At 47.1% G+C, this 144,179-nt stretch overlaps 2 protein-coding genes and 1 pseudogene across 2 annotated transcripts; 1 reads left to right on the top strand and 2 right to left on the bottom strand.

Moving 5' to 3' along the window:
• Positions 1–62,108: 62,108 nt before the first annotated feature.
• On the bottom strand, positions 62,109–64,606 carry LOC139048398 (sentrin-specific protease 1 pseudogene; annotated as a pseudogene).
• A 10,842-nt stretch (positions 64,607–75,448) lies between these two features.
• On the bottom strand, positions 75,449–102,647 carry LOC139048397 (uncharacterized). Its single transcript, XM_070522771.1, has 9 exons — positions 102,601–102,647; positions 102,438–102,533; positions 100,581–100,686; positions 95,878–96,011; positions 95,113–95,251; positions 86,562–86,710; positions 85,041–85,164; positions 81,959–82,146; positions 75,449–75,621 (listed from the first exon to the last, which is right to left on the bottom strand). The coding sequence occupies exons 2-7, from the start codon at positions 102,496–102,498 to the stop codon at positions 85,067–85,069; spliced, it is 687 nt and encodes a 228-aa protein (XP_070378872.1). The 5' UTR covers positions 102,499–102,533; positions 102,601–102,647; the 3' UTR covers positions 75,449–75,621; positions 81,959–82,146; positions 85,041–85,066.
• Positions 102,648–110,932: 8,285 nt separating this feature from the next.
• On the top strand, positions 110,933–124,861 carry LOC139049217 (uncharacterized). Its single transcript, XM_070524582.1, has 6 exons — positions 110,933–111,243; positions 111,324–111,500; positions 112,448–112,517; positions 112,575–112,631; positions 117,909–118,130; positions 124,149–124,861. Exons 1-6 carry the CDS (start codon positions 110,933–110,935, stop codon positions 124,857–124,859), a joined length of 1,548 nt encoding a protein of 515 aa, XP_070380683.1. The 3' UTR covers positions 124,860–124,861.
• Positions 124,862–144,179: the final 19,318 nt, after the last annotated feature.

Genomic DNA, 144,179 nt, shown 5'->3' with positions numbered 1-144,179 from the left:
GGAGTCTCGTCAGCTCCTGCTATATTTCAACGTGAGATGGAGAACTTGCTGAGAGGACTTCCACATGTGGCCGTCTATTTCGACGACATTCTTGTCACATGTGCTAATGATGCTGGGCATTTCAACAACATTCGTGTTGTGCTTCGCAAGCTTCAAGAATCTGGCCTCAAAGTGAAACTCCAAAAGTGTCATTTCTTCGTGCCACAAGTGGAGTATCTTGGCACATCATCAACGTCGACAAGGTGGCTGCCATTCTGCATGCCCCTGTGCCAAAAGACGTCAAAGAACTTCAGGGTTTCTTGGGACTTGTAAATTTTTATCGACGTTTCTTGCCTAATCTTTCTGCACTTCTGTCTCCCCTACACTGTCTTCTTTGTGATGGAAAGAAATGGGAGTGGGGCAGGACCAGCAAGATGCATTCACAGCCTGCAAACACCTGGTGGCCTCAGCTCCAGTTCTCGTACATTTCCGCCCTGACACGCCTGTGTGCCTCAGCTGTGATGCATCACCTTATGGCATAGGTGCAGTTCTGGCCCACAAAGATGCTGATGGCCGAGAACATCCCATTACTTTTGCCTCACGGAGCTTGTCAAAAGCAGAACGAAATTACAGTCAACTTGACAGGGAGGCCCTGGCACTCGTGTTTGGTGTACAGCAGTTCCACCAGTACTTGTGGGGCATACCGTTTGAAGCATACACTGACCACAAGCCACTTCTCGGACTGCTGGGTGCCAACAAGCCTGTCCCTGTGCAAGCATCACCAAGGTTAGTCCGGTGGGCTCTCAAGCTATCTGCGCACAAGTACGCACTTCTATACAAGCCTGGAAGAGAGCTTGGCCCTGCTGATGCTCTTAGCAGACTGCCACTACCTAACGACAGCACCATACTGCCTGCCCCTGACGAGATTTTCATGTTGGAGGAGGCCTATACTCGGCTTCTTTCACCTGCTGTGGTGGCACGAACCACCAGGAACGATCCAGTTCTGGGGGGACCACAGCCACCCGAAGTAAACAGACGTGCCGTCGGCGCTCTCCGGACCCCCAAATCTGCCCGAAAAGAACGTACGTGCCGTCGGCGCGCACTCCGAACCGATCAGACGTGAGCTTTGCCCGTCGCCCCCTGCCCGGGCCTCCCAAGGCGCAAGCTTTGCCCCCCGCCCCCCGCCCGGGCTTCCCGAGGTGCCGTGCGTTGTGTCCCAGTCACAACGGAATACGCACGAATCCCCTCCGTTTGCGCCGCTGCCGACCGCTAAACCTACATCCGAACCTTTTTTGGACCGTATCGATGTCGGAAAGTCTGCTCCTGTCCAGCGGCCGCACTGGGTCTTGCCTCGCTAGAGGCTAGGCCAATCACTGGTAGTGCACCCACCCACAACAGCCATGGTGGTGCAATCGCAGGGCGAAGACCTCGACCCGACGCTGGTTGTGCCTCCTCATGCAGCCCCTGTTCGAGATAAGCCTGCCGCACCCGCCGTCGGTGCTCCGATCGACAATGCCCCTGCGACCTTCAAGCCGACATACCGTGCTCAACAACAACAGCTGCGCGTGACGCACGCAATCGCATTGCGAAGTAAGCAACTTGCTTCATCCTCCCGGCACTATAAGGGTAGTCTTCCAACCAAGAGGAGGCCTCGCTTTGAACGGAGCTATGACGCAGCCACTCAGGAAAGCTCTGCGAGTCACCGCCGCTGACCGGGACTTAGGAGAGTTTCACCTCCGGATTCACCCGACGAATAACACATTCACGGTCGCTACACCTCACGAGTCAACGGCCCTTCACCTCGTCCAAATCAAGGAAGTGGTCCTTCAAGAAACCAGTTACCCCGTCGCCGCCTACATCGCACCGCCGCCCGCTGCTGCGCGCGGAGTCATCTCGCAAGCCTACTGGGCGGAAACACCGGAAGAGATGCTACAAGACCTCCAGACTCGCAACCCGGGAGCTCATATCATCGCAACATGAGGAATGGGTACGACCCTTTCCATATTGATCACATTTGCGCATGGCCCAGTGCCTCACACCATACGCTACACGAGTGTAGTGCATAGATGCACGACGTACAAGGGAAGTCCAGACGCGTGCACAAACTGTCATCGACCGGGCCACAGATACGATGTGTGCCCCCACCCCAAGAGTGGTCTCTGCCCGCGGTGCGGGGACAAGCATGAGCGGCAAGATGTTCCCTCCTGCATCCCGATCTGCATTCTCTGTGGGGGGCAGCACCTCACGGGCACCGGCTCGTGCAAGGCAAGAAATGCCGCCACCAAACGACTTAGCCCACCGCCCCAGAAGACAAAGTTCCCTACCAAGAAGGACTTTCCCCCGCTTAGCACGACCCTCCCGTCTACCTCTACATGGGCTTCTAAGGTTGCCAAGAGGAATATCATGACCTCCCAGGACTTGGACGTGGAGGCTCTGCGGGATGAGGTAGGGCAGCTCAAGGCAGCCCTCTCTACCTCCACCCCTGCCCTACCCCCCACTCCACCGTCCCCATCTTCTTCATCCACCCCGTCCGACCAACCTCCTCAGAAAAAAAGGCCTGATGAGAGCCCAGTCCAACCTATAGACCTGGAAGCCAAATTTCAGAACCTCGCCCAAAACCTAGAATCCAAGTTCACAGAGCGCATTACTGCGCACGTCACTGCACAGTGCCAGACTATGATTGAAGCTACCATTACCGGTATAATAGATAGGGTCATATCTAGCATCATGGCCAAGGTTGACGAGCGTTTAGCTAACCTTATGCCTGGACTCTCAGCGGCCTCTCCTCCCGCAGTCCCACCTTCTGCACTTCTTCTTCGCCCCGCCACCCTTCAACATGGCTCCTCCGAGGCACCATAATTCATTACAAATTATTCAATGGAATTGCAGAGGCTTTCGGCGAAAGCGCGACCCTCTGCAGCAGATTATCGCTAATTCTTTGTCCCCACCAGACATTATCGCTATCCAGGATGCCAATGTTTGCAGGCAACTGCCAGGATACGCTGTTATCCCCTCTGACACCACTGATCTTCCTCGGGTGGTTACATACGTCTGTAATACCTTGCATTACGCGGAGCACGACGTTACCTCCCCTATTGCTTACACCTTCATCGAAATTTTACCCCACACCCCTGCACAATCTCCGCTGTTCATGCTTAACTGCTATCTTCTCCCACGACAGCCGATTCACCTACTTGCTCCACTCCTCAAATCCGTAACCCAAATGGCCGGATCAAACCCCCTACTGGTTGCCGGTGACTTTAACTGCGCTCACGTGCACTGGGGCTATCGACAAGGCAGTCTGGAACCGACGGTCAAGCGAGGCGCGCAACCTTGCAGTCCGTCTCGACGCAAGCGCGACGCTAAGTCGTACCCTTCATGGCCCAGTAGCGCGTAACATCACCGCCGGCATCTACGACAGCTCTCATCTGGCCAGGAAGGGAGTTGTAGAGCGACGTGCAGAGGTCAACACTGGCCCTTAATGTTTCCCAATGCTCTTGGACTGCTCTCCACAATTGGTCTGCTGACAAACCAGGCAAGTTCTGACCCGACAACGCAACTTTAATGTTCCCCTACAGGTTCTCGATGATGTTGAGGTCTGGTGATTGTGGAGGCCAATCCATCACGGCAGTTCCCCGGCTCTGCAAATACGAGGCAACCCTCTTGGATGTGTGTATTGGGGAGCGGTCGTGTTGAAGAACGAAGTCCATGCCAGGGAACGGGCCGTCTAACAGAAATGGCGAAGCCACATCCAGTATAGAGCAGTAGCCCTCCGTTGTGAATCTTCCGGGTATTCGGACTAGAGGTCCAAGGCCATCCTTCGTCACGGCGCCCCATACAGTCACAGAACTCCTTCCACTTGCGGCAACTCGTTGTATGAATTCCGGCATATACCTGCAAGAAAGATGGAGTGCAGGTACTATATTTTTGTTTGCTTTGCTGCCGTGTTCTAGTGTCGTAGAAGAAGTAATTGTCTTTTATTACAACGCACTTGTTTCATTTAATAGCATGCAAATTTTTTATATGCATACATTTGTTATGAGAATTATACACCAGCCATCCGAAACCGATTCTCAAGGAAGGGATGCTTCTGAAGGCATACTATGTATTAATATTGTTGAGTCTTCAAACGGGTCTTGTATTCCTACCAGCTAAGACAATTACCACAAGTAACTGAAACAAATAATGGCTTGGCTGCTTTTTAAGCGACACCGTCTTTGCGTCAATTCGTTGAGAAACAATTAAAAAAATTTAGAATTGACGTGCATTTAAACAGCTATTTTATTGAAAGTGTCATTAGGAAACTTGGCAAATATCAATTCTGAATGCTGCCTACGCGCTTTAACCTGCACATATGCATTTTTGACCTGTGGTTTAGCGTGAGCACCTTGTGCACGGAAAAGTATTGCCCTCCAAGCAGTGCACAATGCACGCTGCCCGCAATCAACGCTTGTTGATAAGACAGTGGTCGAAATCGGAACGGGTTGCGCGCAACTGTATTCAAGCTTTAAGTTATGTATTAAAGCCTGTTTTTACTAGCTTTATACACATACATTTAAGCCGGAGACATCGATCAGTCTTTGCCCGATGCGGTTACCAAAAATGAGCTGCGGCGAATTGGAAAACTATATTACGCAAAGTATACACGTTAACGCTAAATTGCAAGCTGAATAATGCTCCTAAAACGTTTTTCAATGTTTCCACACAATAATTTATAAGAAAGGTTTAGGAACAAAGCCACATACCTCGTATTGATGGGGCGCACAGACTCGAGCTCTTTGGTCCCATCTAGTAGAAAAAGTAGACTCGTCTGTAAAGACGACGCTCTCCCAGTTCTCAACCGACCAATCCGCATGGTCTTCGGCAATCTGCAGGCGTTTCGCCTTGTTTTGAGCACGCAGCAGCGGATTCTGTGCTGCAGTTCTGCTCTTAGGGCCAGCTTCGTAAAGGCGGCGCTTGATTGTAGTGGCAGAAACAGGTTTCAAACCCAGCTCCACTTGCAGCTCCTGTACAGACGTCTTTGGGTTATCCACCACAGCAGCTATTAGCTGTCTATCTTCTTGATCTGTGGTCACTCTGTGACGAGGCTGCCGAGGGGCATCCTGAAGCCTGCCTTCATTCCGGTATGCATTAATTAGTCTATTCTTTGTGTGAATTGCATGATTGGTTTCTGCTGCAATCCGTTTCTGCGAATAGCCCCTCAGACACTTAAGTCCACAATCAGCCGCCTTTCGTCCTCCGGCACTCTCGACATATCGCTTTAGTGTGGCCCACAAGCAGAACACATTGAAGTGACCAGACGCGCCTGCGCTCTCGGTCTAGACAGGCGGGAATCACATTTTGGGCCGCAGTGGTGATACGGCAACGTTCTTGTGATCTTAATCGCCGAATGACTCGCGAAAGCAGTTGCACTGGGCGGCAGACATTTGGGTGACTTGACGGTTTACGTCTATAGATAAACTTCGTCATAGAAATTTCGCAACCGGGAAGTTGCAGTGTCACGGTAAACCGAAGAAAAGTTTATGCATTTGGCGCTCATCCGAAAGCCCTGATGGAAGTGTTAGAGGCAGATTGAAAGGCGGCTGACTAAATTGTCCACATACCCGATTCAACATGTCCTGCTTCAATACGCCAGCCACATACTTGGAACTTAGCGGGAACACAGTACGGCATATTTTCTTACGGCCACCTGTGAACTGTAAAATTCGTTGGAGGCACATAGATGTTTATGAACTGCGGGAAGGCGAAAGCCGTTTGCGACTCATTCCACTGAGTTGAATTTGCCACGCTTGAATTCATTTCGTGACAGATGAGAAGAGCAGCTGGCGCAAGCGTGGCAGAGGGATCATGTGACATCATGACACGCTGCACCGTGATGTCACGTGATATTAAGGTCACGTGACCTAAAATGTAACGGACGGACGCTAGTAGGAACAATTAAACGCTATCGTCTTAATAAATATCCTCTCAGCAACTACTTAAAGCCATGCAAAGCTGAAGACTGAGGTCTTGGTAAACCTTAGGGATTGTTTTCAAACGCTGATGAGTCTACCTGGCCGTCTACCTGTATCTGTGGGAAAGTAAACTAGGAGACTGAAAATGTAGCTCCACCTCCACTATTACTATTCCGCTCAGAAAAATTTTCGTCGCGCCGAGATTTCAGCAGACAACAGCAGTCGTGTGCTAACACTTATTACCAGCTACTCAGCATGGCGCCAAAAATTAAAAATATTGGCGGATCGTAGTGCTGCAGCAGTAGTATAAAGCTTCGAATATTACGCGGCGCGCATTTTCTCCCCGGTATGCTTATTTGTGTGCTTCAACTTCACCAGGCACGCAGGAAAATTTGCTACGGTTGCTGCAACGGGATAAAAGCAGCTGATAGGCTTCTCGGCAGTCTTTTGTTTATTCAGAAACGTTTCTCCGATCGGCGTTCTGTGGAGGCAGTGCAAATTTGAAGTCCACTTCACCGCAGTACAGGGCACACTGTAGCAGACGACGCGCGAAGCCCCGCCTGCGGCTCTCACTGCACCTGCGCAATAGTTTCTCCGGTGCCCGACAGAGGCGCCCCGCGGAGCGGCATTCTAACTAAGAGTGGGCGACCCTGTACAAGTATATTTACAAGAAAATACGCTGCGCTTGGCCAAGAGGCAACAGCCCGCGCTAGCTTCTAATCGTCGTCGTCGTCTTCACATTGCTCGCCTTTCCGTGATCGCATATATTGTTCCGTAGCAATATGCTAAACCTAATAGAAAGTTATTTGTCCACTCGTACCTTCCGTGTAAAAGTCGGCAATGTACTCTCACGTCCTTTTACACAAGAAACTGGTGTACCCCACGGAGGCATGCTCAGCTGCACGCTCTTTATCGTGAAGATGAACACGCTTCGTGCTTCATTACCACCTGCCATTTTTACTTTTACATTTTTACATGTGGACGACATTCAAATAGCTTTCAAATCCTGTAACCTCGCAGTGTGCGAGAGACAAGTACAGCATGGCTTGAACAAGGTGTCCAAGTGGGCAGACCAAAATGGATTTAAAATCAACCCCCCCAAAAAGCTCTTGTGTTCTCTTTACAAGAAAGAGAGGCCTGGTCCCGGATCCTTGCTTAAAACTGTGTGGACAACAAATACCTATCAACAAAGAGCACAAATTCCTAGGTATTATACTTGACTATAGAGTCACTTTCATTCTACACATTAAATATTTGAAAGAAAAATGTCTAAAAACAATGAACTTAATGAAACTTCGATCGCAGACTACATGGGGTAGTGACAGGAAGTGTTTAATGAATCTATACAAGAGCCTAATGCGGTCTCGATCGGATTATGGTGCTTTAGTATTTAACTCTGCTGCCCCGAGCGCGCTAAAGATGCTAGATCTTGTTCACCATTTAGGTATCCGCTTAGCCACTGGCGCTTTCACAACAAGCCCGATTGAAAGCTTATACGCGGAATCAAATTAATGGTCGCTCCATCTACAGAGAACTTACATCAGCCTTACATATTTCGCGAAAATACAATCCAATCATCAACATCCATGTTTTAAAATTGTTAACGATATGACGTGAACTACAGTTTTCCATAATCGACCCTCTGTAAGACAGCCTTTCTCGCTTCCTGTGAGGGAGCTGAGTCATGAAATGCTTGTCCCACTCCTCGAGCTTCGATAATGCATCCAACCAAGTTGTTACCACTTTGGGAGTGGCAGGTCGTAGAATGTGACATATCCTTTTTAGAAGCAACAAAACACGCACCAGAGATCGAAATCCGAATGCATTTCCTAGAACTCCAGCACAAGCACTCCTGTGCACAGTTCTACACAGACGCTTCGAAGTCAAATGTCGGGGTGTCCTATGCTGCTGTCGGCCCATCCCTCTCAGAATCCGATGTACTGCATCCGGAAACAAGTATCTTTACGGCCGAGACCTACGCATTACTGTCTGCTGTGAACCATATAAGAAAATCAAACTTCCGAAAGCAGTTATTTATACAGACTCCCTAACCGTCGTGAAGGCCTTAATGTCACTCTATACACACAAAAATCCAGTACTTAATGAACTCTATTCCGTCTTGTGTAAAGCGTACATATCCAACCAGCGTATCATTATATGCTGGGTGCCTGGCCATAGGAGCATCGAGGGTAACGTACTGGCGGACGAGATGACCATGTCAATCGTATCGCAAACTGTTAACCGTACCGCTGAGGTGCCTGTCACAGATCTGAGGCCTTTCTTGCGAAGGAGGCTGCGAGATCACTGGCAACACATGTGGGACGTGGAAACGAAATAAGCTCCACCTGATAAAGCCGCATTTAGGACTCTGGCCGTCGACTACAAAATCGCGCCGAACAGATGTCTTATTCTGTCATCTAAGAATAGGACACACATTTGGCACCCATAATTTTCTACTCACTGGAAGTGAGCAGAAATCCCCCCGCATCTCCCCCCGAAAATCCCCCCGAATCCTCTCCCCGCATCTACCAACCTGTGGTAGATGCGGGGAGAGGCTGACCGTACTCCACATCCTCCTGGAGTGTCGGGAAGCCGAATCTGAGAGAAAGATACATTTTGCCTTAGCATACCGACAGCACATTCCTGGTCTTATATGTTATTACTCCCATACGTTCGTAGCGCCTCCACTCTCCAGGGGATGCCACTGCACATGTCTCCAGGCCCTTGTGTTTCAAGGGCTCTACGGAGGCAATAGTGTCTAGCATATCTTATAACCTGATATATTTTTACACATCGTATCATTCTTTTTAAATGTATCTTAATGTTCATAGTACACGTCATCACCATAATCTTATACAGAGTTTACGCACTTTAGAACGATTATTTTTAAGGCCCCTTTACAGCCACGTCACACCAACTTCATAGAACTGATAACTACACTGCAAGCTCATTACCACGGACATCGCGCTCTTTGGCCATACTTGGCCGTTGCGCCATTAAACACCAAACATTCATTCATTCATTCGTTTGTCACCAGGAGTATCATAGTTCCCTACTCACGGGGACCCTCGAAAGCCGCGTCTGCCAGGTCGGCAAAAAAGAAGGCTCGGTGTCTTCGACACTAGAGCACAATAGTTGTTGAACCTGAGATACCTGTGGGACTGAGCTACTTGAACAGTCCTTGGGTCTGGCCCCAGTTTTCAACAAGCGGACACATCATTGTCACTGCGGTAGTGACTACAGCCGCTTCTGACCTCTAGGGGGGCGCTCCGATCTTCAACCGGTGCTGGAATATTTATGGCGCCTTCCAGACCAGCAGCATGCACAACCTCCAAAGGTTTGCCCGGAGAGAGACTCCGCCTATCTGCCACGGGAGATTGCGCAGGTGGCACTAAAGCTTATCCATTAGGAAGAAGTTTTGCTAAACCCTTGCGCATTTAGACTACACGAAGAAATGTAAAACCTAAACAAGCCCCTCGGTATCTGCTTGAGCAAAAGTACGCATGCTCTCTGCCGTCTGCCCTCTGTACCGTGCTCTGCGGCGTCGCGCGTTCGAAGATAGCGAGCTGTATGCCTGACGCCTGATGAAGTCATTTTTTGCTCGCTCATTTTTTAAAGAAAGGCGAGTATTCTAAGCAGTGAAACTAATGTGACAGACATATTTCTTCCTGGGTTAAATTCTTTATACGTGCTGTTCATTCGCAGAAAATCGGATACATCGAAATGTCCATGTTTAAAAACAAAACTTCCAGATTTAAAAGATATTCAGAATGTTGATACAGTCTATGTCTCTATATTATCTTGATTTAAATCTTCAAGGCAGTGAGCAAATTCTTCAGTCTTGTCTGCGCCCATGTTATTTCCACGCTAATTCATGGCTTTATAGTTGACTACAAAGCCAAGCAGTTGGCCATGTGCATTTGGATATGTTATATCTTTGAGATAATAAAGGCAGATACATCACTAGTGCCTTTTTAGGGACGTCGCAGTACTGATGTTTATGCGCTTCTGCTCACAGCCGCAGATAAGGAGCCGTCTTTTCCTCCAGACAATGAGGACCGATGTAGTCACTTGGCGGTGTCAGAAAAAGATAGCCTTGGTAACCAGAATACAATGCTTCAGAGGTGAAAACACGTTTTTTAAGGCCACAAAAGGTAACTACTGACCGCTTGCTTTTTCACTGCTTCAAAATTGATTGAACTTTTTCGGATCTGACTGATATCGGCCGCTCCTAAAACGTTGCAGCTTGAAAGTATTTAGAAGTTAGCGATATGGGAAACAGGGTCAATTCACCGCAGTAATGAGCGCATACTTTGCCAGCCTGGGCCGCAGGTATGCTTCTAGATCGATCTTGTTGGCTCAGGAAATTTTAGGATTTTTGATACCACCAAAAGGAACTTTTTCAGTTCTTGTCATTTTCTTCAATCTTACTTCCAAATCTCAGTTCGCTTTCAAAGGCGACCTGAAAAATGAAAATAACAGTGTGAAAAACGCATTTAGCTGAGACGCGTAGCTTGAAGTAATTTTAGTCCATCATGCTCTCCAGAAACATTAAGTTAAATATTCGAATACAACTGGCAACGCATTCGTTGAAACCTTTTAATATCGACGCAGAAATGAACTAAAAATTCATAGTTATGCCAAATTTCCACGACATTGTAAATTAAGATTTTGACAGGAATTACATTCTACGTGAACTTGTCAATGCTGACTCTATAACGAAAAAATTATTGCCTTTATTTCTAGTAACGCACTTTTCTTGCGAAAGCAACTGTAAGCCTGAAAAACATTTCCTGCGTGGTTTTGAAGCACAAAAATATGTATGAATTCCGAACATGAGTTCATCGCAATCTTTTTTCAATACCAAGCATTGTCGAAAACGCCTGGATCCTTGTTTTGCTGCCCAGCTATGAGCACTACCACACAAAGGCTTCATCGGGTTCTATAAGCAATATAAATGCGTTCCTTACAAGTTATTCATTGAGCAAATACGTGGACACTGCTGTCAGTGCGTCTTGACGTCGGAATGAAGACGATGCCTTCATCAGGTTTTAATGTGGTTGACAGATATCTCCGCTCCCGAAAAGTTTCTCCTTCTATGGTCTATTCAAAAAAAAAGTGGGTGGAAGTACAAAACGATCCTCTCCAATAAAGTTGCGCAGCGAAGGCGAAAGCGGAGAAGCCGTCTTACGTTCAGGTTGTACACCAACAAACAAGTAAATATTTTTTTTTCAGTGAACAGGATAAAACGCCTTCTTTTAACTGTGCATTCAAAATAAAACCCCGGGCGTCTGCGCCAGCAGGCGTTTGGTGTGTGGCGACACCACGGACCCGAGCACACGAGGGTTGGACCCTCCCGCGTGTAGCCGTGCGCGGCTTAGCCGTGTCCGGGGAAAGGGGGATCCTGGAGGTTGAGCCGATGCCGGGTGTTCGGACCTTTAAGGCCCCCCGGCGGAGGCAACACGCCTCTTTGACCTCTGCTTCACGTAGACGGCACCTCCAGGCTGACCCACATGGGGGAAATCGGCAGTCGCCTTTTCCTGTCCTCCTCTCCAATCTTCGTCTTTCTATCCCACTTTTACATCTTTCCTGTCTTCTCTTCACTTCTTATCACTTCCGTATTTCCTGGCGGCAAGGGTTAACCGTGTGTAATGTATCCTGCCTTGGGTATATTCATTAGGTTATAGTGGCGGTGTAAAGCTGGCGCCTGCAGATTTGCGGAACCTGCAGCGTCCCCTTGTTGGGCTCGGTGGTGGGTGGCTACCACCGCCGCCGAAATCTGAAACCATGTTATGGCAGAACCTTTCCCCCGCCTTTCAGATCGGCCTTCGAAACGAGGTCGCACCGAAGTACCTTTCGATTTCACATTCAAAGTAAATCCAGAGACATTTCTGCGTTACCATGTCATGCACAGCGAAGGAACCACCCCAATGCGACAACTCTCCCCCTTCTTAGTGGCAAAATGCCTCAAAGAAAAAATTGGAGAAGACTACAAAGTCTCTAAAATGACAAGTGGAGACATTCTCCTGGAACTTAAAAAGAAAGAACAATTGGAAAAGATGTCCGATCTCACCAGTATTGGTGACATCAAAGTAACGATCTCACCACATCGATCACTAAATACATGCAGGGGCGTGATCTCTGAAGAAGATTTCCTTAACTTAAGCCCCCGCAGGGGCGTCTGCGTAAGCAGGCGTTTGGTGTGTTGCGACACCACGTACCCGAGCACACGAGGGTTGGACCCTCCCGCGTGTAGCCGTGCGCGGCTTAGCCGTGTCCGGGGAAAGGGGGATCCTGGAGGTTGAGCCGATGCTGGGTGTTCGGACCTTTAAGGCCCCCCGGCGGAGGCAACACACCTCTTTGGCCTCTGCTTCACGTAGACGGCACCCCCGGACTGACCCACCCGGGGGAAATCGGCAGTCGTCTCTTCCTGTCTCTTTCTCCCCAAATCTTAGTCTTTATCTCTCACTTTCTGATCTTTCCTGTCCTCTTCTCTCTTCCATTTACTTCCTTTCCCCGCAGGGGCGTCTGCGTCAGCAGGCGTTTGGTGTGTTGCGACACCACGGACCCGAGCACACGAGGGTTGGACCCTCCCGCGTGTAGTCGTGCGCGGCTTAGCCGTGTCCGGGGAAAGGGGGATCCTGGGAGTTGAGTCAATGCCGGGTGCTTGGACCTTTACGGCCCCCCAGCGGCGGCAACACACTCCTTTGGCCTCTGCTTCACGTAGACGGCACCTCCGGCCTGACCCGACCGGGGGAAATCGGCAGTCGCCTTTTCCTGTCCTCCCCTATATCTTTCACTTTCCTATCTCCTTTCTCACAACTCTCCTGTCTCCTCATTGTCTCCTCCTCTCCTGTCTCCTCCTCCTCCTCTTCTTGCGTTTTCCCTTTTTTCCTTGGTGGCTAGGGTTAACCTTGTGTGGCGAGCTGTCCTGAGTTCAGCCATATTTGGTTATAGTTGCGTTGTACAGCTGGCGTGGGGAGGACTTGCCTACAAGTTCCTCTCCCGTCCCCTTGTAGGGCTCCATGGTGGGCGGCTGGCACCGCGGCCGAATAATACATTTACCCATGGCACCTCCTCTTTCCAAACCAGATCGCCCTCAGAAAAGAGGGCGGACCGATGTCACTGCTGATTTTTTCCAAACAACCAAAGAAGTCTTCCCTAAGTATCATGTGATACACAGTGAAAAGCCAGAAAAACCAGCTAGAAAGATATCTCCGTTCTCAGTAGCAAGATGTCTGAAAGAAGCCATAGGCACCAGCTATAAAATAACAAAGCTTGCTAGCGGTGACCTACTGCTAGAAATCCAAAGCAAAGCTCAAGTGTGCAAACTCCCTAATATCTTGTCGTTTGAAGACATCCCCATCTCAATTTCAACCCATAGATCGCTGAACAGTGCGCGGGGTGATTTCTGAAATTGACTTTTTGGATCTCTCCGAAGAAGAAATGCTAAATGGGCTTTCCGAACAAAATGTAAGCAATGTTCAGAGAATTAAGATAAGAAAAGATAACAAAGAGTTACCTACCAAGCACATAATTTTGACTTTCACCTGCTGCACACTTCCAGAGACAATTGAAGTTGGGTATACGAAAGTTGCAGTTCGCCCATACATACCGAATCCTCGACGTTGCTTTAACTGTCAGAGATTTGGCCACGGCTCCCAGAGTTGCCGTGGTCGCAAAACCTGCGCGAAATGCGCATCCAAAGACCATACTTCTGAAATATGCGAAGCAGCACCTCGTTGTGCGAACTGTGAAGGAGAGCATGCTGCATACTCCAGATCTTGTCCCTCATGGAAGAGAGAAAAAGAAATCATTACATTGAAAACAATTGAGAACATTTCATTCAAAGAGGCCAGAAACCGCATCCTAGCCCAACACAAGTTTTCACTTAAACCGAACAGGAACTTCGCCGATGTGGTGCGACAGGGCGATCCACCACACCGGCCTGCGGCACCTGCCCAGACCACACATAGTGAGGCTGGGACGGAGCCATCCTCGCCCCGGTGGTAGCAGCTCACGCTGCTCCACCAGCCGCAAAGCAGGCTATGCCGTCCCTCGAGCTGGCAAGCCTCAAGGCCTCTGCCCACGAGGAGAGGTCTGAAAAAAGTGCCGACGTGCAGTCTGCACGACCCTCCAGCGCCTCTGATGAGGCAATGGAGACGAGCCAGGGTGGTTCCGTGCCGTCAACGTCAAAGGGACGGCGGAACTCCTTGGATACTGCGTATAAGGAAAACCCCCGAATCACGGGGCGAAAACCAATTAAACGTATCCCGACCCCACACACATAAATCAATATGGCGTTCCTAATACACTGGAATTGCAGAGGACTCCTAAATAATTTTAGTGATATAAAAGAGATAATAAATTCTTTCTCCCCTGTAGCAATGTGCCTACAGGAAACGAACTTAGGTCCTCAGCATACAAGTGTACTAAAAAAATACAAAGTCTTTCGCCGTGACCGAGAGCAAGCAAACAGGCTCTCAGGAGGGGTAGCCATCATTGTACAAAGTGGCATTGCAGCTCGTGAAGTCAAAATAAAAACTAAATTTGAAGCTGTGGCAGCCACTTTGCTCTCATACAAAACGATTATGGTGTGCTCTGTGTATTTAGAACCACACCTAAAAATAACCCTCATGAGTTAGAAGACCTGTTCCAACAATTACCAGAACCCTATCTGGTAGTCGGGGATTTTAATGCGCATTCCAGTTTTTGGGGAAGCGAGAAAACAGACGTAAGAGGACAAATTATAGAAGATTTTATTTTAAGCAATAATGTTTGTTTGTTGAATTCTGGCAAATCAACATACTGCTCCCCAAGCTAAGGAAAGATGAGCTGTATCGATCTATCTTTTAGTTCACCTTGTATTTTTAACGATTTTAAATGGGACGTCATAGATAACCTATATGGAAGCGATCATCTACCAGTCATAATCACTCTTCCATCCTCACCTGCAATCATTCCAAACAAACCACGACGATGGAAGCTCCAAGGAGCTGACTGGACACTGTTTAGAGAAAAAGCCAATCTAGATAAAATCTTTTCTGAAGACCTTAGTGTCGATTATCTCAATGAACAACTCACAACCTGTATTTTAGCCGCTGCCCGTTTAGCTATCCCCCAGACTTCAGGATTGGTGAGACAAAATCACAAGGTGTGGTGGACTCGGGAATGCAAAGAAGCAAAGCGAAAACAAAATAAAGCCTGGGGTGTCCTTCGCCGATATCCCACTCAGGACAACCTCCTAATCTTTAAAAAGGCACGAGCTAAAGCACGATACGTCCGCCGTAATGCCGAAAAGACGTCATGGCAAGCATACGTTTCGTCAATAAATAGCACAGTCACATCCAAAAAAATGTGGGAGCAGGTACGTGAGCTCCATGGTAGCTACTCCCCATTTACAATCCCTCTCCTGACAACCCCTGGCATCCAAACAAGTATAGAGGAACAGGCCAACATATTAGGAGAACATTTCGCTGCAGTCTCTAGTTCTTCACACTACACTGAGTCATTTTTAAAATATAAGAACATGGCTGAAAAGCAAAGGCTTCCGATTAGTGGCAGCACAAATGAGCCGTATAATAGTTTAATCACTCATCAAGAAATCACTAGAGTACTGTCTGCCGGGAAACAAACTGCACCAGGGCCCGACGAAATTCATTATGAAATGCTGGCACATCTTTCCGAATCCGCTATAAATGCACTTCTGAATTTTTTTAACAAGATACTGTTACAAGGGAAAATACCGGAGGCCTGGAAAAAAGCTATTATTGTACCCTTTTTGAAAAGGCGGTAACTGGTGACACGCGCGTGGTAGAAGCGAAATGCCATACCAAAACGCTGCTGCCACGCACGGAAGTGACGTCACAGTTATGATGACGTTGTTTAAACAAGTATGGCGTGTTCCGGTTTATAGTTTTGCGCGCGCTGCTGGAGCTGCTTCAGTGTTTCAGCTTGGCTAAAACACAATTTTACGGTTTCTTACTGTGTTGTGTGATAGAATGTTGTTCTAGTTAGTTGCGCTGGAAGAACCGGATGGTGTTCGAGCTTGCGATCTCGAGCCACACTTGGGCGCAACGCTGGAGCAGCTCGAGCTCGCCTTGGAGCGCGTTTATGGTTGGTGGTGTGGTCTTGTGCAGCCCCTGTTACGTTTTTCAGTGCTGTTGCTCTTGTTTGTTGAATTTACTGATGTGAATGGAGCATATGTGGGCTCTCAGTTTGGCAGAACTTTTTGCTGTTATGGTAAAAACGTTTAAACTCGTTCCAAATGCTTGTTGCTGCAGTTGCCGCTTAGTGTTGTGCATCGATCGCGGAAAAAAAAACAAATGTTTCATCCTTCGTAGGATTGCTGTTGCAGATATTGCTTCAGAAGATAAAGCAATTATCTAAACACGAGCACAGGGTGTAAATGATCGCACTCCGATGCATGTGATACATAATGACAATCACCACGAAAGCCTATCGCATTACTATTACTTCCACAGGTAATTTTCATGGCTGCTATGAAATGGCTGTCTCACTGCACCACAATCTATAGCAACTAATACACTGGGCATTTCAAATGGTTCATGAAAGCGGGTTGGGCCCTGGCCGGACTGAAGCAGCGGCACTCGAGACACACTTTTCAACGCCCAGCCTCGTGTGAGTCACTTGACACTCGTCACAGACACTTGCTGACATTGCCTTCAGGCGGGAACAGGCCTTTCTGTTAAATTCACGTTTCACGTCCAGGCTTTCGTTACTAGGCTTCTGCGTGCTTAAGGCGACGCGAAATGTTTGAATGCACTTTGCTCATCGACAAAAGGCGCCCTTACATTGCACAGCGATTTGGAAATGTGTATGCACCCTACATCGACGTCAATGCCGACGCGCACCACTTCTGCGTTTTCGAGCTCGAGAGCAGTGTGTCGACGTGGTGTCCAAGGCCAAACAGGCATCCGACTTTGCCAGAAGGCGTACACACAACTTAAAGAATCGCTACATACGACACACCCTGTAATATGCATGATCCGTGTCGGCACCATATGCAGTCGGCGCTGTGCTACCACGACTCTTCGAAACCGACAGTCCAAATGAGGCGACATGTCGTGCTGTTTCGTGGATGCAGCACAGTGCGTTCGAAGCTTCTGTAGCTTCGTAACGGCAACGTTATTCGTACTCGCCGATATTACACAGTGACCCAATATGCAGTCGGCGCCGTGCTACCACGACTCTTCGAAACCGACAGTCCAAATGATGCGACATGTCGTGCTGTTTCGTGGATGCAGCACAGTTCGTTCGAAGCTTCTGTAGCTTCGTAACGGCAACGTTATTCGTAATCACCGATATTACACAGTGATTCAATACTACAGTACACAGCCACAAGGAATCGCAATGGTCCTCCCATTGCGTGCACGCGTGTGTAGGCGCCGACAGTCATTTTCGATTTTGAAACGCAGCATAAAATAAATGCTTTATTTATTTAGGCGTAGTGTATTTAACAACAAAACGATAACGTTAGCATTTCATGTATTTTTTACTAAGTTTTCTTTTTGTGACGTCATCATGCGTGGCAGCAGCGGACTCCATTTGGGGTCGTCTGCTGCCATGCGCGTGCACCCAGCGCCAGCCTTTTGAAAACCGGAAAGCCACCGACATCTCCCGGTAGTTATAGGCCAATAGCCCTTACCAGCTGTCTGGCGAAATCTTTCGAGAGCATTCTGAATATTAGATTGATGTTTATTCTAAACTCCCGTGAACTACTCGACATCCATCAGTGTGGTGTTAAAAAAAACGTGCTCTACAACTGATCACCTCATTCGACTTGAAAACACAATTCGAGAGGCATTCATCCATAGACAACACTGCCTTGCCGTCTTTTTTGATCTAGACAAGGCTTATGATACTACCTGGAGGTATGGCATTCTCCGCGACCTAGTAGATCTGGGCATTCGCGGCAGGATGTTAAACTGCCTGCGTGACTTTTTGTCCAACCGTTCCTTCCATGTGCGCCTCGGTTCAACTCTCTCAAAGTAAGTTCAGTCAGGAAAATGGGGTACCACAAGGGTGTATCTTAAGCACTACACTCTTTATTGTAAAAATGAATTCCCTAGCACAAACAATTCCGAAATCTATCATGTATTCAGTTTACGTTGATGATCTCCAGATAGCTTGCACATCATCAAGCGTATCAACATGCGAGAGGCAAGTACAGTTAACAATAAACAAACTAGCAACATGGGCAGATAAAAATGGGTTCCAGTTTTCTCCACAGAAAACAGTGGCCGTTATGTTCTCGCTGAAACGAGGTATACAGGCTGATCCCACCTTACACCTCAATGAAACCGAACTCGCAGTAAAAAACGAGCACAAATTTCTTGGCATTACATTTGACAAAAAGCTAACATTCCTACCTCACATAAACACGGTGAAAAACAAGGCCTCTAGAGCACTCAATATACTTAAAGTCCTTTCACGGAAACGCTGGGGCTCTGATAGGGCATGCCTTCTACAAATATACCGCTCCGTCATACGCTCCTCCTTAGACTATGGGTGTATAGTGTATGGCTCTGCCAGATCATCATATTTGAAACGATTGGACCCAGTACACAATTTAGGTTTACGCTTGTCAACTGGTGCCTACAGGACGTCGCCCATAACCAGTTTGTATGTACAAACTAACGAACCCCCACTTGCCGACAGAAGAAGCATGCTGACATGCTCGTATGTTCTAAAAATCCGTTCCTTGCCAAAACATTTATGTTACCCAATAGTTAACAAATGCCCATCTAGAATATTATTCACAAACAAACCCCAGGCTATCAGACCACTCCTTCTCCGTTTTGAAGAGAAATTACAAGAGTTGCACGTAACGGACACACTGCCTGGTATTGCCCAGAAACCCGATCCACTGCCACCATGGTATTGCTTGCCTTCTGTTTGTGACTTCTCATTAACACGTTTTCAGAAAAAACTAACGCCGCGGGAACATATAATACAAGAATATTTAGCACTAAAGGAAAAATATGTGGAATATACAGCATTTTACACCGATGGTTCCAAAGCTGCACACTATGTGGGATGTGCTGTGATACGGAATAGCTGGGAAGAAATAGTACGGCTACCGCAATGTGCATCAATTCTCACTCCAGAGAGTCATGCAATTTCCATGGCTGTGGAAAGAATATTACATGAAAACATTGAAAACAGCATCATTTATACAGACTCACTAAGCATACTTACAGCACTTCAGCCTAGCAATGCAGTTCTGCCAATAATCGGTGACATCCTACACAACATAACGGAAGCAGCGAGGCGGGGACAAAACATCAAGTTTTGTTGGGTGCCGAGCCACGTAGGAATCTGTGGAAATGAGAAAGCAGACGAGAGTGCAGCGAAAGCTAGAAATAAGCAAATCAAAAACATAAGAATTCCTTACAGAGATTGCATGAAATTAGTGTGCCATAAACTGAAAGAAAAATGGCAGTCCGCATGGAACAATCAAACGAACAATAAGCTACGCGTTGTAAAACCCATCATCGAAGAGTGGAAGTCATGTTCACACCAAGAACGTTTTATTGAAGTTGTCTTATGTCGACTCCGCATTGGACACACGCACCTCACCCATAATTACTTGCTGACAAAAAAAGACAAGCCTGTTTGTGACAAATGCGGAGACGAACTCACAGTAACCCACATTTTACTCTCCTGCAGGCAACTTGAGGCATTGAGAAAAAAATATTTTACGCCATTTTACAGCGAACGCATTCCTTTTCATCCTGCATTGATTTTAAGCGAAGATGCACTGGTTGGCACAATTCATGTATTTAGCTTTTTAAAAGAAACTGGTTTTCTTGGAAAATTATAAAACCTGACCTTATTCTCTTTCACATCCAGTGACACACCTCATCCACCTTCTCATGTCTGAGAAGAACGCTGAGGTGTTTATTTAATTTGTTGGAATCCTCGGGGTCCTCTATCAGAAAAGGACCTTTTGAGGTTACCCAGCTTTTCCCTACATTATACCTTGCTGTTGGCGCATGATGGCCTTAGTTGCTTATGCGCCATTAAACTCAACATCAACATCAACATTTACTTCCTTTCTCCACGGCGGCTAGGGTTAACCTTGTGTGGCTATCCTACCTTGGGTACACCATATTTGGTTATAGCGACGGCGTACGACTGGCGTCGTACAGACTTGTACACAAGCTCTGCCGCGTCCCCTCGTTGGGCTCCATGGTGGGCGGTCGGCGCTGTTGCCGAACATACACATTTTTCTCATGGCAGCGCAAGCCTCTATTCTCTATGATCGGCGTCTTAAAAGATGCCGCACCGAAGCAACGTTCCAGTTCTCTTTTCGGAGCAACGCTCCATCATTTCCTAAGTTCTATGTACTGCCCAGTGAAAACAACGTACCAGTGAGAAAGCTCTCTCCATTCCTAGTGGCCAAGTGTCTAAAAGAAAAAATCGGACCTACATACAAAGCCTCGAAAATGTCTAGCGGGGACCTCCTCCTAGAACTCAATGACAAAGACCAAGCGCAAAAGCTCACAGAACTTACCAGTATTGGTAACGCAACAGTGACAATTTCACCGCACAGAACATTAAATACAAGCAGGGGTGTAATATCAGAGGAAGATTTTATTGGCTTAAGCGACGAAGAACTGCTGGAAGGTTTCCAGTAACAAAATGTTACCAAGGTCCAAAGAATTGTCATCCGCAGGAACGACCAAGAAATCCCCACAAAACGTGTAATACTTACCTTCGGAACGAGTGTAATGCCTACCTCGCTGGATGCAGGTTATGTAAAGGTAAATGTTAGACCATATATTCCAAACCCCAGACGATGTTTCAAATGCCAAAGGTTTGGACATGCTTCACATGCATGTCGAGGACGAACGACTTGTGCTAAATGCAGTTCGAACGATCACCAAACTGACAATTGCACCTCTTCGCCACTTTGTGTCAACTGCAAGGGAGATCATCCCGCTTATTCGCGGTCCTGCCCTTGCTGGAAGAAAGAAAAAGAAGTAATTGCTCTAACAGTCAAAGAAAAAATCTCTTTCTATGAAGCCAGAAAGCGGCTGTCGTACGTTCCGCGAAGAAGTTACGCCGATGTGACGCAGATGGGGGCAGCGTCACAGAGGCTTCAGGAGTCCTCCGAGCCCACGCGCAGTAGTCCCGCAGTGACCCCTCCCGGCCCCGTGGTGGAAGCAGCCGACGCTGCTCCATCCTCTTCAAACGCCCTGCAGACACCAGTCCCGCAGGGCCCTAAGATCAAGCGAACCCCAAGGCCCGAGACACGTGTCTCGGCGCCTAACTCTCGATCCTCCAGCGCCTCAGAGAGAGCGATGGAGGTCGACGCAAAAACCCCGGTGTCATTGACACCAAAAGACAAGCGCTCTCTTGAGCGCGGTAAGAGGGACAAGATCCCCATAACCACTCAGAATAAGAAAGGGATAACCTAATGGTTATCGCTCATTTGTATAAGCCCTTTAAATTCCATGTCACCTAACATCTCACCTCTTATTCATTCCATAGTGCCAATTCTTACCTTTCAATTTTAAAATGGCTTTTATTATTCATTGGAATTGTAGAGGTCTCATGCACAATCTAGGTGACATCAAAGACATCATCAACATCTTTTCACCAGTTGCCGTATGTCTTCAGGGAACAAATCTCGGTCCAAAAAATAGTCAAATTCTCAAAGGTTTCACCGTTGTCCGAAGGGACCGCGAATGTTCCACCCGTTTGTCAGCCGGAGTGGCTATAGTCGTGCAGGGCGGCACTCCTACCCGAAATGTCCAATTGAATACATCCTTAGAAGCCGTAGCTGTCACCATTCTATCTTACAAAACCATCACCGTTTGCTCACTGTATATTCCACCTCACACCCACTTCACTACTAAACAGTTAGAAAATTTAACAGAACAATTACCGGAACCATTTGTTTTAGTAGGGGATTTTAATGCTCATTTTACTCTTTGGGGCAGCGTCAAAACTGACAAAAGAGGACAGCTGGTTGAAGATTTTATCCTATCCAATGATATCTGCCTTTTAAATTCAGGTGCGCCAACTTACTTCTCACCGACTTCCCGCACATTTAGTTGTTTAGATTTAGCTCTTTGTTCGCCCTCTCTTTTTACCGATTTTAAATGGGAAGCTCTCGACACCTCATATGGTAGCGATCACTTACCCGCTCTGATCAAACTCCTACCATCACCACAAACATTAGTAACAAGACCAGGCCGATGGAAAATACAGCTCGCTGACTGGCAGGTTTTTATGGAAAACGCGAAAGTAGAAACTGTCTTTTCGCCAGGGCTTAGTATTGACGAACTTAATCAAAAAATCACCGAGGTTATAATCTGTGCGGCAGAAAAGGCCATACCCCTGACATCGGGCATAGTGCACAAAAAGCTAAACCCCTGGTGGACGAAGGAGTGTACCGACGCTAAAACAACAAAATAAGGCGTGGGGAATTCTACGGAGGTACCCTACCTATAGCAACCTGGTAAACTTTAAACGAGCCAAAGCCAAATCACGTTTCATTCGAAGACATGCTGAAAAATCATCATGGCAAAGATACGTCTCCTCAATTAATAGTACGGTAACGTCGAAACGAATGTGGGACCAGGTGAGGAAATTTAGAGGACAGTACCCATCTTACACAATACCGTTACTTACAAGTCCAGGCACACAAACAACAATACAAGAACAGGCAGATATACTTGGAGAACATTTTCGTTATGTATCCAGTTCAGGGAATTATACAAAGGAATTTTTACAATACAAACAGTCTGCTGAAAAACAGAAGCTGCCCACAACTGGTGCATCAAATGAACCATACAATTCCCCCCTCACACAACAAGAAATAAACAGAGTTCTTTCTGCAGGGAAAAACACAGCGCCAGGTCACGACCGCCATGCTGGCTCATCTGTCTCAGGCATCTCTAGAAGCTCTCCTTAAATTTTTTAACTTAATCTGGGAATCTGGCATAATGCCCGAGGAGTGGAAAAAAGCAATAGTAGTTCCGTTTCTAAAAGCCGGTAAATCTCCAACATCCGCAAGCAGCTACAGACCCATTGCCCTCACGAGCTGTTTGGCAAAATCATATGAAAGCATCATCAACATAAGACTTTCATTCATTTTAGAATCAAGAAACCTCATTGACCCCCATCAGTGTGGATATAAAAAGGGTTGTTCAACCACTGACCATCTTGTCCGTCTAGAAAATGAAATTCGATAAGCATTTTTACACAAACAACACTGTCTAACAGTTTTCTTCGATTTAGAAAAAGCCTACGATACCACATGGAGATATGGAATTTTAAAAGACCTGGCTGACCTCGGCATCCGGGGTAAAATGCTTCGATGCCTAACTGATTTCATGTCTAATAGAACGTTTCAGGTACGTCTGGGTACAGTTCATTCTAATACATTTACGCAGGAAAGTGGCGTTCCGCAAGGCTGTGTTCTCAGCACGACACTTTTTATAGTAAAAATGAATACAGTTAATAAGATCATACCGTCGTCTCTTATGCACTCCTTATACGTAGACGATCTCCAAGTGGCTTGCCGTGCCTCAAATTTGCTAACCTGTGAGAGGCAGCTCCAGATAACAATTAATAAACTTACACAATGGGCTAACAAAAACGGTTTCCGTTTCTCCACACAGAAAAGAATTACTGTTTTGTTCTCTCAGAAACGAGGGCTACACAGCGATCCAGTCCTAAAATTGAACGACACCATACTGCCGGTGAAACAAGACCATAAGTTTTTAGGAGTAACCTTTGACACCAAACTTAACTTCCTAACTCACATAAAAGCACTGAGGATTAAAGCAAATAAAGCTCTAAATATCCTTAAAATTCTGTCTCATAAGCACTGGGGTTCCGACCGAACATGCCTTTTACGTGTCTACCGGTCTCTTGTGCGTAGCCTTTTAGACTACGGCTCTATTGTTTACGGCTCAGCCAGACAGTCCTACATCCAACGACTTGATCCAGTACATAACCTTGGATTGCGACTGGCAAGTGGTGCCTACAAAACCTCACTTATTCAAAGTTTATATGTTGAGTGTAATGAACCCTCCTTACACCACCGCAGAGCATTCCTCACTTTTTCCTACGTACTAAGAATTCAGTCATCACCACAACACATATGCTACAACATCCTCACACAATGCAACTCACGCCTACACTATACAAGTAAACCGAACGTGATCAAACCGCTTGTCCTGCGATATGAGGAATATGCCCGGGATTATGACATTCCTTGCGAAGTCCTCGAGGTTGCCAGAAAGCCACAGCGTTTGCCCCCATGGTACGATTTTGAACCGTTATGTGACTGGACATTGACACATTTAAAGAAGAAAGACACCCCATGCGAACACATTACACAAGAATTCCGCGAACTTCAGGAGAAATATAAAAATATTACACTGATGGCTCCAAACCGAAAGAACACGTGGGTGTGGGGGTCATAACGGAAAATTGGGAAAAAAGTATTCGATTGCCACAACACGCCTCTGTTTTCACGGCCGAAGTTTTCGCCATATGGGTTGTTGTGAAAAAAATTATCGCTGATAAACACACAAATGCAGTCATATACACAGATTCTTTAAGCACACTGAAGGCACTACATCTGAAATCTGAGTGTGAACCCCTTATTGGAGACATTTTAAACATGGTGGCTTTTAATGAATACGGGAGGTCAATTCGTTTCTGCTGGGTCCCAAGCCATGTTGGGATACCGGGTAACGAAGCAGCTGATACATATGCATTGATGGCAGCACACGAAGACATTACAAACACAACACTCCCATACAAAGATAGCATCCGCGCAATTAGAAAAGCCTTAACGGTAAAATGGCAACGCGAATGGGACCGTTGTTCCGACAACAAGCTACATCTCACGAAACCCATAGTTGGAGAGTGGAAGTCATGCTATCATCAGGAGCGGTTCATCGAAGTAGTTTTGTGCCGACTACGCATCGGGCACACACACATCACACACAATTACCTACTTAGGAAAGAAGACACACCAACATGCGAGAAATGTCAACAGCCACTAACAGTTATGCACATATTACTTACATGTGCACAGATTGAAACACACAGACGAACACTCTTGCACAAATTATATGAACAACACATACCGTTACACCCTGGTCTAATTTTATGCGATGATCCACTAGTCCCATTTTGTGACGTCCGTAAATTTTTAGACGACACTGGATTTTTACATACTATATAGATTATTAACACGGTCTTTCACTTTAGAAACTGTATTTTAAAACACCTCGTGTTTGGCGCAGCATAGCTTCAGCCGCTTTTGCGCCATTAAACCCCATTTAACTAACTAACATTATCTTAAGCGACGAAGAACTGCTCGAGGGTGTCCAAGAGCAAAACGTAATCAAAGTGCAGAGAATAACAATTAGGAGAAACGACGAACAAATCTCAACCAAACATGTGATACTTACTTTTGGCACAAGCATTCTTCCCAGTTCACTCGAAGCAGGGTATGTAAAAATCAACGTGAGGCCATACATGCCGAACGCAAGACGGTACTTCAAGTGCCAAAAGTTTGGGCATGCATCACAATCATGTAGAGGAAAGGCAACATGCGCACAATGTGGTGCCAATGATCACCCTTCGGACAACTGCAATGCTCCTCCGCGTTGCGCAAACTACAAAGGAGATCATGCTGCTTATTCGCGATCTTGTCCCCTTTGGCGGAAAGAGAAAGAAATAATTGCACTCACAGTGAAAGAGAAAATCTCCTATGAAGCGAGAAAGAAATTATCTCACCTACCTCAAATGAGCTATGCCAGTGTGGCGCGACAGGGGGCAGCACCACATCGGTTCGAGGGGTCTACAGGGGTCACAGCTAGTGGACCCGTAGTACCTCCATGCGCCCCCTTGGTGGCAGCGGCCAGTGCTGCGCCATCGTCAGCTAAGGCGGGCCCCCAGACTGCTGTGACGCAGGGCCCAAGACTTAATCGAACTCCGAGGCCCGTGACGAGCGTCTCACGGTCTCAGACCCTCGTTCGATCCTCCAGCGCCTCGGAGAAGGCTATGGAGATCGACCCAAAAACCATGGCGTCGTCGACGCCAAAGGACCAGCGCTCCCTGGAGCGCACTAAAAAAGACAAACATCTCGTAAGTGCTTCATCAAAGGGTCAGGTAACCTGAACAGTTACCACCCTTGTTTAGACTAGCTATCTTATCATTACATGTCACCTATAAACTTCTAAAACACACACATATAAGTGAACCGTTCTAAATGTTTCACAATGGCTTTCATCATCCATTGGAACTGTAGAGGTCTGCTACATAATTTAGGTGACATAAAAGACATAATAAGTTTTCACCAGTGGCATTCTGCCTTCAAGAAACAAACCTAGGCCCCAAGAACAGTCAAATCCTTAAAGGTTTTACCGTTGTCCGAAAGGACCGCGAACACTCTAGCCGTCTGTCAGGAGGAGTCGCCATAGTCGTCCAGGGCGGCACCCCTACACGAAATGTTCAGCTGAATACCTCTTTCGAGGCTGTTGCCGTCACCGTTCTATCCCATAAAACCATCAACATCTGTTCACTTTACATACCACCCCACACCCATTTTACTACTAGACAATTGGAAAATTTAATACACCAGTTACCGGAGCCTTTTGTTTTAGTAGGAGATTTTAATGCCCATTGTACCCTCTGGGGCAGTGATAGAACAGACCAAAGAGGGCAAGTAATCGAAGATTTTATTTTGTCTAACAGCATATGTCTTTTAAACTCGGGTTCACCAACGTATTTTTCACCAAACTCACGCAAATTTAGTTGTCTCGATTTAGCCTTCTGCTCACCACCTGTCTTTAGTGATTTTAAGTGGGAAGTCCTCGACACTTCATATGGAAGTGATCATTTGCCGGCTTTTATCAAGCTAACATCCCCACTACCTACCCTAAACTCCAAGCCACGTCGCTGGAAAACACATCTTGCCGACTGGCCGCTTTTTGTGAAACACGCAAAACTCGAAGAAGTCTTTTCAAACGAACTCAGTGTAAATGAAATCAATGAAAAGTTCACTGCGGTTTTAATTTCAGCGGCAGAAAAGTCAATACCACAAACATCCAACCGTCTGCACAAAAAAATCTACCCCTGGTGGACTCCCGAGTACACAGAAGCAAAAAAGCTTCAATATAGGGCCTGGGGCGTGTTACGAAGACACCCCACCTACACCAACCTCTTACGCTTTAAGCAGGCCAAAGCCAAAGCACGATTTATCAGAAGGCAGGCAGAAAAATCATCGTGGAAAAAATACGTATCGTCCATAAGCAGTTCAGTCACGTCTAAACGCATGTGGGAACAGGTAGGAAAGTTTCGGGGAGATTACTCATCTTACACCATACCGTTACTTACAAGTCCAGACACACAGACAATACAAGAACAGGCAGATATACTTGGCGAACATTTCCGTGAAGTATCCAGTTCAGCAAATTATACAAAGGAGAGAGAGAGAGCAAATGATAAAGGAAAGGTAGGGAGGTTTACCAGGACTGAGCCCGGTTGGCTACCCTACACTGGGGATAGGGAAAAGGGGACTGAAAGATTAAAAGAAGAAGAGAAAGTCCACTGGGGATATCGTTCGGTCACTCAGTCCGGGTCACAGACGCTGACTCAGTCCAAAGGAATTCTTACAGTACAAACAGTCTGCTGAAAAACAAAGGCTGCCCACTACTGGGGCATCAAACGAACCGTACAATTCCCCCCTCACACAACAAGAAATAAAGTCCTTTCTGCAGGAAAAAACGCAGCGCCAGGACATGACCGTATTCACTACGCCATGCTGGCTCATCTATCCCAGGCATCTGTAGAAGCTCTCCTTAAATTTTTCAACATAATCTGGGAATCAGGTATAATGCCCGAAGAGTGGAAAAAAGCTATAGTAGTTCCATTTCTAAAAGCCGCTAAATCCCCAACATCCGCAAGCAGCTACAGACCCATTGCCCTCACGAGCTGTTTGGCAAAATCATATGAAAGCATTATCAATATCAGACTCTCATTTATTTTGGAATCAAGAAACCTCACAGACCCTCACCAGTGTGGATATAGAAAGCGTTGTTCAACTACTGACCATCTTGTCCGTCTTGAACATGAAATCCGACATGCATTTTTACACAAACAACACTGTCTTGCAGTTTTCTTCGATTTAGAAAAAGCCTATGATACCAGATGGAGATATGGAATTTTAAGAGACTTGGCTGACCTCGGCATTCGTGGTAAAATGCTTCAATGCCTAACTGATTTCATGTCTAATAGAACGTTTCAGGTACGTCTGGGTACAGTTCATTCTAATACATTTACGCAGGAAAGTGGCGTTCCGCAAGGCTGTGTTCTCAGCACGACACTTTTTATAGTAAAAATGAACACAGTTAATAAGATCATGCCGTCGTCTCTTATGCACTCCTTATACGTAGACGATCTCCAAGTGGCTTGCCGTGCCTCAAATTTGCTAACCTGTGAGAGGCAGCTCCAGATAACAATTAATAAACTTACACAATGGGCTAACAAAAATGGTTTCCGTTTCTCCACACAGAAAATAATTACTGTTTTGTTCTCTCAGAAACGAGGGCTACACAGCGATCCAGTCCTAAAATTGAACGACACCATACTGCCGGTGAAACAAGACCATAAGTTTTTAGGAGTAACCTTTGACACCAAACTTAACTTCCTAACTCACATAAAAGCACTGAAGATTAAAGCAAATAAAGCTCTGAATATCCTTAAAATTCTGTCTCATAAGCACTGGGGTTCCGACCGAACGTGCCTTTTATGGGTCTACCGGTCTCTTGTGCGTAGCCTTTTAGACTACGGCTCCGTGGTTTACGGCTCAGCCAGACAGTCCTACATCCAACGACTTGACCCGGTACATAACCTTGGACTGCGACTGGCAAGTGGTGCCTACCGAACTTCACCTATTCCAAGTTTATACGTCGAGTGTAATGAACCCTCCTTACAGCACCGCAGAGCATTCCTCACTTTTTCCTACGTACTAAGAATTCAGTCATCACCACAACACATATGCTACAACATCCTCACACAATGCAACTCACGCCTACACTATACAAATAAACCGAACATGATCAAACCGCTTGTCCTGCGATATCAGGAATATGTCCGGGATTATGACATTCCTTGCGAAGTCCTCAAGGTTGCCAGAAAGCCACAGCGTTTGCCCCCATGGTACGATTTTGAACCGTTATGTGACTGGACATTGACACATTTAAAGAAGAAAGACACCCCACGCGAACACATTACACAAGAATTCCGTGAACTTCAGGAGAAATATAAAAATAACGTGCAATATTACACTGATGGCTCCAAAACGAAAGAACACGTGGGTGTGGGGGTCATAACGGAAAATTGGGAAAAAAGTATTCGATTGCCACCACACGCCTCTGTTTTCACGGCCGAAGTTTTCGCCATATGGATTGGGAAAAAAATTGTCGCTGATAAACACACAAATACAGTCATATACACAGATTCTTTAAGCACACTGAAGGCACTACATCTCAAATCTGAGTGTGAACCCCTGATTGGAGACATTTTAAACATGGTGGCTTTTAATGAATACGGCAGGTCAATTCGTTTCTGCTGGGTCCCAAGCCATGTTGGGATACCGGGTAACGAAGCAGCTGATACATATGCATTGATGGCAGCACACGAAGACATTACAAACACAACACTCCCATACAAAGATAGCATCCGCGCAATTAGAGAAGCCTTAACGGTAAAATGGCAACGCGAATGGGACCGTTGTTCTGACAACAAGCTACATCTCACGAAACCCATAGTTGGGGAGTGGAAGTCATGCTATCATCAGGAGCGGTTCATCGAAGTAGTTTTGTGCAGACTACGCATCGGGCACACACACATCACACACAATTACCTACTTAGGAAAGAAGACACACCAACATGCGAGAAATGTCAACAGCCACTAACAGTTATGCACATATTACTTACATGTGCACAGATTGAAACACACAGACGAGCACTCTTGCACAAATTATATGAACAACACATACCGTTACACCCTGCTCTAATTTTAGGCGATGATCCACTAGTCCCATTTTGTGACGTCCGTAAATTTTTAGACGACACTGAATTTTTACATAAAATATAGATTACTAACGCAGCTTTTTCCTTCATAAACTGGATTTTAAAACACCTCGTGTTTGGCGCAGCATAGCCTTAGCTGCTTTTGCGCCATTAAACCCCATTTAACTAACTAACTTCAAAATAAAACTGCACCAACCTGTTCAAAATACCATTAAAATTAGATTTTGACCAGTGTTGCTGTAAATGAGTGTTGTTTGTCGATTATACTTTAGGTGTTTGACCTTGTAAATATTTGTGGCGTTAGTGATAAAATAATTAAACGTCGAATTCATAGACAGCGCCAAATATCGCCTGAAAGCTGCGTTTAAGTAAAAATAAGAAAACGTACTCTGATTTTGTTGTTACATGTGACGAGCTACTATTCTAATCAATAAATTATAAGCATGACATCGAGAGCTCATACTGGCTTGGATTCACGGCCTTCCAGCACACACCACCTTGCAAATAAGTACATAACAGTTATAATCACTTTTAATATGTTTTAACCAATAAATAATAAATAAAAGCTGTATAACAATAAATAATAAAATGTGGATAAACGTATTTCATGGTAACAGAGCGCAGGTGAAAAAAGTTCACTTGCATGCAGCGTGCGAACTGCCGATTCCGGCATATACTCTTCAACTCGATTCAGGCACGTACCCAGGATTTTTTTCGGGAGGGGGGTGGGCAATCCAACGTGAATTTTCTATGCAAATGAGGGGTAGGGGTACCTCGACTAGTACAAATGCGAATAACGCCCACCATGCGCCATAAAGGCGCGTAAACCCGCAAAAGCGAAATGAAATAAGGTGTGTCTCCCAGGTACGCCTGTGAAATACACCTCTCCTTTACTTGGCAAACAATGAACAACATCAAATGGACTCGCGCAGGAAGAACCCTACAAAGAACAAGTTAACAAACGAAAGTGTAAAATAAAGATTTATGTAGCAGAACACAACTTAAAAATAACACCAGTTGGCAACCAAGGCACACGGACCGCGCGGGGTTGCCTTACTCCGCCAGCCAATCATAGAAACAAACAAAATCACCGCAGAATGTTGAACTAGTTGGTGTTGATGCATTTGCTCTTAGTTACTAGCGCTAACAAGACTATTGGCTGTGCCTGTCACAGATCTGAAGCCGAAAGTTTCTTAAGAAACTGCGAAAACACTGGCAACTCATGTGGAACGCAAAAATAAATAATAAACTGCACGTTATAAAGCCACAGTTAGGTCTATGGCCCTCCCCAACAATATCACGGCGAACAGATGTCCTATTCTGTCGTCTCAGAATAGGGCACACGTTTGGTACCCACAATTTTCTGCTTACTAGAAATTAACCTCCAACCTGTGGTCGGTGTGGTGAGAGGCTGACCGTCCTCCACGTCCTCTTGGACGATCAAAAAGCCAAAAATGAGAGAAACATTTTCCTCTTGCATATCAATATTGCGTCCCTCTTCACCCGGCTATGTTTCTTGGTAAAGAACCGTTTTTTAACAACAAAGCAGTCCTCAATTTCTTAAATGATGTTGTCCTACATGTTATACGCCCATCAAATTCGTAGCGCATCCTCTTTCCAGAGGATGGCGCTGTGATAGTTGTTTTGTATAGCACATGCCTTCAGGACCTTATGTCTCAAAGGCTCTAACGAGGCAGTGGTGCTCTAGTCAGTTTTAGCATCTTATATATATTGTATATCGTATCATTATTTCGCAGTGCAGCTTAATGCTGATAGTACACGTCATTTGTCATTTGTCATCGCCATAACTTTATTACACATAGTTTATGCAATTTAGAGCGAGTATTTGAAAGCCCCTTTACTGCCACGTCACATCAACTGCACAGAAGTCATAACTCCACTGCAAACTCATCAACACTGGCTTGGCGCTCTTTAGCCATACCTGGCCCTTGCGCCACTAAACACCATACATTCATTCATTCAAGACTAACGGGGGAAAAAAGCGCTCTGTCGCGCTCTGTCCTGCCCCACCTTTTTTTTTTGTTAGTCTTGTTAGTGCTAGTAACTATGTCACACAAACCAAATTGTCCTCATGCGGCCTTTGCTCATGAAACTTCCCTGCCAACCGAAGTGAAATTTGACAATAAATAGTTCCAGCGAAACAAACATTTTATTTCAGTTCAATAAATATTTAGGCTTTCGCCATTCCACTATTATAGGCGAGGGAAAACGTATAAAAATTACGCGCTAATAATACTATTTTTGTGGTTACCGCCTTATTTGGTTAACAGGGAAAGTTTGAAGTGCGAAGTATTTGCAGCCTCGTGGAGGAACAGTGGCTGGCGGTTATGAGGGCGTGGGCGGAGCTTCTCTGCTGTGTTCAAGTTGTATCCGACTATAGTAGGATTCCTTCAATTAGTTCTGAAAGAATTATAGAGAATTATATGTCTGCGGAACAATCACAGTTCTTTTAGATCCGTCGTTTACTGCTCTAACAAGTGCTACAACCGACTCGTAATGTTATTTAGGAAGTTGCGTAATGATGCGCAGCCGCCGGTCCCGTAAAACCGCGTAGAGCGCAGGAAGCTGCTATTGTAGACGTACTGCGCCCACCGCGGAAGGTTAGAAAAACACCTACATAAGCACAGCAGAGAAGTGGCTACGTCAGACGGCTTGACTGATAACTGGAGAAGCGTCATTCAGAATACACGGAATTGTTCTCCACTTAAGGAGGCATTTTCTCTACTTCCTTTTTAAATAACAAGATGTTGATCCATAAATATTTTCATAAACAGTAGTTAAATTTGTTGATTTTCGCTCTTCCTTCCTGTTTGGCTATTGCCGTTGCTCTCTCCCTTAGTAGATCGCTTAATTTCTCAACTCCTTGCGACTCTTGTTTCCTGTTGCCCATTTTGCACGAGAAGTGCTGTAAAATTAGGAGAAAACGAGACGAAGTAATGGGTGACAGTCATATTGCTTATGGGTTTAATGGTTATTGCAGGGTTTGATGATGGACGCTGTTTCACATTATTATATTTTCCACCTTATCTAACCCATACCACGTGTATATGGTTCCGAGGATGTGCCAGCGTCCCTGCGAGCGGTCACTCGAGGAAATAATGAAGGAAAAGGAAAAGTTAAACGCAGCTGGCGTTTCCTCCGGCCGCAACTCGTTCCACGAGCATACAGACCAGCTGACTACGAACCGAATCCCTTTTCTGGTCCCTGGAGAGTCTAAACAAAGAATATTGAACTAACGAAGCAATAGCGATGTGCGTGACCGTTGAATAGATGGTGACAACTGAACGCATCTCGAGTTAATCGCGTGGGCGCCGAATCTATGAGAACACTCGCCTTCACACCTCAGGAGATACCGATAACTACCGCCATCGAACAGGAGTGAAAAGGGCAGCAAAATGTTGACCACCTAATAGCTGTCGAGTCCAAGCACTGATTTGGCGGCGCCTTAGGAATGTGTGTGAGGAGTGGTGGCGTGGGCAGGGAAGGGGGGGGGGCGTATACGGAAAGTATATCCCCTTGGTGCCGGGGGGTCAGAGCTGCGCGCCTATGGGGAACCAGCGTTGGTGTTTCGACAAACATGCAGCGCCGCTCTCTTGGACGGGGCCGGAAGTTTTCAGTAATACAAACAAAAAGAAATGGCAACTAACGTCAACCACACCGCGGTGCATGATGGTGAAACCATAGGTGAAACGCGAAAAAAGAAACTTCGAGGCCGGCGGTATTGCTGTGTTTTTAAGTGCCACAGCCAAGAAGGCTTTGATAGCAGCGTGTCTTTTAACACATTCCCTTCAAAGCCGTGCGAGTTAAAGCGGCGGCAGCGTTGTATAATAATAATAATATATGGGGTTTTACGTGCCAAAACCACTTTTCTGATTATGAGGCACGCCGTAGTGGGGAACTCCGGAAATTTCGACCACCTGGGGTTCTTTAACGTGCACCTAAATCTAAGTACACGGGTGTTTTCGCATTTCGCCCCCATCGAAATGCGGCCGCCGTGGCCGGGATTCGATCCCGCGACCTCGTGCTCAGCAGCCTAACACCATAGCCACTGAGCAACCACGGCGGGTGGCAGCGTTGGATACAAGCGGTTCGACGTGCTGGGTGAGTGTGCTGAATTTTAAAGCGTGGCACTTATAAACAGGTGGGACTACGCTTGAACCTATATGCTTAATTCGTTCGACAGGCCTGACGGCAAGCCATGGCAGCCGAATGCAAACACCAGAATATGCAACCGGCACTTCTTCGGCAATGCAAAGAGTAATTGCATTCACCATCCCCCTTACGTGCCAACAATTTTTCCTTCAGCATACCGCTGCACGGTTCCTTGCGACCCTTCGGCACCAACAGAGCGTTACCACCGGCGAGATTTGTTAAAGCAAAACTACTTGTCATCGTTGGGGGTTGTGGTAAATTGCATTTGTTAGGCATCGAGCGATCGCGTCTCGCGAAAGCCGCTCCGTCAACTTGTTGCCGAGAGGAGCGGAGCTTGCACGACGCGCGCGTAAGCAGGCGGTTGGAAATTTGCGCTGCGTTCGGCTACTGTGCCAGTGAACAGGTGTTTGACAACCCTAAAGGCCACACTGTTCGTTTTATGCCACTCGTCATCCATCGTTCAAGGCCGGCTGATCCCGTTGATAACGCGGACGATTGAACGTCGCCCTGGCCACGAACGATCGCGGCCGCCTTCATTATTTCTTGGGCTATTTCTGCATTGCAGTAGAAACGATGCAAACTGTTGATTTATAGTAAAAGCCTCCATGTACGCTTCGACATCTCAATACACCACAGCTGCTTGGTACGTTCGCATACCCCAGTCGCTTAATTGTACGCAGCCGACGGTTTTGTTTCCGGGCTATCGCGACACCTAACTCCATTTTATAGTTTATTGGTTTCAACGATACAAAGACTGTAGCGGCTGACGAGCTGTTAGTTAGCTTTCAAAGTCCAAGAGTCGCCTTTCGACTAACCCTAAACGTCTTCTTCATCAATTTATCACATTAATGTCGCGTCGATGCAGTGGGGGATGTCGTTAAAAACTGTAAATACAAGTGCACCGATTCTTTCTTCTTTTCGTACCAGATGGGCAGAGCGAGCTCGAGCACTTGCGAAATCGCCCACGAATTGCCAGGTGCCATCACAACAAAGTGAAAGGAGGGCAAGTGGAAAACAATGTTATTGCATTTTGGTTCATAAATCATAGAAAATTTTACTTTTTCCATTTACACAGGACAAGGACACTCACAGTTTGGTTGGAGGCTTGTATCAGCAGCAGTCATGCCTTGAACCGCCAAATGGACACAGTTGCCTGGAGCTGGTACGTTCACGTTTTGCCGGAGCCTGATTCATATTCTCTCTCATTTGCAACTTTCAGGTTGAGTACAATCTTGAAGAGGAGCACACTGAAGCATTAGAGCTTACAGTGCAAAAGGTGTGCCAGAAAGAAGAATCAGCCACACCGTGTTTCACAACACCAGCAGTGAATTTGCCATGCCTATTGTACCGTGCCGCAGGACCAGACACTAGGGTTTGCTTTTTTGTGGGATTCGACACAGTGTCCTTAACACCCGGTGCAGTGAGAGACCTCTGTGGCGTTTCTGACAATGTTTTCTCGCTCCTGTTAAGTCTCCTGCCTCACACGAGAGATAAGAGTAGTGATGTCAGCCTTCCAAACAAGCTTTTAATATTTCTATTCAAAATGAAGCATGGAGTGCCTTTTAGTGCAATTGCAGTAATTTTTGGCATTCATGAAACAACAGCAGCACGAAGGTTTCATGCAGTTCTGGGCACGCTTGCGGGTGCTACGAGAAAGTGGATATATAAGCCACATATGCATGTGATACGCGATACACGTCCGGAGTGTTTTAAGGTCAACTATCCTGACTGCACACTCATTGTCGATTGCACTGAGGTGCGCACAGAAACACCATCAGAGGTGAGGCAACAACATGTCCTCTACTCCACGTACAAAAGTGGCTTTACATTGAAATTTTTAGTTGCGATTGCCCCCTCTGGCCTCATTGTATTCAAGTCCAAATCCTATGGTGGGCGTTGCTCAGACACACAAATCGTGCTGGAATCAGGATTCCTTGAAATAATTGGTCAACATGATGTTATTCTTGCAGATAGGGGTGCTCCTGGAATACTAGCAGGTGTAGCAGGTAAATGTGCCGTACTGATTAGGCCACCATTCTCTACTGGCAACCAACCTTTCTCACGTGCAGAATGGCAAGAAACGTACAATGTTGCTCGAGTGCGCGTCCATGTAGAGAGAGTGATACAACGCATTAAACTCAAGGAATTTTGGAGCACCGTATTCCTGTCAGTTTGATTCCTACCATGAGTGAGATTTGTCATATGTGCTGCATTTTGGCAAATCTGCAAAGTCCAATAATTCAAAGCAACAGAAAGTAAGGTGCTTTATTTTCACCGATATACACATGCACAGAGTAACAAACATATTTTTGGCATAAGCACTGCTCCCACTTTTAAAAAAAATTGTAAAATTTAAAGGCCAACTTCCCCGCCCAGATTTTAAAAAAATATTCTAGGCAGGTATGTTTTTCATCATTTTTGACAATAATAAAAAGCAGACTAATCCATTCGTGTGAACGTGTGTAGACTTATGTGCCTAGCTTGCAAACACAATACTGCTGTTTTGCAGGCTAGCACAATACAGAAACAAATTACTGTGCTTTATTTTTAGAACTTAAGCGGAGTATGACACTGAACAAACTGCTCGTAGCAGTGATTTTTTAGCTAGCTAACATAGTAGTGCCCAGGTCACCAGGAAAGCTAGCAGCTTTATCTGTGGCCGTAAAATTATACATTTGGTTGAGAAATTGTAAAGCAAGGGGACAGCACTAGGCTGAACAAATTTGCAAATATAGCTAAAAAGATATGGTGTGGCTCTTAACCATCATACACAAAAAAATGGGAGACATCAATTAAAATTACCCCGCAGGGGCGTTTGCGTCAGCAGGCGTTCGGTGCGTTGCGACACCACGTGCCCGAGCACACGAGGGTTGGACCCTCCCGCGTGTAGCCGTGCGCGGCTTAGCCGTGTCCGGGGAAAAGGGGATCCTGGGGGTTGAGCCAATGCCGGGTGTTTGGACCTTTACGGCCCCTCGGCGGCGGCAACACACCCCTTTGGCCTCGGCTTCACGTAGACGGCACCCCCGGACTGACCCACCCGGGGGAAATCGGCAGTCGCCTTTTCCTGTCCTCCTCTCCAATCTTCGTCTTTCTCTCTCGTCTTTTTCATCTTTCCTGTCTTCTCATTACTTCTCCTCACTTCCTAGCTTCCCGGCGGCAAGGGTTAACCTTGTGTAGCTAGCCAGCCTTGGTTATGCTGTATTTGGTTATAGCAGTGATGTACGGCTGGCGTTGGCAGGGTTTCTATAGCAGGAGCTCCTGTCACGTCCCCCTGTTGGGCTCCATGGTGGGTGGTCGGCATCGCGGCCGAAACCCCTACTGTACTCATGGAAAACGCTTTTCCTAAACTCCCTGATCGCCCTCACAAACGAGGGCGCACCGAAGATCTCTTTCAGTTTTCCGGACGACAAGTCCAGAATTTTCCTAGATGTCATGTTATCCACTCAGAAAACCCAGACAAACTAGTGCGTAACATTTCACCGTTCCTTGTTTCGAAGTCTTTAACTGAAGTTTTTGGAACCGGATATAAGGCGTCGAGAATGACAAGTGGTGACCTTCTCTTGGAGCTCCACAATAAGAAGCAGTACGAGAAACTGCCGAAACTTGTCTCATTTGGCGAGACCCAAATAAGAGTAACTCCGCACCGTACCATGAACACCACCCGCGGCGTTGTCTCGGACGATGACATGCTAGAGCTCACTGAAGCTGAACTCTTGGAGGGCTTCAGTGAACAGAACGTCATAAATGTTAAGCGAATTAAGATCAGGCGAGACGGTAAAGAGATCAATACGAAACACCTGATACTCACTTTCGGTTCAAGTGTCCTCCCCGAGTCCATCGAGGCCGGTTATATCAAACTTCGTGTTAGGCCATACGTGCCCAATCCTCTCAGATGCTTTAAGTGCCAAAGGTTCGGCCACAGTTCACAGAACTGTCGAGGCCGGCTGACATGTGCCAAGGGTAGTGACACTGAACATTCCTCCGAAACATGCCAGAAGACTCCACATTGTGTCAACTGTGATGGCGAGCACGCCGCATACTCGCGCGCCTGTTCGTCCTGGAAAAGAGAAAAAGAGATTGTGACAATCAAAGTCAAAGAAAATATATCTTTCAAGGAGGCACGTAGGCGGGTGTCATACCTAAGAGCAGCTTTGCCGATGTGGCGCGCAAGGGGGCAGCGTCACAACGGCCTCCGGCGGCTGTCCGACCCACAGGCAGTGAGTCGGCAGTTACGCCATCTGCCCCCGCGGCGGTTGCAGCTAGTGCTGCTCCGTCAACCGAGGAGAAGGGACCATCCACCTCAAAGGTGGGTGCAGCCGAGGCTGCCCCAACCTCCGGGGCCCCTTCCAGCGCTGGCAACGGCCAGCGCAGCCCAATCCCTCAGGGAGCCTCATCGACCTCCGGGCTGGGGGGCGCAGGGGTCTTGCCCTCCAAGGCGGGACTCCTTCTGAAAACCTCTCGCTCGCAAGAGCGCTTGTCCGGCGCCTCACACGAGGCAATGAACACTACACCTGTCCCCAAGGCGCAGCAAACGCCTAAGGAGCGTCGAGAATCGCTCGAACGCTTCAGAAAAAACAAAACACTTATTACAGGGCCTCGAAAGGGCTCCGAAATATAAGGCATCCACTCCGTCTCCGTAAACACAGCACCAATTCACCTTAAACATGGATACACAAATCATCCAATGGAACATCAGAGGTCTCCTTAGAAACCTTGATGATTTGCAAGAACTCATCCACAAACATAATCCAAAAGTGCTGTGTTTACAGGAAACACACTTAAAATCTAAACACACAAACTTTCTCCGTACGTATCTTACGTTTCGCAAAGATCGCGATGATGCCGTCGCATCATCGGGTGGTGTTGCGATTCTTACTCATAGAAGTATTGCATGTCAACCTTTACAGCTACAAACGCCCCTTGAAGCAGTGGCGGTCCGAGTTGTCCTACTAAACAAACTCATCATCATTTGCTCCCTTTACATACCCCCGCATTACCAACTGAACAAACATGAATTTCACTCCTTGATCGATCAATTGCCAGAACCTTATGCTGTTCTTGGCGATTTCAATGCGCACAGCTCCCTGTGGGGCGACTGTCGTATGGATGCGCGAGGTCGCCTTGTTGAACAGTTCCTTTTCTCTTCTGGAGCGTGCCTTCTGAATAAGAAAGAGCCCACATATTACTCTCTTGCAAACCGATCCTTTTCGTCAATAGATATTAGTATTGTCTCCCCGTCTGTACTGCCTGAACTTGAATGGGAAGTTACCGACAACCCTTACGGTAGCGACCACTTCCCTATACTGCTAAGATCATATAAAGAAAACGAATATCCACCATACGCTCCTAGGTGGAAGATTGAGACAGCTGATTGGGAGAAATTTCGATCTCTAACTAGTATCTCATGGGCTGACCTGTCTTCGTTAGGAACTGACGCTGCAGTCGAGTTTTTTACAGCATTCATAATAGATGTCGCATATAAATGCATATCAGAAGTAAAAGGCTTGGCCTGCAAACGGCGTGTCCCATGGTGCAACGATGATTGTAGGATCGCTCGTAAAAAACAGGACAGGGCGTGGGGGTTGCTACGCGCTTCTCCCACTGCAGAAAATCTAGTCCACTTTAAAAAAGTAAAATCCGAAGGCAGGCGAACCCGCCGACAGGCCAGACGAGAAAGTTGGCAGAAGTTTCTATCGAGCATTAACTCGTTCAGAGATGAGGCGAAAGCCTGGAACAGGGTCAATAGCATAAGAGGGAGACAAGCACATGCACTCCCTTTGGTAAACACAGAAGGCGATACCCTACAAGATCAGGCGGACTCACTTGGGGAGCACTTTGAGAGCGTGTCAAGTGCCAACTATTACTCGCAATCCTTTCTGAAATATAAACAAATAGAAGAATGTAAGCCACTCATGAGAAAATGTCAACAAAATGAACCATACAACTGTCCTTTTAGCATTGCCGAGTTGAGAGCTGCCTTGAGCGCATGCAAGAGCTCTGCCCCGGGATCTGACAGAATCATGTATGAAATGATCAAAAACTTACATAAAGACACCCAAGTTACACTAGTCACAATTTTCAACACGATTTGGGCTGCGGGATACTTCCCGACTGCATGAAAAGAAGCCATTGTGATGCCGATTTTGAAACAAGGCAAAGATCCTTCCTCAGTGGCAAGTTACCGCCCGATAGCCCTGACAAGTTGCCTTTGTAAGGTATTTGAAAAAATGATCAATCGCCGTCTCGTGCATCTCCTCGAGTCCAGTAAAATGCTTGACCCATTTCAATGTGGTTTTCGTGAAGGGCGATTTACAATCGACCATCTTGTGCGGATCGAAGCGAGCATTCGTGATGCCTTCGAGCACAAGCAATCTTTCTTATCTGTATTTCTGGATATGGAAAAAGCGTACGACACAGCCTGGCGGTACGGAATCCTGCGCGATCTTTCCGCGCTAGGTATCCGCGGGAATATGTTAAATACTATAGAGAGCTACCTAGAGAACCGTACATTTCGAGTGAAAATAGGTCCTGCACTGTCGCGTACATTTATACAGGAAACTGGGGTACCCCAGGGTGGCGTACTCAGCTGCATGCTCTTTGTCGTAAAGATGAACACGCTTCGTGCATCCTTACCACCAGTTATTTTCTATTCCGTCTACGTAGACGACATACAAATAGGTTTTAAATCCTGCAACCTCACAGTCTGCGAGAGACAGGTACAGCATGGTTTGAACAAGGTGTCACAGTGGGCAGAGAAGAATGGATTTAAAATCAATCCTCACAAGAGTTCTTGTGTTCTGTTTACAAGAAAGAGAGGCCTGGTCCTGGATCCTTGCTTAGAACTGTCTGGACAGCAGATACCTGTAAACAAGGAACACAAATTTCTAGGTGTCATACTTGACTATAGACTCACTTTCGTCCCCCACATTAAGCACCTTAAACAAAAATGTCTGAAAACAATGAATCTAATGAAACTTCTATCCCAGACTACGTGGGGTAGTGACAGGAAGTGTCTTATGAATATCTATAAGAGCCTAATTCGATCACGACTAGACTATGGTGCCGTGATCTATCATTCTGCAGCCCCGAGCGCGCTAAAGATGCTAGATCCGGTCCACCATCTAGGAATCCGTCTGGCCACTGGCGCTTTCAGAACGAGTCCCATACAAAGTTTATATGCAGAATCGAATGAGTGGTCACTTCATATCCGGAGAACACACATCAGCCAAACATATTTTTTGAAAGTCCACTCTAACCCTCAACATCCGTGTTATATTACCGTTAACGAGATGACATACGCTACACTCTTCCGCAATCGCCCCTCCGTAAGACAGCCTTTCTCGCTGCGTGTGAGGGAGCTTAGTGAAGAAATGCATGTTCCACTCCTCGAGCTTCGCCTAATGCATCCAGCCAAGTTGCTACCTCCTTGGGAGTGGCAGCTGATACAATGCGACACATCTTTCGTTCAAGTTACAAAGCACGCTTCAGATATTGAAATCCAAATGCATTTCCGGGAACTCCAACACAAACGCTCCTGCACGGAGTTCTACACAGACGCATCGAAGTCACACGACGGGGTGTCCTATGCAGCCGTCGGTCCATCCTACTCGGAATCCGACGTACTGCATCCGGAAACTAGTATCTTCACGGCTGAGGCCTACGCAATATTGTCGACCGTGAAGCATATTAGGAAATCAAAACTCAAAAAATCAGTCATATATACTGACTCCCTAAGTGTTGTGAAGGCTTTGATATCGTTCTGTAAGCACAAAAATCCTGTCATAATCGAACTTTATTCCGTCTTATGCAAAACATATGTATCTAACCAGCATGTGATTATATGCTGGGTGCCAGGTCATAGGGCCGTCGAAGGTAATGTTCTGGCGGACCAGATGGCCACGTCAGTTGCATGGCATTCTGCTAATCCCACCACTGCAGTTCCTGTCACAGATCTGAAGCCCTTTCTACGGAGGAAACTACGCAACCACTGGCAACGCCTGTGGGACGCGGAAACAAATAATAAGCTCCACGTAATGAAGCCACAGTTAGGATTCTGGCCTTCCGTAACAAAATCACGCCGAACAGATGTCCTATTCTGTCGTCTCAGAATAGGACACACATTTGGCTCGCATAACTATTTACTCACTGAAAATGATCCTCCAACCTGCGGTAGATGCGGGGAGAGGCTGACCGTCCTCCACGTCCTCCTGGAGTGTCGGAAAGCCGAATATGAAAGAAAGAAACATTTTCCCTTAGCATACCGACAGCACATCCGCCTTCATCCTGTTATGTTACTCGGCCCAGAACCTTTATTTGACACCAACGCAGCCCTAAATTTTCTGAAAGATGTTATCTTGCATGTTTTTAGCCCCACATGTTCGTAGCGGGTCCTCTCTTCAGAGGATGCCGCTGCGATAGCTTTTTCGTATCGCACATGCCTCTAGGCCCTTGTGTTTCAAGGGCCCTGGCGAGGCAGCAGTGCTCCAAGTAATTTTAACATCCTATATTTTTCTACTTTTCATCATTCTTCTACGATGGATTTTAATGTTCATAGTATTCGCCATTTGTCATCGCCATAATTTTATAACAAGTTAATTTTACGCACTTTACAGCGAATATTTTTAGGCCACTTTACAGCCAAGTCACATCTTCCATATTACATCGTCAACATTACCACTTGTCATGGCGCTCTTTGGCCAAACCTGGCCCTTGCGCCACAAAAAAACACATATCATCATCATCATGAAATTCAGGTGCGCCAACTCATTTTTCACCCAGTTCACGTACTTTTAGCTGCATTGATTTAGCATTCTGCTCTCCCGACATTTTTACCGATTTTAAATGGGATGTACTGAAGACATCATATGGCAGTGATCATCTACCTGCTATAATCAACCTCACATCAACACTACCCATTATATCTCACAAACCGCGCCGTTGGAAATTACAAATGGTAGACTGGTCTGTTTTCACAGAAAGTGCCAGGCTGGAGGAGCTGACTTTAACAGACTTAAGCACTGAAGAAATAAATGAAAAATTTACTAACTGTATTATTTCTGCAGCCGAAAAGGCCTTTCCGCAATCTTCTGGCGTTGTTCGCAAAAAACTTAATCCTTGGTGGACACATGAATGCACCATAGCAAAAAAGCAGCAAAATAAGGCCTGGGGAATCTTACGCAGGTACCCAACACATAACAACCTTCTAAATTTTAAACAAGCCAAAGCGAAAGCTCGATATATCCGGAGACAGGCAGAAAAATGTTCTTGGCAAAAATATGTATCTACGATTAACAGCACCGTTACATCCAAAAGGATGTGGGACCAGGCCAGAAAGTTTAAGGGGGACTACTCACCATACACGATACCCATACTTACACCTTCAGGCACTCAGACAACACTACAAGAACAAGCGAATATACTTGGGGAACATTTCTATAACATCTCTAGATCGGCTAATTATTCAAACAGGTTCTTAAAATACAAACTGTCGGCAGAAAAAGAGAAGCTACCAACTGCGTGTATGTCAAGAGACGAATACAACGCTCCATTTACGCTACAAGAGCTTAACAGGGTCCTCTGTGCTGGCAAGAAAACTGCAGTAGGTCCTGACCGCACCCCGCAGGGGCGTCTGCGCAAGCAGGCGTTTGGTGTGTTGCGACACCACGGACCCGAGCACACGAGGGTTGGACCCTCCCGCGTGTAGCCGTGCGCGGCTTAGCCGTGTCCGGGGAAAGGGGGATCCTGGGGGTTGAGCCAATGCCGGGTGCTCGGACCTTTACGGCCCCCCGGCGGAGGCAACACGCCTCTTTGGCCTCTGCTTCACGTAGACGGCACCCCCGGACTGACCCACCCGGGGGAAATCGGTAGTCGCCTTTTCCTGTCTCTCTCTTCTCAAACCTTCGTCTTTATCTCTCACTTTACATCTTTCCTGTCTTCTTCTCTCTTCTATTTACTTCCTTCTTCTTGGCGGCAAGGGTTAACCCTGTGTGGCTATCCAATCTTGGGTACACCATATTTGGTTATAGTGGCGGCGTACGGCTGGCGTCGTGCAGACTTGCATGCAAGCTCTGCCGCGTCCCCTCGTTGGGCTCCGTGGTGGGTGGTCGGCGCTGTTGCCGAATTTTTATACATTTTCATGGAAACTTCTTTCCCCAAACTTCCTGATCGCCCTCAGAAACGAGGGCGCACCGAAGACCTCTTTCAATTTTTCGGACGACAAGTCCACAACTTTCCTCGATTCCACGTCATTCACTCAGAAAAGCCAGACAAACTAGTGAGATCCATTTCACCGTTCCTTGTTTCCAAGTCTTTGACCGAAGTTTTCGGTACAGGATATAAGGTGTCGAGAATGTCAAGTGGCGATCTCCTTTTGGAGCTCCAAAATCAGAACCAGTATGAGAAGCTGCCGAAACTTGTGTCATTTGGGGAGACCCAAGTAACAGTAACCCCGCACCGCACCATGAACACAAGCCGCGGTGTTGTCTCGGACGATGACTTGCTGGAGCTCACTGAGGATGAACTCTTAGAGGGCTTCAGTGACCAGAACGTTATCAATGTTAAAAGAATTAAGATCAGGCGTGACAGCAAAGAAATCAAGACCAAACACCTTATATTGACTTTCGGCTCAAGCATTCTGCCCGAGTCTGTAGAGGCCGGGTACATCAAGCTCCGTGTTCGGCCATATGTGCCAAATCCCCTTAGGTGTTTTAAATGCCAACGCTTCGGCCACAGCTCGCAGAGCTGCCGAGGCCGTCAAACCTGTGCGAAGTGCAGTGCACACGAACATACTTCTGAAGCTTGCGTGAACACCCTCCATTGCGTAAACTGTGAAGGCGAGCACGCCGCATACTCGCGGTCGTGCCCGTCCTGGAAAAAAGAGAAAGACATAGTCACAATCAAAGTAAAGGAAAACATATCATTCAAAGAGGCACGCAGGCGGGTAGCATACTTGCCAAAGAAAAGCTTTGCCGAAGCGGCGCGTCAGGGGGCAGCGTCACAACGGCCTCCGGCTGCTGTCCGACCCACAGGCAGTGAGTCGGCAGCTACGCCGTCTGCCCCCACGGCGGTTGCAGCTAGCGCTGCTCCGTCAACCCTGAATGAGGGATCATCGACCCCGAAGGTTGGCGCAGCCGAGGTTGCCCCGGCCTCCCCGGCCCCTTCCTGCGCTGGCAACAGCCGGCGCAGCCAAATCCCTCAGGGAACCCCATCAACCTCCGGGCTGGTGGGCGCAGGGGTCTTGCCCTCCAAGGTGGGACCCTCTCTAGTAACTTCTCGCTCGCAAGAGCACGTGTCCGGCACCTCACACGAGGCAATGGACACTACACCTGTCTTCACGGCGCGCCAAGCGCCTAAGGAGCGGCGAGGCTCCCTCGAACGCTCCAGAAAGGACAAAACCCCGATTACAGGGCCTCGAAAGAGCTCTGTAATCTAAGACATCTTTCAGTTTCCGTACACACAGCACCAACTTACTTTAAAAATGGATACACAAATAATTCAGTGGAATGTCCGAGGTCTTCTTAGAAACCTTGATGATGCGCAGGAAATCATCCACCAACACAATCCCAAAGTGCTGTGTTTACAGGAAACACACTTAAAATCCAAACACACAAACTTTCTCCGACAGTACATAAGTTTTCGCAAAGATCGCGATGATGCCGTCGCATCATCCGGTGGTGTGGCGATTCTCACCCATAAAAGTATAGCATGTCAACCTTTACAGCTACGAACGCCCCTTGAAGCAGTGGCAGTGCGAGCTGTTCTGCTAAACAAACTTATCACTATTTGCTCAATTTATATACCCCCACACTACAAACTAAGCAAACATGAATTTCAGTCCTTCATAGATGAACTGCCAGAACCTTACGTGGTACTCGGGGATTTCAATGCGCACAACAGCCTGTGGGGTGACTCTCGTATAGATGCGCGAGGTCGTCTTGTTGAACAGTTCCTATTCTCTTCTGGTGCATGCCTGCTGAATAAGAAGGCACCCACATATTATTCTCTCGCCAACAGAACATTTTCATCAATTGACCTCAGCCTAGTTTCCCCGTGTATACTGCCTGAAATCGTATGGGAAGTTATGAACAATCCTTACGGAAGCGACCACTTCCCAATCCTGCTTAGAACACCTGAAGTAAAGGAATATCCACCACAAACTCCTAGGTGGAAAATTGACACTGCCGACTGGGAAAAATTCCGAACTCTATCTTGTATTTCGTGGGATGACATGTCCTCGCTAAGAATTGACGCTGCTGTCGAATATTTTACAGCCTTCATAATAGATGCTGCGTCTAAATGTATATCACAAGTAAATGGCCTGTCGTGCAAACCGCGTGTTCCGTGGTGGAACCACGATTGTAGGATCGCACGTAAAAATCAGAACAAAGCGTGGGAGTTGCTACGCGCCTCCCCCACTGCGGAAAATCTTATTAACTTTAAAAAAGTAAAATCCGAAGGCAGGCGAACCCGCCGACAGGCCAGACGAGAAAGTTGGCAGAAGTTTCTATCAAGTATTAACTCGTTCAGAGATGAGGCGAAAGCCTGGAACAGGGTCAATAGGATAAGAGGGCGACAAGCACATGCACTCCCTTTGGTAAACACAGAAGGCGATACCCTACAAGATCAGGCGGACTCACTTGGGGAGCACTTTGAGAGCGTGTCAAGTGCCAACCATTACTCGCAATCCTTTCTGAAATATAAACAAATAGAAGAATGTAAACCACTCATGAGAAAATGCCAACAAAATGAACCATACAATTGTCCTTTTAGCATTGCCGAGTTGAGAGCTGCCTTGAGCGCATGCAAGAGCTCTGCCCCGGGATCTGACAGAATCATGTACGAAATGATCAAACACTTACATAAAGACACCCAAGTTACACTAGTCACAATTTTCAACACGATTTGGGCTGCGGGATACTTCCCGACTGCATGGAAAGAAGCCATTGTGATCCCGGTTTTGAAACAAGGCAAAGATCCTTCCTCAGTGGCAAGTTACCGCCCGATAGCCCTGACAAGTTGCCTCTGTAAAGTATTTGAAAAAATGATCAATCGCCGTCTCGTGCATCTCCTCGAGTCCAGTAAAATGCTTGACCCATTTCAATGTGGTTTTCGTGAAGGGCGATCTATAATCGACCATCTTGTGCGGATCGAAGCGAGCATTCGCGATGCCTTCGTGCACAAGCAATCTTTCTTATCTGTATTTCTGGATATGGAAAAAGCGTACGACACAGCCTGGCGGTACGGAATCCTGCGCGATCTTTCCGCGCTTGGTATCCGCGGGAACATGTTAAATACTATAGAGAGCTACCTAGAGAACCGTACATTTCGAGTGAAAATAGGTCCTGCACTGTCGCGTATATTTATACAGGAAACTGGGGTACCCCAGGGTGGCGTACTCAGCTGCATGCTCTTTGTCGTAAAGATGAACACGCTTCGTGCATCCTTACCACCCGCTATCTTTTACTCTGTCTACGTGGACGACATTCAAATAGCTTTCAAATCTTGTAACCTCGCAGTCTGCGAGAGACAGGTACAGCACGGCCTCAATAAAGTCTCAGTGTGGGCAGACAAGAATGGATTTAAGATCAATCCTAACAAAAGCTCTTGCGTTCTTTTTACAAGAACGAGAGGCCTGGTTCCGGATCCTTCCTTAGAACTGTGTGGACAACGAATACCTATCAGCAAAGAGCACAAATTCCTAGGTGTCATACTTGACTACAGACTCACTTTCGTCCCCCACATTAAATATCTTAAAGAAAAATGTCTGAAAACAATGAACATAATCAAACTCCTATCCCAGACTACATGGGGCAGTGACAGAAAGTGTTTAATGAATATCTATAAGAGCCTCATTCAATCACGACTAGACTATGGTGCCGTGATCTATCATTCTGCAGCCCCGAGCGCGCTAAAGATGCTAGATCCGGTCCACCATCTAGGAATCCGTCTGGCCACTGGCGCATTCAGAACGAGTCCCATACAAAGTTTATATGCAGAATCGAATGAGTGGTCTCTTCATATCCAGAGAACATACATCAGCCATACCTATTTTCTGAAAGTCCACTCAAATCCTCAACATCCCTGTTTTAGTACCATTCATGACATGACATATGCTACACTCTTTCGCAATCGTCCCTCCGTAAGACAGCCTTTCTCGCTGCGTGTGAGGGAGCTTAGTGAAGAAATGCACATTCCACTCCTCGAGCTTCGCCTAATGCATCCAGCCAAGCTGCTACCTCCTTGGGAGTGGCAGCTCATACAATGTGATATATCTTTCGTGGAAGTCACAAAGCATGCTCCAGAGATTGAAATCAAGATGCATTTCCGGGAACTCCAGCACAAATACTCCTGCACGGAGTTCTACACAGACGCATCAAAGTCTCACGACGGGGTGTCCTATGCAGCCGTCGGTCCATCCTTCTCAGAATCCGACGTACTGCACCCGGAAACTAGTATATTTACGGCTGAGGCCTACGCCCTGCTGTCGGCCGTAAAGCACATAAACAAATCACAACTTCCGAAATCAGTGATATATACGGACTCCCTCAGTGTTGTGAAGGCCTTCATGTCTTTCTTTAATCATAAAAATCCAGTAGTTATTGAACTTTACACTGCACTGTGCAAATCATATATATCTAACCAACATGTGATCATATGCTGGGTGCCTGGACATAGGGGCATCGAGGGAAATGTTCTAGCCGACCAGATGGCCACATCAATCTCATTGCATGCAGTTAACTCTACTGCTTCGGTCCCTGTCACAGACCTGAAGCCTTTTTTAAGAAGGAAACTACAAAACCACTGGCAGCGCATGTGGGACGAAGAAATAAATAATAAACTGCATTTAATAAAGCCACAATTAGGTTTCTGGCCTCCTGTAACAAAATCCCGCCGGACAGATGTCCTATTCTGCCGTCTAAGAATAGGACACACTTTTGGCACGCATAACTTTTTACTCACAGGAAACGAGCCTCCAACCTGTGGTAGATGCGGGGAGAGGCTGACCGTCCTCCACGTTCTACTGGAGTGTCGTGAAGCCGAATCTGAAAGAAGGAAACATTTTCTCTTAGCATACCGGCAGCAGATCCCCCTTCATCCTGTTATGTTACTTGGTCCAGAACCACTCTTTGACACCAATGCCGTCCTAGGCTTTTTGAAAGATGTTGTATTGCATGTTACTAGACCCACACATTCGTAGCGCTTCCTCTCTTCAGAGGACGCCGCTGTGATCATTATTTTGAATAGCACATGCCTCTAGGCCCTTGTGGTTCAAGGGCTCAGGCGAGGCAGCAGTGCTCCAAGTAATTTTACCATCTTATATATTTTATATTTTGCATCATTATTCTACGATGGATTTTAGTGTTTAGAGTATTCGTCATTAGTCATCGCCATAATTTTATAGCACGTAGATTTTACGCACTTTACAGCGACAATTTTTTAGGCCACTTTACAGCCAAGTCACATCTCCATAATACATCGTCAACATCACCACTTGTCATGGCGCTCTTTGGCCAAACCTGGCCCTTGCGCCATTAAACACCACATATCATCATCATCATCCTGACCGCATTCATTATTCCATGCTTGCACACCTGTCCCCAGCATCCGTAAATGCTCCCCTTAAATTTTTTAACAAAGTATTTGAATCTGGAAGCATGCCAACAAGCTGGAAAAATGCAATAGTTGTGCCTTTTTTAAAAAGAGGTAAATCCCCCACATCCCCAAGTAGCTTTCGACCCATTGCCCTCACAAGCTGTTTGGCGAAATCATACGAAAGTGTCGTAAATGCGAGATTAACTTCCACGCTTGATACACGTAACTCCATCGATTTTCACCAGTGCGGCTATAAAAAAGGGTGTTCAACGACAGACCACCTCGTCCGACTTGAACACGAAATACGTGAAGCATTTCTACAAAAACAGCACTGATGATGATGATGATGTGTGGTTTTTTGTGGCGCAAGGGCCAGGTTTGGCCAAAGAGCGCCATGACAAGTGGTAATGTTGACGGTGTATTATGAAAATGTGACTTGGCTGTAAAGTGGCCTAAAAATATTCGCTGTAAAGTGCGTAAAATTAACGTGTTATAAAATTATGGCGATGACAGATGGTGAATACTATGAACATTAAAATCCATCGTAGAAGAATGATGCAAAGTAGAAAAAAAAAATAGGATGTTAAAATTACTTGGAGCACTGCTGCCTCGCCAGAGCCTTTGAGACACAAGGGCCTAGAGGCATGTGCGATACGAAAAAGCTATCGCAGCGGCATCCTCTGAAGAGAGGACCCGCTACGAACATGTGGGGCTAAAAACATGCAAAACAACATCTTTCAGAAAACTTAAGACTGCGTTGGTGTCAAATAAAGGTTCTGGGCCGAGTAACATAACAGGATGAAGGGGGATGTGCTGTCGGTATGCTAAGGGAAAATGTTTCTTTCTTTCATATTCGGCTTCCCGGCACTCCAGGAGGACGTGGAGGACGGTCAGCCTCTCCCCGCATCTACCGCAGGTTGGAGGATCATTTTCAGTGAGTAAATAGTTATGCGTGCCAAATGTGTGTCCTATTCTCAGACGACAGAATAGGACATCTGTGCGGCGTGATTTTGTTACAGAGGGCCAGAAACCTAGTTTTGGCTTTATTACATGCAACTTATTATTTGTTTCCAGGTCCCACAATCGTTGCCAGTAGTTTCGCAGTTTCCTTCTTAAGAAGGGTTTCAGGTCTGTGACAGGGACCGCAGCGGTAGAATTAAGTGTGTAATGCAATTGATGTGGCCATCTGGTCCGCTAGAACATTACCCTGGATGCCCCTATGGCCAGGCACCCAGCATATAATCACATGCTGGTTAGATACATATGCTTTACATAACACGGAATAGAGTTCGATTATAACAGGATTTTTGTGCTTACAGAACGATATCAAAGCCTTCACAACACTTAGGGAGTCCGTATATATGACTGATTTTTTGAGTTTTGATTCGCTAATATGCTTCAAGGTCGACAATACTGCGTAGGCCTCAGCCGTAAAGATACTAGTTTCTGGATGCAGTACGCCGGATTCCGAGAAGGATGGACCGACGGCTGCATAGGACACCCCGTCGTGTGACTTCGATGCGTCTGTGTAGAACTCCGTGCAGGAGCGTTTGTGTTGGAGTTCACGGAAATGCATTTGGATTTCAATATCTGAAGCGTGCTTTGTAACTTGAACGAAAGATGTGTCGCATTGTATCAGCTGCCACTCCCAAGGAGGTAGCAGCTTGGCTGGATGCATTAGGCGAAGCTCGAGGAGTGGAACATGCATTTCTTCACTAAGCTCCCTCACACGCAGCGAGAAAGGCTGTCTTACGGAGGGGCGATTGCGGAAGAGTGTAGCGTATGTCATCTCGTTAACGGTAATATAACACGGATGTTGAGGGTTAGAGTGTACTTTCAAAAAATATGTTTGGCTGATGTATGTTCTCTGGATATGGAGTGACCACTCATTCGATTCTGCATATAAACTTTGTACGGGACTCGTTCTGAAAGCTCCTGTGGCTAAGCGGATACCTAGATGGTGAACAGGGTCTAGCATCTTTAGCGCGCTCGGGGCGGCAGAGTTATATACCACGGCACCATAATCTAATCGTGACCGGATGAGGCTCTTATAGATATTCATTAGACACTTTCTGTCACTACCCCACGTAGTCTTAGAGAGAAGTTTCATTAGGTTCATTGTTTTTAGGCATTTTTCTTTTAGATATTTAATGTGTGGTATGAAAGTGAGTCTATCGTCAAGTATAATACCTAGGAATTTGTGCTCCTTGTTTACAGGTATTTGGTGCCCACACAGTTCTAAGCAAGGATCCGGGATCAGGCCTCTCTTTCGTGTAAAAAGAACAACAGAACTTTTGTTAGGATTGATTTTAAATCCATTTTTCTCTGCCAATTTTGATACTTTGTTCAAGCCATGCTGTACCTGTCTCTCGCACACTGCGAGGTTACAGGACTTAAAAGCTATTTGAATGTCGTCCACATAGACAGAATAGAAAATGGTCGGCGGTAATGAAGCACGAAGCGTGTTCATTTTCACGATAAAGAGCGTGCAGCTAAGCACGCCTCCCTGGGGTACACCAGTTTCTTGTATGAAAGGACGTGACAGTACATTGCCGACTTTTACCCGGAATGTACGATTGGACAAGTAGTTTTTTATTATGTTTAGCATATTGCCATGAATGCCCATTTCTGACAAGTCTCTTAAGATGCCGTAGCGCCACGTTGTGTCATAGGCCTTCTCCATGTCGAGGAATATGGATAAGAAAAACTGCTTGTGTACAAGTGCGTCCCGGATATTTGCTTCTACACGTACAAGATGGTCAGTTGTGGAGCGCCCTTCTCGGAAGCTGCACTGATAAGGATCAAGCATTTTGCTCTGTTCAAGGAAAAATATGAGTCGCCGATTTATCATTTTTTCAAACACCTTACAAATGCAACTTGTGAGGGCTATTGGGCGGTAACTTGCCACTGAGGAAGGGTCTTTATCTTGTTTCAAAACAGGGACCACAATGGCTTCCTTCCACGCAATTGGAAGGTACCCTGCATCCCAGATGGTGTTGAAAAGTGTGAGTAGTGTAACTTGCGTATCCGGGTGTAAATTTTTGAGCATTTCATACATGATTCGATCCGATCCTGGTGCGGAGCTCTTGCATGCGCTCAAGGCAGCTCTCAATTCAGCAATACCAAAAGGACGGTTGTAAGGCTCATTCTCTCGACCTTTTCTTGTTAATGGCTTACGTTCTTCTGTTTGTTTGGATTTGAGAAAGGATTGTGTATAATTTGTTTCACTTGACACGCTCTCAAAATATTCCCCAAGTGAGTCTGCCTGGTCTTGCAGTGTATCGCCCTGTGTTTACCAGGGGGAGTGAATGTGTTTCCCGCCCTCTTATCCTATTAACTCTGTTCCAGGCTTTGGCCTCATCCCTAAAGGAGTTAATGCTCGACAAAAACTTGTGCCAGGTTTCTCTTGTGGCCTGCCGGCGGGTTCTCCTACCTTGGGATTTTATTTTTTTAAAGTTGACAAGATTCTCTGCGGTGGGAGAAGCTCGCAGCAACCCCCACGCCTTGTTCTGATTCTTACGGGCGGTCTGACATTCACTGTTCCACCACGGTACACGTGGTTTGCATGCCAAACCACTTACTTCGGATATGCATCTTGATGCGGCATCTATTATGAATGCTGTAAGATAATCCACAGCAGCATCAATTTCTAAGGAAGACAGGTCAGCCCATGAGATCCTAGAGAGAGTTCGAAATTTCTGCCAGTCGGCTGTGTCTATCTTCCACCTTGGAGCTTGTGGAGGATATTTGTTTTCTTTAGATGTTCTTATCAGTATGGGGAAGTGGTCGCTCTCGTAAGGATTGTTCATAACTTCCCATACGAGTTCAGGCAGTATACATGGGGAAACTAGGCTGAGGTCAATTGATGAAAATGTTCTGTTGGCGAGAGAATAATATGTGGGTGCCTTCTTATTCAGCAGGCATGCACCAGAAGAGAATAGGAACTGTTCAACAAGACGACCTCGCGCATCTATACGAGAGTCACCCCACAGGCTGTTGTGCGCATTGAAATCCCCAAGTACAACGTAAGGTTCTGGCAATTCATCTATGAAGGACTGAAATTCATGTTTGCTCAGTTTGTAGTGTGGGGGTATATAAATTGAGCAAATAGTGATAAGTTTGTTTAGCAGAACAGCTCGCACTGCCACTGCTTCAAGGGGCGTTCGTAGCTGTAAAGGTTGACATGCTATACTTTTATGGGTGAGAATCGCCACACCACCCGATGATGCGACGGCATCATCGCGATCTTTGCGAAAAGTTATGTACTGTCGGAGAAAGTTTGTGTGTTTGGATTTTAAGTGTGTTTCCTGTAAACACAGCACTTTTGGATTGTGTTGGTGGAGGATTTCCTGCACATCATCAAGGTTTCTAAGAAGACCTCGGACATTCCACTGAATTATTTCTGTATCCATTTTTAAAGTAAGTTGGTGCTGTGTGTACGGAAACTGAAAGATGTCTTAGATTACAGAGCTCTTTCGAGGCCCTGTAATCGGGGTTTTGCCCTTTCTGGAGCGTTCGAGGGAGCCTCGCCGCTCCTTAGGCGCTTGGCGCGCCGTGAGGAAAGGTGTAGTGTCCATTGCCTCGTGTGAGGCGCCGGACACGTGCTCTTGCGAGCGAGAAGTTACTAGAGAGTGTCCCGCGTTCGAGGGCAAGACCCCTGCGCCCATCAGCCCAGAGGTCGATGGGGCTCCCTTAGGGATTTGGCTGCGCCGGCTGTTGCCAGCGCAGGAAGGGGCCGGGGAGGCCGGGGCAACCTCGGCTGCGCCAACCTTCGGGGTCGATGATCCCTCATTCAGGGTTGACGGAGCAGCGCTAGCTGCAACCGCCGTGGGGGCAGATGGTGTAGCTGCCGACTCACTGCCTGTGGGTCGGACAGCCGCCGGAGGCCGTTGTGACGCTGCCCCCTGACGCGCCACTTCGGCAAAGCTTTTCTTTGGCAAATATGCTACCCGCCTGCGTGCCTCTTTGAATGATATGTTTTCCTTTACTTTGATTGTGACTATGTCTTTCTCTTTTTTCCAGGACGGGCACGACCGCGAGTATGCGGCGTGCTCGCCTTCACAGTTTACACAATGGAGAGTGTTCACGCAAGCTTCAGAAGTATGTTCGTGTGCACTGCACTTCGCACAGGTTTGACGGCCTCGGCAGCTCTGCGAACTGTGACCGAAGCGCTGGCATTTGAAACATCTAAGCGGATTTGGCACATATGGCCTAACACGGAGCTTGATGTACCCGGCCTCTACAGACTCGGGCAGAATACTTGAGCCGAAAGTCAATATAAGGTGTTTGGTCTTGATTTCTTTGCTGTCACGCCTGATCTTAATTCTTTTAACATTGATAACGTTCTGGTCACTGAAGCCCTCCAAGAGTTCATCCTCCGTGAGCTCCAGCAAGTCATCGTCCGAGACAACACCGCGGCTTGTGTTCATGGTACGGTGCGGGGTTACTGTTATTTGGGTCTCGCCAAATGCGACAAGTTTCGGCAGCTTTTCATAATGCTTCTGGTTTTGGAGCTCCAAAAGGAGATCGCCACTTGACATTCTCGACACCTTATATCCTGTACCGAAAACTTCGGTCAAAGACTTGGAAACAAGGAACGGTGAAATGGATCGCACTAGTTTGTCTGGCTTTTCTGAGTGAATGACGTGGAATCGAGGAAAGTTGTGGACTTGTCGTCCGAAAAATTGAAAGAGCTCTTCGGTGCGCCCTCGTTTCTGAGGGCGATCAGGAAGTTTGGGGAAAGAAGTTTCCATGAAAATGTATAAAAATTCGGCAACAGCGCCGACCACCCACCACGGAGCCCAACGAGTGGACGCCGCAGAGCTTGCATACAAGTCTGCACGACGCCAGCCGTACGCCGCCACTATAACCAAATATGGTGTACCCAAGGTTGGATAACCACACAGGGTTAACCCTTGCCGCCGAGGAGAATGAAGTAAATGGAAGAGAGGAGAAGACAGGAAAGGTAAAAAAGTAAGAGATAAAGACAAAGATTCGAGAGGAAGAGATAGGAAGAGGCGACTGCCGATTTCCCCCGGGTGGGTCAGTCCGGGGGTGCCGTCTATGTGAAGCAGCGGCCATAGGGGTGTGTTGCCTCCGCCGGGGGGCCTTAAAGGTCCAAACACCCAGCATCGGCTCAACCCCCAGGATCCCCTTTTCCCCAGACACGGCTAAGCCGCGCACGGCTACACGCGGGAGGGTCCAACCCTCGTGTGCTCGGGTCCGTGGTGTCGCCACACACCAAACGCCTGCTGACGCAGACGCCCCTGCGGGGACAAAAACAGCACTGCCTGGCAGTGTTCTTCGACCTTGAAAAAGCGTACGACACCACGTGGAGATTTGGTATGTTACGTGACCTCGCCGCGTTAGGAATCCGTGGCAAAATGCTAAACTGTCTGGCTGATTTTATGTCCAATAGAACATTTCAAATCCGTCTAGGCACTGTGCTCTCGCGCACATTTATCCAAGAAAACGGCGTGCCACAAGGTTGCGTACTTAGCACAACACTCTTTATAGTAAAAATGAACTCTGTCAACAAAGTTATTCCCACCTCCGTTATGCACTCCATATATGTCGATGATCTACAAATAGCATGCCGCGCCTCAAACTTACGAACATGTGAAAGACAGCTCCAGATAACAATAAATAAACTAATGGAGTGGGCTGAGAAAAATGGCTTCCGCTTCTCTACTCAGAAAACTGTTACAGTGCTTTTTTCGCAAAAACGAGGGTTGTACTTAGACCCGGATGTAAAATTGAATGATGTCGCGCTGCCGGTTAAACAAAAATATAAATTCTTGGGAGTAATTTTTGACAAAAAACAAAACTTCCTATCCCACATTAAAACACTAAAGATTAAGGCAAATGAAGCATTGAATATCCTGAAAGTTTTATCTCATAAGCACTGGGGTTCCGACCGAACGTGTCTTTTACGTATTTACCGCTCTCTTGTTCGCAGCCTTTTAGACTACGGCTCTATTGTTTACGGCTCAGCCAGACAGTCCTACATCCAACGACTTGATCCAGTACATAACCTTGGATTGCGACTGGCAAGTGGTGCCTAGAAAACCTCACCTATTCAAAGTTTATATGTTGAGTGTAATGAACCCTCCTTACACCAGCGCAGAGCATTACTCACTTTTTCCTACGTACTAAGAATTCAGTCATCACCACAACACATATGCTACAACATCCTCACACAATGCAACTCACGCCTACACTATACAAATAAACCGAACATGATCAAACCGCTTGTCCTGCGATATGAGGAATATGTCCGGGATTATGACATTCCTTGCGAAGTCCTCGAGGTTGCCAGAAAGCCACAACGTTTGCCCCCATGGTACGATTTTGAACAGTTATGTGACTGGACATTGACACATTTAAAGAAGAAAGACACCCCACGCGAACACATTACACAAGAATTCCGTGAACTTCAGGAGAAATATAAAAATAACGTGCAATATTACACTGATGGCTCCAAAACGAAAGAACACGTGGGTGTGGGGGTCATAACGGAAAATTGGGAAAAAAGCATTCGATTGCCACAACACGCCTCTGTTTTCACGGCCGAAGTTTTCGCCATATGGGTTGTTGTGAAAAAGATTATCGCTGATAAACACACAAATGCAGTCATATACACAGATTCTTTAAGCACACTGAAGGCACTACATGTGAAATCTGAGTGTGAACCCCTGATTGGAGATATTTTAAACATGGTGGCTTTTAATGAATACGGGAGGTCAATTCGTTTCTGCTGGGTCCCAAGCCATGTTGGGATACCGGGTAACGAAGCAGCTGATACATATGCATTGATGGCAGCACACGAAGACATTACAAACACAACACTCCCATACAAAGATAGCATCCGCGCAATTAGAAAAGCCTTAACGGTAAAATGGCAACGCGAATGGGACCGTTGTTCCGACAACAAGCTACATCTCACGAAACCCATAGTTGGAGAGTGGAAGTCATGCTATCATCAGGAGCGGTTCATCGAAGTAGTTTTGTGCCGACTACGCATCGGGCACACACACATCACACACAATTACCTACTTAGGAAAGAAGACACACCAACATGCGAGAAATGTCAACAGCCACTAACAGTTATGCACATATTACTTACATGTGCACAGATTGAAACACACAGACGAACACTCTTGCACAAATTATATGAACAACACCTACCGTTACACCCTGGTCTAATTTTATGCGATGATCCACTAGTCCCATTTTGTGACGTCCGTAAATTTTTAGACGACACTGGATTTTTACATAAAATATAGATTATTAACACAGTCTTTCACTTTATAAACTGTATTTTAGAACACCTCGTGTTTGGCGCAGCATAGTCTTAGCTGCTTTTGCGCCATTAAACCCCATTAAACTAACTAACAATTAAAATTAGAGAAGACATGATTAGGTCGACGGTGATCAGACCTCCGGTCTGATATAGATTTCTTGAATGGATGGGCCTCAAGGCTACATTCACTACAGGCATCAAAAAAGGCTTAAACACTGCAACTGCAACTAGCCTTAACTGTGCAACAGCAAAGGCTCTCAATAAGGAAATACAGTGTGCAAGCTTACAGATACAACTGAAAGTATCACTGCAACTCCTTCAGTGACAGAATGGACATGTAAAAGCCATGGCACACATTCAGAATCTTTTTGATGCAGTCTTTCATGTTGCAGTTATAAAGCAACAATAGGCAGATTAATTGGTGGTAATAATGCATTGCTGTTCACTTGCAAGTTCCTGGAGGCCAGGCAATTTCAGAGGAAGATTCAGTCTAAAGCCAGCTTTCACCATCAGGTAGCTCGACAGTGTAAAAACACTCTAGGAACTTCCTTAAAGGGCCGACAAGTGCAAAGAATGTGTCATAAAATGGTGGAAAGGAAAAGACCATGATTTATATTGATAGAAACAATGATGCTGTACATGTTTTAGGTAGCAGTTATAATTTTAAATTGGCATAGAAATCGAAAAACACTTTGTCACTCTCACTGGAGGTGAAACCAGGATACTAACATACTGTAGGTAATTGAGCTGTTAATAAGTGCAGCATAATTTACAAATCAGCCTTTATATTACACAGGCCTTGGGTCTGTATCCAAGCTAGTCGGTACGGTGGAAGATTGAGACAGTAACATGTTTTGGTAAGGCATGTATGGCAATCACGATGTATTTTCTCATTCTTTCCGCTGTTTTTTATTTGTGCTTTACCTGCCTTAATATCACAGGTGCTTTAATCTGTTAGTATTACAAGGTAAAGAAGCATGCCTAATGGTACACACGGATGCTTTTGTACACAGGTGAATTAGCATGCAAGTAACCTAGGTTCTGTGGTCCCCCCTATGAGATACAATATGACATCAACTATGCGACAAGTGGGCCAACTCATCGAAAATGAAGGCAGCGCTACTTTTCTGCACAGTATAAACTAAGGCTTATCTGCACTCTGTAAGTCAGGAAAAACGTATAATAGAAAGTATACTGCATTTCAGTACTAATAAAAAGACCAGTAACCGCGTACACTAGTAGAAGGTCACGTGGCAGAGTTCTTATGCAGCTTCGTGTGTGTGCCCCGTGGTGCGCGAAAGGTCATTTCTCGCGACTTTTAGTAATGGATTCAAAACTAAATTTCCAAATTTAATGAGAAAAACATGGCTTGTTTTAGCCACTACGATAGGGAATCATTCCATAAACAGGGTTATCTGAATTCATGTGCTGAGCGGCTATATGTGCCTTCAAGAGCAAATTTACTTCCTGCAAGCAGGAATCTGGTCTAAGGCATGAGCTGCTTAATGTAATATGAATAATAAAACGCCTCAAACCGAGGAATGTTTCGAGCAAGGAAGTCTTCATCTCTGTTAACAACTATAGTAATATCTTGCTTGTATAAACAAAAAAGAAACTTTCTGTAGTGTTAGTGACATACATGGCAACCTGAACCTGTGAATAATATGGGTGGCTGCGAGGCAACTGAAGCATTCAATCATGATATGTCCCATAGCTAACGTAGCTTTCGCACAGAGCATGATCTATGATTATGTCATCTTTACGACTGTAGGGGCACTTGATTTCAAGCAAAATGACACCACTGGTTGTTTGGAAAAGCCCATCGGGACTTGCACAAAGCCATGACTGACAGGGGTGAATCACAACGCCAACCTGCAAAGCATACTTTGTAAAGTTAGCAAATAATATGTACAACATGCACGAACACCATATTTATTATGTCTTGCCCAACAGTCATGCTTTCAAGTATCAGTAGCAATCACCGTGTGTGCAGCGGTGGCTGTGACAGTTTCAATATGTGTGAGCCAGTCTCAGTGTACTAGCACTTCGATGAAAATGCGTTACGCTGATCTATAAATGTGTTCAGGGGAAAAATAATTGGTTTTACTTTTATTTCAATGATGCATAGTGGAGAGGGGATAGAGAGACAAGGGCAACGCTGCCAAGCTCTACTAATGACCCACTCTTGCAGTCTATATTCTTTTAGCTGTGCTGAGTAACGTGAACTTGTGCATGAAATTTAAGCTTGCCCTTATCCGTTGTGAACTCGCTTAACAGTTCCTATAAAAGCACTACAAAAAACAACTTGAAGTCTGTATTATTAAACTGATAGATTAGTTAGTTGCACAATATTCAAATGCATTGTTATGTGACAACGTAGTTACCACCAGAACAGCAATTGGCCTCCCTGGTGCAGTATTCAGTCACAACCTCCCTATTCATATCTACAATTAATAGCCTCAGTCCCCAGCAGCTGCGGAGCACCTGACCAAGGCGGCGGTCAGACCTGTAACGCAGCAGGGGGTGCTAAGAATTTCTGGGTCCGAACAGGCCACCAATGGAAACTGACCCTGTCAACCTTTAACAGCCGAACTCTGTCGAGTGAGGCTAGCTTAGCAAAACTCTTTGAGGAACTATGAGACGTTGTTTGGGATAATATTAGAAGAACTGGTGAGGCTTATACATTGCTAAATACCGGCCATGTTCTCTTGCTATAGTGGTATCCCTGATAAGAAGCAATACCGGGTAGGATTCCTAATCCATAAGGACATAGCGAACAACACTGACGAATTCTACAGCATTAACGAGAGGGTAGCACACTTGACATAAAAATTGTAACAGCGGCAACACATGCATCCAGAAAGGACGAGACACAAGCGCTTGTTACTTTGTGGATGCAAACGTTGGCGCTGTCACAATTTTTATGTCAAGTATACACCAACTCGCCCAGAAAGAAGTTTTAATGAAGAGGGTAGCAGTAGTCGTAGCAGTAGAGGTATAGATTAAAGGCAGCACAAGCCTACACTCCAGCATCCAGCGACGACGATGAGGAAGTAGATCAGTTTTATGAAGATGTTGAATTAGCGATGAGAAAAGTGCAGATTCGGTATACAGTAGTAATTGGTGACTTCAATGCAAAACTGGGGGAAAAGCAGGCAGGTGAGCAGGCAATTGGCGACTACGGCGTCGATTCTAGAAACGCTAGAGGAGAGATGCTGGTAGACTTCGCCGAAAGCAATAAGCTGAGAATAATGAACACCTTTTTCAGAAAACGTAGCAACATAAAGTGGACCTGGAAAGCCCTAATGGTGAAACAAGAAATGAAATTGATTTCATACTTTCTGCCGATCCCAGCATACTGCAGAATGTAGATGTGATAGGTAGGGTAAAGTGCAATAATCATAGGTTAGTGAGGGCTAGGATTCACCTCAGTTTGAACAGAAAAAGAGTACAATCGCTCAAGAAAAAAACAGGTCAACTTAGAGGCAGGAAGGGTAAAAGCAGACAAATTTAGGCTGGTACTTGCAAACAAATATGCTGCCTTAGAACAGAGATGATGATGATGACATAGAGGCAATGAATGAAACCGTAACGAAGCTGGCGTCAGAGGCAGGAATTGTAGTGGGAGGCAAGGCACCAAGGTAACCAATAGGCAAGTTCTCCCAAGTAACAAAGGACCGAATAAAGAAACGACAAAGAATGAAAGTGTCCAACTCAAAAGATCAGATAGAATTCGTGGAACTGTCAAAACTGATCAACAAAACGAAAATAAGTGATATTTGAAATTATAACGTGAGAAAGAGTGAAGAAGCCGTAAAAAATGGACGCAGCCTGAAATCAGTGACAAAGAAACTTGGCATAGCACACACCAAGATGTATGCACTGAAAGATAAGCAGGGTAATATCAGCAATCTACGGATAAATTATAAGCATACGGATAAATTTATGCTACCTCATAAAACATTACTTGTGCTATGTTACGGCACGGACGGGCAGTGAATGTGCCAGGAAAAAGTAATGGCTACTAAAAGCATTATAGGTCAATTACAATACTTAATGCAGAAAACAAAGTGCCCTGTAGGTGAGCAAAATAACTAAATTGTGCTTCCTCTATTTAAACTATGACATATAGCGCTTACTTGAAACAAATGCTAGCACATGTCCTCACTGAACAACCAGGTTGGGATGCAATTTGTTGGCTTCATTCACATGTAGTTTAGCACGCTCCATTCCCAGCCCATTATTTATCCATTCCTTTTAAGCCTTCTTGCTCATAACACTTTAACAGCTTTGCACATAAATAAATTAATTAAAATCCACTTACGGGTTTTACCGTGATGTTTAGGAACACACAGGGTACGAGAAACACTTTAATGAGAAACTCGAGAATAATTTCAACCCCTTTAGTTTCCTTCACACGCAGCCACAAAAGCAAAATGCTAGATGGCGTTTGCAGACCGTGTTATCACACTTGACACCTATGTGAAGCAAAGGTTAAAACTAGGAGCGTGCGAATATTTGAAACTTCAAACATGAGTTTCATAGTATTGTGCTACTCGATTCAAGAATAGAATAAAACATTCAAGATTTTTATATAAGAAACAAAACCACTCATTGCAGTCTCGCAGATGAAGGAATGATGGATGTGAGAGCCCTTCAGAATTATTCTGCTGCACAAGATTCACGGTTGTGCGCAGAGGCAGGCATTTGCAAGTGAACTTAAGGGCCAGTTAACTTCCTCGTAAATAATTTACAGTCATTCAATAAGAGTTTCAGGGTATTTAGGCAGCCCCCATATGAATGTTTTCTTTTGGCAGCCAATAAGGCTAAATGCTTTTGGCCAGTCGCACCGTGTTTCCATCCCTTTAAAACAATCTGTGAGACTGTAGCACGACACTTGGCTCCTTCAGCAAGCACAACACTGCGCACATGTTGTGACATCTTGTTCTCTTGCTTTATTCCTGTCACCAGCGTGGTGCACCAGATAAATCGAAAACAGTTGTTCATAGTTTACAATATGTGACGTAGCATCGGATGTTCAGTTATCGATGGCATTACACCCAACATATACATAAGTTAGCCCGGCCCTTTTTTTACTAAAGGGACATTATTCATATGGGATAAAGTTATATTAACATTACATTTCAGTTTGTTTATAAATGTGAAGATATTCAATATTCAAGGCTGTTCCCCTCGAATATTCGCATTCGACTAGATTAGGAAATTTCGCTGTTCAAACATCCCCAGTTAAAATATGTGAACGTTGACAAAGGGGCACACTTTTACACAAACAAATGGGTATATAATTAGATGGGTAAATGTAGAAAGCCTGAACACGTACTGCAGGTATATACAAACTAATGTGCGTTTACAAATTGTGTTTCTGCTTTGCACTACCATACCTTTGCAATTTCAAACAATTAGTTGAAAACAGCCTATTTCACTAAGAAGAACAAATTAAAAATATCGCTGGTTTCAAAATAACAGTTACTTGGCAATGTGCATCGTCCCAAACATCATCGTAAGAATGTGAATGATCTTCTCTTTTACGCAGGAACAGCAAAATCAAGAATTGATACAAGTTGTACGAGTGAGAAGCTTCATCACTGTCTAGCAGCTTTTTGCACTGTTGCAAATTATGTGCGGCAAAACGTACCGCCTACAAAAAAAAGCAATGTAGCCCTTTATGCAATATTTAAGTACTCCTGTGACAACGGAACTGTGATTATTGCCACTTCGTGGAACAAATCACAGTACAGTCCACAATGATCCTTCAGTCAGTTGACATTATCAAAGTAAAATGACCACATCCGCAATGAAAGGCGGTTTATATCATCCTGGAGTGCGCAAGTTACTCGAACGTAGAGTTGGGAGAATCACAAACGGAAGCAAAGGTACGCCTCCACACCTGCCTCACGCCGAGAGCATGGTCTTGTGCTGAATCTCGTAGGCGACGCGTTTCCTAAAGTACGGCATGTTACGCTGCCCGAACGAGATGGGCGCGTCCCGCGAGACGCACTCGGCGTACTGGCAGGCGAACATGCCGCAGTCGTTGCTGTTCTGCTGCAGAGGCACGTCCACCACTATCAGGGTCCAGTCGTCCCCGGCGAGCCCGTGGTTGCGCCGCTGCCGACTCTCGCACTCCAGGTACTGCCGCAGCACGGACAAGCAGCGCGGACTCCCGGTCGGCGGGCCGAGGCTGTCGTAGTAGGCAATGTGGCGCCTGCGGAAGTCCACGGCAGCGATGCACCAGTGCGTGTTCCAAGGTACAGCGGCACCAGCGCGATGTCGAAGGAGAACAAATCGACGGTGCGCGTCCATCGCTTGACGCCGGCGTAGCCACTGGCGACCAGCTTGGGATAAAAGAACGTGTTGAACGCGTACACGCGGGGATAGCCTTCCTTCTTGGAGCGCTTCGCGAGGAGATTCATGTAGAAGTTGATCACTTCGTCGTTCAACCACTGGCCGTCGGCGAGCGTGCGCATGTCGGCCCTGCGGATGTGGATTCGGAAGGCCGACACGAGCACGACCTACTGGAACTCCAGACCTGCACAGATATCCGGCTTCTATGGGAGCAGCTTGCGCCCACTTTCGTTCGACCGACGGCCGTAGGTGGCGCTTTTATAACCTGTTCGTCTGCTACGCGGTGGGCGGCTGTGCGGCGTTGTAATTAGTACAGCAGCTGTTGTGTTGTGACGAACTGCTTGTCTAGTTGATGATTTTTGCTAACACAGTGACAGTGATGTCACACGGCTTTGATCGGTCACTCGGCTTCAAAAGTTGACTGCCCGAACCTAAAAAATGTCGGAGCGTGTAGTCCGCTGCTCTCTAAAATAGCGATAGCCGCTCCTATTGCCTTTTTCAAGCATATTATTATAAATCACATTGCTTATAGAGTTCGCAAAGTACAAAACAGTTTTATTGTATACGTTGTAAAATTCGTTTCTGCGCTCTTTAGAAACTTAAAGCTACCGAAATGTTCGACGACAGAACGATTACCACTCATTTTAACTCTTAAAAGTTGTCCGTGAATGCATCGTGAATTCAAAAAGTGAATTACGCACACAGCTTCATTGCGTACGTATCTTAAGCACCACCGTTATGCTGCCGCCTTACCACGCAGGAAACCTAGCTTTACAGTTTGAAAAGAGTTCCGTGACACGATTTAAGACCTGCAGTGCAGCACGCTTTAAAGCACTGGGATCATTTTTGCAAGCTTTCTACTGAGCTAGACATCCAACGATATTAAAAACAAGATATGCTCACCTTCCCTTGAAACAGAATCGATCAGACTATTGCACATACCGGGTGGAGGACTTACTAGTGAATACTTTTACTATACTTTTACCAGATCATCTTCCTTTCACTACGGCACACAGTAGTAAATCCTAATGTCATCTACGACATTAGGCTGTCTGTAATCAACTAAAGAAAGCTAGATTATCCTATGAATCTTTTTAAACAAGTTTTCCAGTCCCTTAAGGAGGCTAGGAAAGGGAAATTTATGCCGTTGATCTAGGATTGCAGCGGCCACCTATGCTCGTTGTTTACATTTCTTGCACCACTCATCATCTTCTAGTTTCACTATTCAAACGCAAAGCATTCGCAAATATGTCTTCTTTTGTATATTTGTGAATTTATTCATTTACCGCCAAAACAAGCGCTTTGTGCCTGCCGAAATGGCAAGACAAGCGCTGAACAGATCGCGGAAGCAGACGACAGCGAACAGGTTATGACTAGCGCCACTGTGCTCGTACGTTCTTTCCCTAGCGGCAAAAGGGGCGAACTAGACCAGGCGTGCTGGAGGAGGGAGATCTGTGCAGGTCTGTAGTTCAGTAGGTCGTGGACACGAGCACCTCATCGGCCGGCGTCGGCACCAAGGCCGCCTCCACCTCGCGCTGCATTGCCCGCGTGATGCCGGGCGACTCGACGACATCGTGAATGAGGTTCGATTTTGTTTGGCGTTTCGGAACGCAAGACTTCTCGGTTAGCAGCTTTTTCAGGGCAACGAACCAGTCCGCAGATCCAACCGGGTGGCGACGCGACGCTGCAGACTCTGAGAGCTCGGAAGCGTGGATCGACTTCAGGGTTTTCTCCCGGGTTGATCGCCGGAGCACACGTCCGCTGAGTGACCGGGTGATGCGACGGCAGCCGCCGACCTTTGTTTCGAAGTCTAGATACTCGTAGCACTCGTTTTGCCTCGTCCGCATCTTTGGGGCGCGCGAAATTTCATCCACAAACTCCGTCACGAAACCCGCGCACTCTTTCCTCCACGGAAAGCAAGGCCTACCGCGACAGCTCTCATTGTGCCGAGTGGACCGGCTACGTCTGTACAAAGCTTGTGTACGGTATCGCACCGTCACGCTCGCGATCCATTCTTGCCAGTCAACGTGCTTGTCTTCTTGAACGTCTTTGCGACCCGCGCCGACAAATCCAAGATCGTGCCGTAGTTTCACTGCACTTTCGTAGTACGCGCCGCGCGTTCCCGCCAGCGCATCCCGAGCTGACGTACCGGCAGGCAGCGTTTCCACTCGCGGCACCATCAAGCAAGCGGTCCTTCCTCTCAGATCTCGCACAACGGTCGAGGCCAGCGAACAACTGTTTGCAGCACGTGTGATTGGCTAAACACGCCAACAGAACATCGAAAGAAAACAGAGAACGAACCATGCAGGAAAGAAAAAAAAAAAGAGAGAGCGCCTTGCGTCCACAAGCCAACCTCCTCTGCAGCCGCTCACTCCTATTTTCTCCTTTCCCGCTGGCCGTTCAGCGCGTTGCATGCTGGGAGCTGAACCTTCTTTGGTTCTAGGTAGCTTTTAGTAGCGCCGGCCGTCGGTCGTGGCGCGCTACGGCAGATGCAACGCTGTGGAAGCTACGCAAGAAGTTCGGTGAGACTATGCATCACTCCGCGCGTTCCGTCCATGCTTTGCTGTGCGCCAACGGCGTTATTTTGCGTCAGCATGCACGCGAGGCTGCCGCCACGGGCTGCGAATAAACCAAACCAAACCAAAAAAAGAAATACTGAAAAGCAAATCGATATAAAAGAAAGCATTAGTAGCCGTGTACCGCAGTTTTGTTTGTCGAAGGGCTGCAGCGTTTTTCGTTCAATACTGAACCCATATACAGAACAATTTCAGGCTATTGTGGTACGACTCGAACTATTTCCAAGTGCGAACGCAGCCACCGCAAAAAGCACCTCTAGCCTCCATAGCGTTGCACTCGATGTCTGATTCACGGTCTGAATCGAGGCTTGCACGAAGCATTGTAGCGGGTTCAAGTACAAACCCCATGCCAGGGATCTTGCGCGCGACAGCAACGCGATCGAGATGGCTCGTCGCCTCCGAGTCGTACCCCATGCAGGCACGTACCCAGGGGGGGGGGGGCCCGGGGGGGCCCGGGCCCCCCCCCTCCGAAATCAAGTGGCATACCCCCCCCCCCCCCCCTCCCCACCCACGCCACCACTCCTCACACATTCCTAAAGCGCCGCCAGATTAATGTTGAGACTTGGCAGCTGTTCATCGGTCAGCCTTATGCTGCCTTTTTCACTCCTTTTAGATGGCGGTAGTTATCGGCATCTCTTGTAATGTGAAGGACAGTTTTCTCATAGATTCCGCACCCGCGCGATTAACTCGAGATGCGTTCAGTTGTCACCATCTATTCCACCGTCACGCGCATAGCTCTTGCTTTTGTTAGTTCAACCTTCTTTGTTTAGGCTGATCCTGGGACCAGGAGAGGGATGCGGCTGTTACTTAGCTGGTCTGTATACTCTCATGGAACGAGTTGCGGCCGGACAAAACGCCAATTGCGTTTAAGTTTTCCCTGTGCTTCATTATTTCCTTGAGTTACTTACGGCTCGCCGCGACGCTGGCAGATGCCCGGAACCATATACACGTGATATGGGTTAGATAAGGAGGGAAATAAAATAATGTGAAAGAGCGTCCATCATGAAACCCTGCAATAATCCTTAAACCCATTAGCAAGATGACTGTCGCCCGTTAGCTCGTCTGTTTTTCCCTAATTGTATAGCACTTTTCGTGCAAATTTGGCAACTGGAAACAAAAATCGCAAGGAGTTGAGAAATTAAGCGATCTACTAAGGGAGAGAGCCAACGCAATAACCAAAAATGTTGACTGTTGTTTATGAGAATATTTATGGATCAACATCTTTTTATTTAAAAAGGAAGTAGAGGAAACGCCGCCGGAAGTGGAGAATAATTACTTGCTTTGAATGACGCTTCTACAGTTATCGGTCGAACCGCCTCACGTAGCCACTTCTCTGCTGTGCTTATGTGAGTGTGTTTCTAACCTTTCTCGGTGAGCGCAGAACGTCTAGAATCGCAGAGTCCTGCGCTCTACGCGGTTGTATGGGAGTGGCGGCCGCACAGCGTTACGCAATTCGTGGAACTGTCAAAACTGATCAACAAGGCGAAAATAACTGCTATTCGAAACTATAACATGAGAAAGACTGAAGAAGCCGTAAAAAATGAACGCAGCCTGAAATCAGTAAAAAAGAAACCTGGAATAGGACAAACCATGATGTATGCACTAAAAGATAAGAAGGATAATATTATCAGCAATCTCGAAGATATAGTAATGATGATGTGTGGTGTTTTATGGCGCAAGGGCCAGGTTTGGCCAAAGAGCGCCATGACAGGTGGTAATTTTGACGATGTATTGTGGATGACATGCGCAATGAACTAATCATGGTAGATGTGATACGGCTGTAAAAGGGCCTAAAATTTGTAGCTGTAAGTGGCGTAGAATATATAGTTGCTAAAATAATGACGGTGACTAGGCAGTGATGTGGGCTATGGCAATGGGTGGTCGTTAAAACATTGTGCAATAAAACAACACTGACACCAGAGGTTTAAGAGAGCCCTTGAATGCAGGGCTGTTAGTCACGTGCTAAAAATTGCCTGGCCAAATGATTTTCAGGATGTCAGTTTCGTCTAAAAAATCTAAGACTGCTTGCAGTTTGAAAAACGGTTCGTCACTAAGAAAAAATGCAGGGTGGAGAGGTATATTTTCGCGATATGCAGAAGGGAAATACTTTTTCCTCTCCGTTTCTATTGCAGGGCACTGGATAAGAACATGGATGACTGTCAGGCCATCGCCGCACCTACTACAAGTAGGAGGGTCTCCGCCAGTCAAGAGGTAGGAGTGAGTGCTGTAAGTGTGTCCTATTCTTAATCGGCAAAGAAGTACTTCTTTGTACCGTGCTGTTTTTTCACTTATCCAATTCCGCAATCTTGGTTTTATAATATGTAACTTATTCAATGTTTGTGTATCCCACTCTGCTTGCCAATGTTTCCTCAATTTATGGCACAGAAAGGGCTTTAGGTCTGTGGCAGGAATGGGGATGTTTCCATCTGTGTCGCTAAAACTCACTGACGTAGCGTTTTCGTCAGCAGCTACGTTGCCTTTTATACCTTTATGACCAGGTACCCAGCATAGGATAATCACTTGGTTGCAGATATATGCGGAGCACAACAAACTATACAGCTCTTTCAAAACGGGATTCTTATGCGAAGATATAGTAAAAGCAGCGGAAAAATTCTAAGCTGACCTGTATACAGTACCCAGAGGAGTCACGATACCTCACTTAGAAACAGTAATGAACAGGATACAGAAACTCTCCTATAACTAGCGATGAGGTCAGAAGGGCCCTGCAAGACATGAAACGATGAAGAGTGGGAGGAGAAGGTGGAATAACAGTCCATTTAATCGAAGATGGAGGAGACATAATGCTTGGAAAACTGGCGACTCTTTATACGAAGTGTATATCGACTGCAAGGGTCATAGAAAACTGGAAGAATGCAGACATTATACTAATCCACAAAAAAGGAGACGTTAAAGAATTGAAACATTATAGGACCATTAGCTTGCTCCCAGTATTATATAAGATATTTGCCAAAATAATCACCAATAGAATAAGGGCAACGCTGGATTTTGTCAACCAAGGGAACAGGCTGGCTTCAGGAAGAGATACCTTACAATGGATCACATCCATGTCATCAATCAGGTTATCGCGAAATCTGCAGAGTCCAGTAAGCCTCTCTATGTGGCTTATAGAGATTACGAAAATGCATTTGATTCAGTAGAGACACCAGCAGTCTAGAGGCACTACGTAATTAAGGACTACAGAACGCTTACGTAAAAAGCTTGAAAAATATTGCTACATGCGTGTGGTATTTGTTTGTGTGAATGTGGTACGTGGGCGCCATCACTCCAGAAAAGAGAAGGAAGAACGAACTGGGCTCGCGCTGTGAATCTAAACGGTCAGCGCTGCAACCATTGTTGTAAATATAATCTGTTAAATAGTTTCTCGTCTTACTGACTCGTCCTTCGCGTAAGAATATATACAGAGGTTCTACAGCTACCTTAATTCTACACAAGAAAAGCAGGGAGATACCTATAGAGAAATGGGTCAAACAGGGAGACACAATTTCTCCAAAGCTATTCACTGCGTGCTTAGAAGAATTCAAGCTATTAAACTGGGAAGGCTTAGGAGTAAATATCGACGGCAAATATCTCAGCAACCTTCGGTTTGCCGATGACATTGTTCTATTCAACAACAATGCAGACGAGTTACAACAAATGATTGGAGACCTTAACAGAGAGAGTGTAAGAGTGGGGTTGAGTATTAATATGCAGAAGATGACGATAATGATAAATTGCCGGGCAAAGGAACAAGAGATCAGGATCGCCAGTCGGCCACTAGAGACTGTGAAGGAGTACGTTTACCTAGGTCAATTAATCACAGGGAACCCTGATCATGAGAAGGAAATTTACAGAAGAATAAAAATAGGTTGGATCGCATACGGCAGACATTGCCAGCTCCCGACTGGAAGCTTACCATAATTATTGAAAAGTAAGGTGTGCAGTCAGTGCATTTTGCCAGTGCATATGGGGCAGAGACTTGAGAGCGAGTTAAGGACCACGCAAGGAGCGATCGATCGAAGATTGCTAGGCATAACGTTAAGAGAGAAAGAGAGTGGTTTGGATCAGAGAGCGAACGTGTATAGACGATATTCTAATTGACATCAAGAGAAAAATGTAGCTGGGCAGGTCATGTAATGCGCCGGTTAGATAACCGTTGGACCATTAGGGTTACAGAATGGGTACCAAGAGAAGGAAAACGCAATCGAGGGCGACAAAACACTAAGTGGAGCGATGAAATTAGGAAATTCGCGGGCGCTAGTTGGAATCGGTTGGCGCAGGTCAGGGGTAAATGGAGATCGCAGGGAGAGGCCTTCGTCCTGCAGTGGACATAAAACATGATGATGATGATGATGATGATGATGATGGAGGTGGTGGGCCCCCCCCCCCCCGAAAAAAAATCCTGGGTACGTGCCTGACCCCATGTGAGCGACGACTCCCCGGTGTTGCCGGTATGACGGCAGCAAATAGGCGCCGAAACTTGTGCGACGCGTGCCTTGTTAAGGTTATGTGTTTTACTGTAAGGGAGAGAGAGAAAAAGTGAACTTTAATGAGCACCAGCAGTTAAGTCGGCTGGGCCTAGGCCTCCCACGATGGGACGTCGAAGTCTTGCCTCTTCGCCGCTTCGTAGGCCTGCTGGGTCGCCCAGAGTTGGTCGTCGAGACGGAAGCTGCGCAGGGCGGCGTGCCATCTCGACGAGAGGCTCACGGGATTAAGTGAGCGAGTGAGTGAGTGAATAAACTTTATTGCAGGTCCGGCGAGGTCGCGAACTCGTCGCGCACCCGGCTAGTCCCACGTCGGAACCGGCAGGTCTAGCCCACCGGCCCGGTCGCGGGAACGCCGGACGGCCAGGGTTTGCTTTTCCAGAGCGGGGCTACGCAGAAGCGAGTCCCACTCCTTCTTGATGAACTTGGAGTATGTCGACCCGCACTCCCAGAGCATGTGAGGTAGAGTGGATCACATGCGGTGATCACATGCGGTGTTGCCCACGTGTCCCCTTCATTGTGTCCTTGTCAATTGTGCGCGCAAGAATATTTTACTATGAATTCGTACCAACTCGCCCAACTATCAGTTCTGCTACGGTAGAGTGGAGGTCTGGCTGCAGGACGGGCAGGCGTCGTCGCGATACACGTTGGGGTAAGCCTCGTGGAGAGCGGACAGACACGGATATGTGCTGATCTGTAGAAGCCTAAGCGAAACGGCTTGCGCCCTATTCAGTTTAGGGTGAGGGGGTGGAAAGACCCTTCTGTACATGTAGAAATATTTAATAATCTCGTTGTGAGTAGCGGGAGCATCCCTGTGACCGTAGAGAGAAGGGGAATCGGTGCTCCTTATAGAGGAAGCGCGGTCGGTGAGGTCACGCGCAGCCTCGTGGGCAGACTCATTGAGGTTCGTGGGAGCACCCTCGACCGATCCTACATGAGCGGGAAACCAGTGAATTGAATTAAGGTCTGGGTACTGATGTTTGCACTCCCATAGCATGTGGGGGAGTGTTGCTGATTCAGTTTTACACACCTTGCACGTCTGGCTCGGGTAGATGTCGGGGTATATAGTGTGATAGCGTGTGAGGGAGGGGTATGTATTCGTCTGTAACAGGCGAAGGGTCTCGCAGTAAGTTACCCGTGCACGTGTCAAAATTTAGTCGTTCGCTCGTTCGGTGCGACAATCGGTAGTACTTGACTGGTGTACAGTCTTGGTCAAAAGTTCCCAGGTCGCAGCGACCGTGCCCGGACGGGCAGCCACGCTCAGCGATCGCGACGCTGCCATCAACGGCGCTCGCAGACGCTCGCTGGTTGCGGGGCTGAAAGCGAGCGAGAAGGAACGTCGCTCTCGCTTTATCGCTGTCATACGCTCCGTGGTCATAAAGTGGCCCGTCAGCTAGTGTGGCATTGAGCTGCGCTTTTACCTTTCGTGCTCCCGCCGCGCGAATGAGCTGCAGACAAGAAGGAACTGAAGCCAGAGCTGCCGCCAAGGTTATGATGCGATGCTCCGTATGAACTACTCTCTCATACCGCGAAGCTTAGCCAAACGACCAGGGTGTTCTGGCGAGGTTAAGTCTCGGGTTTAAAACGCAATCGCAATTGTTACGGTAACCAACATCCGCGTTTGCGTCCATCTGCCTGTTCCCGTCGCGTGTGAGGTAGTGGTGCCCAGGATTTATTTTTTTAGTTCTCTTGAACGCGCGTGGATTTGTTTACCGAAGCACTCGCCGCTGTGGCTCGTTGGCTAAGGTGTTGAGATGCAAGCCCAAGGACGTGGATTTAATCCCGGTTGCGGCGGCTGCTCTTCTGATGGACGCGAAAAACGAAAACGCCATTTGTCGAGGATCCTGCCAGGATCATCAGGATGATCCTGGCGGGATCCTCGGATATTTGAATTCGTAGCCCTCCACTACGGCATGCTTCGTAGCCCAGGTGTAGCTTTGGTTCGTTAAACACCCAAAATTCAAATTTTGTTTGCCGAATCGTATGGGCATCGAAATTTGCTGTTCATGTATCCTCGAACCCAAGACGCGGGCTTTGGAGCCCTCCGTCGGGAGCACGAAGATGTTGAGAAAACGCTCCCGGCGAAGCTCCTCTCTGACGCGCGGAGCGCCCTCAGTGAGGGCAAGACTCGTAAAGGGGCACGCGTAAGAGCTCACTGGTTGTTGCCGCACCACAGCATGACAGCGAGAACGATATTCCCTCTGAACCCCGTTTATCCCCGCAACTGGCAAGCGTCGCCTAGCGCCGCGATAGGGCAGCCCGGCTGCTCCGTACGCGGCCACTGCGGCCTGGGAACTTTCGACCAAGACTGTGTATCCAGTTCCACCTTCGCGCTATTGTCCAGTCGCTCATATCACTACCGCGCGACGAGCGACGAATTGGTCGAACGAGCGATCTGGTCACGCAACGGCCCGTTCCTCCGAGGGGGTTTGGCCACGATTTCGGTCGTTCGTCCCCCAGAATGCAAAGAATCCCTGAAGTCGAATCCCCGAAGAATGCAAAGAGAGGAATCTGCCGCGACAAAATGGCGGAGTAACGCCAATTTCCGGCGTCACTGAGCTTCGCAAAAAGTGACGTCGGGCCCTCTTAGTTGTTTTTAACGCGATAGCGTTAAGGAGCTCGTGTCGCAGAAAAGCCGGTGTCGTGGGTGTCGGTGTCGGCGTTTGCGGCGTTGACCGTGAGCAATAAATCACGGCAGGCGCTTCATAAATAAAAAGCAACTTCCAAGATTGGTCCGGTGGGAATCGAACCAGGGTCTCCGGAGTGTGAGACGGAGACGCTACCACTCAGCCACGAGTTCGATGCTTCCAAGCGGTGCAAACGCGCCTCTAGTGAATGCGGTGTTGCCTTCGAAACGAGCCGTGGAAAGTTATACTGCGGTGTATATCGGTAATTATGAACATGTAACGTACAGAAGTCACAATTACACGAGTTGCGAAGTGCGTTTCCGCTGCATTTCTTTTGCGCTTTCCGCACACGCAGAGCCATCTTGCGGCAAACACAGAAGACCACCTCCTCTCAGTCTACGGCGCTGCCCCGACAGGAGGCGCGCCGCGCGCGCATTGGGACCGCTGCCAGGCGCGTCGCGGGACTCCCTCTCCCCTGACGACGCTTCGCCGTGCTCCCGGTTTAGATTACTATCTATCTCTCTGCCCGTGCCGATCACGACGTTTGGCTGGCGTAGATCGTTTCCCCTCCGAGACACCGAGTTCTTTGGTTCGTTCCGTTCGCTCAGGCGCACGTTTCGTTGCCGCGCCGAACGCTGCGTTGCTCGACGCTCACCGCGTGATAGGTGGGCGCTAAGTCCGATGCGGGGCGCATCGTAAGTGATCGCTGCGCCGTAGCGCATTGTCTTTACACCCCTTGGCGGGTCGACGGGAACGCTGTCGCGTCCCACTCTTGAAGGCGAAGCTTAAGCGTCCTCCAATTTTTTCTTTTCTCCCTCAATGCTCCTGTTTTTCTATTTCTTTTTTGTCACGTGACGTTCTCCCCTAGTTTTTTTTTTCTCCCTCCATGGAAGAAACACGAGACATTTTGATGCTCTAGCGGTGTTGCCAGACGTCTGTAAATAATAAATATGGTTTGGGCTAGTTGGTTAATTTCTCTGTGCCGTCCTGTCCTTTCGCGTGCCCATTTTTTTAACGAGTTCGTGATTGTTTCTTGCGTATATTTCCAAGTTTTCATTTAGGGTGGCCAAAAAAAAGTTCACCGACGATTACGATACTCTTTAATGCGAAATTTGAGATACGTTTTTTCATTTGGCGGTATATAGTGAGGCATCGCACCTAGAGCTTGGATTCGATCCCGCGACCTCGTGCTCAGCAGCCCAACAGCGTAGCCACTGAGCAACCACGGCGGGCCGGCAGAGGATTGAAGAGCGACCGGAGCTCACTTGCTCGTCCGTTCGTTCGGGATATTTGCTCGCACTCACAATATTCGTCGATCGCTTCTGTATATATATATTTTTTCTATGTTCAACATTTACCTGCAAATGTGCGCGGTGTCGTGGCGGCTGCCGCTCGTCGCATTCATGAAAGCTTTCGCGCAACGGAAGAACTGTCCGATAAACCTGTACCCGTCGCAACTCGTCTCCGCATCCGAGAGACCTGGAACGAGGTGCACAAAAGTGACATGCACTCTAAAATATTTACACCCCTTAAAGTGAGAAAGGGTGTAACTGGTCTATAACTCACACCCTTAGGGTGTTAATTATGCAAAGGACACCCTAGGGGTGGGAGTTATAGACACATTTACACCCTTTTCACTGTTAAGGATGTAAATTATTTTACAGCGTGTGCTATATACTTGGCATGAAATCAGTCGTAACTGTCACTTTTGAGCGCGGCCACCATAACCCGAAAACGAAAGCACCTTGACGCAACCGCGGTCACTTTCCCTTTTACAACCTAGATTTCCTGCTAAGTTTACTAGAGGGAACTCCGTCTCTTGGTTAGAACATGGATATGGTGTTTGTGATCTGAAACGTCTTTGTGGTGTTCTTTATTGTGCTTCATACGTACTTGCTTGCTTGCTTGCTTGCTGGATTGATTGATTGATTGATTGATTGATTGATTGATTGATTGATTGTCACAATACATGTGATGGGAGGCGAAGGGAAAAGCCATTCTCAAGGATGGCTTGAGGGAGTCCTTAGCTCCCACACTGCCAGAGACGGCAGCAGAGGCGCAAGCATTTTGTTTGAATTGTCGTACACTTAAAAAAAAACGTCAAATTAAACATAACATTCTCACGCACTTTGACGCAACCATGAAATTAAATACATCACTAGATACTGCCCTACACAGAGCGTCATGCATTTGCGTACATCAGCATCATGCATCAGCACAACACTTCGTTGCAACGTATACACGCATTGTAATAGTGGCATTTAACAATATAATTAAATATAAATCGAAGACCGCTCTAGAGGTCAATGTTAGGCTAGCAAGAACGAGTACATTTTTTAATTTCCGGGCAATTATAGTTTTCTTTAGGCAAATTGCATGGATGTATACAGCCCATCTAGTCCATCGTTCCCATACCGATTGAACCGCCTTGAACTTCCCGTAGACGAATGGATGCATGGATGCTCTGAGCGTTCCCTTTCAAAAGGCGCGACGCGTTGCGTCACCAGCCTCTTTCTTTCCTTAATTTTTTTAACCTAATGCTTTGCCTATCATTTCCTTTTCTTAATAGACAAAATATTTCTAGCATCAAACTTTCTGAACCCCTATTGTGAACTTTGTTTTTGTTTGCCTCCTTTGTTTGTGGACTCATTACTTTTCTGCCACCAAACCTCTAGTCGCATTTTACTAATCTCTACTGCGGACACGTTTACGTTCCCCCTGCTATCCCTGAACTTGAGGGCTTCAAGGAGGCCAGAGGAGCCTAAACCGAAAGCTGCGTAGATATTTTCACATTCTGATGAAACATGTTCCGTCGTTTCCCTAAATTTACCGCAGCAAGCACATGCTTCTTCTTCATTGGTGTAGTTTATAAATAAGCACGCGTTCTATAAGGCATCCTGATTCCACTTCGACAAGTAAAGAACTTTCTTTTAAGTTTGTTTTTTCCTCTTAGGTAGTTACTCATGGCAGGTTTCATTTGCATTTCCACAACTCAGGAAACTGTCTGCACCTCTCTGACTTTGCGTTTGTCGTTCTTTGTTGCCATGTTGCTTACTATACCGGTCGCATTCTTGCTAGTAACCCCCGTATGCAGAAATGCAACTTAAGTTCAAGCCCATGCTTGGCTTGATCCGAGTGACGCCTATCGGGAACGGGCCGAAGGAAACGCAGTGAGCGTCTTTGAGCACGTTAACGCCAGGCGTCATCTAAATCAAGTCAAGCATGTGCTTCGACTTAAGTTGCATTTCTGCATACGGTGGTAAGCTTCCTAGTTATTTTCCTCTACAGTGAGTCAATGTTTTTCCCGTACAAATACCTGAACACTCTCGCAACCCATTTACTTTCTTCTATATTCCTCAGTCGTTCTTCGAAGTGAATTTTACTCTGAGCTTCCGTCACTTCAGAACCTGTCCAGCCCATACCACCCGGTACAACTTTGTAGTCTTCCCGTGAGCGCCCAGTGCGAGGCGTCCCACAGACCTTTGGTTGCCACCGAGTCCTGGTTGTGCCCCTAACGTCAATCAGACAATCGCGTTTCCAAATGTAAGTCCTGAAACCATTACCCCTTCCCAGACACCTCGGAGCCACTCGCACCTATTGTATCCCCATAGCGCTAAGTGTTTCATTATGGCCGCAATTATCTTCCCCTTAGCTATTATTGTTTTTTCCTGTTTCATTATATATATTGCCTTCGTTTATCGATGCCACTACTATTACCAAATTCATTGGTATTAGTTTACCAAAACCAAGGTAATTGTATTCTTTCACCCGAATAGTGTGTCAACCCGAATAGACAGTGTCAACGCAGGGGCACGAAGTACTACTTCGTGCCCCTGTGTTCACACTGCCCATTCACTGTTTTAATTGAATACCATAAAACCTTATTCTTTAACGCTAAATATCGATTCTAAATTCTCACCTTCCTGTCCACAGATATTAACCAGACGTTGCATATCACTGTATGGCGCTATCACTAGCGCCATATAGTGCTTTCTAGTAATTTCTGTAAGACGTTCAACGGTGCGGTCATGGCCTCCGAGCTTGGGCGACGCGCACCGCCCGATCCCGGAGGCTGCAGTGCGGTACGAGGCGAACTATAGTAGTAGTACATCTAATATAGCAAGCGCCCAACCTACTCTAACAGGGCAACTCTATAATTATGTCCCCGCTTTAACATTTTTCGGGGTAACTGGCGCTCTCGGCCGTAAATATTAGTCGTATAACCTAAGTTATGGTATTTTAACCGCACTCTAATGCTAACGTGAGTATACATAACAGCGTGTGGCTACAACATCAGATGTCCCGTTACAGCGTGTATGGCATGACGTCTGGCACTAATGTCAAGCATTATTTATTAATGTCTATCCTGTCTTCGGATCTAACCTGAACTGACGAAACTATACATGAGCGCAGTTCATGCGGTTGTTTCTGGTAAATAAATGAAAAGAAAAGAAATGCCACTCACATATTCCGGGTGTCCCACGTAACTTCAGCCACGCTTGAAATATATGCAAATGACACGTAACTGGACAGAACCAAGGTGATGTTTGCCGTCGATTGGAGATACTCCGATCATTTCTAGCGTGTCGCCAAATTTCACCTATAGTCTTAATTATTCTTAATTATTTAATCAACTTGTCAAATATTATAATTCGATAAAACTATGTTGTTGGCCTGCTGAGCACGAGGTCGCGGGATGGAATGCCGGCCACGGCGGCCGCATTTCGATGGGGGCGAAATGCGAAAACATCCGTGTACTTAGATTTAGGTGCACGTTAAGAACTCCAAGTGGTCGAAATTTCCGGAGTCCTCCACTACGGCGTACCTCATAAACAGAAATTGCTTTTGGCACGTAAAACCCCATAACTTAATTTTAATAATTCGATGAAAAGTATCAATGGGAAAATTGTCAGCAAACAACATCACCTTGGTTCTGTCGAGACATGTGGCATTTGCATATTTTTGAAGTCTGGCTCAAGTTACGTGGGATACCTGGTATAAATATGAAAAAGGAATATCGCACTTTCGCCCGAAAGGCAAAGCACAGGTAGCGATACTGTGCTGTGCTTATTATTATATTATGTTTTAGACAACCAGACGAAGTAAGGTTCGTAATCTTATCAACCATGCATAACTTACCGTAAACGCTCGCTTACTATTATAGTTACATTACCGAGCGTAGTGTCAAGCGCGCGCACAAACAAACGTGATTCAATCTCACTGGCTATCGCAACGCTGAGTGGCGGCAATGCGTAGCAAGCTCTTATTGTTGCCTCTTGCCTCCTAGTGGATCACAGCACGGGCCGTGACTCTAGGTCCGGGCCCGGGCCGGGCCCGGAAATAGCGCATGTTTGCCCGCCCAGGCCCGTACGTTCCAGTGCCTCAAAGCTATACCCCGGCCCATCTCAAGCCCAACCAAAGATTTCACCAGCCGACCCAGCCCAGTCGGACCGCAAATAAGGCCCCACCGCGTGGCCGCAAAGTACAGAGAGCGAAGTGTTTCAAATGGCGACGATCGATATTCTGTGGACGCATGCGTCGCTAACTACCACTCTAACCTTCACTAGTTTATTTTTAAAAAGAGGACGGTGAAAGACGACCACACATACAGGGTATACCAGGAGCTGCGGCACACTGTACTCATTTTTCTGCAAATACAGCGGTTGGAATCGTCGAGAAAATAGTGGAGCAGATTTTGTAGGAGGCAAAATGAGTTATAGTACCTGTTCTCACTTTAGTAGCAGGTATGCCATAGCAAGAGAAGCAGAGGATGAAAGCCACATTTGTTGACTTTGTTGCCGATACAGTTGGAACTTGGATATGGGGAACCGCGATTTCCGTGAAACACAATCCGTGATCGGTGTTCACTGAAGCTCATAAAGACCTAATTGTTGTAACGCTGCCCGAAAACAGCGTTGCGCGCGCAGGCGCCCGAGCATGACACACGTCCTTCTAGTGATCATACGTTTTCTCACTTGTACGTGCACTCGGTTAGCTATTTCATGTTCGAAGCAAGGAAGCTCTGCAGAGCGCTAATTTATTATGTACCACGTGAGAGCAGCCCCATATGGAGTGTAGCGCCTCCCCTCCCCCCCCTCTCCACACACACAGCCTATACCACGCACGGAAGCAAGCTCTGAGTGTCCATCGCGCGTCACACGACACCTGGCAAACGTGATAGAGCACTGGACAAAGAAAAAGTGTTTATCTAGTGAATCTACGTCATGAGACTCCGCGAATCCTTTCCGTTTTATTGCGATAGCAGTTATGCGGACGCTCCAGACGCATTTTCGCCGTCGGCGTCGGTGTGATGTTCCGTATAAAGTCCAAGTGCAACAACATCGTGGCCGCGCGCCGTGCTGTGCTTGCGACTGAAAGCGCGCGCATCTCGCGCGCTGAAGGGAGCAAGGCGGGGATCAGGAAGCGCGTCTTCCATTGCGCGCAAGGCACCGAAGGTTTAAAAAAATTAAATTATGGGGCTTTACGTGCCAAAACCACTTTCTGATTATGAGGCATGCCGTAGTGGAGGACTCCGGAAATTTCAACCACCTGGGGTTCTTTAACGTGCACCTAAAGCTAAGTACACGGATGTTTTCGCATTTCGCCCCCATCGAAATGCGGCCGCCGTGGCCGGGATTCGATCCCGCGACCTCGTGCTCAGCAGTCCAACACCATAGCCACTGAGCAGGGGCACCGAAGGTGTTTCTACTCCGGCGGCGGCTGAGCACTGCCATGTGGGCTTTCTCTTAAAAGCGATCTGCGACAGGAGACAGAGTCTATTCGCACCGAGGGCTGATATATATCTTTCTGTGCGTTTAGTTCGTGCTGGAGCGAGAGGCAGCATAAAGGTCATGGGCTCGGGCCCCGCGGGCAGGCCCGAGCCCGTGCATTTCTATATTTCACCGCCTTTCCCAAACTTACAAAGCCATCAGGCGTCCCTGCTCGGCCTATTAGCTTTTGCGCCCCCACCGCACATCATCTCCAAAATACGGGACGCGAGCCGCCTACACTGTAAAATAATTTACACCCTTACAAGTGATAAAGGGTGTAAATATGCCTATATCTCACATCATTAGGGTGTATGTTATATTATTCACACCCTAATGGTGTAAGTTATACACATTTACACCCTTTTCGCTTTTAAGGGTGTAAACTATTTTACAGTGTATGCGCTCAGCCGCGCGGACCGCCATGCGCAGCCACGGCGGGGATAGAGGAGCAGACGCCCGCTTCCCACTGGCGCGTTCTTGGTCGCGTGACTTCCAACAATGGGCGCGAGCAAAGACGGTGCGCATCAAGCCGACACCCTCGCCGACACCCTCGCCAACACCTCAGCAAACAGCTGTGTGCGGGAGTGCCGGCTTGACGCGCACCGTCTTGCCGCGCGCCCACTGTTGTAAGTCACGAGATCGATGAAGCCACCATCCTTCTCGGGTCACCCTCTCACGCTTTCCCTCACAACGGGAGCGCGCGGTGCGCTACTTATTGCATTTTCACTTTATATGGGCGTCGACGAAAATTCGCCCGTAGTGTCCGTATAATGGCCATCGCGATGACTAGTTAAAACGTGCCGCTTTAATAAAGTTTGCCATGTTTATAGATCATATATAGGGTGGTCAGCAGTGTTCGAACAAAGAATGTCGCTGTAGCCAACGCCTTCAAAGGGAGAGATTGCCAGAGCGAAGACAAGCGCCCCCTTGCCGCAACGTACGTTGGCTACCAGCGACGTTCCTTGTTCGACCAGCTCAAAACTCGACGTCTTGCGAACGTTTCTCTTGTTCGTGCTTACGGAGAGTGCTCGTATGCGCAAGCTCACCGTCCTTGTCGGTGAGGCGCGACACCATGGCGACGCCACCCGCCTTGGAGTCCGCCCTGCACTTGTCCGCGAACTTCTGCGTGAGGAACTCGAAGAACTTCTCCGCGTCCTTGTACAGCTGGTCGGGTGGAGCGCAGCCGTACGTCTCCAGGGCCGTGTGGTGACACTTACTGTACCTCTCGATGTACCTGTCGGCGTGGCGAAATCATTTCTATGGGAATCCGCAGCGACTCCTTGCAACGCGCCGGAGAGGTCGCCCTTGATTCCATATAAGTTGTAAGTGTCGCACAGAGTAACCGTTGTAACAATCGCACTCCCCGTGGCGCAGTCCGCAATGCTTTGTCACTGTAGCGCCAAGCTAACGGGACGGCCGCTCTTGGAAGGAGACGCTGTAAAGGCTGTGCTCCATACTCAGCCTGCCTGGCTGCCCTGCTGATACCGATGCATTGGTATTGTGTACTGCAATTGAAGAGAACGCGACACGAGCGATTAAGGAACGGATGCGACGATTGCGCAGCATGGCCCGAGATGCATTTCTGCCATAAAATCACACACGCACACGGGGTCGGTTCTGGGCAGAATAAAGGGAGAGGGGGGCTTCGTATACACTGCCGTTGACGCACGCTCGGTTTTGCGACCACATGGGTTTTCTGCACCGCATATGCACCAAAACAAAGCCACGTGTCAAAAGAAGTGCCGGCGTGTCTTGAAAAGGGAGAGGTCGGAACCCTATACCCTCCACAGCGCTGGGCCACCAGTACAATCCACTGGTTTATGTTTACAGCAGCAATTTCCGCCAATTGAGTGCAACAATTCCAACGCTTTGAACGTCTTTTTTCATTTATTAATTTTTTTATTAGAAGTTTGATGGGCAAGAATCTGTAGGAGAGCGCTAGAGTCCTATGTATTCGGTGTCTGCCCCATTCGTCGGAGTCGCGCTGCGTTCCCAAACGCTATGAACCACTGGTGATTTTCAGCGCACGCCCAATGGCTGTTACGCATGTAATAACAATTCTTGGTCATATATACTGGAGTAATAGTGTAATTTCAGTGCAATGAGAGAGGGGCACAATCAAGTGGACACGCACAAACGCTTCCGTGCGTCCTGTTGTCCCCGGCTTTCCATGCGCTCAGTCATTCTTAAGTGTTTGTGTCGTATATGCCAACAAGGGCGACCCTCAACGCGCATCCAAGTTCTCGGACCATCACCAACACATCTGAACGCGCTCAAACCAGGCGCGAGCTTCGCTTCTGCAAAGTGCACCCAACCCTTGACGTGCGTCTCGTAATTCGCGACTCGCGTCGGTTCCGTGCGCGTCCGTATGCAATGTCATCCGTAAGCGAGGGCTGCACCGTTGGCTGCCATATATACGCGTTCCCGGAAATTGCGTTCGATACCGGAAGTTGAGGGTGGGAGCGATAGGCTGCTGGGGGTCGGAGATAGCGCGATAGGTTAGCGCCGAGGAGTGTGCAAGTCGGCACGGCGGTTTTATTATATATATATATATATATATATATATATATATATATATATATATATATATATATATATATATATATATTCGCTCCCGCCCTCAACTTCCGGTATCGAACGCAACTCTTACGATTCTCTTACCGTCGGTTGCACCGAATCGCTTTGGGTAGCTCTAGATATACAGTTTACTCTGTGCTTCGAAATTACACAGCGTGGGAGGTGAAGGCCGACCAATCACCTCGCATCGGGGCCACATGCGAGGTGATTGGTCGGCCTTCACCTCCCACGCTGTGTAATTTCGAAGCACAGAGTAAACTGTATATCTAGAGCTACCCAAAGCGATTCGGTGCAACCGATGGTAAGAGAATTGTATAAGCAAGGAAATAAGTTGATAAAAAAAATTACGTTCTGGGGTTTTACGTGCAAAAACCGCGATATAATTATGAGGCACGCCGTAGTGAGGGACCCCGGATTAATCTTGACCACCTGCGGTTCCTTTTAACGTGCATTGTGCACAAAAATAAATTGTTACAAAAGCGGCACAAGTGCGGTGTTGGACTGCTCTGGTTTAATTTGTTCGCGACCGCCTAACTAAAATTGAGAGAACCTATTTATTTATTATGCGAAGCATATTACGAGAGCTCAACCCAGCTCCTCAGGCGCGGCGGTGTCGCCATGAAATCACGTGACACCGTGACGTCACGACAGAGGAGAAGTGGCTTTGGCTCAACTCTTGCAAGACGGGCTGGGTGGGAATCGAACCAGGGTCTCCGGAGTGTGGGACGGAGACGCTACCACTGAGCCATGAGTACGACGCTTCAAAGCGGTACAAAAGCGCCTCTAGTGAATGCGGTGTTGCCTTAGAAACGAGCTGTTTCTAAGGCGTGCGTCTCTTGCTCAGGCGCACATTTCGTTGCCGCGCCGAACGCTGCTTTGCTCGACGCTCACCGCGTCCAATGCGGGGCGCGTAGTCGCTGCCCTGTAGCCCATTGTCTTACACCCCTTGGCGGGTCGACGGGAACGCTGTCGCGTTCCACTCTTGAAGGCGAAGAAGTAGTGCATGAGTTGTTTCTTCGTCTAGCCGAACCAAATATAGCCAAGCAACAGCAGTTCACCAGGCTAAACAGTGGTTCAACAACTAAAATAAAGGCTAGTATGCTTCGCATCCTGGGCTTAACCTTACCTAAGCCACAGCCATTTTTTTATTTATTTATTTATTTATTCATTTATTTATTTAGTTATTTAGTTATTTATTTCGTCGCGCCAAAAGTTTACACTGCGCTAGACAGTGACAGATTCAGTGGTTAAGGCTTCAGAATGAGTTTACGTGCCCAGGCGTTGATTATATTAACGTGCACCTGAATCCCAGTACACCGCTCCAATCGCCGTCCGTGAGTCGGCGTCCGTGAACTGAGGCATCGTCCGTACACAGGTGCAAGTTTAGGGCGCCGAGTCTGACAGCGTCGCGGTATGTGAGCACTGGTGAAAAAATAATCTTTCATACCATGCAGAGTAGATTTCGACGCCTCCGAGACAGCGGCGCACTTGGTTCCGAGTTAAATTGTTCATAATTGCCGATAAGGAGTATATCTCGCATGGGACACTTACGTGCACGGATTTATGCCGGTATCCTTTCAGGCGATGTCCATGATGTTGGCGAAGTGGAATCCGCACAGGAACATGTCGTTGATGAACCTCTGACGGTTGCAGGCTGTCGTGCTCTTCTGGAAAGCTGAACGAACATCCGCGTTTCTTTTTATTATTATTATTATTCAGACGTTAATCTCGCGAAGCACAAAACGCGCGCGGTCGCAGCCGCTGTTTTTGGCAACATTTGGACTCGCGTGATATCACCAACGCAGGTACTTCAGAACCCGTGGACAAATTACAGCTCATCTCAGAGTGCCCAGATTAAGTCGGGCCGCCATGCAAGCTGGTAGCCATCTCAATACGAGCCCTAACGGCGGTTCGGCGCACTATACATGCAGCCGAAAACGAGCCAGCGGTCCCAGCTGGACACTACGTTTGAACACACGGCGCCCTGTGATTGAAGATCTGGTCTTTATCTCTGAACTGCGCATGCATCTTTTCAAAGACAAGGCAATTCCTTGAATATACACAGACAACAAGCATGCAAGAAAACACTATATTATTGCACCAACAACTCGTGACCGCTTTCTGGCTGGCTGAATGCACGTATACGTATTTAAACGGACATCCCAGGTAAGCTAAAAACAAAAGAAACAGCTCACGAAGGCAATAGTACACATCAATCTATTATAGTAGAAGGTACGAAGGGGACCAACCTTCAATAAATTAACATGGAGCTCCCTGAAAACACGAATTGTCGAAAAAAAAAAGCTTTCCGGTTATTGCTGCGGAAAACTTTGTGAATTGGTTAGTAACCTTGTGAAGCATGTTAACAGCGCCCATGCTATGCAAATCATGCTTAGTCTTTCTTAGCACTGTTAACATGCTTCACAAAGCATTCCGGTTTTAATAAGCGCCACTAGCGAACTTTTTTTTTTTTACTTTCTGTTGGCGCTCCGGAGATGTGAAACGCTCGCGGTACCATATCTGTGCGAGAGGTTCTGTCGCTGTCATGACGGCTATATTCACGATATAGCGATTAGGTGGATTTGCCTACACTTCATCTTTCTGGCTTCGAACGGCTTTGCGACTTTTCAAATTGCTAATGTTCACCAAAATATATATTTCTAAACGCAATAATTCGCTGTGACTATGAGCACATAAACTAATTGCCGTCATGAGTTCGGAAATTTGTAATCAGTCGGAACTTTAGAGTGCAGAAACATAATAACGCGACAAGAACATCTGATGCCACAAGCGCGAACATTGGACCGATCCTTTTACCCCTTACGCACATTATTCCCATGGTGACTGAGTAACAGTGTGTTAGTTCCCTCTGGTAATTTCTGTAGAGAAATATTTCTGAATTGAATACCAGTGCGTGCGTGCGGTTTGTCTCCGCGCTTTAATCCCCGCTCACGATTCTCAGTTAATCGCAGTATACCGAAAGAACTCGCTATAATAAAGCCACCGAAAGCCTCGTCCGTGTCGACACTCGGGAGCCACATTCGCCACGTTCCGCAGCCGTGCAAAGCTCACCGGCTTTCTTCAGCGCGCTGCACAGGAGGTGGTACCGCTGCGTGACACCGTCCGCGACGAACTTCATGTGGGGCGCCATCTCGTAGCCCGACGAACAGCGAGCCTCCCGCTGGGTGTCGTGCGCACACTGGTCGTACGCGTCGACCTCGCTGTGTGCAGAGTGCGGTAAATTTTACGTTATAAAGTCTGCGGGGGGGGGGGGGTTACTAGTATATATATATACGTGCCAAGACCACGATCTGGTTATGAGGCGCGCCATACATTGTGGGGGGCTCGGATTAATTTTGACCACCCTGGGTTCTTTACCATGCACTCATGCAATGCACGGCTCACTGGCGTATTTCTTTCTTCGTTTCTTCTTGTTTTTTCTTCATTTCACCCCCGTAGAAATGCGGCCGCCGCGCCTGCGATGTGATCTCATGACCTCGGGCTTAGCAGCGCCAACGCCATGGCCACCACGGCAGGTCATACATAGTACGAGACAGGTCGTTGAAGTCCCGCAAGCTTGTGCAATGACTTCGTTTAACGAGAATCCCTTTATACGGTGCGTTCCCGAAGGGCCCGCTCCTTCGTAGTTTCGCCCAGACACGAACATGAACTTCCGTATGACCTCCAAATAGATATGTTAAAACAAAAAAGAAAGCGTATCGTAATTCATTGGTCAACGGCCAATAATATACCTTCGCGTCGCTTTTGCTGTCTAGGTACAGGTTAGCTCAATAAAATGGCCGATCATCTGATCAATGATTCTGGTAGTCTTCCCATATACTTGTCACTTGTCATATCGCGTCTATTGACCCTACACCGTGACAATGTAGGCATGATATGGTGCTATGTTGGCGCTGGTAATCTGTATGAACGTGATAGTATATGAATTAGAAGATCTTCTAAATGTGCTTATAGAAATAAGGGAGTTCTATGCAGGACAGGTATGCATAAGCAGATAAGCAATGTACTCGTCTGCACGAATGGAAAACGTAGTACATGCTTGCAAATGATTAAGCGATGTCTATACAATAGCAAATTTGCCCATAGTGGAAAGGGTCGACTGACTCCAGACAGGGATAATTGTAGGTCGCTGAGGGAGACCGTAGTACAGTGGTCATATCATTGGAGCAGGAGAATGAAGAAGACGTTGTAGTTGAGGTGCGCCTGTTGTTCTATAACGCGTGCCCGTTAGGGTGAAACGCGGCGTCAGAGTGTCTTTCTTTAGTACGTTCTGCTGCATAAAGTAACGGATTATGTTATCATCATTGAATATAAGTGTTTTGCCGTCGACGCCGGCAGATATCATATACCAGTGAGATTTGGTGCTTCAGATAATCCTTTCTATAGTTTCTTGAGTATTTATGCAGTAATGTTGAAGCTGGTCGATTGCAATTGATGCATTCCTTGAATCGGCGCGGAAAGCGGCGGCGAAACGCCCAAAGGAAGGGCGCGGGACGAGCGCTGTCTAGCAAATGAAGTTTATTTAGAAAAAAAAAACGCAAAAAAGGAACGCATCATCTGCGTGCGCGTGTCATTAGGTCACACGATCACCAAGAATTTGCGCCTCACAATGTGACAAAGAGATATTGGCCTCGAGCTCCACCACTGGAAAAGCTGGCGCCACCGTCGGCGTGACGTGCTAGGAGGGATCACGTGGACATAGCGGCCGCGTCGGCTGCTTCAGGCGCGCCGAAGCGAGCTGAAAACGAGTTTAAATTCCCTTGTACGCTGCGGTCCTCATTTAGTGGCGAAATTTTCCCGCTTCGAGTGTCTCCTTTACAACGCTTGAAAGCACTACAATAGGTATTGGCTGCCCTTGAAGGCGCGCAACATGCTAGGCTACTGCTCGGTGTCGCAGGGCCGGACGCACGTAACGGAGGCCGGTGTCAGCCTTATTCACACGTAGCCGCAGGACAAGAAGCTGCGTGAAGCTTGGCTCGCGAAACATAAAACCGGCGAACAGTCATCGCCTACAACTCGGGTAAGCAGCAAGCACAGACGCGAGGAAGATTTCTGCTACGGCGCCCGGTCTGCGATGTTCTGAAAACGCGCACTGAGACGCTCGCCCGAGTCCGCTGCCCGACTAATGTCATGACGGTTTGGTCTATAAACTTGTCGATGCTATAGATACTGGCAAGTTCAGCGGAGTGGAAAGGCAGCGGTAAGGCAGCGGATCTGGCGCCGACATGGCCACCAGAAACTTACGCCTACTGTTTATGCAGATGACGTACGCTGCTTACGTGTTCGCCAACTTGACGTGTCCCCTGAGCGCCGAGAGCGCCGGATTGACCGACAGCAGTACGGCCCTTCGCTTTCCGGTTGGACGCGGAGCGCTGATCACGACACCTTTCGACTTTGACGGCACCTGCCCGACTCTTCGCTTCTCGGATCCACAAGGCACACTGGACACCACAGCGACACCTATGGTTGAACAACTCGTCTGCTGGCAACAGGGGTCAGCCCCGGACAGAAAACTACATAAGCAGCTGCCTCGCTATGCCACTCTGGGATCTGGCGCCGACATGGCCACCAGAAACTCACGCCTACTGTTTATGCAGGTTAGTTACTCCTACCATTTCGTGAATGGCAAGCCATTTAAAAAATCGGCGTCAGATCCCATTGCATGCTTACTGTTCGCTGCAAGCAAACTGTGTTATTTTGGGTTAAGTTGCATTTTTAGCCCTGGTTGTCTGTCTAAGATTTACTTACTGCTCTCTGGAGATGTAGAACAAAATCCAGGACCCCTTTCTACTGAACAAGAACAGCAAATGTTTCAAGCTATTATGAAAATTCCATTGATGATGCAAGGGCAGTCCGAGATACTAGATGAGATCCGCTGCCTTCGAGTTAATCAGCAAGCTATGGAACAAAAGATAAACGATTTGAGTGTTAAAGTTCAACTCGCTGAGGAAACCGCATCACGCGTCACATCACTGCATGCCATGATAGAAAGGATTTCATGTCGTGTTGACTCGGCCACTTCTGCACTTGCCTCAATGCGTGATAGCCAAGACGACCTAGAAAATAGGTCTCGACGGAATAACTTGATTTTTTTCGGCCTTCCCGACACCGCGAAGGAAACATGGGCTGAATCAGAAGAAAAGATTACGTCCTTCTGTGCAGAGAAATTAAATGTGTCACTTGAACTACAATCTATGGAGAGAGCACATAGAATAGGGCGGTACTCTGAGCACAAGAAAAGACCATTAATAGTAAAATTCATATCATTTAAAGAAAGACAACGCGTCCTTGAGGCCGCCTCAAGACTAAAGGGAACAGGATTTGGCATTAGTGAAGACTACTCTAAGAAGGTTTGCTTTGAGCGCAAGAAGTTGCTTCAGTTTGCTAAATCACGTGGCAGTGATTTCAAGCTTATCTTCAATAAGCTCAAAATAGGTAAAAAGACATACAAGTACAATGCTGATTCCGATAACGTAATCGAGTTAGACGGATAGCCATCACAGTTCGCTACATCTCAGAAGACGGCTCACAACCTGAATTTCATTGTCGTGAATTGTCGAAGTCTGAAAAACAAAAAACATGAGTTTGAATCTCTTTTGGAATCGACAAAACCACATGTAGTCATTGGCACAGAGTCATGGCTAGATAGTTCAGTCTACAACAGCGAACTATTTCCGTCAGACTTCACTGTTTACAGAAAAGACCGCAACTGCCACGGTGGTGGCGTTTTTGTTTTGATCCACAGCAGTCTCAGCAGCACTCCCATCAACATAGAAAGCTGCCTTTGCGAAACGGTCTGGTGTAGAGTGATGCTCGCAAACGGCCACTCTGTAGCAATCGGATCGTTCTACAGGCCCCCAAACTGCAGGTCACCGAAGCCTTTGTTTCAAATTAATGACATCATGCTCTCGTTAAACACGACATATATTATTCTTGGTGGCGACTTTAACTTTCCCCATATTAAATGGGAAAACTTTCAACCGCAAAACAATTCCTCGTCTCTTATTTCCACAGCATTTTGCGAGCTGATAAAAGCCAACTCTCTGTTCCAGTTTGTTGAGCGCTCAACAAGGTTAGGATCAGCTAATGAAAGCATAATTGACCTGTTCCTCTGTAACGATCGAGATCTTGTGTCCAGCGTCACCGTAATTCCCGGTATAAGCGACCACGAAGTCGTTACTGCAAAACTAACGTGTACTGCTATGCGCCGAAAAAGCCCACCGCCACGGAAGGTGTTCTTTTATAATAAAGCAGATTACTCATCGCTATCGCTGGAACTTGACGGCTTTCTACCTGAATTTCGTCGACACACCTCAAACATCGACGTTAATTCTGCCTGGTGTTTGTTTAAAGCTAAGCTATTGTCATTAGTTCAAATTTACGTCCCATCACGCATTGTATCGTCCCGACGGCAATCTGATAAGCCATGGATGAACCGCAACCTTCGATCAATTATTAACAGGAGGCACCGATTATATCGCAAATATTGCACATGCCCGGATTCCGACACGTATCTTAAGATGAAAGACCTAAGCAAGACTATCAACAAAGAGATGAGGAACGCTGAGGCTACATACCTGCGCACATTAGGTGATAAAATAAAATCTAATCCGAAAGATCTCTGGAAGTATGTCAAAAGTAAAGGGAACAACAAAGTAACTGTGCCTGATACTATAGATGACGTAAATTACGGTGATGACGTAACCAGCAAAACTGAGCACTTCAATCACTACTTCCAATCAATATTTGCCGGCACTGCTGCTATTGTGAAAGACTTACCAATTCCTACCGACTTCGAACAAATGGAAAACATAGAAATAACAGAACAGGGAGTTGCTTCACTGCTCAAGAACGTTAAAGTTAGCTCCGCATCTGGTCCTGACCACATTCCAAACTATGTCTTAAAGAACTGTGCTGCATCTGTCGCCCCATTTTTAGTAATTCTTTTTCAGGCATCTATCGAAGAGGGGTCCCTGCCTAAAGATTGGAAAAGTGGTAACGTAGTACCTGTATTCAAAGGCGGCGACAAGACAAAGACAAAAAATTACAGACCTATTTCACTAATTAGCGTCTCGTGTAAGCTACTAGAGCATATAATTTATACCAACTTAATGAGTCACTTACAGAGCAACGGATTCTTTTGCCCCACGCAACATGGGTTTCGCCGGGGATTCTCATGTGACACTCAGCTAATCGAGTTCACCCATGATATCGCATCATCAATAAATAACGGACACCAGGTCGACTGCGTATTTCTGGATTTTCAGAAAGCTTTTGATTCTGTTGCACATAACCTTCTACTCACAAAATTGTCTGCCATCAAAATTCCAGCATCACTGATGAAATGGCTTGAGGCGTATCTTACTGGTAGAAAGCAGCGTGTTGTGCTTGAAGGACTGACCTCATCAGAGACTGAAGTCTTATCGGGCGTTCCACAGGGGTCCGTCTTGGGCCCACTGTTATTTCTAATATTTATAAATGACATAGGAACGCATCTTTCCAGTCACATACGCCTGTATGCTGATGATTGTTGCATATATCGCACCATTACGTCCCCTGCCGATTCATGTATCTTACAAAATGACCTTCTAACAGTGTCCACGTGGTGCGACAGCTGGAGCATGAAATTAAACTCTGCCAAGTGCAATGTCATTCGCTTCACTAACAAGAGGGTACCACTTGCTTAAGATTACTTTCTAAACAGTGAACCATTGATCGAGGTAAATAGTTACAAGTACTTAGGCGTTGTCTTTAAATATAATCTTTCTTGGAATGACCATATAGAGAGCGTGGCGTTAAAGGCTAGTCGTATGTTACATTTTCTAAAACGTAATTTCTGGAGAGCCCCCCAAAAGGTAAAGGAAACGCTTTATTTAACAAACGTTCGTCCGATGTTAGAGTACGGCAGCTCTGCCTGGGACCCAGAGACAAACACAGCCATTAACCAACTGGAACGAATACAAAAACGCGCCGCCCGGTTCGTTACTGCCAACTATGATTTCACTCAGAGCTCATCACAAATACGTGTTAACTTGGGATGGCCACTTCTCGAGAACCGACGGAAATATTTGCGGCTTAAACTTTTCTTCAATATTTACACAGGCAAGACTGGTTTGTGCAGGGACACATACATAAAGAACCCAAGCTACATATCGCCTAGAACAGATCATTCGCTAAAGGTGCAAGAGTACAAATGCCGTATCAACCTGTATAAGCATTTCTTCTTTCCAAAAACTGTACATGATTGGAATAAACTGCCGCTCGAAATTGTTACAGCAACGCCATCTGTGTTCGTAACTTTGTTGTCGAAACATTTATATCTTTAGTTCTAAAATGTGTTTCGCTTCGGACAGAATAGGAGATTAACCTTTCCTGTCCGCGGCTTTTTGCCTTACTCGCTGTTTTTTTTTCATTACATTATTCTAATTATAATTATTATTAATATTATCATTGCGTCGTATTATGTACTAAAGTGTATTTATATTGTATTTCATAATAACCTCTAGTGTAATGTTATGTTAAGTACTGTGTTTTCAATATCAATATTTTGTTGTATTGTGTATTAGATCTATCCTTTTGTAACATCAATCATCTGTATTTCCATCATTTGTATACTCCTTCCCCCTACTCTAATGCCCAACATTGGGCGCTGTAGGTATGTAAGTAAATAAATAAATAAATAAAGAAGCACATTTTAAGAAAGTATGGCATATGGTCATGTTTGTGTTATGAATTAATGCACTTAATTACAAAAAAGGAGCAGCGGGAAATTGCACACTGAGAACACTGATAAACATGCAGTGCGACGAAACTCGAGAAATAATATTGAAAGGTCGAAGAATTTAGAAGAAAAAAAAAACATTGAATCGTGGCGACGGCACATCACAGTCCCCGTAGGCGTCGAAGTCTCTACAATGAAATTATTTTTGAACAGCTCTGACAGCGCCCACGCAACAATGGTTGCTTGTATACTGTTAAATGCTCATATTCTGCGGCCTGAAGCTCATGGCACGGTGCGAAAACGCGCGCGCGGAGAAAGCCAAACAGTGCGCGGACAAGCATGCAGACGCGCAGTCGGTCGCTGCGAATCTGCGCGATCGCTGCATTGAGGCTTCGTTCTATTACACTCCATTTAGTTATACAAACACTATAAGAACATATTTCACATAGTTTGAGCTCAGCGTTTACCTACCTTTCACGCAAGAAGCCGGTTCGGGAGACTCCATCGCGGCGACCGCGCACAGTGGCGTTCAGTGTACGTATTCGGTAAAGAGATAGCGTCTGTAAATGATTGTGTGCTTTCAGTTTGCCCAAGATTATTATTTATACAGTAAAAAACTTCTCTCGTTTCGAAAGTACTTACAGAAATATCCGGGAGAGCTCGCGCGTGGTGTTTTCAGTGAGCGCTGACAGCAAAACCTATGAGGAGCGCGCCACGTGATCCCTCATACTACGCCAGCGAGGCGCTTCCGATAGATGGCGACTCCGCAACTCCTCGCCGCCAATACGGCTCCGATACGCAATTATCGCACGTCTTTTGTAGTATATGAAAGGCTTCAGCCAAGTTGACGAGCTTTATTTGTATTTGTGCTTGACGACGATTGTAGTTCTATCGAAGAAAGGCTTCGGCGGTTAGACAGCGCTGGTCCTCCGTCCTTCCTTGTTGATATATTCCATCTTTTTTTGATAGTGCAGCTCTTAGGCGCCCGTTCCGGCGGCGAGCGTCGGCGTCCCTCGGCGTAACCGAGCGAACGAACACAGCGAAAGATGAAAGAAGTGAGCGCGATGAGGAAAGCGGAGGAGGAGAGTATGGCGAAAGAGGGAGGAGGAAAGCAGAGTGCCGCACGAGACTACGAGATGGCGCCATAGTATTTGTAATCTGGTTGTATGCGCGACGCGACTTGTGCAGTACTTTCTTGGCCTGCGCGGGCACGAGCAATTACGCTGGAACCTTCGACGTGTCGTGTATAAAAGCCGACTCGCCTGTCGCGCAGGTCAGACTATTTCGACGATCGCCGACTTTTCTTGCCGCTATCGTTGTGCTTGAGTGTTACATACTTGCTTCGCTCCATTTGCAACGTGCCGCACTAAACAGATTGTCCGCGCCAGCCAATATATCGCAGAAATTAAAACGCGTATAGAGCTGCGCTCAAGCTTCGAATTAGGGAGTATCGTTACCGTTGGCGTATTTTTTTTCGCTACGGGCACTAACCGTGCATATCGCGGCTGTTCTTAACGGATTCTATAGGTGGCCTTGAATGCTGTTCTATCAGAATGCTTGCAAGAGAGAATTGGCTCACTGTAGTACAGTGATTGTACAGAGCCACAATGGCGCGCCGCGGTTGTTTAGTGACTATGGTGCTGCGCTGCGAAGCTCGAGGTCGCGAGATCGAATCTCGGCCACGGCGGCCGCATTTCGATAGGGGCGAAAAGCGAGAACGCCCATGTACGTAGGTTTAGGTGCACGTCAAAAAAACTCAAGGTGGTCCAAATTTCCGGAGTCCCCCGCTACGGCGTGCCTCATAATGAGATCGTGGTTTTGGCAAGTAAAACCCCGTAATTTATATTGAATTTAACGGAGATACGATGGTGCTCAACTTACGGGCAAATGGAGGTGAGAGACACGGTGGCGTGGTTTTGGAAGACGCGCACCGCGCTGTCGTAGAACCGGTTTCCGCAGCTCATGAATTTCTGGAGGGCCTTCCCCGGGTGGCAGTCCTTTTCGGGCCCGCCAGAACCGTCTGTAGATGAACATTCTTCAAGTTAGGTACCCTTCCACGAGGCCTAGACTCCGGATCCTAGCATGTCCTCCGAGATCGGACGTGCGCTTGATTCCCTGAAAGCTACGCTCATGCGCCTCCTGGTTATCAAAGTTGTCACTACCTACATGTCATATAAAGCTTAAGTTTGGTCAGTGTTGAAGTAAGATTCCGTCATTACGTGTTTATAACCAGGGTACACTTTATTAGCTGTATCAGTTCACTTAAAGGGCCACTGAAACACTTTTTTAGCATAGCCTGAAAACGTTGCCGGTCTGTAAACTGGGCTCCTGTGAACGTGTCAGCCTAGTATTGTTTCACTGCATGCAGCAGGGAATCTACACTTTCCTGTCTAGAACAGCGAGAAACCGCTTGATCCTTTGATCGCAATGACGTCTTGCAGCTAGTCGCAAGCAGCTAAGCCCACCCACAGTTATTGGCTGATTTCGTAATAGCGAGAACATTCTAAGTAATACCATTAATGCTAATCTTGAGTAAAATGAATTATATATATATATATATATATATATATATATATATATATATATATGTGTGTGTGTGTGTGTGTGTGTGTGTGTGTGTTTGCGATGTCAAAAGTGATTACTCACTGAGGCAGTCGGGGAAGTACGTCTTCTCAATTCTCTTCAGCAGCGTATCGTTGTGCCGAGCTGCCCCCGCCACGTTACCACAGTGCGAGTACTTCCAGCTGTCTCTCAGGCAGGTCGCGAAATCGGCGAAGTCTCTGCGAGAAAAAGGCAGCATGACGCACGTAGGTCTCGGTATAGGGACGTCAGGAGCTAATGTTAGTAGGCAAGAGCAAGCTGGCACAACAGAAAGCGATGCCCATCGGATACTACAGAGGCTTGACATGGATCGGCATGAGTACGGTTACCGTCGTTTAAATAAATTAGTGGTTACCTTACGTCCACACAGTGAATTGGGCTAGGCAGATGCACATCCGTAGCAAACACAAAACAACATTTAATACATGGCTCATAGACTTAAGGACATACACAAATTAAAAGTACAAACCACAAACTGGATATGCACTGTCAGAGTTGACAGGTGAATGAGCATTGCAGTCCAATGCACTAATGTTTAAAGACATGAAAGAAAGTCCAGATCATACTTGAAAGTCGTTAAGTGTCGGGTCGTCATGGGGACGCATCTGCTGGAGCCTTCGAAGCGCAGCCGAAGGGGGAACTTGACGCCGTTGTCCGGAGCGTGGCCGGGATGGATCGTGACCAGGAGGGAAGTGGGGAAAGTCTCGGCGAGTCCTTCCCGCACCGCTACCAATGCCGTCCTCCCCGTCCCGCCGTTCCGCGGGCGGCGCATCGAGGGGTGGGGGGTTCATCACAAGCTCCTCGTTTACGCAGGCAATATCATCAGTCCGAGGTCAAGTGGAGATGGCATCGAGGGCAGCTTACACGCGGTCACAGACGTCACTGATGCGCCGCGGGGCACCTCGCACCTAGTGCTATACAGCGCGACGTCGTCCGCGTAGATGACGACGCACGCCCTGAAGGGAACTCTCCTCACGTAAGGCACTCTGGGAAGAAATGGCTCAATACACCTGCCTGCCGGGTCACGGGTGGGGGCGGACTGATCGCGTGCGCACACAGCTAGAGCGTTCGATAGGCGAGGCAGGCCTGCATATCGTTGCGGATATTAGATAACTCCGTCGGCTCGCCCAGTGCGCAGTGCATACCTCGGCGTGCCCGTAAAGGGTTAGTCACACAGGGGACGATATCTCCTGGTGACGAGGGGCAGGATGACATCCGTTTCCGGCGAGCCAGCTCTCTCCCCTCACGAGCAGCAAGGTCGATCGAAGCGGCGGTGGCGCGTTGGTGGAAGGGCGATAGCCGCAGCCGATCAGATACACGCCCGGAGGCTCGGCGCTTCTCCATGGCTGGCCGTCGACGAGTACTTCTAGCGACGTAGGAACTCGCAGAAACGCTATCCGGTCCCCGCGGGGAAATCCCCGGAGCCGCACCGCCTGACGAAGTCGTGGCGTCGTGGTCACCTGGTGATTACCCTTTGCACTGGAAGCGGAGCGGGCATGTTTCTCCGTCGACCCCAAACCACTTGGGCCGTTAGCGGTCGTGCCTGATCTTTCTTCTCTGACACTTTCGGGCTCGAGACGCCATCCTTTCCTGCCACGCATGCTCGCTGGTGTCTTGAGGCACTGTGCAGTCTGTACTCCGTGGATATGTGGAAGTTGCATCGCACTACTAAAACGTGACAATGACAAACATGTCCTCAAGATAAGGGTGTTTACCTATATCCTCAAACAAAACCTGTACCATGCTATATATAACGTGACTCGCGATATTATCTTGCATACGATCTTTACACCGTGTCCATGTTATCTTGCAATCCCATCCTCTACCTATGAACATTCCCAATGGTATTCCCTGGGTGGCGTATTTACACTTGCTAGCAAGTACAGCGAGGCGTGGCATTTCTCGAGGCGCCCGATGTTTGTGCGTAGGCGCAAGGAAGGGAGGCTGCGAGAGAAAAAATCTCGGACATTTTGTTCCTTTAATATCTGACTTTGCATAGTGTTGTGACTTCGGGGTGGATGACGAAAGACTGATTCTTTCAGCAGACGAAGAAGAAACGAAAAACTTTATACGATATTTACAGATAGTGGATAGCGTACATGTAGCTGTAAGAGCGCAACAGACCGACTGGGCGACTCGCGTCGATTCTTCATTCGTCGCGGAGAAGTGGGAGCTCCCGTCGCCTCGATGATAGGCACGTGGTGCACGTAGTATGGCACAACACTAGGCACTACAGACAAGTTTCTTTGCTCGTGTCGTGCAAGCAAGACAGATGAAGATTATCGTTGTGTGGCAAGATACAACCCAACGGCTGTACATTTGTTTAAGAGTGCAGGCGTGGTGGCATTGAGGAGGGGGGTCGAGTTACTCGGCGACGCTGGCTGCCGGCGCACAGTGGGCACGGACGCCCCATTTGGTGGTCAGCGTGTTTAAAGGTAGGTCGGACGTACGCCATCACCAGAAGCTAAATGTATGTCTGACAGACTTCCCTGCGCTTGCGGCGCTGGTGCTGAGTCAGTCATGCCGGATTGAACCTTTCTCGTGCCTTATGGCGCTCTACCTTCAAAGAAAAAAATTGGAGGACACTTAAGCTTCGCCTTCAAGAGTGGGACGCGACAGCGTTCCCGTCGACCCGCCAAGGGGTATAAGACAATGCGCTACGGCACAGCGATCACTTACGATGCGCCCCGCATCGGACTTAGCGCCCACCTATCACGCGGTGAGCGTCGAGCAACGGAGCGTTCGCCGCGGCAACGAAACGTGCGCCTGAGCGAAAGAAACGAACCAAAGAACTCGGTGTCTCGGAGGGGAAACGGTCTACGCCAGCCAAACGTCGTGATCGGCACGCGCAGAGAGATAGATAGTAATCTAAACCGGAAGCATGGCGAAGCGTCGTCAGGGGAGGGGGAGTCCCGCGACGCGCCTGGCAGCGGTCCCAATGCGCGCGCGGCGCGCCTCCTGTCGGGGCAGCGCCGTACATTGAGAGGAGGGGCTCTTCTGTGTTTGCCGCAAGATGGCTCTGCGTGTGCGGAAAGCGCAGAAGAAATGCAGCGGAAACGCACTTCGCAACTCGTGTAATTGTGACTTCTGTACGTTACATGTTCATAATTACCGATATACACCGCAGTATAACTTTCCACGGCTCGTTTCGAAGGCAACACCGCATTCACTAGAGGCGCGTTTGCACCGCTTGGAAGCATCGAACTCGTGGCTGAGTGGTAGCGTCTCCGTCTCACACTCCGGAGACCTGGGTTCGATTCCCACCGGGCCAATCTTGGAAGTTGCTTTTTATTTATGAAGCGCCTGCCGTGATTTATCGCTCACGGTCAACGCCGCCGACGCCGACACCGACGACACCGGCTTTTCTGCGACACGAGCTCCTTAACGCTATCGCGTTAAAACATCACTGGTTTCCCCGGGGGAGCAGAAGGGGCCGTAGTAGAGGCCGGGCCTGCTCTCCTGGAGCGGTATTTTCGCTCTTGGCAGGCTTTTTGTATGCTGCTCTCTGCTACTTCTCGGTAGCATTTTTAAGTGGTCCCTTTCCAATGAAATAACCGCACAGCGCCTTAGCAACCGCGGTTGAACACGATTGGCTGAAACGCCGCAGGTGACGCCTTTATGCCGCGCCGTGAGGATTACTGGCTTTGAGTCTCACCCAAGTTAGGTTGGGTTAGGTTCAGGTTAGGGTAAGTTAGGGTTAGGTTAGGTGCCGCGGCGTACTCGATCTCACAGCCGTTACGCCGTGATTATTATTTATTGCCTTGCGTCCCGCCCGTGCACGTAAGGCTGGGTTAGCGTAAAAGGCGTCATGTTGGCGCGGCGTACTCTTATTCCTATTCAGTCGCGTTCAACCGCGGTTGCTAAGGCGCGGTAGCTGTGCCTTCTAGATTTGCTAAATATGCGGTCCGGCCTCTACTACGGCCCCTGCTGCTCTCTCGGGAAAATCAATGATGTCTTTTTTTTTTTTTTGAAGGTAGAGTGCCGTAAGGCGCGAAAAAGGTTTAATCCGGCATGACTAACTCAGCACCAGCGCCGTAGGCGCGAGGAAGTCTGTCCCACATACATTTAGCTTCTGGGAGTCGCGTACGTCCGCTGTACCTTTAGACACAGCGATAACCAAATCGTGCTCACTGCTTCATTTGCTTCACCTGCTTCACCGCGCCAGCAGCCAGCGTCGGAGTGTAAACAAACTCGACTCCACTTTACATTAGCGGCACGCCTAGGGACAAACGCATACAACACTAGCAAAAGGAACTTCTCCATAGTGTTTATAGGCAGAGTCAGATATTCAAGGAGCAAAAACTCCCACGTTTTCTCTCTTGCAGACGCTCTTACTCGCGCATGCGCACGAACGTCCGGCGCGTCCGGAAGTGCTACGCCCCGTTGTACTTACTAGCAATGGTAAAGTCGTCCCTGGGCGTCGTCGAAACACATTAGGGCTTATAAACACGCGTGAGCCACCCTAAAAGCTACTCAAGCTGCACCACTAGAGAAAAAAAATGGTTCCTCCTCCCGTTTGAAAAACCTGATCGCGCTAAACATTGCCCCAGCGCGCCACCAGTTAAATGTAGCGGTTATCGGTGTTCGAGTGGCGCTGCCCGTAGGCCGTCAATACATTTTGGTCAGCGGCTGGAAATTCACATGTTGCCACCCTCTTTTAAGTTTAACGTGTAAGCTAGCTTACAGATGGAAGTAAAACATACAGAACATATACTTTTTGCCGTTAGCTTCACTGGGTGATCGCTTACTTGCAGTTTTCCGTAAGGTCGCCCAGCACCGCTTTGACCTTTTGTTGCAGGCCTTTCAAGCACTGTCTCCTCAGTTCTGGATAACTTTTGCCGTTACAAAGAAATCCTGCGAGACCAAAAACCGGCGAACAAATTCAATGTGTGAATCATTACCGCGCGACAGGGCACACCGCCCACACCGTGTAAATACAACTGTTTTACTCACAAACGAACTGTCGTTACTAATAGCTTACCCAAATGCATGAACGCAGCTTACATAAACCTAACCGATCTGAAGGTCAGTTTCACTAGGTCACCGCCGCCGCCAAGGATGCCGATAGCATTATCATTGGAGGAGCCGTAGCAACCGTGCGTGTTTTACAGCTCTTTTAAGTTTTTTCTTTTTCTTTTTTTTTAACTTGAGGGAGTGCGAAGTGCGATAAGACGCAGGGCATAACTTTAAGACGTTAGGAGTAACATTAAGAAACAGGAAGAGAGCGGTGTAGATAAAAGAGTAAACAGGTTAACTGATATACTCTAGTTGACAATAACAATAAATAATGGAAATGGGCAGGTTACCTAATGCGTTGGGAAGATAGCCACTGGTCCATCAGCATTACAGAATGGGCGCCATGGGAAGGGAAGCGCAGTCAAGGACGGCGGAAGTTTAGATGGGGGGATGAAAATCCAAAATGCGACGAGAACCGTCATCATGGTGCCGGCAACGCAACTACGCATGCGTTAAGGAGGGGGTGAGTGCTGTAAATCCTCAGCCTAAAAATACACATTAACGACATTGCAACGGCAGACGTGCAGACTGCCGAGCCCTATATAAGAGAGGCCACGAACTCGAAAGAAGACCAACTGTTTTGTTGGGTCTATACTATGCTCACAAAGTGATCAAAAATAGTTAAACGGCAGCGACAGTGAGTGCGAATACGGTAAACAGCGGCTCGATGGAGCTAGTATAGCTTGTGCTCTCACACAGTCTGCGGTCGTTGTCGCACCTCTAGCTTGTTTCAGTGGTAATCAAAGAAGGGTATCGACTATAGCTGCGTCAATAAATTCGACGAAACTTCTTCATAAATGATTTCATTAACATACCTGCTCAGCATAACACATAATAAATGCATCCCCAGTCGTGTCTCCGTGGCGTTTGAAATGCTGCACATCGAGAAATGTAGTTCGCGTAGCCAATGATGGCATCCCCTATCGAAAGCATTCATGCCTCGCATAACTCCTATATATATCACAGAACCCCATATATCATAAGTGTTGCTGTGTGAACACACCCCCATATATATATATATATATATATATATATATATATATATATATATATATATATATATATATATATATATATGAACGAGAAGAAAGGGGGTTAACCGAGGGGCTCCATTTTATTAGTCATATCATAAGGAACCAACAAACTCTGACACCAAGGACAACATAGGGGAAATTACTTGTGCTTAATAAATGAAATAAAGAAACGATAAAGTAATGGAAATTAAAGCGGATGAAAAAGCAACTTGCCGCAGATGGGAACCGAACCCACAATGCGAAGGTTGTGGGTTCGGTTCCCATCTGCGGCAAGTTGCTTTTTCATCCGCTGTAATTTGCATTACTTGATCGTTTCTTTATTTCATTTATTAAGCACAAGTAATTTCCCCTATGTTGTCCTTGGTGTAGTGTTGGTTTCTTATGATATGACTATATATATATATATATATATATATATATATATATATATATATAGCCATAAGGCGTATGGAATGACTGCATTTAAGTGTTACGAGAACTCGAGTCTCTTTGATGAGGTTTTCTTATGTTCTTTATTATTTTTTTAACTGTTAAGGAATCGACGCGCTCGTTTACCTGCGCACGGCAAAGCCAGGAGTGCCGTTAAGATGCAGAGTTGACACAGCAGAGCCTTCATCGTCTCGTCGCGATGGCGTTCCGGCGTCGTTCGATCTGCGGAAGAACGAGCAAAACACAATCAGACGCGCCGGAGAACGCTTCTGCTATAAGAACTCCGTACCTGGCGACTGAAAATGGTCGCTTTCTTTCGCTTCTTCTTCTGCTTGGTTGGTCGATCCTAGCTTTGGTCGATCCTAAGCGATATGGCCCAGTCCCACTGCGGGCGATGTGCCACCAATCGGGCAGTAGTAAATAAAAGTAATATTATGGATCAGATAGAGGTTAGATTGATATATAGTGATATTGATATTTAAAGGGACACTAAAGCGAAACAATAAATCAGTTTAGACTAATGAAGCATTGCTTGATAACCCTGAAGGCAGTCATTTAAAAAATATAGTTTGATCATTAGATGAGAAAATGAAGGTCCAAGTATCAGTATTTGAATTTCGCGCCGAAACCCCAGTGCCGGTACGTCAGCGTGACGTCAGGGATTCCAAAGTATGTTTTCGCATTTGTGCCGCGTTGGCTGAATAAAGGTTCCCGAAACTTGCCATGTTTAATATCTGGTTCATTTTGACCACGATGTAGTCAATCTGTACCGCTATATAATTAGTAGGCCCTAGAAGATACCATCAAAATCCAAGACGTCACAGCCCCCAGGTGCGGCAACTTAAGTAGGCGTCGCCACCCGTATTTCGTTCTTGCGCTTTTTCTGGCTTACCAAACGTCTTATCGTTGTGAGAGTGGTGTTTTTGGTGTAGCAGAGACGCAATTCACTGATCCAGAAGAAATCTTTTTTTTCTTTAGTGTCCCTTTAACCAACTTGCCCGATTCGCGCCGCTCTTTTAAAGCGCACACGATGCCACATGGGAACACTCGCACATTAACGTTAGGCTATAGTAAAGGTTAGTTCAGACTACGTTCGTAAGGCGCCGATTTTTCGTAACATACGTAAGCGGAAGCGCAACAAGCGTATGCGTCTAGTTCAGACTGCGAACGTAAAGGTACCAACGTGCGCAATTCTCGCAAAAATCGTGGGTGAGAGTGTTAAAGGGTCGGCAACATTTACGACTGTTATGTTACGACCGTTGCGACACAACCAATGACCGATAAGCTTTCAGCTTTCAACAACCGGTGACGACACTTCCGTCCTCCCGTCTGCAGACAGCTCCGTGCGCGGGAAGTGCCATTCCGCCATTCCGTGCGCACGATTGGCTGTGTTCGTGAAAATTTTTGCAGTGCGCCTTGCGGGACTGTTTTCAGTTCATCAGGTTTATCCGCCGAGGAAATCGATGACCGCAGATGCGTGCTCCGAACTTCGATGAGTGGTCTCATTAGGTTTTCAAGGAAGCGGAACTGCTGGGGCGACATGCGCATGATGTTATGAAACATCGCAGCGTCACCAACTCGGAGCTTGGCGAAAAGGTTGTGAAAATCGCCGTCCACGGCCCTGTCGAGAAATACTTGCCGCACCCAAACCCTTCTGCGTCGCCTTCGTCGTCTTTGGGCGATTGAATACATGACTATGAGTTTGTTTTGAGCGTGAATTTCTTCGATCTCGGCCAGCGGTCGCATGTTGGCAGGAACCATATTGTACAGCTAGTGACGTCGATTCTGCAGCTCCAAATTTGATTGGCCTGTTGTAAAAGCCGTAATTTAAGCAGCAGTAAATGTGAACAAAGGTGCCGGCTTAACTGCCGTAACGTTTTTTACAGCCGTTACGTTCGATACGCCAAAAGAGCTGTTACGCGCGTTACGACCGTAGTGTGAACATAGCATAAGGCTGCACGTAAATTATCGCCAACACTAACGTTCCGTTAGCCCCCCTCCCCGCTTTCAGTTCGAAACATTGTATCACTATCAAATTGACCCAGAAAGCGAAAACGGCGCACTTTACCCAGCAACTCTTTCCGCTATCGGGAAGGTGAATCCAAAAGGAAGCGCGGACACGCGTATAAAGGTGGCACACCCATGCAGTGCCTCAGTGAAAGGTGATGAGTATACATAAGACGGGCAATTACGAAGTTATTGAGTACGTGTTCAACATTCTCCCTTCCTGTTTTCCATCTCTGCGGCATCTAATTCATCATGTACGTGTATCCTAAATGGCGAAATAACGTCGAACAGCATCCTATAAAAATGTAGGTGAGGTAGCATGGAGGGGACGTGGCAACATGCGAGTTGTACACCGCGGGAACGACAGAGGCGTACGCGCTGTCTCTGGAAGTAAGCGCGGGATTTTGACCACTCGCTCTCGATGGCAGAGTTCTGTTAGAACCTGCTCCCAGTGTGAAAGCGCGGGAACAAATTAAGAGGGCGTAGTAACGTGCCAAGAAATTTCTCCCGATTCTGCATGTGTTCAAGACGCGCGACCAAGTGCCGCCAAGTAGCAATGTGAAAGTGGTTGTGAGTCCTCGCGACAGATGCCGCTAGGTTGCCACGGTCCTCCAAATTGGTGACACTTGTGGTCGTATTTAAAACAATCATTTCGGCACATGCTTGTAATTTATGCAATGATCAGTTTAATTTTTATGCATACTTTGTCATATTGCTTAACGTTACAATGCAGTTTGAAAAACCCATTTTTTTAAAGAATTTAGGGACCATTCAACGCACGGTATAGGCAACTCAAATCAACATTAGGGGGCGCTGCGAAGCCTGACCCGGTCTGGCTACACTGTGCAGTATGGCGGCTTTACGGAGGTCCCCGCGTACGCTTTCCTTGGTGAAAACTTTAAGTTTGTTGCACTGCGATGCTAATTCGCGCTGTTTTGTGGGGGGAGAACGGGTAGTGGACGCCGAGCACCTCATCTTAGTCGGTACCAGTGGTACAAAGAGTAATTAAGTAGAAGTGGTCGCGCGTGTGTGCAAACCTCCGGCGTGACAGCGGACCCGCACGAGATTGTGGTGAGAATCGCCGACGCATTCCGGGACCCATCGATCGTGGAGGCAAAGTGTTCGTGCACTGCTGGATTGTCGCAAAAGTGCAAGCACATCTCGGCTGTTTCTCCTGGCACCTTATCCTGGAACATTTGTTGTAGTTGTCAGTCCCTTTAATGTTTCATCTCTACATTGCTTTTCAATGCTGTTCATATTGCAAAGATCGTAGTAAAGTGAAATGTTCATGTGCATGCACCGTTGTAAGCAGAAGAGATCCTATTATGTGCCGAACTGCAACTTAGCTTCACCTTGTGCTGTGGCGCTTGGGGTTACCTATCACAATACATATCCTGCGTTTTTTCTTTTTTTTGCCGACATGACTGTTCGTTTCCTATGGCTCATACGTTATTGTTTCACAATTTGTGCTCGAGCAACTGCGTGATATCAGTGGCGACTCAGGCAGAACTCATGAAACCAACTTTTGTTGTCTTTGTTAGTGCCCTTCTTAAAGGGGCCCTGAAACTGGCATGCCGCATAATATAGATACCACGACCACCACAAGCTCTGTTCGCAGGACGATCAGACAGCCGTGTGTATTTATTGGTCTCTGTAAGTGATGTAGCTCCAGGCGTCCATCTCGCGTTTAGAGAGTGCCACACATGCCTGAACCAAAAGTAGCAATGTGTAAAAAAAAACTTGACCAGGACCTTGCTACCTTGCCATGCACCGTGTAGCTTCCAGCACACTAGCTGAGGCGAAAGGAGAAAGCAATGCATCAGTGCAATAACTACTAATTCCGCTTACAGTTCAATGATTCGAAAAATTTTTGCAGCAGGCGGTGTCCTTGTGTAGTGAGGTAACTATGATCCGTTGGAAGTGTTTCACTGCCCCTTTAAGTGTTTGTTAAGTGCTTTAAGGGCATGTTAAACTTTTATGTCACTTACTTTCCATTTATTGATATGTTGATAGTAAGGACAGCTCTATATGCTCTCTGGAGGTCAATAATTATCATTCACTGATGTTAAGTCTGCACAAGTGTCTCCCCATGTTGTATTACCAGTGATTTAGTTATGCTTCCCAGGACAGCCATTTGCACTGTATTCAACAAACTGGGAAGAAGCATAAATTATGGTACATATACCAGCTGGGGTCATTTGAATCAAACCATTCTTTCAGAGTACTCAACTCTGGTGGCCAAACTTTTTAAATACTCATCGTATGCAGGTTTGACACTGTTCCATGTTACTTCTCATGTTCTGTTTGGCCAGATACACCCTCATATGCTAAAAAGTGCAACAAAAATGGGCTTGAGTAAAACGTATGAGGCAAGTACAGTGAACAAAATATTGAGTGCATGGGGTTTATTTTGTGAAAAAATACAAGTAAGGAAAGGGACAACAAACAGCCATTGAAGAATAACCACAACTCTGCAAATATCTCGGAATACCATAAGATGAAAACTTGCATCAGAATGCGTAGTGTAAATCAGCACTTCAATGAAGAATACAAGTTGCAAAAGAATGTGCATTGCTAATTTACAAAAAGTGTGTTGAAGTTGAAGTCTGCAGGTTTGGCCAATGCAAACAAGTGCAGCATGTAGATCACATGGCAACGACCGTGTCTGAAAAGTATGAAGTGGCTGAGTGGCATAAAAAACGCTGGATTTCCAAACAGAAGACCTCACTTACTCTCAAGGCCGCCACGCTTTGATGGAGCCAAGGTCACATGCACAAATGCCTCTATGCAGTACAGGCTACTTGCAATATCGCCAGCCATGGCACGACTTCAGGTGAATCACCTAATGCCGAATATGCAAACGTGCCACTGGAATTCATCTTTTCGTGGCACAGCCACAGTTACTTTTAAAATTTCACACATCAACTGAGCAGTCTCTGCAATTATGTTGCTACATGTAGTTAGAGAACAGTTAAAAAGGTGACTCAAGAATGCAGTGGAAATATGCTTCAATTTCACCAATGTCAATGCAATTGTTTTTACACATAACTGGTGCCGTCCTGAAAGTGGATGAATTTTTGTGTAGCACGTCACACGAGCATTCAGAACATCGAATGATGGCAGGCCTGTGAATGTATTTACGTTGCTACTATTTATCGTGTTCACAAACTTCTGTGGAAAAGTACCCGATGTCACTTGGGCAGCCTTGCTTTCTGTAAGCCTTGTCCGTGAAGCCATTTCTAGTAGGAAATTTGCCACGTCTTTTTCTTCTCTTGAGTACTCTGCCATTAATGTCCGGAGGCCAGGTTGGCAAGCACATTCCTGTCACAAAACAAAAGCAAGAGTTGTAATGTCTGACATATCTGACGCGAAATGCAGCTTCTTTTTGTCATTCCAATTATGCACGTCAATGTATTAAATTCAATGTTGGAAGTAGGAAAGCCAGGCTTTTTGCATCAGTTAATTTGCACCCATCACACACCACAATCCTTTCACGAAGTTAATCCAGAAAACATGCTGCCGGCTAGGTAAAGACAGCTACCACATCACAAATATATAGAAAAAATAAATTGCCATATTTGCTATGTCCTTATCCCTTATGGTGTTTGCAAGGCTTTGGTCCATGCTGTTAGGGGATGGGAAATCGTCCTGCAATGTCAGATAGAGTTCAGTTCAAGAAACCAGTGGTTAAGCAATGTGTGCACAAGTTGCAATTAATGTGCACCCATCACACACCACGTGCTACAATGCTTTTACGATGTAAATCCAGAAAGCATGCCACCGTCTAGGTAAAGACAGCTACCACAACACATACATATACAAAAAGAAATTGCCAGGGAAAAAGGGCTATCTCGACGCCTTTATCTTGAGTCCCTCATGATCCAGACTACGCCACACACTCTGAACAGGAGCGATGGGAATCTGCCGTCAGTGTATGCGCGCTGCCTGCGTCACGTGTTCTAGACTATTTAAGCGAGCTGCTCGAGCACCTTTGTTTATTTTACCTGTGAACAAGGCTCCCGCGTGGGAGCCCAAACGTCTTCTTTTCTTTTAAATCTTTATTTGGTCGGCAAAGTGCCCCGGGTTTTTGTTTACCCTTTTAACCATGTTTCATCCCGACCAGACGGGCTTCTGTCAAACACTGAACTTCAAAAAGAAATTACCATATTTCCTTTGTCACTTATTTGGTCCATGCTGTTGCGGTCAGGGGATGGGAGATCGTCCTGCAATGTCAGAGTTTAATCCCAAGGAATTAGTGGTGAAGCAATGTGTGCACAAGTTGCAGGCTGCCAATGTAGCATGGTGGTCGTGCTGACAGGTGCGTGGGGCAACACCTTTGCTTCTAATGGGGAGGCAACAGTTTCTTTGCTTGATTCATTCTGTAATGCATTAAAAGGTGTTGACATCTATTGCATGCTTGTAGACATGGTGTATGTACCATAAGCATATAAGTGCTGCACCATGTAGTCAAATTAACTTACTCTGGCTGACCGATACACACGTCGGCGAAGTCTTGCCAGTGAAAGCTCTTTCATATGAGCATCCTTGTTCTCATCATAACATGACGTCCTTGGCGTGTTTTCAGTTGGTACTGCATTTTTTTTCAGCCGCTGTCTTTGACATGCTACATCTGAAAAAATAAATGAATTGTTTATGCTTTATTGTGCCTCAATATGGGCTGCACCCAGAATTTTTTTCTTTTTACCTCAGAAACAAGGCCACAATATTTATAAAAAAACATTTGCAAGGAAATGAAGCACGGTTTGAGTGTGCAAGGCTATGCAACGTTGTACACCGAATGTAGCATCTGCAAAACGTAGTTGAAAGCTGCTCATAACGCAAAGTAGACAGGTGCAAACACCACCACATGACCGGAGTAGTTTTGCCACTGACTTGGGGATGATTTAATAACACAGATAAAGCTAGCTTAGGTACTAATACTGCACATACATATGCGACACGTCAGTAGACGGCGGACGCCGTAAATTTTCCTCGAAACTAGCAAACGCGTGTAAAATTGACATGTGGCTGTCGCGTAAGTGGCAAACTTCTGCAATGAACGTGATAGGTTCGCCGTCGGTGCGAAATACCAGTGTCATATGGCCACTCTTGAGCACGTCGGAGATTCTCAAGTGCAAGTGGCAAATTCGTAATCAGTCGCGCTGGGAAGTGCCCGCGTGCAGTGCGCCTGTGCTGCAAGTTCATCCGCACCACGCATGATATTTATTCCGCTTTAGCATGCCACATACGTGGCACGTTTACACTCAACACTTCCCGAACTTGCTAGTACATCATTCGTAAACATTTGAATCTCCGACGCCCGTATAAGTTGCGCGAGACGTGCTGGGCATCAAAAGCCTCCCGAGTTACAGCCGGGTGTAGCCAACGAGCGCAGAGGTGACGTTGCTCGCAGAAACCGCTGTGAAGCGTCGAACATGAGCTCTAATTACAGCCAATGTGGTTAACGAGTGCAGAAGAGACGTTCCTCGGAGAAACCACTGTGACAGGTCTCGAACCTGTGCTCGAATTTCGCGTTGCGGCTAACATATGCAGCAAATAATGCATAGCCCAATCGCCAGTGCCCGCAATGCGAAACGTCTTTACATAAGGTGACACAGTGACATGTATAATGGCCACGCACAATGGTCATGCATTAGGGTCGAGTTCACAAGTTCACAATAGTGCCTCACCTGGTAGGGAGAATTATCCCGTGCAAAATGCCGTGAGCAAACAGTCACTGTAAGCGTCACAGCCTTGCCGATGCGGAGGTTAGCGATCCACCTGGTTCTGCGGCTTCAGCCTTTCCACTCGGAGGGAAGTGCGTGAACGGAAATATCGCTGTCCTTCCATCTCGCTGGCACGCACCGAGGAACACAACAGAACTGCTTGGCCGTTCACTTTTTCTTTGCTAGCAGCTTCATTCTTCCGTCCGCGACAGCAGCCTCTACGGCACACACGGCGACTGGACCTCCGTATTTCGTTTCTCCCTACTGCCGCTAGGTGTCGCATGAATTGCTGGAGTTGCGAATGGCGCTGTATGTGGGAGAGGATTCAAGGGAGGGGATGCTTCGCGGATGGTGACGTTAACCCTCGGCGACTGCGGTGACGCGAGCCAACGGAGCTGCACCATGCTTTTCGCACCCGGCTACGCCTAAGGAAACACTTTGTTTGCAAATTTTGTCCGCACAACACTCGGCTTTCTTGCGGGCAACTTTTCATTTTTCACAATTAGCAGTCACTTGAGAACACGCACCTGTGTGCGTTTTGTCGCAACTGTGTACATTTACGGATGCAACGACGAATTCGAATGACTCATGGCACACGTGCCTGCGCTGTCACACGACGTAAACATTGCCGTTCTCGCAACAAAGAACGCGGCAGTAGATATTTTTTTCGGTCATATATAATATATACAGGCATATATATATGTTCAGCGCGAATTGCGTGTTGAGCGTTGAATTGGTGGTGTGAAAGCGGTTATAGCATGTTTGTGAGGGTTATATGTGCTGCGTTTTCGTTTTAGGCTTAATGCGGTCTACGGCCGCTCCGTTTTGCCTCACAGTACCCCTGCGACAATCTCCGGGCGGCGTCGGGTCCCCTCTCCACGTCCGGAAATGGGGAACCAGCGTTGGAGTTTCGACGAACATGCAGCGCCGCCCTCTTGGACGCGGCCGGAAGTTTTCAGTAATACAAACAAACAGAAATGGCAGCAAACGTCAACGACACCATACGACACCGCGGTGCATGAAAGTGAAACCATAGGTGAAACGCGGAAAAAGAAACTTCGAGGCCAGCGGTATTGCTGTGTTTTTAAGTGCCACAACCAAGAAGGCTATGATAGCAGCGTGTCTTTTTACACATTCCCTTCAAAGCCGTACGAGTTAGAGCGGCGGCAACGTTGGATACAAGCTGTTCGACGTGCTGGGTGAGTGTGTTGAATTTTAAAGCGTGACACTTAAACAGGTGGGACTACGCTTGAACTTATATGCTTAATTTGTTCGACAGGCCTGACGGCAAGCCATGGCAGCCGAATGCGAACACCAGAATATGCAGCCGGCACTTCTTCGGCAATGCAAAGAGTAATTGCATGCACCATCCCGCCTACGTGCCAAAAATTTTTCCTTCAGCATACCGCTGCACGGTTCCATGCGACCCTTCGGCACCAACAGAGCGTTACAACCGGTGAGCTTTTTTAAAGCAAAACTACGTGTCATCGTTGTGGGTTGTGTTAAATTAGGGATCGAGCGATCGCGCCTCGAGAAAGCCGCACCGTCAACTTGTTGCCGAGAGGAGCGGAACTTGCACGACGCGCGCGTAAGCAGGCGGTTGGAAATTTGCGCTGTGTTCGGCTACTGTGCCAGTGAGCAGGTGTTTGACAACCATAAAGGCCAAACTGTTCGTTTTATGCCACTCGTCATCCATCGTTCAAGGCCGGCTGATCCCGTTGATAACGCGGACGATTGAACGTCGCCCTGGCCACGAACGATCGCGGCCGCCTTCATTATTTCTTGGGCTATTTCTGCATTGCAGTAGAAACGATGCAAACTGTTGATTTATAGTAAAAGCCTCCATGTACGCTTCGACATCTCAATACACCACAGCTGCTTGGTACGTTCGCATACCCCAGTCGCTTAATTGTACGCAGCCGACGGTTTTGTTTCCGGGCTATCGCGACACCTAACTCCATTTTATAGTTTATTGGTTTCAACGATACAAAGACTGTAGCGGCTGACGAGCTGTTAGTTAGCTTTCAAAGTCCAAGAGTCGCCTTTCGACTAATCTTAAATGTCTTCTTCATCAACCTATCACATTAATGTCGCGTTGATGCAGTGGGGGATGTCTTTAAAAACCGTACATACAAGTGCACCGATTCTGTTTTGTTTTTTTTCTTACCAGATAGGCAGAGCGAGCTCGAGCACGTGCGAAATCACCTACGAATTGCCAGGAGCCATCACAACAAAGTGAAAGGAGGGCAAGTGGAAAACAATGTTGCATTTTGGTTCAGAAATCATAGAAAAATTTATTTTTTCCGTTTACACAGGACAAGGACACTCACAGTTTGGTTGGAGGCTCCAATCAGCAGCAGTTAATTGACATTTTCCATTTATACAGGACAATGACATTCACAGTTTGGCTGGAGGCTTGTATCAGCAGCAGTCATGCCTTGAACCGCCAAATGGACACAGTAGCCTGGAGCTGGTACGTTCACCGTTTGCTGGAGCTCGATTCATATTCTGTCTCATTTGCGACTTTCAGGTTGAATACAATCTTGAAGAGGAGCACATTGAGGCATTAGACCTTACAGCGCAAAAGGTGTGCCAGAAAGAAGAATCAGCCACACCATGCTTCATAACACCATTAGAACTTGAGACTGACTCCAACCAAATAACTGAATTTTATTAGCCCGACGTTTCGGAGCCCATTCGGCTCCTTCTTCAGGGGGTTGTTCTTCGGGGGGTGGCGGTGTGCCGCTTTTAAAGCGTCTTTTTTGAAGAAAGGAGGGGGGGGGGGGGAACACGGGAGGTGGGGAGACACTCCACAGACGGAAAGGTGGGGGGGGGGAACAAAAGGAAAGGGGGGGTTGTGTTGTTGACCGCTTCCAAGGTGCTGCGATGACCGGTGCTGGGTGGAGTGCTCACGAGGGTGCCCTTGATGGGCCGCGGGGGGGGGGAGGGGTTACAGGGTCGCGCCGACGTTCTGTGTTGGTGAAACGAGCGGGAGTCTATCTGGCTGTGCGTCCTTTTCTTCTTTTCGTCATGTCGCCAAGGCCATGGACATAGACCGAGGGTAGGTTGCCCTTCACACGGTTTATGTTATTCTCCGTATTCTGAATGTGCCATGACTCCAGTAGTAGTCTCTTTCGCCAGTTCGTTTCTGTTTGAAGGATTTCAGTTTCCTTGAAAGCAATTTTGTGGTCGGCGACTTCAGAGTGTTCAGCGACGGGGCTGCGAATACGGTTGAATGTCCTGACGTCGTTCTCGTGTTGTCTGATCCTTTCTTTTAGATTTTTGGTTTCCCCGATGTACGACGCCGGACAGTCAGCACAACTGATTTTGTAGACGACGCCTTGAGCTTTTTCTTTTGGTGGACGATCTTTTGGTTTAGGGAGGAGGATATTGAAAGTGTTTATTGGTTTGTGCGCCACTTTGAGGCCTTCTTTTTTTAATATTCGGCTGGGCGCTTCGCTGGTACCTCTGATGTACGGGATGGACACTCGCTTCTGGGGTTGGGGAGAAGTAAACGGCTGAAGGTCCCGCATTTTGCTTCTTCTTTTTTGTTGTCTGGTTGTCTTTCGAATGAAGTCATCTGTGTAGCCATTCCTCTTAAGTTCGTTGAGAACCGTTCTCTTTTCTTTCTTTAGATCCGATTCCGATGAGGAATGAGTTTCGGCTCGTTTGAATAAAGAATTTACAACAGACGCCTTGTGGTTTGCCGGATGGTCGGATTGGAAATGAAGATAGCGGCCTGTGTGGGTTGGTTTTCGGTAGACTGAAAATTTTAGAATGCCGTCTTTTCGTGTAACTTGTACATCTAAGAATGGGAGTGATCCGTTCTGTTCGCGCTCATATGTGAACTGTATATCCGGGTCTATGGAGTTTAAGTGTTTCTGCAAGTTTTCGACTTGGCTCGTCTTCACGATGCAAAAACAATCATCCACGTACCTGAGGAAGACTTTTGGTTTCGGGAAAAAAGTATTGAACGCTCTCTCCTCGATGCTCTCCATAGTCAAGTTAGCCATGGCAACGGAAATTGAGGCCCCCATAGGAGTTCCTTTAACCTGTTTGTAGTAGCTGCCTCGGAAGGTGAAATAGGTATTGGACAGGCACAGTTCGAGAAGGCGGCAGATCTCGTCTACACTCAAAGGGGTTCTCTCACTGAGCGTATCGTCACGTTCCAGTGCATCTCTAGTTGCGGAAACAGCCAACTTAATGGGTACTCTTGTGAACAGAGAGATTACATCAAAAGAGACCAGACATTCATCATCTTCGATACGGATTTTTGATGTCAGTTTGATGAAATTCTCGGAGTCGCGCACGTGCGATGCTGTCCTTCCGGTGAGTGGTGATATGATCTGATGCAAGTAAGTGGATAGTGATCGTAGTGGGGAACACGAAAAGTCTACGATTGGTCGTAAGGGGATTCCGGGTTTATGGAGTTTTGGCAAGCCGTAGAAAGCTGGAGCGGATCCGTTCCTACAGATTAATTTTAGGTAGAGATTTCGAGAATTTGGGTGGCTGCGGAATATTTCAATCAGCGTCTTGTTCAGCAACGACTGAGTTCTCGTAGTGGGGTCCTTCTTTAGTCTCTCGTAATCTTGGCTGTCAAGTAGGGCGGACGCCTTATCCTCGTAGTCCTTTATGTTCAAAACAACGGTTGAGTTCCCCTTGTCCGCCGGTAGGATCACAATGTTGGTATCTTCTTTCAGCGTTCTCACTGCTTTTATTTCGTCGGAAGTTAAGTTGCGTTCTCTTCTGCGGTTGTTATTGGACCTTATTATGCCGATTGCTTTCAGTCGCAGCACCTTGGAAGCGGTCAACAACACAACCCCCCCTTTCCTTTTGTTCCCCCCCCCCACCTTTCCGTCTGTGGAGTGTCTCCCCACCTCCCGTGTTCCCCCCCCCCTCCTTTCTTCAAAAAAGACGCTTTAAAAGCGGCACACCGCCACCCCCCGAAGAACAACCCCCTGAAGAAGGAGCCGAATGGGCTCCGAAACGTCGGGCTAATAAAATTCAGTTATTTGGTTGGAGTCAGTCTCAAGTTCTAATCAATTTCCCAACCAGACAGGCAATTCTGTCGAAATGTTTAGCTTCAAGTCTTTACGTGCAGACTTCGGGCTAGAGGCAGTGCAACTTGCAAAGAACTATATAAAAGCAGTGAAAGGAATATCCACCTTCAAGACACACCTAGACTTCACCCGGAAATGCAAAGACAAGAACGTCGTGCCACGAAGTCTCCAGCTACGCCAACCAATCAACACACCAGAAGGCCGGGACATCATCGACAAGGCCCAGCAAAGATTGGTGACAGCACGGATACATGAGTGCCACATGTTGATCCGGAAGAAAGAAGTCGACGCGTTCTTCGCCAGAAGACAACTTGAACACAAGGTACCCCATCTCTTTTCATCAATTGAATCGTTTGCAAAGGCCGTAGCGTCCTCAGAGGAAATGAAACACAGTCAAACGCAGAAGAAGAAATTCTCTTCCCTAATCAACGAAAACGAGAAAACAGGAGTGTTAAACAAGCACACAGTAACCAATTTATCATCGAGAAAGCTCACAAGCGAAGAAACTTCAATCCTGGCAAAAGGTCAAAAATTCAATGTTACGACAGATAACCCACCCCTCCCCAAGATGATCGCCGCCCTTGAGAGCGGCATCTAGCAACTAGACCCCAAAGTGCGGGAACAGGTCAGACTGAAAGCAATCGGCATAATAAGGTCCAATAACAACCGCAGAAGAGAACGCAACTTAACTTCCGACGAAATAAAAGCAGTGAGAACGCTGAAAGAAGATACCAACATTGTGATCCTACCGGCGGACAAGGGGAACTCAACCGTTGTTTTGAACATAAAGGACTACGAGGATAAGGCGTCCGCCCTACTTGACAGCCAAGATTACGAGAGACTAAAGAAGGACCCCACTACGAGAACTCAGTCGTTGCTGAACAAGACGCTGATTGAAATATTCCGCAGCCACCCAAATTCTCGAAATCTCTACCTAAAATTAATCTGTAGGAACGGATCCGCTCCAGCTTTCTACGGCTTGCCAAAACTCCATAAACCCGGAATCCCCTTACGACCAATCGTAGACTTTTCGTGTTCCCCACTACGATCACTATCCACTTACTTGCATCAGATCATATCACCACTCACCGGAAGGACAGCATCGCACGTGCGCGACTCCGAGAATTTCATCAAACTGACATCAAAAATCCGTATCGAAGATGATGAATGTCTGGTCTCTTTTGATGTAATCTCTCTGTTCACAAGAGTACCCATTAAGTTGGCTGTTTCCGCAACTAGAGATGCACTGGAACGTGACGATACGCTCAGTGAGAGAACCCCTTTGAGTGTAGACGAGATCTGCCGCCTTCTCGAACTGTGCCTGTCCAATACCTATTTCACCTTCCGAGGCAGCTACTACAAACAGGTTAAAGGAACTCCTATGGGGGCCTCAATTTCCGTTGCCATGGCTAACTTGACTATGGAGAGCATCGAGGAGAGAGCGTTCAATACTTTTTTCCCGAAACCAAAAGTCTTCCTCAGGTACGTGGATGATTGTTTTTGCATCGTGAAGACGAGCCAAGTCGAAAACTTGCAGAAACACTTAAACTCCATAGACCCGGATATACAGTTCACATATGAGCGCGAACAGAACGGATCACTCCCATTCTTAGATGTACAAGTTACACGAAAAGACGGCATTCTAAAATTTTCAGTCTACCGAAAACCAACCCACACAGGCCGCTATCTTCATTTCCAATCCGACCATCCGGCAAACCACAAGGCGTCTGTTGTAAATTCTTTATTCAAACGAGCCGAAACTCATTCCTCATCGGAATCGGATCTAAAGAAAGAAAAGAGAACGGTTCTCAACGAACTTAAGAGGAATGGCTACACAGATGACTTCATTCGAAAGACAACCAGACAACAAAAAAGAAGAAGCAAAATGCGGGACCTTCAGCCGTTTACTTCTCCCCAACCCCAGAAGCGAGTGTCCATCCCGTACATCAGAGGTACCAGCGAAGCGCTCAGCCGAATATTAAAAAAAGAAGGCCTCAAAGTGGCGCACAAACCAATAAACACTTTCAATATCCTCCTCCCTAAACCAAAAGATCGTCCACCAAAAGAAAAAGCTCAAGGCGTCGTCTACAAAATCAGTTGTGCTGACTGTCCGGCGTCGTACATCGGGGAAACCAAAAATCTAAAAGAAAGGATCAGACAACACGAGAACGACGTCAGGACATTCAACCGTATTCGCAGCGCCGTCGCTGAACACTCTGAAGTCGCCGACCACAAAATTGCTTTCAAGGAAACTGAAATCCTTCAAACAGAAACGAACTGGCGAAAGAGACTACTACTGGAGTCATGGCACATTCAGAATACGGAGAATAACATAAACCGTGTGAAGGGCAACCTACCCTCGGTCTATGTCCATGGCCTTGGCGACATGACGAAAAGAAGAAAAGGACGCACAGCCAGATAGACTCCCGCTCGTTTCACCAACACAGAACGTCGGCGCGACCCTGTAACCCCTCCCCCCCCCCCCCCCGCGGCCCATCAAGGGCACCCTCGTGAGCACTCCACCCAGCACCGGTCATCGCAGCACCTTGGAAGCGGTCAACAACACAACCCCCCCTTTCCTTTTGTTCCCCCCCCACCTTTCCGTCTGTGGAGTGTCTCCCCACCTCCCGTGTTCCCCCCCCCCCCTCCTTTCTTCAAAAAAGACGCTTTAAAAGCGGCACACCGCCACCCCCCGAAGAACAACCCCCTGAAGAAGGAGCCGAATGGGCTCCGAAACGTCGGGCTAATAAAATTCAGTTATTTGGTTGGAGTCAGTCTCAAGTTCTAATCAATTTCCCAACCAGACAGGCAATTCTGTCGAAATGTTTAGCTTCATAACACCAGCAGGAAATTTGCCATGCCTATCGCACCGTGCTCCAGGACCAGACTCTAGGGTTTGCTTTTTTGGGGGATTCGACACAGTTTCCTTAACACCCGGTGCAGTGAGAGATCTCTGTGGCGTTTCAGACAATGTTTTCTCGCTCCTGTTAAGTCTCCTGCCTCACACGAGAGATAAGGGTACTGATGTCAGCCTTCCGAACAAACTCCCCGCAGGGGCGTCTGCGTCAGCAGGCGTTTGGTGTGTTGCGACACCACGGACCCGAGCACACGAGGGTTGGACCCTCCCGCGTGTAGCCGTGCGCGGCTTAGCCGTGTCCGGGGAAAGGGGGATCCTGGGGGTTGAGCCAATGCCGGGTGCTCGGACCTTTAAGGCCCCCCGGCGGAGGCAACACACCTCTTTGGCCTCTGCTTCACGTAGACGGCACCCCCGGACTGACCCACCCGGGGGAAACCGGTAGTTGCCTTTTCCTGTCTCTCTCTTCCTCCAGCGTTCGACTTTCTCTCACTTTTCATCTTTCCTGTCTTCTCCTTCCTTCCGCTTACTTCCAAATTTTCTAGGCAGCAAGGGTTAACCTTGTGTGAATAGCCAACCTAGGTTATCTCATATTTGGTTATAGTGATAACGTACAGCTGGCGTTTGCAGGACCTGTTCTTACAGTCCGTGTAGCGTCCCCTTGTAGGACTCCACGGTGGGTGGCTGGCGTTATTGCCGAAAACTCAATCCCTTTATGGCAACCTCTTTCCCTCCGCTTCCTGATCGCCCTCACAAAAGAGGGCGCACCGATGAAGTTTTCCAGTTCCTTGGACGTCAAAGACCAAACTTCCCACGTTATCATGTCATCCACTCCGATAAATCCGATAAACAAGTACGAAACATTTCCCCTTTCCTAGTTTCTAGGTCCTTAACTGATGTCCTTGGTCCAGGCTACAAGGTATCAAGGCTGGCAAGTGGTGATCTCCTGTTAGAGCTCCATGATCAGAAACAGTACGAAAAGTTGTCCAATCTAGTATCATTTGGAGATGTTCCACTAACAGAGACTCCACACCGCACTCTCAACACCACCCGCGGCGTTGTCTCGGATGACGATTTGCTCCAGCTGACAGAGGCTGAGCTCCTGGAGGGCTTCAGTGATCAGAATGTTGTCAACGTGAGAAGAATTAAGATGAGACGAGATGGAAAAGAAATTCAAACAAAGCACCTAATACTCACATTTGCTTCAAGTATTCTGCCCGAGTCTGTAGAGGCGGGGTACATCAAGCTCCGTGTCCGACCATATGTGCCGAATCCCCTAAGATGTTTCAAATGCCAGCGTTTCGGCCACAGTTCGCAGAGCTGCCGGGGCCGCCAAACATGTGCGAAATGTAGTGCCCTTGAACACGCCACTGAAGCTTGTAATAACTCTTTTCACTGTGTAAACTGTGACGGGGATCACGCCGCGTACTCGCGGTCCTGTCCATCATGGAAAAAAGAAAAAGAAATAGTTACAATCAAAGTTAAGGAAAATATATCGTTCAAAGAGGCACGCAGGCGGGTAGCATACCTGCCAAAGAAAAGCTTTGCCGAAGTGGCGCGTCAGGGGGCAGCGTCACAACGGCCTCCGGCGGCTGTCCGACCCACACGCAGTGAGTCGGCAGTTACGCCATCTGCCCCCACGGTGGTTGCAGCTAGCGCTGCTCCGCCAACCGAGCAGAAGGGACCATCAACCCCGAAGGTGGGCGCAGCCGAGGCTGCCCCAACCTCCCCGGCCCCTTCCAGCGCTGGCAACAGCCAGCGCAGCCAAATCCCCCACGGAGCCCCATCGACCTCCGGGCTGGTGGGTGCAGGGGTCTTGCCCTCCAAGGCAGGGCCCTCGCTGGTAAATTCTCGCTCGCAAGAGCACGTGTCCGGCGCCTCACAAGAGGCAATGGACACTACAACTATCCTCAAGGCGCACCCAGCGCCTAAGGAGCGGCGAGGCTCCCTCGAACGCTCCAGAAAGAGTAGAACGCCCGTTACAGGGCCTCGAAAGAGCTCTGTAACTTAAGGCATCACCTCCGTTTCCATACACACAGCACTTATTTACCTTCAAAATGGCGATACAAATTATCCAATGGAACGTCAGAGGTCTTTTTAGGAACCTTGATGACGTGCAAGAGCTTATACAAAAACACAATCCAAAAGTGCTGTGTCTACAGGAAACACATTTAAGCCCACAACACACAAACTTTCTCCGATAGTATGTCAAGTTCCGCAAAGATCGCGATGATGCTGTCGTATCATCAGGCGGTGTTGCCATTTGTATTCATAAAAGCATCTCCTGTCAGAGTTTACAGCTACAAACCCCCCTTGAGGCAGTGGCGGTTCGAGCTGTTTTCCTAAACAAACTCATCACCATTAGCTCTCTTTACGTGCCCCCACACTACAAGTTAACGAAACACGAATTCCAATCCTTTATAGATCAATTGCCAGAACCTTATGTTCTTCTTGGCGATTTCAATGCGCACAGCTCCCTGTGGGGCGACTCTCGTATAGACGCGCGAGGACGTCTTGTTGAGCAGTTCCTTTTTTCTTCAGGTGCGTGCTTGCTGAATAAGAAGAAACCCACTTATTACTGTCTTGCAAACAATACCTTTTCTTCAATTGATCTGAGCATAGTTTCCCCGTCTATACTGCCCGAACTCGAATGGGAAGTTACAAATAATCCCTATGGAAGCGACCACTTCCTCATACTATTAAGAACACTTAAAGAAAATGAATATATACCACAGGCTCCTAGGTGGAAGATTGACACAGCAGACTGGGAGGAATTGCGAAATTTAACTAGTATACCATGGGAGGACATGTGTTCTTTAGAAATCGATGCTGCTGTGGAATACTTCACAGCCTTCATAATGGATGCCGCATGTAAATGCATACGTGAGGTAAGTGGCTCGGCATGCAAACGGCATGTCCCATGGTGGAATGATGAATGTAGAGTCGCACGTAGGAATCAAAACAAGGCGTGGGGGTTGCTACGTGCTTCGCCCACTGCAGAGAATCTTGTTAACTTCAAGAAAGTTAAGTCTCAAGGCAGGAGAACCCGCCGACAGGCCAGAAGAGAGAGTTGGCAAAAGTTTTTATCGAACATCAACTCGTTTACAGATGAGGCGAAAGTCTGGAACCGCGTAAATAGAATTAGAGGCAGACAAACATATTCACTCCCTCTGGTAAACACATAGGGTGATACGCTGCAACATCAGGCATACTCACTTGGCGAACACTTTGAGAGTGTGTCAAGTTCAAAACATTATTCGAAATCCTTCCTAAAGTATAAACAAATAGAAGAATGTAAGCCACTCAAAAGAAAATGTCTACAGAATGAATCGTACAACTGCCCTTTCAGTATTGCCGAGTTCAGAGCTGCCTTGAGCTCATGCAAGAGCTCTGCACCGGGATCAGACAGAATCATGTATGAAATGATCAAAAACCTACCCAGTGATACCCAAGTTACACTACTCACACTTTTCAACACCATTTGGGCTGCAGGATACCTCCCAACTGCATGGAAAGAAGCCATTGTGGTTCCTGTTTTAAAACAAGGCAAAGATCCTTCCTTAGTGGCAAGTTACCGCCCGATCGCCCTCACGAGTTGCCTTTGTAAGGTATTTGAAAAAATGATTAATCGGCGACTCATCCATTTCCTTGAAATGAGCAAAATGCTTGATCCGTATCAGTGCGGCTTCCGAGAAGGGCGGTCCACAACCGATCATCTCGTACGTGTTGAAGGAAATATCCGGGACGCATTCATACATAAACAGTTCTTCCTATCGATATTTCTCGATATAGAAAAGGCGTATGACACGACGTGGCGTTACGGAATCTTAAGAGACCTGTCAGAAATGGGCATCCACGGTAATATGCTTAATATAATAAAAAGCTCTTTGTCAAATCGTACCTTCCGGGTAAAAGTCGGCAATGCACTCTCACGGCCTTTTACGCAAGAAACGGGTGTACCCCAAGGAGGCGTTCTCAGCTGCACGCTCTTTATCGTGAAGATGAACACGCTTCGTGCTTCATTACCACCCGCCATCTTTTACTCTGTCTACGTGGATGACATTCAAATAGCTTTCAAATCCTGTAACCTCGCAGTCTGCGAGAGACAGGTACAGCATGGTTTGAACAAGGTGTCAGGGTGGGCAGAGAAAAATGGATTCAAAATCAATCCTCACAAGAGTTCTTGTGTTTTGTTTACAAGGAAGAGAGGCCTGGTTCCAGATCCCTGCTTAGAAGTGTGTGGACAACAGATACCTGTAAACAAAGAACACAAATTTCTAGGTGTCATACTTGACTACAGACTCACTTTCGTCCCCCACATTAAACATATTAAAGAAAAATGTCTCAAAACAATGAACATAATGAAACTTCTATCCCAGACTACGTGGGGTAGTGACAGGAAGTGTTTATTGAAACTCTATAAAAGCCTCATTCGATCACGATTAGACTATGGTGCTGTGATTTATCACTCTGCCGCCCCGAGCGCACTAAAGATGCTAGACCCTGTCCACCATCTAGGAATCCGACTGGCCACAGGCGCTTTCAGAACAAGTCCCATACAAAGTTTATATGCAGAATCAAATGAGTGGTCACTTCCTCTCCAGAGAACATACATCAGCCAAACATATTTTCTGAAAGTCCACTCAAATCCTCAACATCCCTGTTTTAATACCATTAATGACATGACATATGCTACACTCTTTCGCAATCGTCCTTCCGCAAGACAGCCTTTCTCGCTGCGTGTGAGGGAGCTTAGTGAAGAAATGCACGTTCCACTCCTCGAGCTTCCCCTAATGCATCCAGTCAAGCTACTGCCTCCGTGGGAGTGGCAGCTCATACAATGTGATATATCTTTCATGCAAGTTACAAAACACGCTCCAGAGATTGAAATCCTAATGCATTTCCGGGAACTCCAGCACAAATACTCCTGCACGGAGTTCTACACAGACGCATCGAAGTCACACGACGGGGTGTCCTATGCAGCCGTCGGTCCATCCTTCTCGGAATCCGACGCACTGCATCCGGAAACTAGTATCTTTACGGCTGAAGCCTACGCACTGCTGTCGGCCGTAAAGCATATAAATAAATCACAACTCCAGAAATCAGTTATATATACGGACTCCCTCAGTGTTGTGAAGGCCTTGATGTCATTTTCTAAGCACAAAAACCCAGTCATCAACGAACTCTATTCCGTCCTATGTAAAACGTATATATGTAACCAGCATGTCATGATATGCTGGGTGCCCGGTCATAGGGCCATCGAAGGCAATGTTCTGGCGGACCAGATGGCCACATCAATCGCATCGTATTCTGTAAATCCTACCGCAGCAGTCCCTACTTGCGCCCTACTTTTCTACGCCCTACTTGCGCAGAAAACTGCGGAACTACTGGCAATGCTCGTGGGACATGGAAACAAACAATAAACTGCATGTAATCAAGCCACAATTAGGTTTCTGGCCTCCCGTAACAAAATCCCGCCGGACAGATGTCCTATTCTGCCGTCTAAGAATAGGACACACTTTCGGCACACATAACGTTTTACTCACGGGAAACGAGCCTCCAACCTGTGGTAGATGCGGGGAGAGGCTGACCGTCCTCCACGTCCTACTGGAGTGTCGGAAAGCCGAATCTGAACGAAAGAAACATTTTCCCGTAGCATACCGCCAGCACATCCCCCTTCATCCAGTAATGTTACTAGGCCCAGAACCGCTGTTTGACTCCAGCGCAGTCCTGGGCTTCCTGAAAGATGTTGTATTACATGTTATTAGCCCCACACACTCGTAGCGTCTCCTCTGTTTAGAGGAGTCCGCTGTGATATCTGTTTCATATAGCACATGCCTCTAGGCCCTTGCGTTTCAAGGGCTCTGGCGAGGCAGTAGTGCTCTTAGACAATTTTAGTCTCTCGCATATTTTATATAATGCATCATTCTTATTAATGTATTTTAGTGATCATAGTGCATGTCTTTAGTCATTGCCATAATGTTATTACGAGTAATTTTTGTGCAATTTACACAAACTCTTTTAGGCCCCTCTACAGCCAAGTCACATTAAAATCACAGAGCCCATCGGACCACGACATATTCATTACCACTAGCATGGCGCTCTTTGGCCATACCTGGCCCTTGCGCCATTAAACCTCAAACATCATCATCTTCCGAACAAACTTTTAATATTTCTATTCAAAATGAAGCACGGAGTGCCTTTTAGTGCAATTGCAGTAATTTTTGGCATTCATGAAACAACAGCAGCACGAACGTTTCATGCAGTTCTGGGCACGCTTGCGGGTGCTACAAGAAATTGGATATATAAGCCACATATGCAAGTGACACGGGATACACGTCCAGAGTGTTTTAAGGTCAACTATCCTGACTGCACACTCATTGTCGATTGCACTGAAGTGCGCACAGAAACACCATCAGAGGTGAGGCAACAACATGTCCTCTACTCCACGTACAAAAGTGGCTTTACATTGAAATTTTTAGTTGCGATTGCCCCCTCTGGCCTCATTGTATTCAAGTCCAAATCCTATGGTGGGCGTTGCTCAGACACACAAATCGTGCTGGAATCAGGATTCCTTGAAATAATTGGTCAGCATGATGTTATTCTTGCTGATAAGGGTTTTCCTGGAATACTAGCAGGTGTAGCAGGTAAAAGTGCCGTACTGATTATGCCACCATTCTCAACTGGCAACCAGCCTTTCTCACCTGCAGAACTGCAAGAAACATACAATGTTGCTCAAGTGCGCGTGCATGTAGAGAGAGTGATACAGCGCATAAAAACTCATGGAATTTTGGAGCACCGTATTCCTGTCAGTTTGATTCCTGCCATGAGTGAAATTTTTCATATGTGCTGCATTTTGGCAAATCTGCAAAGTCCAATAATTCAAAGGAACACAAAGTAAGGTGCTTTATTTTCACTGTGATACACAAGCACAGAGTATCAAACATATTTTTGGCATAAGCACTGCTACCACCTTTTACAAAATTGTAATATTTAAAGGCCAACTTCCCCACAGAGATTTTGAAAAATATTCCGGTCATGTATGTTTTTCATCATTTTTGGCAATAATAAAAAGCGGACCAATCCATTCGTGTAAACATGTGTAGACTTATGTGCCTAGCTTGCAAACACAATACTGCTGTTTTGCAGGCAAGCACCATACAGAAATAAATTACTATGCTTTATTTTTAGAACATTAAGCGCAGTATGACACTGAAGAAACTGCTCATAGCAGTGATATTTTAGCCAGCTAACATAGTAGTGCCCAGGTCACCAGGAAAGCTAGCAGCTTTATCTGCGACTCTGCAATTATAAACTTGGATGAGAAATTGTAAAGCAAGGGGACAGCACTAGGCTGAACAAATTTGCAAACATATCTAAGAAGCTATGGTGTGGCTCTCAACCACCATACAAACACACACAAAAACATGGGAGACATCAATTAAAATTAAAGGAGACGTGATCAGGTCGACAGTGCCTCAAGGCTACATTCACTACAGGCATCAAAAATGGCTTAAACACTGCAACTGTGAACTAGCCTCAACTGTGCAACAGCAGAGGCTCTCAATAAGGAAATACAGTGCAAGCTTACAGATACAACTGAAAGAATCACTGCAACTCCTTCAGTGACAGAATGGACATGTAAAAGCCATGGCAGACGTTCGGGATCTTTTTGATGCAGTCTTTCATGTTGCAGTTATAAAGCGACAATAAGCAAAGAAATTGGTGGTAATAAAGCATTGCTGTTCACTTGCAAGTTCCTGAAAGCCAGGCAATTTCAGAGGAAGATTCAGTCTAAAATCAGCTTTCACCATCAGGTAGCTCGACAGTATAAAAACACTCTAGGAATTTCCTTAAAGGGCCGACAAGTGCAAAGAATGTGTCATAAAATGGTGGAAAGGAGAAGACCATGATTTATATTCATAGAAACAATGATGCTGTACATGTTTTAGGTAGCAGTTATAATTTTAAATTGGCACAGAAATCGAAAAACACTTTGTCACTCTCACTGGAGGTGAAACCAGGATACTAACATACTGTAGGTAATTGAGCTGTTAATAAGTGCAGCATAATTTACAAATCAGCCTTTATATTACACAGGCCTTGGGTCTGTTGTTAAGAATGGCGAGCTGCGAAACAAGATTGCCACACAGTTACGACAGGGCGACACGACGCGCACCTCCCCCTCTCCGTCGCTGCAGCTGGGAGGCGTTCGAAGAAGCGGCCTTTGCGCTGGAATCCGCCGCCTTCCACCCGCCCCATCGACATTGTGACGGAACTAGTTCGGCGTGTGTGAACAATGATTCCGGAGTTCCCCAACGCGGAGCTGATTTGACACGCATGGACAAGCTGCCGTGGGGACGACGTATTTTGGTGCGTCTCACGCTTCGGCGTGGCGCAAAACAACGAGCGACCCTCGATCGGCACAGATAATTCCCGGAACGGCACCCCGCCAACGCCGTCGTTTGGGCTTCGGAATGTGTGTGCCTTTGTGTCTGTAAACTGATCTGCAGAGCAGCGGCGAGTTGGTGATGAGTAAACGAACAGTCGCCGCGTCGTATGACCGGCGGATCGAGTGTATAAAAACTGTGGTTGTGCGAATGCTGAGGACACTTCTCTTGAGCAGTCATGTTAGACTGAGACACTTCTCTTGAGCAGTCATGTTAGACTGAGTCACTTCTCTTGAGCAGTCATGTTAGACTGAGTCACTTCTCTCATGCAGTCATGTTGGACTGATACTCTTTTTCTCAAGCAGTCATGTTAGACTGATTTAATTTCTGTAAATAAAACCTTTTCCTCGTTCTCGATGAGAAACAGTTCTTCACTTCATCAACGATCTCAGCGTAAATAAGTTGGACGACGGCATGGGCCAGCTACCTTCGAATTCATGCCGAACTCCAATCTTGGCAAAGGACCACGGACGATGGGATTGAGCCCCCAATCCTGACACTGTATCCAAGCTAGTCGGTACGGTGGAAGATTGAGACAGTAACATGTTTTGGTAAGGCATGTATGGCAATCACGATGTATTTTCTCATTCTTTCCGCTGTCTGTTTTTTATTTGTGCTTTACCTGCCGGAAAACCACAGGCACTTTAATCTGTGAGTATTACAAGGTAAAAAAGGCATGCATAATGGTACACATAGATGCTTTTGTACACACGCGAATTTGCATGCAAGTAACACAAGTTCTGTGGTCCCCCCTATGAGATACAATATGACATCAACTATGCCACAAGTGGGCCAACTCTGCACACTATAATCAGTAAATCTGCACACTGTAAGTCAGGAAAAACACGTAATAGGAAGTATACTGCATTTCAGTACTAATAAAAAGACCAGTAACCGCGTACACTAGTAGAAGGTCACGTGGCAGAGCTCTTATGCAGCTTCATGTGTGTGCCATGTGGTGCGCGAAAGGTCATTTTCGCGACTTTTAGTGATAGGTTAAAAAAGTAAATTTCCAAATTTAATGAGAGAAACATGGCTTGTTTAAGCCACTATGACAGGGAATCATTCCATAAGCAGGGTTATCTGATTTCATGTGCTGAGCAGCTGTATGTACCTTTAAGAGCAAACTTACTTCCTGCAAGCAGGAATCTGGTCTAACGCAGGAGCTGCTTAATGTAGTATGAATAATAAAACGCCTCCAACCGAGGAATGTTTCGAGCAAGGAAGTCTTCATCTCTGTCAACAACTATAGTAATATCTTGCTTGCTTGTATAAACAAAAAAGAAACATTCTGTAGTGTTAGTGACATACATGGCAACCTGAACCTGTGAATAATATGGGTGGCTGCGAGGCAACTGAAGCATTCCATCATGATATGTCACATAGCTAACGTAGCTTTCGCACAGAGCATGATCTATGATTATGTCATCTTTACGACTGTAGGGGCACTTGATTTCAAGCAAAACGACACCACTGGTTGTTTGGAAAAGGCCATCGGGACTTGCACAAAGCCATGGCTGACAGGGGTGAATCACAACGCCAACCTGCAAAGCATATTTTGTAAAGTTAGCAAATAATATGTACAACATGCACAGACACCATATTCAATATGTTTTGTCCAACAGTCATGCTTTCAAATATCAGTAGCAACCACCGTATGTGCAGCAGTGGCTGTGACAGTTTCAGTATGTGTGAGCCAGCCTCAGTGTACAAGCACTTTGATGAAAATGCATTACGCTGATCTATAAATGTGCTAAGGGGGAAAATGATCAGTTTTACTTTTATTCCAGTAATGCATAGTGGAGAGGGGGATAGAGAGACAAGGGCAACACTGCCAAGCTCTACTAATTACCCACTCTTGCAGTGTATATTCTTTCAGCTGTGCTGAGTAACGTGCACTTGTGGATGAAATTCAAACTTGCCCTTATCCATTATGAACTCGCTTATCAGTTCCTATAAAAGCATTACAAAAACAACTTGATGTCTGTATTAGTAAACTGATAGATTAGTTAGTTGTACAATATTAAAATGCATTATGTGACAACGTAGTTACCACCAGAACAGCAATTGGCCTCCCTGGTGCAGTGTTCGGCCACAACCTCCCTGATGATATCTACAATTGATAGACCTCAGTCCCCAACAGCTGCGGAGCTACTGACCAAGGAGGCGGTCAGACCTGTATTGCAGCAGAGGGTGCTAAGAATCTCTGGGTCCGAACAGGCCGCCAATGGAAACTGACCCTGTCAACCTTTAACAGCCGAACTCTGTCGAGTGAGGCTAGCTTAGCAAAACTGTTTGAGGAACTATGAGACGTTGTTTGGGATAATATTAGAAGAACTGGTGAGGCTTATACATTGCTAAATACCGGCCATGTTCTCTTGCTATAGAGGTATCCCTGATAAGAAGCAATACCGGGTAGGATTCCTAATCCATAAGGACATAGCGAACAACACTGACGAATTCTACAGCATTAACGAGAGGGTAGCACACTTGACATAAAAATTGTAACAGCGGCAACACATGCATCCAGAAAGGACGAGACACAAGCGCTTGTTACTTTGTGGATGCATGCGTTGGCGCTGTCACAATTTTTATGTCAAGTATACACCAACTCGCCCAGAAAGAAGTTTTAATGAAGAGGGTAGCAGTAGTCGCAGCAGTAGACGTATAGAATAAAGGCAGCACAAGCCTACGCTCCAGCATCCAGCCACGACGATGAGGAAGTAGATCAGTTTTATGAAGATGTTGAATTCGCGATGAGAAAAGTGCAAACTCGGTATACTGTAGTAATGGGCGACTTCAGTGCAAAAGTGGGGGAAATAGAGGCAGGTGAACAGGAAATTGGCAACTACGGCGTCGATTCTAGAACCGCTAGAGGCGAGATGCTGGTAGAATTCGCCGAAAGGAATAAGCTGAGAATAATGAACACCTTTTTCAGGAAACGTAGCAACAGAAAGTGGACCTGGAAAAGCCCTCATGGTGAAACAAGAAATTAAATTGATTTCATATTTTCTGCCGATCCCAGCATACTGCAGAATGTAAAAGTGATAGGTAGGGTAAAGTGCAATGATCATAGGTTAGTGAGAGCTAGGATTCACCCCAGTTTGAACAGAAAAAGAGTAAAATCGCTCAAGAACATGCGCTAAGAAACTCCTCCGTAATGCCTGGGCAGAGTCGCATATTCAAGGAGAAAAAGTCCCCACATTTCCTCTCTTGCAACCGCTCTTACTCGCACATGCGCGCAAACATCCGTCGTCTGCGCAAGTGCCACGCCCCGTTATACCTACGAGAAATTGTAGATACCCAGCCGAGCAAGGGAACAAGAGTTCAAGATCGCCAGTCAGCCTCTACAGTCTGTGAAGGAGTACATTTACCTAGGTCAACTAATCACAGGGAACCCTGACCATGAGACGGAAATTCACAGAAGAATTAAAATGGGTTGGATCGCATGCAGCAGACATCGTGAGCTCCTGACTGGGAGCTTACTGTTATCACTGAAAAGGAAAGTATACAATCGGCGCATTTTATCGGTGCTGACATATGGGCAGAGACTTGGATACTCACAAAGAAGCTTGAGAACAAGTTAAGGACCGCACAAAGAGCGATGCAATGAAGAACGCTAAGCATAACTTTAAGAGGCAGAAAGAGATTGGTTTGGATCAGAGAGGAAATAGCATAGACGATATTGTAATAGACATTGAGAAAAAAAGCGTTGAGCAGGTCATGTAATGCGCAGATTAGATAAACGTTGGACCTTTAGGGCGACAGAATAGGTCCCAAGAGAAGGGAAGCACAGTAGAGGACGGCAGAAGACTAGGTGGTGCGACGAAATTGAGAAATGTGCGGTGCTAGTTGGAATCTGTTGGCGCAGGACAGAGGTTATTGGAGATCGCAGGGAGAGGCTTTCGCCCTAATTAATTATGGGGTTTTACTTGCCGAAACCACTTTCTGATTATGAGGCACGCCGTAGTAGAGGACTCCGGAAATTTCGACCACCTGGGGTTCTTTAACGTGCACCTAAATCTAAGCACAAGGATGCTTTCGCCCCCATCGGAATGCGGCCGCCGTGGCCGGGATTTGATCCCGCGACCTCGTGCTCAGCAGCCCAACACCGTAGCCACTGAGCAGCCACGGCGGGTGGGGTTTTCGTCCTGCTGTGGACATGAAGTAGGCTGATGATGATGATGAACATAGTTACAAACCTGCGTTACTATGGCACCAATTTTTTTCTCGAATGCTGCCCTTGCAGTTGGTTCCAAAGCAGTACCTTCAGAAAAGTAGAACAAAATACAGATGCTATGTGCACATGCTTCCTTCGCATGAGTTCAATATAGAAACACTTGGAGAGCCTCATGCTCATTAATGATATGGATTGTGCTCTGAAACCCTTCCATAAATCACTTGTCGGTAGCAGTGCTGAACATTTTTAGTGTGCTAAGCTGTTATGAGTGTATCCCTTTTACATCACGGCCCCTGGTAACATTAAACTTGAAATGTCAGAAATGAAAACGAAGAAAAGGTTCATGAATTTTCGTTGGTTCGAACAAAGAACCTCATGACTGCCAAGCAGGTCAACACAGCTAGTTGGGCGAGTTGACAATTGCAATCGTGCATGCTCATGTTCTTACCAGACATTACAGAACAGATGGCGAAGCACGCGTAAGACACAAGCTGTGCGCATCTCTTTCTTTCTTTTGTCGTCTACTAAGCACATCTACACACTAGCAAAACTCTCAAACAAGTGCCCTACCAGTACACCACAACTACTTTTCATTCCAGGTGAAATACAATTATACAGACAGGACTGAAGGAGTACTACATGATACACAAGCACTGGCTTACAACTCAAAATTTGATGAAAACCCAGTGGAGTACAGTGCACGCACAAGGCCAGCCATAATCACTCTTACGAACATGGTAATCAAACACTACATGCAAAGCCAACGTCAGATACACAAGAAAAATAATTTGCAAAAAACTGTGTATTGCGCATGCCCAAAGGGCTATATCTGCTGCTCAAGACTTTATTTTTCTGTCAGTCAAACGATGGCATGCTAACACGGACGCCCAAGCCCCAACCCAAGCATTGCCGCCACTTCAACCTCTAGTTGCTTCTTTTCCTTAGCACACTGAGTAATGAACATTTCTTTTAATTCACTACGGCAGCCACGTGCTTTGTGGTGCCCTGGCAAATCGGCCACGCCAGCAGACAAACGTGACATTGCATGCCTCCTTATCTGGTAATCAGGACAATGACCTGGCTAATGAATGTCACCATGATGTTCCATGTATGACTGTATCTTGGTGTATATACATTGTTGTTTGTGTACTGCACTATCATCAGTTGTGGCTTTCATGCTACGAGTATGCAGCACGGAAAATAAAACAATTTCTTGAAGTCTACGTCTCCCTGTGTGAATACAACTGACACCAATATGTTGGTTGCCTAGATGCTTGCCTATAGGCTCACAGGGTGTATGTTGGCACATGACATTCGAGTTCAAATGCCTGCACAAGAATCTACGGCTGTCATAATGTTTCCTGTATGTTCCCTTGCTAAAATGTGCATTTCTGGAGAAACTATTCCTCACTCGTGTATATAACGGAACACAGAGCTAAATATTTTACTGTCACTGATAACCTGATCCACGTTGCAGTAGTATTCAAGCAAAGACCAAGCTTCACCATTGCATATGTAAGCATTTGTTCAGTTGCATGATTGAGGTGTTACTAAGTTATGTAAAGTGGTATATTACAGTGGATTACAGTGCTTAGTGCTGTGACTGGCTCAGGGCTGCTGCTTTAAAACAAAATTTATTAATTTCTATTACATGTCTTATGTCCATCAAGTCATTTATAAAAAAAATTGGGTGCCTACCATACATCAGCGCCGGAACAAGTGGTGTCTTGGAGTTCTGCAGCTGCTCGGCCAAGGACTCGAAGGCCTTTTGCCTAGTCAGGATGCGGTGTGCAATGGAGCTGGATATCCTTACCGACCTTTCTTTGTGGCAACTGCAACACAAAAAGGGTCAGTTAAATTTCGTGGCCAGTAATAAAACGTAAAACACATTCTGAAAGCATGCATCCATGCATGCACCAAGAAAGAGTATAGTGTACTACATGTGCTCATGCAGTAGAAAAGGTAAGAAAAGGAAAACATGCGAAATTTCAGAAATGTGCAGTGCTTTGTTACAAACCGGGGGCATTTTCCCTGCATTATAGTTTCAGCAGCTGTCGCGGTTGCCTGGGAGCCTGTACATGCCACTTTTGTGGCAATAAATGGCTGCTCAATTGCAGTGAGTTAGGCACGCTGTCCTGCTGTATAGTGAGGCAGACTACATTCCCAGATGAACACCTCTTCTACAGATAATATTCAGCATGGAGTGCTGCCTTTGAAATAGGGTCTTCTAAGACGTTTTGCACGTCTCGTTCATTTCGCCCTTGCTCCTCACTTATTAAAGCTGAATTCATTACACAGCTTATGTCGGGGAAATGGTGCAGAACATAGGATGGTGGTTCTTTTGGGCACTTGCCACCAACATACAGGGGCTTGTACTCTGCAAGAGATAACAGCTGTGAACTACACGTTTAATAAACTAAAAGCGAAGAAATTGCAGTGACGACAGCTGAAGGTGCAAAAGTATGATCAGTATTTAGTGCAACAATATAAAACATGATTCTGATTGAGTACAGACAGCCAAACTTGTGCTAGGCATACACACATACCAACTCCATGCTCAGAAAATGTATACTAATTATATATGGCACTGTTGCATTGTCAATGCAGGGGCGTCACTACGGAAGCGACCGGACCAGCAGCTTAGTGTTGCTGACCCCCCTCCCCCTTTGCTGCATACCCACACATATACACAAGCTTCCACATGCACATAGCTTCCTTCCACATATTGTAACGATGTTAGTAAAACAAGGATATTTATTAAAGGCGAACTTGTGCACACTAGTAAAAGTCACTGAGATCGTGCAGAAATCCGCGGCAGTCGTGTTCTCAAGCTGGGCTCGAACCGTCTTCCTCTTCTCCTCGCGTGACACCTCGTGCGCGTGGCGCATGCGAGCCGGGTCCAACTGGCTGCCCGTGCCACGAATATCGCTGCCTGTTGTTGCTGAACAACGCCACTGTACGGCGTGCACAGTGCCCAGTGCAAAGGGCGCGCAACTTGAATGTCACCAAGTTTGTCGTGGCATTATCCCCCTCCTTACCGCATCGGCCCGATGCGTGAGAGGATGTAGGGGTTCCTGTGGGCGCGCAATTTTTTTGTTGTTGCTGTTGTTCATGACCTCTCCTGGTAGGGTTTCATGCGGACAACATGTACAACTTCCGTGGAGTTGCGCCGTCTTGGGCTCTCGTGTCCAGCGGGTTTCACTTCGTAAGTGACGTCGCTTATACGACGAAGTATTTCGTAAGGGCCGAAGTATCTGCATAGAAGCTTTTCAGACAGTCCACGGTGGCGCACTGGGGTCCATACCCACACCTTGTCACCGGGCTGGTAATGAGCTTCACGACGGCGCTGGTTGTACCGGCTGGAGTCGATGCGTTGTTGGCGGCGTATTCGGTACCTTGCCAGCTGTCGTGCCTCCTCGGCTCGTTGCAAGAAATCATCCAGGTCAGATGAATTATGGGTTTCTTCATCTAACGGCAACATAGCATCCAAAGTTGTGGATACGGCTCGGCCGAATACAAGTTCAAACGGGGTGACTCGTGTTGTTTCCTGAACGGCCGTATTATATGCGAAGGTGATGTATGGCAAACTTTCGTCCCACAGCCCATGTTCAACGTCGACATACATCGAAAGCATGTCGGTCAGTGTTCTGTTAAGGCGTTCAGTTAAACCGTTTGTCTGAGGGTGGTACGCCGTAGTTTTCCTATGATCAGTATGTGTCATTCGCAACAAGCATTTCATTAAGTCCGCAGTAAAGGCCGTTCCACGATAGGTAATAACAACTGTGGGAGCGCCATGTCTGAGCACGATATTGTAGACAAAGAATTTTGCAACTTCGACAGCCGTTGCATTGTACAGGGAATCAGTTTCTGCGTAACGGGTCAGATAGTCCGTGGCCACAACTATCCACTTTTTGCCTAAAGATGATGTTGGGAAGGGTCCAAGGAGGTCCATACCGACTTGTTGGAATGGGGCTTTTGGTGGCTCTATTGGCTGGAGGAGGCCGGCCGGTTTTACGGATGGGGTCTTGCGCCTTTGGCACTCGCGACAAGTCTTGACGTAGTGCTGCACTGATGCTAATAACTTGGGCCAGTAGTATTTCAGACGAATCCTGGCGACTGTACGGCTCACACCCATGTGTCCAGACGTCGGCTCATCGTGACAGGCATGCAAAATTTCTTCTCGCATAGAGGTGGGTACGACAAGTAAAAACTTTGTCTCGCTGTTCTCGAAGTTTCTCTTGTAGAGTACACGTCCTCGCAGACAGAACGAGGATAGCCCCCTAGAGAAAATACGCGGCAGTTGAACGTCGAGTCCCTCCAGGCGCTGTATAAGTGGAAGCAATTCCGGGTCATCTCGTTGTTGTTGAGCAATTTGTGACGCGTCAACAATGCCAAGGAACGGGAAATCCTCTTCTTCTGACACAGGTGTCTCGACGGGTGCGCGTGACAAGCAGTCGGCATCGCTGTGTTTCCTCCCGGATCGGTGTACGACAGTAATGTCATACTCTTGAAGCCTAAGGCTCCATCTTGCTAGTCGTCCGGATGGATCCTTGAGATTCGCCAGCCAGCAAAGCGAATGGTGATCGCTGACTGCTCGGAATGGTCTACCATAGAGGTAGGGCCGAAATTTACATATTGCCCAAATGACTGCAAGGCACTCTTTCTCGGTTGCGGAGTAGTTAGCCTCTGCTTTCGAGAGCTTACGGCTGGCATAAGCAATTACTTTCTCCTGGCCGTTATTCCACTGCACTAGTATGGCACCGAGGCCGACGTTACTCGCATCGGTATGAACTTCAGTGTCGGCTGTCTCATCAAAATGGGCAAGGATTGGAGGAGCTTGCAGGCGTTTCCTTAACTCGTCAAAGGCGTCTTGTTGTTCGCTTTTCCACATGAAAGGTTGATCTTCTCTTGTCAGTATTGTAAGAGGCTCAGCAATGTTTGAAAAGTTTTCCACAAATCTTCTGTAGTATGCGCATAAACCCAAGAAACGGCGCACCGACTTTTTGTCTGTGGGTGTCGGGAACCTCGCAACAGCTGCTGTCTTTTCGGGATCTGGCCGAACGCCTTCAGCACTGATAACGTGTCCGAGAAACCGAAGTTCATCGAAGCCGAATTGACATTTTTCCGGCTTAATTGTCAAGTCTGCTGCGCGAATAGCTTCTAACACTAGTCGCAGGCGCTCTAGATGTTGGTCAAGTGTGGTGGAAAATACGACTACATCATCCAAATACACTAAGCATGACTGCCATTTCAATCCTGCAAGCACAGAGTCCATCATTCGCTGGAACGTTGCGGGTGCGGAACAGAGGCCGAATGGAAGTGCTTTAAATTCGTAGAGGCCATCGGGGGTTACGAATGCTGTCTTTTCACGGTCCCGTTCATCCACCTCTATTTGCCAATATCCACTCTTGAGATCCAGGGAGGAGAAAAACTTTGCACATCGGAGCCGATCTAACGTATCGTCGATACGCGGAAGGGGGTACATATCCCGCTTGGTTACGCTGTTCAGTTTACGGTAGTCGACGCAGAATCGAAGCGTGTTATCTTTTTTCTTAACCAGCACTACCGGAGACGCCCATGGACTGCTGGAAGGCTGAATAACGTCATCTGAAAGCATCTCCTCTACTTGCTTCTTGATGACCTCCCTTTCTTTTGGTGACACTCGATACGGGTGCTGGCATACCGGTCTTGTGGCGTCCTCTGTTATGATTCTGTGCTTCGTAACAGACGTGCGCCGTACCTTCGAGGACGTGGAGAAGCAGTCAGAAAAATCCTTTATCAGGGCATATATCTGTTTCTTTCGGGCTTCAGGGAGTCTCGGGTTGACGGTAATTGATCTGTCGACACTGCAGGTTCCTGGCGGGGCAGTTGACGTAGTTAGGCTGCATAATTCGGTCGCTTCACAGAACTCGTGGAAATAGGCAATAGCTGTTCCTTGTGCGATATGTTGGAATTCATTACCGAAATTTGTAAGTGCGACATTTGCACGGCCATCGCTTAACTGAACAAGGCCCCGAGCCACGCAAATGCCTTTGTTGAAAAGGAGCTCTATGTTTCCATCTGCTATGCCTTCGCGGTCAGAAAATCTTTCATTCTCCACAAGAACCATTATACTGCAGCGTGGCGGCACAGTTGCGTCATCGTCAACGACGCGCAGTGCATCGAGACGTCGCTCCTCCGATTCTTCCACAGGTATAGCTTGTTTTGTCGAGAAAGATACACTGGACCTACGTAGGTTAATTATGGCGCCGTTAGCTTGTAGAAAATCCATTCCCAATATAAGTTCCCGTGAACATTCTGGCAGTATAATAAAGTCAGAAACGTATGTGAAGCCTTTTATCGTAAGTCTTGCGGTGCATCGGCCAAGGGGCGTAATAAGATGCCCGCCTGCCGTGCGTATCTGCGGGCCAGTCCACTTCGTCACAACTTTTTTAAGGTGCTTCGCCATCTTGAAGCTTACTACTGAATAATCAGCGCCGGTGTCGACTAAGGCATTCAGCTCGCATCCGTCTATTATCAACCGCAAATCTGACGTAATCGTTTCGTTCCGGCACCTGTAAACTGGAATTATCTCGTCACCGCACTGGAATCGCGTTGGAGGATCTTCATAACTCTGGTTATCAGCGGCCTCACCTCCACAGGTCGCTTGCTTCAGTTTTCCTGGTGTGGGCTTGGTGAACGACGCCTAGGCGATCTTGGAGACGAGCGTGGGCTAGGCGATCGGTAGCGCATGGGCGACGGTGCCCGTGGTTGATGTTGGCGAGGAGTAACGGGGCTTTGGCGCGTCGACAAGTATTCTTCTATCTCCGCTGGCCGTTCACCGTTTCGGGGGCATGGTGCGCTTAAGGGAAAACCCCTTAACCCAACTTGACGGTACGGGCAGAACCTATACAGGTGACCCGCTTCTCCGCAGTGGAAACACAGAGGCCTGCGCTCGTGGTCACGCCAGACGTCACTTTTCCGGGGCCTTTGTTCCACAAAACGAGGTGCACTACGTGCTAAAGGCTGATAGGCAGCCGGTGGTTCCAGTAGACGAGGTGCACTGCGTACTGTCGATGGGTAGGGAACGGTCGTCGCAACTGCTCCACTACTGTGTACCGCGGGTTGCCTGAGTACGTCGGCGTACGTTGGGGTGCGCCGCGTCGGCTGTGGCTCACGCTCTGGAACCCGTATGACGTTCCTGAGTTCGTCCCGGACAACGTCGACGATAGATAGTGCAGCTGGAGCCTGAGGCATCTGCAACTTGTTGAGCTCTTCCCTGATCACTGACCGGACAAGCTCCCGCAGGGTTTCCAGGTCGTTTGGCAGGCCTCCAGGGACGACATGGACAGGTGCGCAGCTTGCCTCACGGTTGTATTGCCGAGCCCGCTGTTCCAGTGTCTTTTCGATGGTCGTTGCTTCACATCTGAACTCGGCGACCGTGCGCGGTGGGTTGCGGACGAGAACTGCGAAGAGTTCCTGCTTTACTCCACGCATGAGATGGCGCAGCTTCTTATCTTCACTCATGGTGGGATCAGCACGCTTGAACAGGCGGGACATGTCCTCGATGTACATCGCCACGTTCTCGTTTGTGAGCTGGTTCCTGGCTTGAAGTGGGATTTCCGCCTTTTCTTTACGATCCGTGCTGGCGTACGTTGCTAGCAGTTGTCGTCGAAATTCCTCCCAAGAGGTCAAAGAGGGTTCGTGGTTTTCATACCACGTTTTTGCGAAGTCTTCCAACGCGAAATACACGTTACGGAGCTTCTGTCTTTCATTCCATTCATTAAAGCTCGCCACTCTCTCGAACAGTTCCAACCAATCTTCCACGTCTTCGAACGAGTCACCATGGAATGTTGGCGGCTTGCGAGGTTGGCTTACGACTAGCTGTGCCGGTGTTACCTGGGTATTCATTGTGGCGGCGTCCGTTGTGGGAGTTTCTCTTGGCAAGAAGAGAAGAGGGCCAAATTCGGGCGAGTCACCACGAAGACGGCGGCTGGTCCGCTGGTGTACAGGTGTCAGTTCCACGGGATGGACTCGCGGGTTGTCGGGGCTACGCTGACTTTCGTTCGGGGGGCTTCGACTCATACCCCGCACCTCCACCAGAAATGTAACGATGTTAGTAAAACAAGGATATTTATTAAAGGCGAACTTGTGCCCACTAGTAAAAGTCACTGAGATCGTGCAGAAATCCGCGGCAGTCGTGTTCTCAAGCTGGGCTCGAACCGTCTTCCTCTTCTCCTCGCGTGACACCTCGTGCGCGTGGCGCATGCGAGCCGGGTCCAACTGGCCGCCCGTGCCACGAATATCGCTGCCTGTTGTTGCTGCACAACGCCACTGTACGGCGTGCACAGTGCCCAGTGCAAAGGGCGCGCAACTTGAATGTCACCAAGTTGCTTATCAGCATGCCCAAAACCAGCTAGACACCACTTTGACCGCGTTAATGTCGACTTGTCAAACAGGCATATAAATACGAAAATGAAATCGTGTTTCCAAAAGGCTTTCAATTTCCGCTGTACCGAGAACCAGTGGTTCCACACGCTACATCTTTGCAAGACAAAATGCACAGTCTACCTCCAAAAAGCTCTTCGATGGACTCCCTTCGAGAAGTGTCCGGCTTAGAGGACGGCCGACCTTGAGGGCGATCAGTCGAAGACGGCGCGTCGGCCTCGTTGACAAACAGGACGATGGCAGCTACATGTTTGCAACCGTCACCAAGGCCGGCCTTGCACGTGCACTGCGCACCCAGTATTCGCCGCTGCTATGACAGCTGCCGACGCAAAAATATGATTATTTAGTCATCATCATCATGTATGTACCCTTAAGGACCCTTTTCAGGGTATTACATAAGGGGGGGGGGGGGGGGCAAAGGCATCAAGAAACACTATGGTCATCATTATACAATGGCTAACTCATTAGTACAACGGCAAACAAAACTTAGTATGCATTCTAGTAGACGACGGGCAAGAAAAAACAAAGTTAGGTACGAACCGGTAGTAGAAATGGCAACACAACCGGCAATATAACAAAAAAGTGAGAAAAAAAAGAACTTAGACGTTAGAGTAACAGCATAGTACTGGTAGGTTAAGGATTTCGAAAACATGACAAGAGGTGTCTAAATTTATCTGGATTACTTTCATTTACTATGCTGTTGGGTAGCGCGTTCCACAATTCAATAGCACTGGGTAAGAAAGAGTTGTTGAAGGCATTTGAGGAACCATGGAGGCGTTGTAGACTCAGGTTGTTAAAGAGACGCTTAGACGCTGTCACTTGTCAAACAATGGAAAACGTGATTCTTGCCGCGATCGGACGTAGCGAAATTTGCGCTAGGCCTGGCATACACGGGATAAGCAGCGATCAAAATTGTTTAGTTTGTGAGGCTTCGCTACGCCCCATAAAACTTAAAATTAATAAGGATATCAAGTCCGTAAACGCTGGTCAAACTACACGGGACACCAATCTTCGCGGTCATTGTGAAAGAAGAAAAAGCTTAAGGAATATGCGCGCGTACATGAATGTTGACGTCGTACGTAGCTTGACGCACTTGCGAGTGGCATTTCGCCGTCACTTGTGAATCGCCATCAAAGCGTTCCAGGGTCTCCTCGACGTCGTAAGCGTACTTCGCAGCGCACAACTTTCGGCCCTTCTCACGCGCACTAGCACGGAAATATTCGTCGATCCCGGCCACTTTTCTAAAACCATAGCGCAGCACTACGGGTGCCATGCTGCAGCCGCGGAGGTGGCGGCGCAGTTTTTGAAACTTGTGAAACTGTTGAAACGCACCACGACACAACAACAGAAACAAGCGACAAAAACGTGCTCGCCGTGGGGCCCACAACACTTATGTCGACGCGGCGGGCAGCGAATATGACAGCATTGCTCGCACAGTGTTACTGAATAATGCATTTCCGTCACAACAGACGGCGCTATCCCGTTATTTTTGGGGCGCCATCTGTCGAGAGCTGATTCCTCATTGGCTCTCGCCACAGGCCACTTTCGGTAGCATGGCGGCACCCAGAGACGCGGTCTCCTAAGTTGCCTCCGAGGTTTAAGTTTGTTTACGCTCCGACGCTGGGCTGCCGCCCCGGTGAACGCGATGCAGCTCTATAGATGATGCAGCAGTGGGCACTGACACTCATTTGGTGATAGGAGCCCGCATCACTTGCATTGTGGTGTTTCCGAGGCACGTAAAGCAACTTGAAATGCTTCAAGAAGCGCCCGTGCAACGTTGTGCAAGGGTTGTATGCAGGCCTTTGACAACACTACGCCTCGCTTCCGAAAGACGCGTCGCTCTGTTTTCAATGACGCTGAAAAAGCATTCATGTGTAAAGCGGACACGCCCCACAGCCAAAAGTAAGACGGCGGCATGATCATGGAGCTATGTGTTGATGCCACAGGAATAACGACGACAGTTCAAAGTGCATACTTCCGAGAACGCAAGTACGATCAGGTAAGACTCACTGCCGCATACGTTACGCGGAGCGCACACTTGTCCAAAATAATTCGACGCCGCACAGAGTGACTGAGTACATGCCACGCAGAATGAGAAGCGCGCATATATTTGCACAAGTGTGCGTCCATAAGCCTTCAAAGCGCGCTTCAAGTCATAAGGGTTTTCCTGCTGCCGCGCGTGCGGCTTAGATCTGCCGCCCGATTTTTCGTGAGATGTTTTCTTATGCCTGCTATGCATGAAGGAAAAGCGTGTGGCCAACACCCAGTTATCTCACATCTTACTGGAATAAAGTGTAGACCAAGGGGGAAACTCTACTAAAACAGCTAGCTTGCTGCGATTCTTCAGTTATGAAAAAAAAGGAAAACAGTAATTTATGATGGTTTCAACGCAAGGCATTTTTGTAATGCGGCGAAGCATTCAGTGTATTGCAGTGAAGTGAGTGAGAATTTGCGCGCATACGCAGTGTGAGCAAGACTAAGCAAAGCGGGAAACTGCACTGGGCCACAGTCTGGCCTTGTGCACCAGCTTAAGAGACCGCTTATAGTGTCCCTGTGCACCATCCCACGTGCACTCAGTGCTCACTCTTTTCCTCTTTCTGTCCCCTTACCCGCAGTGTACGGTAGCAAACCGGGCGCTCGTTTGGTTGACCTCCCTGCCTATTCTCTCCTTGCTCTTTCCCTTTGTTTAACTCGCCCAAACGGAATGGCCTTCAAGTCCCAGCAACAATGAAGCGCCGCGCGTCGCAAGGAACCAGATGGTGGGTAACGACAATTTTGTGCGCAAGACGGCACATCTTGCAACACCGCCCTGCTTCCGAGCCCGCACATCGAGCGAGTTTTTGTGTCGCCGTATCTCCGCGACAAAAGCGACGGAAGATGACCGATGAAATTTTTTAAAAGGAAATATTTGCAAAGATAAGCAATGATTAAAGGCCTGCAGGGGATGCACTGAATGTGTCAGGCCAATTCGTTCTGCTTACGGTATCTGTGCGTTGTTAATAAATGTTCTGAGAATTTCACGTTATAATCGTCCCAAATTATTTTTCACTTACAGTACAACTTGCTGGCAATTATTACTATGAAATATAACCTTTCGGTAAAAGATATCTTTCAGCAAAAAAAAGTTACTACTAGAGCGTAGTGAAAGTACAAAGGATAACATTGAGGCGAGATGACAACCAAATACCTAGAAAACACATAATCATTATTTTTGAACCTGCAACCTACCTGAAACAATAGAAACTGGTTACTGTAAGCTTCGCGTCAGGCCGTATATTCCAAATGCGCGTCGATGCTTCAAGTGTCAGCGCTTTGGGCATGGGTCGCAGAACTGCAGAGGACGTGCTACTTGTGCTAAGTGTAGTTCTTCTGAACACGCTTGCTGACATCTGTACTTCAGCAAACCACTGTGTCAATTGTGAAGGAGATCACCGCACCTACTCGCGATCGTGCCCCTCGTGGAAAAAAAAGAGAAACAAATAATAGAACTAAAAGTAAAATTCAACCTATCTTTTCCAGAGGCACGTAAGCGTTTCTCACTCCACAACCGGCTAAGTCCCTCCTACAACGATGTGGCGCGCCGGCGGGCAGCGCTACATCATTCGGCGGCCGCCCAAGTCACACCGAGTGTGACGGCGGTCACGCCATCAGCCCCCCTGGCTGGAACAGCCAGCGCTGTACCGGCCCCCGCAAAGGAGGACCAGCAGACCCTCGGGCCTGTTGGACCCAGGGCCACTGCCGTGCAGATCGGCCCAACATTCCCGCGAAAGTGCCCGCCTCACGGGCAGTATCCACCGCCTCAGACGAGGTGATGGATACCAGCAATACTCCGGCGTCTCAGACGCCCAAGGAACGGCGCAGCTCCCTCAGGCGCGTCGCGAAGAAAAATTTCGTATCACGGGGCCTAGAAAGGTTTCGTGAGCTAATCTAATCTATATCTCTTAAACGCACAGCACAAAACACATATAATATGGACACACAGATATTAGAGTCGAATGTGAGGCATTTACTCCACAACCTAGACGACATTAAGGAACTTTTACATAACTACACTCCAAAAGCTCCCCGCAGGGGCGTCTGCGCAAGCAGGCGTTTGGTGTGTTGCGACACCACGGACCCGAGCACACGAGGGTTGGACCCTCCCGCGTGTAGCCGTGCGCGGCTTAGCCGTGTCCGGGGAAAGGGGGATCCTGGAGGTTGAGCCGATGCTGGGTGATCGGACCTTTAAGGCCCCCCGGCGGAGGCAACACACCTCTTTGGCCTCTGCTTCACGTAGACGGCACCCCCGGACTGACCCACCCGGGGGAAATCGGTAGTCGCCTCTTCCTATCTCTCTCTCCTCAAACCTTCGTCTTTATCTCTCACTTTTTTACCTTTCCTGTCTTCTTCTCTTTTCCATTTACTTCCGTTCTCTACGGCGGCAAGGGTTAACCTTGTGTGGATATCCTACCTTGGGTACACCATATTTGGTTATAGCGACGGCGTACGGCTGGCGTCGTGCAGGCTTGTACACAAGCTCTGCCGCGTCCCCTCGTTCGGCTCCTTGGTGGGCGGTCGGCGCTGTTGCCGAACATACTCATTTTCTATGGCAGCACAAACCTCTGTCGTCTATGATCGGCGTCTGAAAAGATGCCGCACCGAAGTACCATTTCATTTCTCCTTTCGGAGCAATGCACCATCCTTCCCCAAGTTCTATGTAGTACACAGCGAAAGCAACATGCCAGTAAGAAAACTCTCACCATTCCTTGTAGCCAAATGCCTGAAAGAAAAAATCGGACCGACGTACAAAGCCTCCAAAATGTCTAGCGGGGACCTCCTCCTAGAACTGAATGATAAAGACCAAGCAGAGAAGCTCACTGACCTTACCAGTATTGGCGACGCCACAGTGACAATTTCACCACATAGAACACTGAACACAAGCCGGGGAGTGATTTCTGAAGAAGACTTTATTGGATTGAGCGATGAGGAACTCCTTGAGGGTTTCCAAGAACAAAATGTGACAAAAGTACAAAGAAAAGTAATCCGCAGAAACGACCAAGAAATCCCCACCAAACATGTCATACTCACCTTTGGAACAAGCGAAATGCCTACTTCACTCGATGCAGGTTATGTTAAAGTCAATGTCAGAGCATATATCCCTAACCCTAGACGATGCTTTAAGTGC

The sequence above is a fragment of the Dermacentor albipictus genome, chromosome 8 (genome assembly GCF_038994185.2).
Source record: "Dermacentor albipictus isolate Rhodes 1998 colony chromosome 8, USDA_Dalb.pri_finalv2, whole genome shotgun sequence".
NCBI lineage: Eukaryota > Metazoa > Arthropoda > Arachnida > Ixodida > Ixodidae > Dermacentor > Dermacentor albipictus.
The sequence above is the reverse complement of the archived record's forward strand: the minus strand, read 5'-3'. Positions and strand labels throughout refer to the sequence as shown.

Coding starts and splice junctions, on each gene's coding strand:
- LOC139048397 (XM_070522771.1), bottom strand. CDS start 102,498: ATGAAGGCTCTGCTGTGTCAACTCTGCATCTTAACGGCACTCCTGGCT. Junction 96,012..100,580: donor GACCTTACGGAAAACTGCAA/GTAAGCGATCAC, acceptor TTTTTCTCGCAG/AGACTTCGCCGATTTCGCGA. Junction 85,165..86,561: donor CAGCGCGCTGAAGAAAGCCG/GTGAGCTTTGCA, acceptor ATGTTCGTTCAG/CTTTCCAGAAGAGCACGACA.
- LOC139049217 (XM_070524582.1), top strand. CDS start 110,933: ATGGGGAACCAGCGTTGGAGTTTCGACGAACATGCAGCGCCGCCCTCT. Junction 111,244..111,323: donor CAAGCTGTTCGACGTGCTGG/GTGAGTGTGTTG, acceptor TTTGTTCGACAG/GCCTGACGGCAAGCCATGGC. Junction 112,518..112,574: donor GACACAGTAGCCTGGAGCTG/GTACGTTCACCG, acceptor TGCGACTTTCAG/GTTGAATACAATCTTGAAGA.